The sequence below is a fragment of the Xiphophorus hellerii genome, chromosome 18 (assembly GCF_003331165.1).
Source record: "Xiphophorus hellerii strain 12219 chromosome 18, Xiphophorus_hellerii-4.1, whole genome shotgun sequence".
Lineage (NCBI taxonomy): Eukaryota > Metazoa > Chordata > Actinopteri > Cyprinodontiformes > Poeciliidae > Xiphophorus > Xiphophorus hellerii.
Genome location: NC_045689.1, coordinates 34,442,296 through 34,586,474, shown reverse-complemented (window position 1 = coordinate 34,586,474; position 144,179 = coordinate 34,442,296). Strand labels below are relative to the sequence as shown.

The 144,179-nt window shown below is 40.5% G+C and overlaps 3 protein-coding genes and 1 long non-coding RNA gene across 12 annotated transcripts; 1 reads left to right on the top strand and 3 right to left on the bottom strand.

Moving 5' to 3' along the window:
* Positions 1–17,840: 17,840 nt before the first annotated feature.
* LOC116737241 (uncharacterized) lies at positions 17,841–28,198 on the bottom strand. 2 transcript variants are annotated; one of them, XM_032590286.1, is made up of 8 exons: positions 27,540–28,198; positions 27,186–27,322; positions 26,978–27,071; positions 25,819–25,918; positions 19,559–19,818; positions 19,242–19,428; positions 18,981–19,108; positions 17,841–18,816 (listed from the first exon to the last, which is right to left on the bottom strand). In XM_032590286.1, the coding sequence occupies exons 1-8, from the start codon at positions 27,738–27,740 to the stop codon at positions 18,589–18,591; spliced, it is 1,335 nt and encodes a 444-aa protein (XP_032446177.1). In that variant the 5' UTR covers positions 27,741–28,198; the 3' UTR covers positions 17,841–18,588. The 2 variants fall into 2 exon arrangements, with proteins under 2 accessions (XP_032446177.1, XP_032446179.1); XM_032590288.1 differs by having other exon boundaries at positions 27,186–28,198.
* LOC116737240 (uncharacterized) lies at positions 20,311–25,144 on the top strand. Of its 4 annotated transcripts, none has more exons than XR_004342754.1 (5): positions 20,311–20,876; positions 22,519–22,593; positions 23,652–23,858; positions 24,071–24,239; positions 24,381–25,118. XR_004342754.1 is itself a non-coding variant. In XM_032590284.1 (5 exons), exons 1-2 carry the CDS (start codon positions 21,052–21,054, stop codon positions 23,757–23,759), a joined length of 1,650 nt encoding a protein of 549 aa, XP_032446175.1. In that variant the 5' UTR covers positions 20,883–21,051; the 3' UTR covers positions 23,760–23,858; positions 24,071–24,239; positions 24,381–24,526; positions 25,038–25,144. The 4 variants fall into 4 exon arrangements, 3 of the variants coding, with proteins under 3 accessions (XP_032446175.1, XP_032446176.1, XP_032446174.1); XM_032590284.1 differs by lacking the exon at positions 20,311–20,876 and having other exon boundaries at positions 20,883–22,593; positions 24,381–24,526; positions 25,038–25,144; XM_032590285.1 differs by lacking the exon at positions 20,311–20,876 and adding an exon at positions 20,883–22,417.
* A 40,723-nt stretch (positions 28,199–68,921) lies between the features above and the next one.
* On the bottom strand, positions 68,922–72,378 carry LOC116737230 (uncharacterized). Its single transcript, XR_004342752.1, has 2 exons — positions 71,840–72,378; positions 68,922–69,543 (listed from the first exon to the last, which is right to left on the bottom strand). It is a non-coding gene; the product is annotated as an uncharacterized LOC116737230 (long non-coding RNA).
* A 10,952-nt stretch (positions 72,379–83,330) lies between these two features.
* zbtb44 (zinc finger and BTB domain containing 44) lies at positions 83,331–142,691 on the bottom strand. Of its 5 annotated transcripts, XM_032590263.1 has the most exons (7): positions 142,368–142,691; positions 134,842–134,906; positions 99,250–100,351; positions 96,664–96,748; positions 95,240–95,391; positions 93,283–93,583; positions 83,331–85,659 (listed from the first exon to the last, which is right to left on the bottom strand). In XM_032590263.1, exons 3-7 carry the CDS (start codon positions 100,313–100,315, stop codon positions 85,269–85,271), a joined length of 1,995 nt encoding a protein of 664 aa, XP_032446154.1. In that variant the 5' UTR covers positions 100,316–100,351; positions 134,842–134,906; positions 142,368–142,691; the 3' UTR covers positions 83,331–85,268. The 5 variants fall into 5 exon arrangements, with proteins under 5 accessions (XP_032446154.1, XP_032446153.1, XP_032446155.1 ...); XM_032590262.1 differs by lacking the exon at positions 134,842–134,906; XM_032590264.1 differs by lacking the exons at positions 134,842–134,906; positions 142,368–142,691 and adding an exon at positions 105,889–106,021.
* Positions 142,692–144,179: the final 1,488 nt, after the last annotated feature.

Here is a 144,179-nt window from a genome sequence, read left to right as displayed (position 1 = left end):
GGTAGTTCGCTTTCTAAAATATAACTCGCTCTTGGAACCGACTAGATTAAATTTAGAGACTTAGATATAAGTCCCAGGGTCATTATTTACACTCACTAAAGGAAATTATGAAGCCTCCTATTTACTAGAATCATGTACATTAGTTTTACCTCAATTAAAAGAACTGAAAAATGATCTACTGACTCAATTAATTCCAATGTCCACCAACCTCATTAGAATTTTATAATATAAATTTATTAAGCAAGCTTAAGCAGGGATATGTGACATACAAATCATTAATCAATTGTATATAATTCAAAAGCAGTGTAATAAAATCAACATGTATAATTATACTACCCTGCCTCTTTTCCCTAACCTATGTCGCAAGTTCTAAGATGGAATTTTAGGGAGCAGATTCAACTCACGCCCAGGTGATACTGGATCTTTGACAACAGTGACGTCCAGAGTCCTTGGTCAGAGTCTTTTATCCTTGTGTGGAAAAATCCTCCTCAGAATAGACGCAAGCTGAACGGGTCCAAATCCTTTGTAAAACCCAGCTCTTTCTCCCTCAGGGATCTTGGTCTTCTCTCCAAGTCTGTTGCATATTTTTGAGATCGTTGGGTAGAGTCAGGACCGACGGTCAAATCAGGAACCAGGGCTGTGGTAGTAGGATCTTGTCCCTTCTTGGCGGCGCGAAGTCTCAGCTTCCCGTGGCTCTTGGGTGCAGTCCTTTTGCTCAATCTGCTTCTCCGTGTTACTTGTCTCCAACGCCGCGGACAAAGAACGATCGCTTCCTCTTTTCAGGCTTCTTTTATACTTTTCACGTCCATTTGTGTGTATGTGGAGTTTGCTTTACTATTTGTTTTCTGAACTTCTGCTTTGTCTCCCCCATCTGTGTGTGTGGGTAGCTTTTGGTTTTGCTGATTCGTACGGAAAGTCCCCTCTCTCCCCAACTTGCGACATCTCCTGCCAGCAGGACTACACCCATCCTGCTGACTTAACCTTATTCTCCTCTCTTTCCTATAACTCACTATTTTCTCTCATTACCACCATTAAACACATCTAACCCATTAAACATTTGAATTGATTTCAAATCATCACAGCTCTGATATTCATTCAGAATTAATCAAGGAATTAATCACATTTCATACTTATTATAAATCATCAACCATAATCATTACATAGTTAAATCATTACAGATCATTATTCAGAAATACTTTGCAGAAAGTTATTGAGTGATTACTTATACTATTGTTACCAATTGTATTCATACATATTCAACTTAATTAACTTTTAATCAATCCACAAGATTGCTTATTCATTATTCAGAAATACTTTGCAGAAAGTTATTGAGTGATTACTTATACTATTGTTACCAATTGTATTCCTACATATTCAACTTAATTAACTTTTAATCAAACCACAAGATTGCTTATTTTCTCTCAGGCCTTCGTGCACCTGTTCTGCGTGCACCCGGAAAGATCTCACACCCCATGCCAGTTTTCTTGACAGTTTATTTAGTTAAAAAATAAATTAAGATCTAAGGGGGACCTTATCTTTTGTTCCTCATGCCACATTGTCGCCCATGGGGTAATACTGACTTAGGGGTTGTGCCTGACATGCTTTTGCAAGACACAGATTACAAGAAATTCCCCAGAAGACAAAATGTGTCTTTTTGTGTGAGAAAGGCTGTATTAAATTATCTTTATCTTTTTTTCTGGAGTTAAGAGTGGTCAATGAAGTACAATTTTATTGGTTACTTGTCTCTTTTTTATGTAAATATTCTATATTTCCCATGAGCTAATTTAGGTATTTTTCCTCTTTTGGTTCTAACTGCATTATGGAGACATTGGTAAAGCATGTAAAGAAAGACATGTCCACAATAAATATCTGTTTGAACCAAAGAACAACGCTGAGCCTTGATTGAATTTGCATCTACAACTCCACTCAAATCTTCATCTAAATGTAAACAAAAAGTCAGGATATTTGTTCATTTGTTGATAATTTCTTCATTGCAAATAGTTCTGCTGCCAACAATTGTAATAGAAAAAAAACTGTTTAATTAAATCCTTTAATTAAAAAAACTTACATTTGTATTTTATTGTATAAATTATATTGTGCCTGCAATGGACTGGTGATCTGTCCAGGGTGTACCCCGCCTCTCGCCTGTTGACAGTTGGAGATAGGCACCAGTACCCCTCCCAATGTCACTAGGTGTAAAGGTGTAAGTTATAGATGGATGGATTGTACTGTTTTATAAATTTGTGTGGGTTTAGCACGGTTGACTTTTTAGAGTAGAGGTCATAAAAAAACTTGGCTGCAGCAGTGGCACAGGGGTAAAGTACAAACCATGTATGGTTACTGCACAATAGCCAACCCCGCCCTAAACCTCACAACTCCCAAGGACTGAATACTGACCAGCTCTCCATCTAATGGATCTGGAAAATCTCTAAACTCTTGAGTCTTACCCTGAAACAGGTCTAGGAGAGATAATCTGTCTAAGCTGGTGTTGAGAGAGATTCATCTAGCCTTAACCTACCTACAGTCCAAGAGTTATGACCCTTTTCAGTTAAGAAGAAATCAGCTGAGTAGCCCTCACAACCGCATAACTTCAATAACCACTCTTGTTAACGGCAGCTCTCCCTCTATCAACAACGTGCACTTGTTACAGACTAGATCATTTTTAGTGGCTCAACATAAGCCCCAGGGTCATTATTTTACCAACACTAAAGGAATTTCCGAAGCCACCACATTTCTAGAAACATGTTCATAGGTTTTACACTAATTAGGAGAACCATAAAATAATAGATGACACAATTAATTTCACTGTCCACAAATCTTATTAGAATTTTAATGCATCTTTATTAAGCAAGCTTTAGCAAGGATAAGTGACAGGCAGATTAATTATGATTATTAAGAATAAAAATTAAAATCATCATAAACCACCTTCAATATATTCTAACGTCTTTCCCTAAACTGTGTCACTAATTTACTGAGCGAGGCTTTGGGGTGCAGTTCAACTCATACCCAGATGATGGATGATCTCGGCAACAGAAAACTTCAATGTCCTTTGTCTTTAGGGCATAATCCTCTTCTGAATATAAGCAAAGCAGAACTGGTTGTTGTCTTCCGAATACTCAGATCTTCATCACGGTGATCTTTGTCCATTCACCAAGTCTGTTGCAGCAGCCTTGAGATCTTTGGGTTGAGCACAGAGCGGCGGTCGAATCAGGAACCAGGGCTGAGGGTCGATGGATCTTGTCCCTTCTAGCAGTGAGGAGTCTCAACTTCCCCGTGGCTCCAGGGTGCGGTCCTCTGCTAATCTTCTATCTGCATCCTCTTGGTGACTTGACTTCAGCACCGTGGACTAAGAACACTTTGTTCCTCTTTTCATGGGTTTTTATACTCTCTTAACCCATAGTTGTGTATGGGTGATGGCTTACGTGACTTCTCGAATGTTTGATGGTGCCATGGAAAAGTACAACCAAAAGGTGTTCCTTTTGCTGTTTGTCCACTGACCATCTGGATTCACTTCCCTAACTTAGTTTCAAAGAAAACACTTTACTTCCTCTTTGGAACTACCCTGCCTTTCCGCTCAGCTCTGGCCCTGACTTCTGCTCTAATTATAACATAGTCTGGGAACAGCATGTCACTTTGCTTCACACGATGTATTATTACTTCAGTTAAAATTCTGTACGCTCATCATAAATCATTAAACATAATAATTTTTCTGTTTTAATTCAAACAACTTCTTATAATAATCATCTGACTTTAATTCTATTCACCATTTATCCATCATGTTATTCATTTCTTGATCTGCTCTTTATTACATCAACTCTGCATAATCATCAGTAGATCAAAGTACAAAAAAACCTTATTTTTATAAATTTTATAAATTGATTTATTATTTTTATAATAAATCAAAATACAAGAATACAATTTTTATAATTAATCAGTATTCAAAATGCAAGAATATATATATTTTAATTATCAGTAAATAAAAATGAAAGATCACTTATGTCTCTCAGGCCTTTATAATTTGTTTTCTGCGTTAACCTGGAAAGATCTCACCACTCTACACCAGGTTTCACAACAAGGCCTTAGACGTGGCCATCATGTGTTCGAGTACTGGGCTGATGACCTTGCTGCATGTCTTTCTCTTTTCTTGCAACCCAATTTCCTATCTGACAACTGTCAAATTAAGGCCTCTAGAGCCAACAAAACCATTTAAAAATGACTAAATCATCTGCTAAGAGGCAAAGTGAACGAGTCAACAAGGAAACATTTAGAACACACAGCTGAGGATCTGGCACTAACTAAGAAATTCTTTGGAGCATTTTAGTAAGAGTTCTTAGATTCAAGCTGCAGGACCAGCAGCTTGAATCTAAGACACTCTGTTTCTCACTGAAACAGAGTGTGACACTCTAAACTGGAAGCAAGATGAGGGATAACTAAGGAGAGTTGGTGGTGATAACAGGTAACAATGACATCCAAACTCATCCAAGAACCAAAGACATGACTCCAGATAGACTTAGACTTAGACTTAGACTGACTTTATTATCATTTTGCATGCACAGGGTGTATACAGAATGAAATTTCGTTGCATACGGCTCAGAACAATGTTTTGAGGTTCCAATGTTATGAGGTTACTCCAGAATAAAATAAAATGCAATATAAAATATAAATATAAAATATAGAGTGCAGGAATGACAGTAAAATAGAAGTTATTTAGCTATGTACATGTGCAAGGTATGAAGTGGAGACCAGTTTTTGAGTGCAGTCCAGTTAAGAGTTCAGCAGTCTGATGGCAAGTGGGAAAAAGCTGTTTTGGAACCTGGTGGACCTGCACCGGATGCTGCGGAACCTCTTTCCAGAGGGCAGCAGGGAGAACAGTCCATGGTGGGGATGTGAGGGGTCACTGACAATGTTTCGGCCTCGGGACACGCAGCGCTGGGATGAAATGTCCTGAATGGAGGGAAGGGGGGCCCCGATGATCCTCTCTGCTGTCCGCACCACTCTTCTCACGTTCTTCCAGTCGGAGGCGCTGCAGCCTCCACACCACACAGAGAGGCAGCTGGTCAGAATGCTCTCTATGGTGCTTCTGTAGAACGTCTTGAGGATGGGCGGGGACAGGTGTGCTCTTCTCATCCTCCGCAGGAAATACAAGCGTTTCTGTGCCCTCTTGACCAGAGACGTGGTGTTCACAGTCCAGGTGAGGTTGTTTGTGATGTGCACCCCCAGGAATTTAGTGCTGCTGACCACCTCCACAGCAGAGCTGTTGATGAGCAGTGGAGCGTTGCTGGGCCAGTTCTTCCTGAAGTCGACGATCATCTCCTTCGTCTTGTCAATGTTCAGGATCAGGCTGTTGTCTCTGCACCAGTCCACCAGCTGCTCCACCTCCTCTCTGTAGTCCAGGTCGTTGTCGTCTCTGATGAGGCCCACCACCGTTGTGTCGTCCGCGAACTTCACGATGTGATTGGTGGCGAACCTGGGGGCGCAGTCGTGTGTCATCAGAGTGAACAGCAGAGGGCTCAGGACGCAGCCCTGAGGGGAGCCTGTGCTGAGGGTGATGACATCGGAGGTGTGTTGTCCGATCCGGACTGACTGAGGTCTGTCGGCGAGGAAGTCTAGCAGCCAGTTGCGCAGGGGGGCGCTGAAGCCCAGGTGTCCCAGTTTTCCTGCCAGATGCTGTGGGATGATTGTGTTGAACGCTGAGCTGAAGTCCAGGAACAACATCCGCACAAGAGTGTTCTTCTCCTCCAGGTGAGCCAGGCTCAGGTGTAGGGCGGAGGAAATGGCGTCCTCAGGGGAGCGGTTTCGGCGGTAGGCAAACTGGAACGGGTCGAATGTGGAGGGGAGTCTGGAGACGATGTGTTCTTTTACCAGCCTTTCAAAGCACTTCATCATGATGGGAGTCAGTGCCACAGGCCGGTAATCGTTGAAAGAGGTGACTTGAGGTTTCTTTGGCACCGGAATGATGGAGGCAGTTTTGAGACAGGCTGGCACTGTGGCTTGGTCCAGTGAGGTGTTAAAAATGTCTGTTAGGACACCAGCCAGCTGACCTGCGCATTCCCTGAACACCCGCCCAGGTATGTTGTCAGGGCCTGGGGCCTTCCGTGGGTTGACTCTTTTCAGAGTCTTCAACACATCGGCTGTGTCCAGGCAAAGTGCCTCCTCTTCCTGGTGGGGAACAGTTTTCTTTGCCGGAGTACTGTTCAGTGCCTCGAACCTCCCAAAGAAGTTATTGAGTCCATTTAGAAAGTCAGCATCAACTTCGCCCACTGGAGGGGAGGATGGATTGTAATCTGTGATCGCCCGTATGCCTTGCCACATACTCCTGGTGTTGCTGGTGTCGTGGAAGAACTCCTGTATTTTCTGACTGTGGGTTCGCTGTGCTAACCTGATAGCACTGTTCAAGTTGGCTCTCGCTGTCCTCAGTGCCTCCTTGTCGCCAGACTTGAAGGCTGAGTTCCGTGCTGGTTCCAGTCTATCTAAAGAAATATAAAGATGTCAGTGTCAGATTTTAAAACAGCAGCAGCTGACCAAAGTGCTTCACAATTTTATCCAACCATCTTAACATAAAAGAAAGATTGAAACAGAAAAAACAGATATTAACAAAAAGAAGTTGAGTAAAGGTATCAGAAAAACTACAACTCAAGCTGCATTCAAAGCCAGTGAAAAGGGATGTGTTTTTAAAGGATAGTTAATAAGTGGAAGTGAAGGTGTCTCTCTAAGGTCAAAGGGCAGTTGTTCCAAACTTTAGGAGCCACAATCAAGAGCCAGATCTCTTCTGAGCATCTTCCTTGTTTTTGGGATAGCCAAAAGCAGCTGATCAGATGATCTCTGTACCCGAGAAGGAACTGAAGTAGGTCAAAGAGATGTGGTGGTGCAAACCCATTTAGGCATTTATAAGTCATCAAAAGCATTTTAAAATCTTTTCTATGGCACAAAGGAAGCCATTGAAGGGAGGATAAAACTGGTGGAATGTGTTCAAAACTATACAAGTTCCTGTAAAGAGTCGAGTCGCAGCATTTTGAACAATCTGCAACATAAAAGGGAGACCCAACATAAAGTGCATTACAAAAATCCAGGCTGGCTGTAATGAAAGCATGAACTTTTTTCCCAAATTCTGGTTAAGATGGACTTAAGTTTAGCTATGTGCCTCAACTGAAAGAAACTCTTCTTTAAGACAGAGTTGATCTGCTTATCAAACTTAAAATCAGAGTCCAAAGTCATCCAAAATTTGTTATATTTAATATCCACCATCCATTAAAGAAAAACTAAACTTTTGCAAACAGATATTTTCCTCAGTGGGATGTTGACTTTGTGGAAAATGCTGTAGAACACAAAGTTCTCAATCTAATGATAAGAAAATAGATTTAAACAAACATTACTTGTGCGTTTAGTGTCATTTTATTATTCCACAAAAAAAGAACTGCTAAAAATTTGTATTTATTATTTGCCATTTAATTCTTCAGTCAATAAGTTAATCATATCTTAAGATCTGTTTTTGATCCAACAGCAGGTCTTTCATATGTTGTAGTGCTAAGCTGTTCAGTGATTTATAAGCTCTTGTGTGAAGTCAAATCAGAAAAAGAAAAGGAAAAAAAAACACACATGTGCTCACTGTGTTCAACACGGACCTAAAAGAGGGACGGACAATGAAAAAAAAAAGTGGAAGAGAAAGCCAAACAAAGAGGACTGGAGTTTGGCGACTCTTGATTAGAGATCTTGGTGCAGATCTGGATGAATCTGTACACAGGCGGAGAGGCAGCCGGTTTTTACCTGCTTCTGGACCAGTCATGAAAATGTCCTGACACACATTAAATAAATGGAGGATAAAAATGAAGAAAACTCTTTGGTCCTTGAGTAAAACCCTGTTGACGAAAGTCTGCATCGATTTATCCATCCCTTTTCAAGTGGGGAAGCTGCACAAATTAGAAAAGAACTTGACATCTTGTGTATTGTGACCCCCACCTACCGCCAGGCTAAGCCTTGTTCGATCTTATTAAAACTTTTTTTTTTAATAAGCTGGTCTGCAAGCATCTCTTTTGTGGTGAGCATTTTACTGGCAGGGCAGAATTATTCCTGAAAGAAAGATGGGTTTATATTTTTTATAGTTGTTGCATTGAACAGGGAGCGCTCACCAATCAGACAGATGGCACCTTTGTGTGTTGATTGCTTTGTGCTCGCTGCTGTGGCTTGATCTCTGAGGTTTACCTCGGCGCAAATCACTCATATAAACTCACCTACGGACATTTATATCAACCCACTGTGAGGATGAGGATCCATGTTTCTTTGTAGGATTAATCAAGGTACTGTAGGAGTCAATCGTAAACCTACCACGTTTGCTCTGCTCAGGCAGTTCAGTGTGAACATTTGTGGTTCACATTGAGCTGCACTAAATTCTCACAGGAACACACTTACTGCACAACACATCTTACTGCGTTGTGCAGTAAGAATGATATTTCGTACTTCTCAACATGCTGACTCGGTCTGTGCTGGTAAAGTTTGAGTTTCCAGTTAGCTGATGGGTTATTGGACCGGTGGTTCAGCCCGTGGAGGAGCTTTCGTGTTCACCTCGAGCCCTAGCAGCAGTGTTCGGTTGCAGTAATAAATGGGACTAAAGATAAACGCCTGAATGACTTTCTGTACATCTTAATGGGACATTAGTCCTTTAATCCTAGAAATGTTCTTGAGGTGACAGAAGGTCGACTTTGTAACTATCTTTATGTGGCTCTCAAGGTTCGGGTCAGAGTCCATTAGTACACCCAGATTTCAGGCCTGCTCACTAGTTCCTGGCTGTAATAACTGAAGCTATTCTCAGTTTAGATACATTTATCTGACCTGGTTTTGAAGATCTACTCTCTCCCCAACACCAACTGCTCAAGATCATACCCAGATAGATTACTTCTATCCAATGCTTTTCTCAGAGCTCTTTATCACTTTTCTGCAGTCATTTTATTTTATAAACCGGAAATATTTTCCAGCTTAAAATATAAACATCACCTTGAATATTGAGCTTCAGTCTGTTAACATTATATACTCCTTTGTCAGGAAGTGGTACTCCTCCTCACTTCAGACTGCTACTGCATAAGATTGAGTTGACAGAGTTCGGTCATAAAGCAATGTATATTTCATTAAGTGTTAAAGTTGTCCTTCACATGTCCTCTGTAAGAACCACTCAAGACCAGACTGGACCAGACAGTCTGAAAAGTCAAGTCATTTCAAACACAACAGTCACATTTAAAAGCAAAAGGCCCTCATAAGCTGTCTGAGTCATGTTGGATTCTCAACCTCATACAGACAATTCCAGTTTTCTGTTTTCTCTTGTACCATCAGGAATAATATGCTGCTTATCTCAGCACAGCACTTGCAAAGTGGAGTGGAATTTTCCAGAGGACAAAGTATTCCACCTCTGCGGAAGGAGGAAGCTTAATTGGACGGGATTCTCTTTGGGTTCCTTTTGTATATCTTGCACATAAAAGGATTATGCTCATAAAACCAACTTCTAGCTTTTAAAAATGTTGGTATGTCTCCAGGCCTCAGCCTCTGGCTCTTTCTTGGAAGTTATAGTGCTTTGTAACACTTGAGAGAAATACTTCAGATTCTTCAGAAAGTCTGGAAAGACATATTAAGCTGAGTGGGGTAATATAAATGTTTACTCAAGCTGTACGAGCACAAAGATTCATGTCGCTCTGGCACAAAGAAGACAGCTCCTACGAACAAGTTCCTCAGAGGAATACTTTATCCTGGAGCACAATGCGGTTTCCATTTGGAGTCAATTTAAAGATCAGCATTGTTCTGTTTTTTTCATTTCAGCTCACTCCTTCAGTAAATGAATGTGAATGCACTTTGAACCCAATAACAGATTTCATCACCTTCATAAACTAAAGGAACCAACACCTACAGTCCAAACCAAAAGTTTGGACACAACTGTGTGTCCAAACTTTTGGTCTGTACTGTATAAACTAGTGTACTCTCACTTTACATTGATACATTACTCTGGCTAACCTTTGAGGGAAAAATGGTTAGCATTGCAAAAACTACTCACACCAATTGAACCTGGTCACATTTTGTAGTGACCACAAACTTTCATGAATCTTTTTGGGTTTCATGTGATAGATGAATATGAAGTACTGAATAGGATTTACATATATAGCTAATGCATCCCATAAAAGGCGTGGTGTGCATATATTCAATCCCCTTTACTCTGTTACCCTAAGTAAAACCAACATACAAAACATTGAATGTAGGGCAATCCTGCAGAAACACCTAGATGCGGTAAACGATTCACCTTCTAACAGCCCAGACCAGAGCTACGGAGGCTTGCATATTCATAGTCTGCTGTGTTAGCAGGCTTGTGGGGGGAGGAAGACTGCAAGAACCAGATGTATGAGCAGCAAAAATGCAGCAGTACAATTCAGAGTCGAGGGAACCCCAGTATGTCCTGTGATTGAATTGTTGTAAGCAGCCTGTTGCCTAGGTAACAAACAGAATGTGATATTGATAGAAGCGTGTGCCTCCAAATCGAAGAGCCAAGTTGAGAATGATGGAAATAGTTATCGAGTTTGGGCCTGCGATCTGGATACACTGAGCATATTCCTGAATAGTGACAACACCAGATCAAATTTGGTGGGATTTAGGTCTTCAGAATAAGAACCTGAATGATTGCTTAGCTTCATAAATGCAGACATCAATGTAATTCACTAGGCTGACTTAAGCTACTTAGAGAAGGCTGAAGTAGTAAGGCTAACTCTACATACTGTACTTACCATTTAGAATTTGTTGATGTAAGGAATGTGAAACGGGAGACGGGCACTGGACTGATGAGGAAGGCGGGACAGGAGGAACTGTGGTGGTGAAATTGTAAGGATTATTGACATTAGGAAACACATTCAGGAATGGGCAGTAAAGCAGAAAGAATAGATCAGAATGAAATGGAAGAGGAAGTTCTGAAGCATTTGGCTGAGCTGGAGAAGCAGGAGCCAAACTAGACTGAGATGCAGAAGGAAGAGTAGAAGAAGAGATGGAAGGATGAAAGGGTGTGCACAGGGATTTTGTGAAGCCTGGACAGGAGTGAAATGATGGTGGATGAGAGCTGGGAAAGCTTCAGAGAGATGATGCAGGCACAGAGGGGTGACATGACCTGGCTCCCACAAGAGGGAGCTATTGGTGCGAGCTTATGGTCTCCTTCAGGAAGGAATCACAGCCAAAATAGAATACCAAACCAGATGCAGCTTCTATGGAGTGAAAATAGTCTCAAAATACCTATGCGTGTGTAATAGTGGATTTATAATCCATAAGCATCTTTGTGTGTAACTTTGGAGTTGTATCTGTGAAATATGATTTGTAAACCGTAAAAAGAAAATTTGTGCATCACTCCAGGTACTTGTAAATATGTGGTCAAATGCATGCACAAATATAAAGAAATTTAATACAAAATAAAGGTACACACACACAAATACAATTTCCACAAACATTAAATTTCTACACACAGATTTTACTTCAACCTCACAAATCTGATAATTACGAATTCAAACCTTCTCCTACGCCTACTAACATTAAATAAGTTAAATAAGTCACCTGATATACACAGACAAAACTGCATTTAAGCTCAGATATGGTTACGAGTGCATGAGGATTTTTGAGACTCATTTCATGCTTCAGACAGCCTCAGATTGTTCGTAAGTGGTTCATTTAAATGCTGCTGGAAAGCTGGGTCATCTGATTTTTGATTCCAGTGTTTTAATCCTCTGAACGTTTCTCACTGTGCTTGTGCCGAAGTGGCAAATACGTTATTTGGTTTTTAAAACAAAATACATCAGGACTTCTTTATAATAAAATTATTTATAGACATATTGTTTATTTTTGAGCTGTACAGATGTGATTACATAGTTTAAAAAACGACCACTAGGTAGTTGAATGATTCGGTGGCTGGAAAAACAGGCTGTCATACAAGAAGCAACAAGGTGGTCTGTCCTCAGAAGTAAGTACAGGTTAAACCTGCAAGCTTTGCTCTCCGATTATAGTGAAACATAAATAATTTTAAATAATTTCAGATTATGTTTTATATATCTAGTAGTTTGAACATCTGTCCTCCTCATATTTTTCTGTTCGTGGGAGCTAATGTTTATGTGAGCTATGCTACTTTAGCTGTCAGATAAGTCCATGTATCTTTAGTGACCCTCAACCTGCAGCATAAACATACAATTTATTGCAGTGTTGTGGATCATCTGCTCTATTTATTGTCAGATGAAGGCAGTCAGAGAAATCCATCTGTGATACCATGAATATGGTTAAAATAGCTTTGGCCTGTACCAAATAATGGCAAGATAGTTCACTTCTTAATGTTGGCTCTGCATGCTGGCAAACGCAAAACTTTTTTTTATGTTTTCATGTTTTGCATTATTTATCTATCCTGTCAATACCTCTATTGACATACATCTCTGTATATAAACTGACTTTGTGTTTGGCTAAATAGGGCAAACACATCAGATAAAACAAGAAGACAGCTATTTAGCTACAGTTAATTTACCAATTAATCCTTAATCAGATATTTCCAAATGGACACTACCCTTGATAAGATGATATAGCTGGATGTTGGTCACTATCACTGAAACCATATGTTGTGCTTCAGCAGTAATGAAGGTAGATCTGGACCTGCAGGGAGGAACATTATGTGCAGCTGACCTTATTCACCAGAAGAAACTGAAAGATACTTTCCTTATTTATGTTGACTTCTCAGCGTAAATAATGGTTTAGTCTAATGTTCACACAGCCTCCAGAATCTTCAGGTTAAAATGTATTTGTGTCTGGATCTGTGTGAAATCTACAAAGACCCCATTTTATTGGCCCCCTCATCTGCAAACCAGGACAAACCTTGTGTTCCCGTTTGTCTTCATTGCACGTTGATTAATGTAGAATTCAAAATATATTCAGATGACTCAGATTTTCACAGGACAGCAAATTTATTTTTCAATTGATATTTTAACACAATAAACAGCTAATAAACACATAGTTAAAAACATAAATGCTATGCATTTATTTTAAGTACCACTGCAAAAAATAGCCGTGACAGCAAAACATTCAATGCATACACATTTGACCAACATAAAAATAAAAATTTCTACATTTACATTATGAAGATACAAGCAATTTTCAGGTTCAGTAATGTTTTGTCAAAGTCAGGTTAATCAATGTATCAGTTGTACAGGAAAATCAACATACATTTTCTAACACTAACTGTCTAGTTGTACTTTTCTCTGCATATTCAGACAATCTGCAGCAGATCAGATTCTGGGAGGTTCAACACCAAAACCTCAAACTTCAAACTGAGCTGTCCACCAGATCAGGGCGCCTGCCTTCAAAATAACTACAGTAGTTAACTTGCTCTGTTGGTAGACATCATGGTTTATCCTTAATCAACCAATCCTTGGTTGTCTTTGAATACACAGCTGTATGGTGTTTTCTTTTGTTAATTGATTATAGTAAATATTTGAACATCCATGTAATTTTTAAGACATGTAATTGTTAACTTTAGATAGCTGTGAAACCACAAATGTGAGCCTATTTTGTTAAAGTTTCAACAGATTAGGGCGATCTTAAATATTCCATCTGTCCTTTGTGTGCAATGAAGCAAACATTAAAGTTAATTCAGGAAACACTTTTGTCATCTTCTTCTTTCTACAGTATGAATTGAATTATGTGGTCAAGCTATGGGTCAAACTAACCCAACAAACACAGTAAAAATTGCTGGGTTAAAAACAACCCAATTCGTAACCCAGTGCTGGGTCAAATATGGACCGATCCAAAGCTGGGGTGTTTTAACTCAACTGGGATGGGTTGATGGTTTGACCCAACACATTAGGTTATGGCAACTAACCAAAGGTTGGGTTAAATTGACCCAAAATTGGGTTGAAACTCGAACCCAACACAAGGGTTATTATACCACTATATTTGGGTTAAAAAATATATTTTAAATTTCACTGTACACTATACATAAACAGGATTGAAAACAATCTGAATTTAAAGCTTCTTTAATTTCCATGTGATACATATGTAGAGTCAGCAGATTTCATTCACAAAAGTTACAAAACATAAGTTTTGTAACTTATATTACAAAATGTTAACTTATGTTACATGGACTCATCTAACAACAGCTAAAGTAGCATAGCTCCCATAGACATTAGCTCCCGCTAGCAGACAAATATAAGGAGAACAGAGTATCAGACTACCAGACATATAAAACCTAATTTGAAAATATTTATTGCAAGGAGCTTACAAGGATGAAATTCAGATTTTGCAGGTGAGGGAAGTTGTGAACAGAATAAATATCTGTCAGTTTTGACTAAAAGTCTTCATGTGCCTGCAAAAAAAGCTGGAGATTTTACTTTTCACCGTCTCAATGCATCTAAAGTCAAAAGAAGAAATGATGTTACCAGACAAAAATTAAAGACTATCAAAGTCCTTGGAAGAGTCCTGAACTGAAACTGTCATGATTTGTTTGTTGGTTGGTGGTGGACCCAAATGCACAACAGTGGAGGTGATGATGAAAATGTTTAATGAAAAAGTAAGGATCAAAAACTTCCAAAATCCACAAGAGGCCAGGGCAGAAAACAAATAATAATTCCAAAGAATTATGAACACAGAGACATGAGGAGAAAAAGAGCCGAACAGGAAGCAATAGAAGGAACCAGCTAAGAGTAACTGAAAGACAAGGGTTTATTAAGTACTGGGAGGTTGAATGCTGAAACAAAGGACCAGGTAATTGACTAACTGGTCACAAATATGATGGGAGAGAGCAGATAGCTGTCATGTTCTGTGTTTTCTGTGTATTTATTTAGAGTTTTCTGTGTCCCCGAGTCTTCGTGTTGTCCTGTCTTCCCCTTGATTGTTCCCAGGTGTGTCTCGTTCTGTGATTACCCGCTGTGTATTTAACTCCACCTGTGTTCCTTGTTCCTCGTCGGGTCCTTGTCAATTCAGCGTCTAACGTGCGTGCTGTCGTCTTTGTACCCAGTCCGTCATCTTGTCAGTTTGTGTAACCGGTTGCTACCGGCGTCGAGCCCTGGCTTCCGCTCAGCCGTGCTGCCCGGTGTTTTGGACCATGTTGGACTGTGTTGTTACGGACTTTCATTATTAAAATCATTCATTCATCGCATCCTGGGTCTACAGCGTCTGCCTCACCACCTCTCACCACCTGCACTTCATGACAATAGCAGACTGAGGAAAGAGAGGCTGGGGCCGAGGGAGATAACACTGAGGACTAGAAAATTGATCTAATAACTGGACCTAAAGGACATAATAGAACTGGAGTGCAAGTAATGACTAGAGACAACGCATAATAAACTATAATAACTAAGAAAGGACTGAATTATAGTAAAACAAAAACATAGCTGATCTAAAAAGAAAAAGAAAAAACTAAAATAGAGAAATGAACAACATCTAAAACCCAACAAAACAACCCGGGATTTTAATATTGATTCAGCTGAAGAGAGCTGTGGACTAGATATGCCATTAAAGTTGGAGAACTTTTACTGGCTAGAGGCAGGGGTGAAAGTAGTTTTAAATTCTTGCCGATACTATGACAAAAATCATCAGTGCAAACCAAAACAAATAAAAACATTAATATTTTACTGTACTATAGGCTCCCTGTATGGATAACACAGAAAGTAGAAGCACTTTACAATGTGAAAAATATATATTTTCTACCATACAGGGTGGAAAGTAATTAGTTACTTTTATTCATACTGATGTAATTACAGTTTGTCCAATTTGTCCTTTAAGTTGTTTACCAAATCTGAACTTTTACTTTTACTTGTTTTGAGTAAAGTTACTCTGTTACAGTTCATATCATATTCATTAATGAGTAAAGATAAAACAAAGAAATACCAGAAAAAATGGCATTGATCTTTCAGCTAGGTTTATATTAAGATCTCATGGTGTTGCATCAAATGAAAGACAGAGTAAGGAAAACCTATCAAGTGTAGTTCAAGTTAACTTCTGAGAAAAAGAAAATATCTTGCTGTACTTAAGGCATTAGTTTAATTGTAACTATGAGAAAGGCAGGAGTTTAATCTCTAACCCTAACCCTCCCCTAAAACTGAAAACAGATAATCAGGTGCTTAGTTTAGAGTTGATTAAGGAACAAACAGCAGCTGACATAAAATATTGGAAATTAATGTCCCATTAAAAATACACGTAATATGTTGTGTTGCTACTTTATTTATAAATGTGCTCCTTTAAATAAAAATAGCTTGACACCAACATGCTGTCTTTTCCTTTTCGAGCTGTTTTGCTCATAAAGTAAAATTTTAATGAGGTACTAAGTGCAAATTTTTATCAAAACTAACTTGAGTAGCCTAATTTTTTGTCCTCTTTCCAGCTCTGCTGGCATGTAGAAACATTGAATAAACAATTTTTATTTTAAAGTCTATAAATGATACGCAATTTTTTGTTCGTCCTGTCCCAATGCAAGTGGCTTTTTTTTTTAATGTCTGGACCACTTGTGTAAAATGTCCTAGATTATAAATCAAATGCAACAGTTCGACCAGCAACCACTGTCTTTTATAAGAAGCCATGCGTACTAGCTCTATCATTTAATACCAGTAAAATCTCCGGTCATAAGTTAATAAGCAGTTGTTTTTGAGGTGTGCTGTTTTGTTTTAATTGAGCAAAATAACATGAAGTAACATGAAACACAACATGATGCTCTCATTTTGCTTTTAATTGGGACATTTTGTGATAAACAGGCAGACATTAAGCATAGCGGAGAACACTTTGAAGAATGCTGACGAAAGCTACAAGCTGCAGGAGGGAGGAGCGGAGAGAGAGAGAGCGAGAGACGGCTGGAGGGTTAGAGGCTTGGACCAGGGGCACCACCAGAAATCTTGGGCCCCATGACAAAAAATTAAATTGGGCCCCCCTGCGCATCTGCTGTTACAATTTCTTGAGTCTATTTGACTTATAAAAGGCTATAAAAGGCTTAGAACTGTCTTGCTTTCTTTGGTCCAAGACTGATACTAGCATAATATTTACTGCTCGTGAATTTTACATGCAACAGTGTGCATGCTGTATGCAAATAGGTTGCTTAAATTTTTTTTCTTAGTTTTAGCTTACTGAAAGGTCTCTCTCCACCAGCAACAGTCATAGGCAACATGCAAAATATAAATAAGGTAATCCAGACTTCTCAAAAAATGCTATGTAGGTTCATTTCATTCAAACTGCAGCATATATATTTAATATTACATATTACAAATATTGCATGTCACCATGTTGTGACAGTTTGCTATGAGACAGATAATCTGTGAAAAGATCAATCTCCTCCACCTCGTCACTCACAGTAAAATTTGCAGTGTTAAATCAACACCTAGAGTTGAATTTAACACTGTCTCCGAGTCTATTTGGTCCTTATCGGAATTGGTGTCAATTTAACTCTTTCAATAGTGTTACATTTTCAGAGTTAAATTTAACTCAAAATAGAGTTAATTTTTAACACTGACTAACACTGTGCAGTGTTAATAAAACTTAACACTCCTACTTAAATAACTCTGATAAGAGTAAATATGATTCTAATCAGAGTTAATAAGTTACTCCACAGTGGTGACAAATTAACTCTGATTCTCATGCTTTTCAACACTGCACTGAGTTATTGACAATCAACACTGGAGTTTCATATAACTCCTATGAGTGTTACTCTAACACAGTACTGTGTTGACAATTTACTCTTTTGCTGTGAAAAAGCAACTCCACACAGATATATATGCAGTGCTATTTTTACACTTTTGTAGAGTTAAATGACAATCATAATTCAGTAATGCTGTTAAAATGTACAATTGCATAAAATCAAGTTACCACAGAAATGCATTTAACTTAACTTTATTGAACTAAAGCAGATTTAAAGGATTTGTTAACTTTTAGTTAACACACTTTTAGTAGTGTTACAGTAACATGACATGGTGTACATCTTATTACAGTAGAGGACTTTGCATTGACTGCAAAATAGCTTCCAGGGTGCCTGGCATGCCAAACAACCGATCTCAAGTCCACAAACAGTTAACTTCAGTCTCTTAAGAACACCATTAGCAAAATTATCCTATGTCTGCATAAAATGGCAATATGGAACCACATATAAGGCAGTATCTGTCGTACCGTACTTCATTTGAACATCAAATGGTTTGAAGTATAACAGATCATTTATATGCAAAACCTTTCGAACAATTTCTGGATGCAGCTTGACCTTAAAGGCATGGTAGTGGTCATCAAAACACATGGTTTCCATAAATTTTCCACAGAGCAAAACACTGTCATCTTTTACAACAATTGTTTGAATCTTACAAAATACAGGCATCTCACATGCTACCTCAGTACATATAATAAAGTCAGGACGGTACTCTGTACCATAGTATTTTATCCACTTGGCAGAAAACACACTGGTTGTTGAAACAATTCCAAACTTTGCAGCAATCGCTTCTCCCTCTTTTAACTCACAAAGTGTCACCATCTTTCCTGGACCTACACTGAATCTTTCCTGGCCAAATGATTCATGATGCATTGCCATGTAACTTTGATGCTTTTTCGCTAATGTTTTAGTAATGTTTTTAAAGCTTTTTAATTGTTGCTTGAAGAAACTAACACAGGGTTGTATGTTGCGGCAAACACATAATGTGCCTTAAACAGTTCGTCAAAAGCACCAAGAGAAGAGGTTGACCTGCAAGCAATGACATTTTTGTCAAGGATGAAGAACTGGTGATCTACTTTCTTCCTCTGTCCCACAGCCAGGAGATAGGGTTGTGTGCTCATGACGGCATCAAGATGTTCTTGAATGCTGGTTTCTGTCTGAGAAAAAAAAACATTACCATTATAATCCATAGCTGCAATACACAAGACAGTTTTCATATGGGCAAAAAGCATTTATCTTATGTGTGATATGGCTCTAAAACTGAAACTCTTCAGTGAAACGACCTCAAATAAAACAAATACAATTTGCAACAAATACAAACCTTCTTGAAGACCACAAGATGCTTCTCTGGTTGATAGCCAGACATCTTCCAAGGTTTCTTTCGGCCCAATGCAGAGGGAGGAATGAGGTGTTGTAGCAGCAAAATTGATGAGAGGTCATTATCCCAACCTGTGACAAGAGAAATTTGATTTTGAATTGACCATCAGCAAAATCTATGCAATTAAAATTGGTATGTGTGCATCACTAAGTGAAGCTCACACAACAACTGAATCCCACATAATGTGGAAAAAGTCATCCTTACTCATGTCATCATCCACTTCAGTGGCATCCTCAGGAGGGTCAGTAGCCAGGAGAAGTTCTTCAAGGTCACTGGTGGTTGGAAGTTTTCTGCATTGTTGGATGATCTTTCTCTTGAAGGTGGTCATCTGTTGCTCCAGAAACTTGCCAGGCACGTCTTCTCCAAACATCAGGACAAAATCCTGCTCCACCTACAATGTAGATAGTGAAAAACTTGAACATTTTCCAGCCACAAATATTGTATTCATTTGACTTGTCACAAAAATACATAATTTTTTTACATAACTGTGAAGTTATCAAAATAACCATTTAAATAATTACCAAGCCTTTGACATCTTTGAAACGTGGAAAGACAGAGAGTATGTTGCTTGGCTGTTGGGGGTAGAGGACCGTGTTGCGCCGGAAGTCAAATGTGAGCTTCATCTTCTTCTTGATTGTGTCCTTATCGGCTGAATGCTTAATCAGTGCTATGGCTTCCTTACACTCTTCTTCACTCAGGACAGTCTCTGGAACAAACTGGGTCTCCTGTCTGACAGCTGGTCCCCCAAGCCCATGTTCACGCAATGCTTCTTTGCATTTTGCTATTAAATATAAAAAATATACTTAAACTTAAAAACAGAAGAAGAAGAAAAAAAAACTAACCACCCACAAACAAGTCAACACCCTCCCTACGGTACACTGTAAAAAAAGTCTGTAAAATAAACAGTAAAAATCTGTGAAATCATGACAGAAAAATTTTGTAAAGAAAAACACAATGATATTTTGTTCATTTAACAGTATGATGTTGTATAATGTAGAACTGAAAATTATTGTAAATTTTAAAATAGAAAATTGCAAATAATACTGTATTTTGTTGTGGAAAACACACATTTTGTATGTTTAATGGAAAAAGTTGTATCCTTCACAACATTTTTACATTTCAGCAGTGAAAAACTAACATTTACATTCTGTGATTATTAAATCCAAATGAATTGGAAGCTAGCTTACCATTTTTTTTGCTAGGGAGAAGTAAGTTTGGGCTTCCCTGTTTAAGCTGTTGCCCCAACTCCAGATAAGTGGAAGATGGATGGATGGATGGATGGACAATGAAATAAATGAATAAATGAATAGATTTGGAAATTAATGTGGAATTACGTAATTATGATTCCACATTGTTTACTTCCAATTTTGTTTACTAGTTATCTATTTATATTCACTTGTGTTTTCCCACTTCTTTAGATTGTCATTTCCTCTTTAATTCATTTACTTATTCTTTGTCAATTTTGATTGGATCATTTCTTCATATTTCACGACTAACGTGGAGGAAACACCTGAATCAACAAGGAAGTCATGTACTTGCTTATACATGTATTTTATTTTTATTTTTTGCTAAGACTGGATTTTTTACCTTCACCGTTGCCATTATAAGCTCAAAGTTCGGCTACTGCAAGAAAGACGGAGATCACCGCTTTGTGCTCAACTTCTCCCATTCGCTCGACAGTGCGGTCTGTTCTGCTCTCTGATTGGTCCGCTTACCTGGCGCCTGAAAGCTGTTTTGAACAAGTTCGTTCAACGGTTCTCATCTCAGAAGAAGCTGAATTGTGCTCAAACCTCGACAAAGAAAAGAAGGCTGTGTGGACCTCGTCAGCTTTCAGCAAATGTAAGTTAAGCTTTATTTTCTTCAAACGTAAAAGGCACGGTAATTTGTGTTTCTGGGGAGATTAAATTTTGTTTTTAAGGCGTCATATTGCTTCTTGGAACAATATGCAGTCGAATCATTTTTTGCTACACCTGCAACACGTGTAACTTGTTGGGTAGGTTGAAATTGTTTAAACATGATTACATGTACGTTTTGCTGTAAAACACTAGACTCAGTGAGGGGCTATGTGTTGCATTGCAGAGTGCACAGAAACGAGCCCAGTTGTGTATTCAAATGCCTGGGCACAGAATGTAAGCGGACATTTTGTACATATGCAGCGTTTAAAACTCATTTTTACCGAGTTCACAACGTGGCTTCACAACCCGAATCAGCCAAAGCCATTGTTGCTAAATTGAAATGCACCATTTCATTGTGTGGGCACCGAAGCCAAACTGTGAAAGAAGTCGTTGCTCATTTAAAGGAGCATATAATGGAGGGGCGGCCTGTAGCATGTCCAGTAAAAGCCTGCAAAAAAGTTTTCAGCGTCAAATCATCATTCACAGCTCATATGTCCCGTAAACATAGAGATTTTTCTGTGGATAACATTGATGTTTTGTACAAGGAAACTACAAATAAGATCGTTAGTCTGTCAGAAAACGAGGGGCCTTCTGAGAGCTTTAATGATGCTCTGACTAATGAAAGTCACGAATTATCTCCAAATTTCAACAAGGATTATCTCAGAAACTTGTCTCTTTTCTACCTGAAACTTCAAGGACAGCTGCTTCTTCCAGCTTCCACAATACAGAACATCGTTGAAGAGATGCAAAATGTGCATGAGCTGGGAATGGATTACACTTTGACTAAAGTAAAGTCGCTTTTAAAAGATGACATGTGTCTTGCAGATGATGCTGTTGCTAAAATCTGTGATTGTGTAAGAGATTCAGATTTATTTTCTGTTTGTCATCATGGGCCACTGAGAACAACATATTCAAGAACTCAGACTTTAAAAAAAATGTTAAAATACACAGAACCAAAGCAAATATCTTTAGGAAGTGATGAAAACATGACCCAGAGATTTTCTTACTACATACCCATTAAACAGACACTAAGTGCACTTTTAGAATCAGATTTATGGAAGAATTCAGTGTTGGAACAGTCCAATGACTCACACCCGGATGTTTTCTGTGACATAAGTGATGGCCAAAACTTCAAGTGCAACCAGTTCTTCATTGAAAATCCTGGGTGCCTGAAGCTTATTCTCTACCAAGATTCCTTTGAAATTGTTAACCCCCTTGGTTCAGCAAAGAAGAAACACAAAGTTGTCGCTATTTATCTATCTGTGGCTAACTTACCTGCTCATGTGCGGTCAAGCACTGATCACATGTCTCTAGTTTCATTGTGTTCCGAGAACGATTTAAAACAGTTTGGAACTGCAAAGGTTTGCTCTGAACTTCTCATGGATTTGAGAGATTTAGAGGAACATGGCATTATTGCAGGTGAAGAAACAGTCAAAGGGGCACTGTTCTGTATTGCTGGTGACAATTTAGGATCACACAGCATTGGTGGGTTTACTGAAAACTTTAGTACTTCTCAGTACTTTTGTAGGTACTGTGAAATCACAAGAAAATACTTTCTTAATGATCCAAATGCTTGTGGTCCACAGCGAACCCCTGAAGCTTACAACTTGGCTGTCCATCATCGAGAGATTGGAAGCAATCAAGACATCAAAGGTGTCAAGGTAAACTCTGACTTCAACTCACTAAAGTCTTTTCATGTTTGCCAACATGGTCTTCCACCTTGCTTAGGCCATGACTTATTTGAGGGTGTCGTATCCTATGATCTTGCACTATACTTGAAATATTTCGTTAAAACAAAGAAATGGTTTACATATTCCCAGTTCAACCGTAGAATCAAGCAATTCAAGTACAAAGGATCAGATGCTCTCACAAAGCCATGCCCTGTCAACTCTGAGGCAATCAGGCGTTCAGGTCAAGCTGTTCAAAACTGGAACTTGCTGAGATTGTTGCCAGTGATTATTGGTGACAAGATACAAAATCCACAAGATGATGTTTGGCAGACAACTCTCCAGCTCAAAGACATTGTGGATTTGATTTGTGCACAAAAAATTTCTTTGCCACAGGTTGCCTTTCTCGAAATAATAATCCAAGAATATTTGGAATCAAGAAAATCTTTATTTCCTGAAACTTCACTTAAACCAAAACATCATTTCTTGCGGCACTATCCAGCCCTAATTTTGAAATTTGGACCTTTGATTAGGTTGTGGACAATGCGTTTTGAGAGTAAACATGTCTACTTTAAAAGATGTGCAAGGCATTTAAAAAATTTTAAAAACATATGCTTGACACTATCAGAAAGACACCAGATGTTTCAGGCTTACATCTCAGCTGGCCCTAGATGCAATCAGCTGCTGCTGGTCAAGGACAGTTGTGTTTTTTACTCAAGCCTCTACAGTGATGAAATAAAACATGAAGTAAAATACCTGGGATTTTCTGAAAAGACACAAGTATTTCCACAGAGATACAATATAAGGGAACAGTGTATAAAAAGGGGCATTTCTTGGTTTCAAAGAATGATGAGTATATGGAGTTTGGAGTGCTGGTTTTAATTCTGATTCAAAATGAAACTGATGTTATTGTGTTATGGATGTACAAACAGCTGTCTATCATCCTGATTACCATCTGTATTCAGTGACAAAACAGACTTCAAGCACTTGAATACATGTTATATTACGGTGATCTTGTTTTTTTACCATTATTTTGTCTGATTTTATTCCAGAAATGGCTGAGCAAACATTTTTACGCAGCGCTATCAGTGAAGTGTTGCCCGATCTTGCAGAGGCTTCAAAAGACATTCTCGAGGAGACTTTACAGTCAATTGGAGTAGAAACGTATGATGACTTCCAGTTCATTGTTGAGGAAGACTTGCTGTCAGCATTAAGACCAATTCAAGCCAGAAAGGCACTTGCTGCTTGGAAATTCAGATGTAAGTAAAATTGTAGAAAAGCAAAAATCAACCGTTAAACACTGATATTCATATTCAGTTCTGATAACTTATTTGTTTTTTTTCAATTATTTTCTTATGCTTTTACTATACTAATATTTTTTTTGTACTTTTTACTTAATTTGTTATTTTTCATATAAATGCCATTGTTTTGTTGTATCAGGAGTCTAAATTTGTTTGTTCTTTCTCCTTAGGTCAATCCTGCTTCCATGCTAAACGATTCATGCTGAGTGTGGATCAACAGATTGGAAACAACAACATCTCCTGTTTTATTTCTGTCCTCTGCATGATGTTTGGGAGCTATTATTGTTTTAACATACATTATCCATCGGGGCTGGCGTCTACACTGGAGTTTCTGCAGAGGTATGAGTTGTTTTTTTTTGTTTTTTTTAATTGTAGGGAGTTAAATTTGACTTTTGACAACTTTTATATCTTGAATAAAATGTTTATTTCTTTGTGAGGCACATTTTGATGTAGTTTTCTGTTTGTCCTCTTTATCTTAAGGTGTTTCTTCTCAATCAACCCAGACAAGGGCAGTAAGGTGGAAGAAACCCGTAAACCCAGACTGCGTGTGAACCCCCGTGTACTCACCTTGATCCAGGAACTTTCGGATCATGAGTGGCGTGATGTTTGAGAAAGGACTAAAGTCAGTGAGTTATCAAGACAGTGTTTAATCTTAACAGAGGTGAATAGATTTGTAAATGTATGTTGCATCTCACACCGTGTCTGCTGAAGTTAAAAAAGTTGAAAAGACATATTTATATTTGTTCAGTGGCTGAATTTTGCTCAATGTCAGAAAGGACAAATGAGAATTTCATTGAAAATATGTTTTCAATTAAAATGTTTATTTGTTTCTAAAAAAAAATTTGAATTATCATTATAGATACAGTTTATATTGGGCTTCCTTGTGTTTTAAATTTGCATTTAACTGGTAAATGTTTGTTGAAATTTGATGTTTATAGATATTTGAAAATAGAATTGTTTCTAAAAAAGAAAAACTTTTGAAGCAAACAAACATTATTATTAAAATGTATACTGGAAATAGAAATTTATTGTATGTTATAATCTTCAAGCCCCCCCTCCAAAAAAAGGGGGTGAAAGTTGGTTCTCATACTGTTTCTGATAAAGTTAAAAAGGTTGAAGAAATTTATATCTATTCAGCAGGTGCATTTGCTTCATGTGCTTCATGATGTTCAGAAAAGACAAATGAGAACTTCATTGAAAATAAATATTTCAAAGGCATGTAAGTGTATGTTTATTTTTTTTTAAGATTATCATAGATACAATTTATATTGGGCTTCCTTGTGTTTTAAAGTTTCCTTTAAGTGGGAAATGTTTGTTGAAATTTGATGCTTATAGATATTTAAAAATATAATTACACTGCTCAAAAAAATAAAGGGAACACTTAAACAGGTGTTTAACACTTAAAGTGTTCCCTTTATTTTTTTGAGCAGTATATTAGTAAAAAGAAAAAAAATTAGAGCAAATTTCTGTTTTTCAGAAAGTATTAATAAAATGTTTTAAATTGACATTTTAACAGTTTTAATCTGTTATTTAAAGGTATTTTATCAGTAGGACTAAATGAAGTTTTTTGTACAACAAACAAAAACTGGGTAAATCTTACTGGAAAAAAGTGTAAAATAACAGCATTATTATGATAATTCATCAGAAAAAGTTGGTTAAAATTACTTGATAAAACTGTTTTATTACAAAAATAACCCTTTTCAAATCACAGTAAAAATTTGTGCAAAACTATGGAAAAATCTGTTCATTTCACAATTTAACACTGTTGTAATTACTGTTTGGTCAGTAAAACAGTTTACATGTTCACTGTGTTTTCTACAGAATTATTCTGGCAACCACAGCTGCCAGTTTTTTTTTGTAAAAACAACAGAATTTTTTTTACAGTGTAGCAGATCTTCAAGTGTTGTAAATGGTTTACCTCCATATGATGTTCGTCTGTCTCTAGCAGTGGATCTTTGAATAATTTTTATCCTCCAGGCTAAATACCCGATACCACTTGCAGCATCGTAATAATGCTCCTTGGGGATTGAAAGGATGGCAAAAGCAGACATAGCCACAGAAATGTCAGACTCATAAAGAAAAGCTGATGAAGAATTTCTATGCAAACCAAACAGTTACAACTACAAGCAAGTGAATCAAAAAATAGGCAGATGTCAATAAAATGACAGATCACATGATTTTGACTGACACAACAAGCAAATCTGCTGAGAGCAGACATCTAAGAATATAAAAATATAACTTGTCACATTTCACCCAGAAGTTACACTATCATGTACACACCCCACATGTTCACCGACACCCATTTGTGCACCCATGTCAACACAGACCTGCATATCATGTTACTATGGCAGCGATGCAATCCGGTCAAGGAAGTATTGCGGTTGGTGCCAGAAGGCTGGCATCCTGAAGGTGAAAACCAATTTACTATGGAGCTTGTAATTTGTCTTGGTCTGATCTACAAAAGAAACAGTTTAGAGCTGTGGCAGGACACAATTGAGTGCCATAAAGTATTTGATGTAGATTTTTTGATTAGACTTGTGAAAATGAGAAGTGTTCACATATAAAACTTTTAATTAATATTTTCCAGTTAGTCAAACACAGAAGCTTCTTTTGTTTTATTAAAATCAGAGTTAAGGGATGGTAAAAGAATGGTAATTAGTTTTAAAAAAATTAAATGAAGCATTTTAGACAAGTAAAAAAAACAAGTTTAGTGATGAATATCCACTTTTCTAGATGGCACCAAACTGTTCCAAATAGCTAAACTCCTAGGTATGTCTATACTAAAATGTCTCCAAGTTCTCTTTAATGTGTCTCAGTTTCACGCATTTTTTCACAGGCAATATACACAACTAGATTTATGGGTTTCAAGTGTTTGTAGCCTCATTTGTTACATTTTTAGAAGGTTTACATAAAACATTGTTGAAAGGTAAAATAAAAAAAATCTCAGCAGCAATTTCACAACTGCAACCTAAGGAAACTCATGTGCAAAGCAACTGCATCAGTTAAATAAATGACCTGATAGAAATTAAAAGTTTTCAATGGATCATTTAACAGTAACACAGCTGTATGATACTTACATAACCTTTCCTGGAGAATGGATCAATGAGGTAGGGAAAAAAGCTCACAATTCCTCTGGAATACATTTCTTTAACCTCTCTGCATGGTGAGATCCTGCAAAATTAAAATGGCCAAGGTATATTATCCATGGTATGCATTGAATTTAACAAAAACTTGAATTTCATCTAAACACTACATTGAGCTAACCAAAGAATATTTACAAATTACCCAATCTTCTCTGTCATATCAGCTGCGAGTATGTTAACCAATTTCCTTCTGGTTTCATCTGTGAGGCACTTGCTTCGATTAAATTCCTTCATGATCCTTTCTCCACCAGGTGTGTTGTTGAGAATGGATTCCACCAACTTAAAAGAACAAATCATTTCAGCTTTTAAATACATATCAAGTGCTAGTGCACCTCTGAATTGTTGTAACTTTCAACATTTAACAGAAAAACGTGGTGGGCTGCTGGTGGACTGCTCTAGCACCCCAACCACCAAGCATCGTAGGTTTTCTGGGGGAAAATGTGATAAAGATTTTTAGAACACAATACTTTTTGTAAGTTCTTGAGTTAATTCTTACTTGTTCAGGTTCTGTGTCTAGCTGCTGCTTGTTTAGCAGAAGGACTCTCTGAAAGAATGAGTATCTCTTGAGAATCAGACGAGCTTGGCTAAGATTCCTCAGGCGATTCCACCAAGGAGACAAATTTTGATCATAAGAGAAGCAGATGAAAGACAAAAACACTAACCACAATGAATTAGCAAGCTCATTAAATACTAACATAAATGATAAATGTAACAAACCAGTTTCATATTTGATGGTTAGGACTCCAGCCAAGGGATCCTTAACAACATCCTCATCCAACTCAGTCCCAGAACTGTCAACAACCTTCACGCCCTCTTATAGCTAGCACGCCAAATTCAGCAGATGCTAGAGAAAAAGACAAATGTTTGTGTAAATCACAATTATGAGGTTATGTTACTCTAATACTCACTAATACTATGTGCATAGACTCTGGAACATTACTTTTGAAAAAACAATGGGTGAATTAACATTACAAGCACCTCATAGCTTCCTGTTAAGCTTCATTAATACCGGTGTCTTACCTGTAATCAAAAACTCCTTCAGAAATGGCTCTGTTAGTCAGACAAATGTTTGTTGTTCGCCAAGTCTTGTTTTAATCAACATGGTTCCTGCAACACATAATTCCTCAGTCATTCACTTTTAGTACTGGAATGCTGTCACATGTGCCAACTGCTTCAAAAGTTAATTCAACTTACATTACATCACTTACACAAAACATAATGATTAAACATTACAGATTAAAGTGTCTTGGGTGCAAAGTAATTTGACTTCATGAGACTCTTATCAAGGTTAGACAGTTACTGAGCACCTTTTACATTAGCAACAACTAGAACAGTTCATGAAGTCGCCTCGCTTGTTTTTCAACTTTTCCTTTAGCATTAGCAAAGGTAATGGAGGAGTCAAGAAAGGTTTGTGCAAATCATCACTCGCGCCCAATTCAGTGTTAACTGCATAGCTAGCTGGACTATTAGCACCTGCTTACAGTTCCAATAATTCAGAGTAGCGGGGTAAGAAGACTGTCGACCACAAGTCACACCATCCCGTTTACAAAAATATGTCCCTCAAATGGAATTGAAAACGAATCAAACCATGTTAAATAAACAGACTCAACCAGAATAAAATAGAGACTAATGAAAAAAGGAGCAGAGTGGCTAACAGCTAGTTTATGAAACTCCAGGCACCAAGGCAGGCAAATGCCGGCATAAATTTACCTAACAAAAAAAAGGGGGGGGGGGCGTTAACATTACTGTTGTACTGAAAAGCCATACAGCCAACGTGACTTATTTTTTTCTCAATCCACACGCTTTCCTGAATTTATGGCACCTTTTTTTTTTTTATAAAGAACATGTCTATGTAATATGGCTTGGACATGGATTTAAGGCGGACATAGTCGAGTTAGACGAGCTAACATTTTAAGCTAGGCATTCACTCGGTCAGGTTAGCCGTGCAAAACTTGGTATTAAGACATCAAAACTCATGCCGGAGTACACAATAAATATTCTTGTAAAACAATTCATGTTTAAAACATAAAATTGTATTATCTTATAATAAGAAACTTACCGCAGCCATTCAAGCAGGAGAAAAATGGCGTCCACGCAAGGTTAGACTTGTTGGTTTGAGAGGAGGAGGTGGGCGGAGCTTGTCAGAGTCAAATTGAAGCGACGTGTATACACTCTGGAAATTTACACCAACACTAGGTGGCATTTTACTCAATCTGTTGTTGTATGGGCTCTTTGCACCTGCCGCGCTGACGTCACAACCGCATGCGCAAATGCGGCTCTCTTTTTTCGCTTTGAGTTACCATGACAGCTAGAAAAGACAAAGTCGTATTTCAGACGCAAATAAAACAATACTATGAACATTGCTGTCTTCCTAATATAATGGGCTTTTAAGTTTTCATGGATTTCCAAGCGAACCTGAATTAAGAAGACGGTGGCTTGTAAATATTCGTCGCTACCAGTTAAAGCTAACGCCGCACAGCAAAGTTTACAGCCTTCACTTCACTCCGGATCAACTTCTTCAGCCTAAAGAAGAAGGTAAAGGAGCTTCCTGTGTTATTTCCATGTAATCACTTCTGTATTCAGCCTGAAAGAGTTTATGGGAACCAGAGAGCAGACCAGAGCCAGACAGCCGAACAACTGATCTGCCTGTACAAACCGCTGTAAACACCGTCTTGCTTCACAAGAAGCATGCAAAACTAATAAAGCGAAGTAGCAAGGAGACCTTAAGGAACACGGCCATATTTTTCTTAAAGCAACAACTCAGAACCTGAACAGTCAGCTGAACTAGAACTCTGACAACAGAGCTGCTCTACTGTTAAGCTATGGGCTTGTTTTGCTTCATGCTTCAGAAGCAAAAAGCCTGAACCGTAAAATCCCTCCTTACTTGGTCTCTGACACTAACGACAATAAACGCACGTAATATACTTGAAAAAAAGGTAAAAACATTGTCCGTTAATGAATGATGAAAAATGTTTAGATACTTAAATAGCACATTTTTACAAGAAAAATGTCTAGCATAAGCTAAAGCTAATGTTAGCTACAAAATTTAAAGAAAGTAAAACTCACCTTCGTATCTGTGTATAACGAGGCGAACATCTTAAAACCTTTCTCCAGCTTACTTGTTGGGGCTTCGGATCGATGTACATCATTAATTGTTACCTTGGACAAGCCCTGCAAATACTGAGTGTAAAGAGCCTTTTTCAATAGATCGGAAAAGATTGAGCCGCTTTTCCCCGAACGCGGAAGCTGAGGTGCAAAGAGCCCATTAGCTCTGAAAGAGTCAATGAATTGTGACACTGCATATTTAACACTGCAAAATTTACTGTGCTGAGTTACTATTGCTAGATAAAGTAATGCAACGTTCCGACCAAAAACAATCAATCAGAACCAGGAGGAGGGTCTTAGCGTTGTCAATCACCCTCGCTCGCTGCTGTACTAATGGCGGAGAAACAACTTATCATTACAGGAAAACTGTTTATCTGCCATCATTGGCAGCTATGCTAACTAGACTAAGCATTCCCATCAGGCTATGCTAGCTGTAGCATAGCACAGAGCAAGGGGGAGAGAGGATGAGCAGCCACATGAGATTGTGACTGACAGCGCTAAAACCCACCTCCTGCCTCTGATTGGTTGTTTCTAGATAGTACTGGGAGAAGGCAGAGGAAATAAATGTTTCACAGCTTTTCTCTCATACCATACTTTCACAACACAATGACAGTTTTAACAAATATGTAGATGTAGGGCAGTGGTTTAAATATATCAGCGGATGCCACCAAAATGTTAGATTTGTTCTTTGGGTTGTGGAGTTGGTAAAGTGTGTCCGTTGAAGAACACCGTACTTGGCTTCTGTTACTGTGCCAGCTTTTGTGGTTGAGGACTCAGAATATTGCCTGTCTGTCCCTCTGCTGATTGGAACTAATGTTCTCCGTGCCTCCAGAACTCACCTCCCAGCAACTTATGGCCAACAATTTCTCCAGCATGTCAGAGAGAGCCATCCAGAATGGTACACCTCCCTCTTGGAGGTGGGTGACACAGGACATTATAATGTAGAGGACACACTGGGTCTGACTGCCTATACAGGCCACAAAATACACATCCCTGGGGAAAAAGAAATGGATCTAATGTGCAAGGTGACAGACGGCCCACAGAGAAGGACTTATACAGAACTGATTGAGGGCCACCACTCCCTGAAGCTTCCTCAAGACTTTCTGGTTGCCATGGTTGCCTTGCTAATGTGAAAAGAGGATGCACCCCTGACAGAGTGATGAACCTGTCTCAACATCCAGTCACCATCAAGCCACACACCAATGTGTCCCTAGTGGATGCTGTTGTGGATTTCTCAGACAAAAAGCAGGGCCAAAGCCATGGAAGCAGGTCCAAAGACACATGTCTGAGTCTGACTCAGGTAATATCGAGTTGTTGTGTTGACCTGAGCAAACCTGCAGCCGAGGACAAGAACCAGCGCTCCACTCTTAAAAAGCTGGCAGAGAGGAATGTTGATGTATTCTCCCAACATCCTCTAGATCAGTGGTTCCCAAAGATTTCCTGGCCCCCACTATGGATTACAATAAAATCCCTCCCAAAAAGTAAAAAAAATCAACTGGGCACACACATTGTTCAACGAGACATAAACCTATACACATATTTTGTTTTTAAACTCCACTGAAGTTTATTTCACACTTCAGGTTGCAACAAAACACACTACAAACCATCTTTACAGTCAAACACTTTTGTGTAACTGTTTTTTTTTCATTCATCCATACTGCTTCCCACTCTCCCCCTGCAATAGCATTGCGACCCCCTAGGGGGCGCGCCCCACACTTTGGAACCACTGGAATAAACGATCTGAACCACGACCTCAACTGCCGTGTGTGTCCGATTCCTGCCTCAAGTTTCCTTCCGACAACAACCCTTAAAGAAAACATAACACAGAGTCTAAGGAACAGCGAGGTGTGATCTCACACAGACAGGATTACATTAAAAAAACTAAAAAATTGTATAAAAGTTACATACTGCAGCTTTAATTTCACTTAGGAGAGGACGGGTCAGGAGGGACGTGGGAACACAACTTTAATTTAAATGCAAGTTAAGGTAAAACTGTTTGGACTGGTTCTAGTCCAGACAGGAGGCTGTTTTATGAAATTCCTATTGATTTCCTGGAATGATGCTAAGTAGCTTGTCATTGAACACAATGTTACTCACCTTTTTCACTGGGACAGGGGTTAAAGGTTATGCTGGTATCAGGGATAGAGCTGCTGCTGACTGACTCATCTGTTGTTAAGTGTGGTAAAAGGTACAGGGACAAGTTAGATATATGAATATGTTGGTAACTTTTATTTCCTTAATTCATTAAATGCTAATGAAATGCAGGCAAACAGTAGACTGGAGCTAAGCTAATTATGCTAAATGGTAGATAATCTCACACAGTCTACTCAACTCTCTTGGAGAAAAACTGGGTGACAAATTGAACTCTTGTCTTTTTCTTTCTCTTTTTTTGAAAACCTGACTTTATCATTTTTCTTAGCACCATAGTAACAGCCACAGTCTTTCTTGTCTTCTACTGACTGCTGCTGAACACTGTCGCTGTCAAACTAAGCAGGAACAAACCATTTCATGCAGATCCAGAGGGGTGTTCAGTGCAAATATGGATGTGGGCTTTTTGATCTGGGAGGGGTAACATCTAAACTATTTTTAAAAGCACAATATGATTAATTTCGTGGGGTTTTTTTATTTCTATGAACACAAAAAAAGCTATTTTGAACAAAATAGTTGAATGCCCTGTCGGTCAGAGGCCCTTGGAATTGTCCTAACTTTTCCCCCCTATATGGCGCTGCTGGCTTGGACAGTTCAGAATCAATAAGAAATTAGAAAAAAAACTATTTATAAACAAATTAACTCATGTTTTAGACTGCCTATTGCTAGCAGATCTATTTTGACTCAAAGTGCAGCCATTCTGAATGACGGCCTAATTGCAGCCATTCTCCCGGTACTGTGTAGCGGCTCTTTTACCCGTATGCAGTACTTTTACCCCTGGGTAGAAGGAAATTACCAAGACTAAAAGGGACAAAATGAACACCGACATTGAATCAAAAGATGCTTTGACATAGTTTTAGCACAAGCGCTGCAAAAACATAGGTTTTTTTAATTTATTATTCAGATATCTTTATTAGCTTCATGATTTCTCTATGTTTATCTAATTTTTGTGGCAAAGCAATGTCCTCAAAGGAATTTTCAAACCCTGAGGAACACCTTTGATGCAGTGATTAATGGGATTAATCACTGATAATAGCAGTAGTGTGAGGTTGGAAAGCTGCACGACGATATATATAAGTCAGGCCACCCAGTGTCCGGAGTTTTAGTCGTATGTTTGAATATGAAGCCAGTGCAGATGTTTTAACCAGGGATTGTTGTTTTTACACAGACAATGGAAAAAGTTCTCAAGTAGTGAGGAAACTGGAGAGTGTAATAATGAGACTGCTCATTAGTCTTAAGAGACTGCTCAGTATGAGCAGTCTCTTAAGATCATGTAATGCTCAGTACAGCCTCATGGGTAGTAATGAGACTGTACTGCTCATTAGTACAGTCTCCAGTTTCCTTGCTGGATTTGACAAGGTCTTTGTTTTAACAAAGACACAATAGCAGGAAATATCTGGGTTTCTAGAATGTAGTCTACTTTTTTGAGTAGTAAAAAATTTTAGCATACAACCAAACACAGAGGGAGTGGCCATGATTGTCCAAAAGAATGGAAACATTCTAACTGCTTTGCTGTTAACAAGTGACACTTTTTTAAATCAAACCAACAGATTAAAAGAAGTGTGGTCACAAACAGGCCTAAAAGTCTTTCTGACTTGTGTCTATGGAAATAAGAGAGACTAAATCTTTTACTCTTTTAATTTTTTAACAACTAAAGATTGACTGCATCAACAAATAGCAGAATGCAGAACTGTGTCCATAAGAAAAAGACCATTAAAAAGTTTTCCTTCCAAAGGTTAGGAGATTTCTAAAGTAGATAACAAAGTAGAGATAATAATAAAAGTAGAGTTTCTGTCTGGTGCATCTGTTCAAAAATGTTTTATTTCCGTCACATACTTACAAGAGCTTCCTGGATTCTGATAACAGGAGGAAGGAGTTGGTACTGGATCAGGACCCTCCATGACATTCTGTAAAAGCATCACCTAAAACACGGACGATCGTTGCAGAGTCTGAGGAAGGTCCCCAGAGGAACACATGTACCTCTCAATTGACATGTTAGTCAAGGTAGAAAAATCATTGTGGTTCCTAAGTGGAATAGCAGCTTCTGGGGCCCTGGGTGGAGCATAGAGGAGTGTGGAGGTTGAGCTTTCTTTGTACCCTTAAAATGCATAGATGAAGCTATGAGGTCTACTTTCTCATCGCAAACATCTTATATTTACATTTATACCCCACATTAGCAGTGGTGTATAAAAGAAACATTTTTGCAAATTTTCTACTTACTGCTGCTAGTGGAGCAATGCATTGTGGAATACATTGCTAGCTCTTACAAACTTAAGTCCACCGAAGGTAACAGGTGCCCACATCAGAGATCTCCAATCATGGTTTCCATAAACAACGACCACACACAAAAAACACTCCCTTCTTTACTGCAGAGACAAATACTGGTTAAAATGGGACCTATGTTAACTGGACTGGGTTGGTTGTTGACAATTTGATGCTAGCATGATACTACCCATCATGGTAGCATCATTCAGGGGGATGAAGCAGTGGAAAAGGGGTGGAGCCAGCCTATATGGTGGGTTTTTACTTATGTTTGTTTTCAATTAGTTTTTGTGTGCTCTCTCCTTTTTGTGTCCTTGTGAACTGGTCAGCCAGGATTTAAGCTTCCCCTTTCTCTCACTTAGATAGGTCTGTTTGTTTGAGTTAGTGCTGTTGTTTTTTTGGGGTGGGGGGTTTTGGCAGTTCAATAATGTTGACCTCTTTTATGGGTCAATGTTACTTTGTATTATTTGTTTCTTTGGGTTAATTAAAAACTTTTTTGGACTTAAACCTGGGCCTGACTGTCCTTTTGCTTCTCGGTCCATCACAGATGTTCTTCATGGTTGCATTGTGAGCCGGTCCAAGAAAGTTGTGGTGTTTTGGAGGAACATATTGCTGCCAGCAGAGTTGAAGAATGCAGAAAAGACAAAGGAATTCCTGTGTGGCTTTTACAAGCATTTTGATGGTCTTTACCCAAATGGTTTTCCACAACACCTTAATCTAATCATATCTAGGTTGTGAAGAGTGTAGATCCATTTTTTTTCTGGAAGATAGTTTTATTGAAAGAGTTTCTCTGCAACTACTTGGTCCTTGATCTGTAAATAGAAAACTACTGATTGTACGGCCATAAGCTTACAATCAGTCAAAGATTTTAGGCACCTACCAACAAGTGTTACCTGAGGAAGTCTAACCTCAGACATATTATTGGATGCATAAGGACACAGTCACCTGGGGTATGATAAAATCTTAATAGGTAGGTGTCAGCAGCAGAAATGTCTCTAAATGTTATTCAGCTTCTCTGATGCAATGCAGAGCATGATAAAAAGCAAATGTGGGATGGTATGACATGAAGTGAGGCCTGCAAAATTGAAAAAGAATATGCACAAAGCAAATTGATGTACAATGTGTGGTCCATTAGCCATGGGCACTCTGGGGGCCTGGTGCTGGCAGAGCTGATTTCCAGATGTGTCTTCAGGCTCTGACTTATGGCAGTGTGTCTGCACAGTTGGGGCTGCTTTGGCTATCTGTTTGTATGACTGAAGAAGTTTAAATGTTGACTCAGTCTCAGTTTCCAAAGCACTTCTCTTTTCACTATAGCAGGCATCACTGACCCTCTGTTCATTTCTCTTATGCACAAGCTTAGAGAACTTCACATCATCTATTTGCTCCCCCAACAGCGCTCATAAATGAAAACATATAGTTTCATAATCACTATGTTTCATAACTTATTGACACATACTGTATGTGTCAGCCTGTCTACCTCAATTTATTTGTTGTGAAAAGGCAAGAAAAGGCAAACCTATCAATCGACTTCCCTTTGTCCATAATCTGACACAAAGAATTACTAGAAAAAAGGCCAGAGTTGACCTTAAATCACTTCTTTATGTACAATGTCTTCATTCAGCAGCCTTCAAATGTTTTTCAACAGGTGCCTCTGGGGTTCAGGGTTACTGTTGGTGCAATGTACGAATAAGGATTATTTACTTTATAAGGACCCACTATGAATAGCTGCAAACATTATGCAAATTGTCCAATATTGGAATATCACAAAGTAGATTTCAGATCTTATTGGTAACTCTACATTTCAATGACAGTTTAGATTTGTTAAATAGACTTATGAAGGATAAGTAGTGGAGAATTAATTCTTGGCTTGATTTGATTAGCAAAAATAATGGCAAGACATCATCCCAGAGGAGCACAACTTCTTTGATGAGCAAATGGTATCCCTTTAGGAACACACAACTCAATATGGCACAATGTGAGGGGCTACCCCCATCTCTGGAGATCTGTGCCTGCTACTCATTGTACACTCAAAAAAATTAACTTTGGGGGTTATTACATTAACAAAAGAATATCATGTACTTTTAAGATAAGATAAGATAAGATAAATCTTTATTGTCATTGTCACAAGGACAACGAAATTTAAAAGGTGCCATCAGTCAGTGCATATGCTTAAAAACAAAAAATAACTGTCTCACAATTCACACACAATGTAAGAATTAACAAATAACTGGTAAAAAAAACAACTAATAAATAAGAACAGCCACATTCTCACATACATCATTCATGATGATTAATGGTTGTTTTTGATTGCATTTAGTTTTGTTATTGCTATCGGGTAAAAACTGTCTCTGAGACGGTTGGTTCTTGTTCTGATTGCTCTGTATCTTCTGCCTGAAGGCAGCAGTGTGAACAGAGAATGTTCGGGGTGAGAAGTGTCCTTTGTGATGTGTTGTGCTTTTCTTAGACAGCGGTCGCTGTGCAGGTCCTCCAGTGAGGGGAGAGGGCAGCCAATGATTTTTTGGGCTGTATTCACAACCCTTTGGAGAACTTTCCTTTGAGCCATAGTGCTGCTGTTGTACCATATGCAGATACAGTAGGTCAGTATGCTCTCTATGGAGCACTTGTAGAAGGACACCAGCAGCTTCTCCTTGATGTTGTTCCTCCTGAGAATCCTCAGGAAGTTCAGTCTTTGCTGGGCCTTTTTTATCAGCTCGAAGGTGTTCATGTTCCATGTGAGGCCCTGCTCAATGTAGACCCCCAGGAAACGGAAATCAGCTACCCTCTCCACACATTTTCCCCCAATGGTTAGTGGTGTAATGTCCGTTTTATTCCTCCTGTAATCTATTATGAGTTCTTTTGTCTTTGAGTTGTTGAGGAGCAGATTGTTCTCCCTGCACCACATTAACAGCCGCTCCACCTCACCCCTGTAGGCAGACTCGTCGCCTCCTGAGATGAGCCCCACCACTGTGGTGTCATCAGCAAACTTGATGATGGTGTTGCTGTGGTGGGCAGAGGTGCAGTCGTATGTGTACAGACAATAGAGCAGGGGGCTCAGCACACAGCCCTGTGGAGAGCCAGTACTAAGGCTGAGGGCAGTGGATGTATGTTTTGTATGTCTCTGCTGTCGGTTGGTCAGTAAGCTCAGAATCCACATGCAGGTGGAGTGAGGGAGGCCCAGGTCCCCCAATTTGTCCACCAGTCTGTGAGGGAGGATGGTATTAAAAGCAGAGCTGTAGTCTACAAAGCGCATCCACATATAGCTCCCCTGCTGCTCCAGATGTGACAGAGCAGCATGGAGGGCCGTGATCACAGCGTCCTCTGTGGATCTGTTGGCTCTGTAGGCAAACTGGTGGTGGTCAAATCCAGGAGGGAGAAGTGCTGTGATGTGACCCCGGACCAGTTTTTCAAAACACTTCGTCACCACAGGGGTTAGTGCCACTGGCCGGTAGTCGTTGAGGCAAGAGATGTGAGGTTTCTTGGGTATGGGGACTATGGTGGAAGATTTCAGGCAGGATGGGACTGTAGACAGGGCTAGGGACTGGTTGAAGATCCTGGTGAAGACTCCAGCCAGCTGATCGGCGCAGTCTTTCAGGACACGTCCAGGGACGCCATCAGGTCCAGCAGCCTTCCTTGGGTTGACAGCCCGCAGTGTGCGCCTCACCTCGTGCTCCTCTACAGCGAGGGGTGTGGTGTTGTGGATCGCTTGGTGTAGTGTGGCTGCTTCTGTTGGCTTCACCTCAAAGCGGGCAAAGAAGAGGTTCAGCTCCTCTGCCAGCGTGGCGTCGCCTTCCGCAGCTGCGAGGTTGGTCCTGTAGTTGGTGAGATGCTGGATTCCCTGCCACACCTGCCTGCTGTTGTTGCTGTCAAGGTAGCCCTCTATCCTCCTCCTGTAGTCAGACTTAGCCATTCTGATGCCGCTCTTCAAGTTAGCTCGGGCTGTACTGTAGACGGTCCTGTCCCCAGACCTGAAGGCGGTATTCCTGGTCTTTAGCAGTCGCTGGACCTCTTGAGTCATCCAGGGCTTCTGGTTTGGGAAGACCCGGATGCGTTTATCCACAGCTACAGTGTCAATACAGTTCTTGATATAGCACAGTACACTGTTTGTAAAAACCTCCAGGTCCTGATGTTCAAAAACATCCCAGTTTGTCCTGTCGAAACAGTCCTGCAGCTGCTGTGTCGCATCCTCGGGCCAGGATTTGATGGTTTTGGTGATGGTTGGAGCAGTTTTCCTGAGGGGGGCATAAGCAGGAATTAAATGCAGGGACAGGTGATCCGACTGACCCAGGTGAGGAAGTGGTCTAGCCCTGTAGCCTAGCTTGATGTTGGAGTAGACTTTGTCCAGAGTGTTAGCCTCTCTTGTAGCACACTTTACATGCTGGTGGAACTTGGGGAGCGCTGTCTTCAAGTCTGCATGGTTGAAGTCCCCCGCTATGATGTGCACAGCATCTGGATAGATGCTCTGCAGATGGCTAATGCTGCCATGCAAAAGTCCAATAGCTGTTTTAGCATTAGCATCCGGTGGGATGTAAACAGCGGTTACCATGACTACGGTGAACTCTCTGGGGAGGTATATTGGTCTGCATCTAACAGTCACATACTCCAGGTCTGGCGAGCAATGGCTGATGACAGTCGCTGTGTTAGTACACCAGGTGTTGTTCACGTACATACAGAGCCCCCCTCCTCTGCTCTTACCGGAGTCTTTCGTTCTGTCATGGCGCTGTACTGTGTAGCCTGCTAGCTCGATGGCAGAGTCCGCTACGTCTGGATGCAGCCAGGTCTCCGTGATCAGAAGAATACAGCTGTCCTTCACTGCACTGTGAGATGCAGCCTGTAGTCTCAGTTCATCCATCTTGTTTGCAAGGGATCTGGCGTTCGAGAGAAATAGGTTGGGGAGCGGTAGTTTGTGTGGTTGCCTCCGTAGCCTAGCTAGCATGCCGGCCCTGCAGCCCCGCTTCTGCCTTCTCTCTCTACGCCGCCGACGCTTCCTCCCTGCTGCGATTGGTAATCCACGGCGCGCCGGGGCTCCTCGCTATGTCCCCCGGAATATTGAACAAGCGTTGAAAATCAGCTGTAACATCTAGTTCGTAGCGGGCACCGATCGTCAGGAGATCGTCCCGACTGTATATTTTGTTTGTCCAACATGACGACTACGGAACACAAATCAACACGTACACAAGCAGCCAAACATAGCACCGACCGAGAGAGCAATGAGCCGCTGCAACTGCGTGCGCCGCCATCTTGTTCAACACAATAATTTCAGGTTTCAAACAAAAATGTGATAAAATCATGTTGGAAAACAAGAAATTCAACAACTTAACGTTTATGAAATTTAATCATGTTGAAATAACATGATTTATTATAGACAGACTGATCTTGTGCTGAAGACCAGTGGTCCCCAACCTTTTTGCCACCACTGACCGGGTCACATGGCATAATTTTTTATTTTCTGCCCCAATTTTCCCGTTATGACAACCTTAGAACGTTCCGAGTTCTATTGACGCTGCGATAATCCTAACTGATAATCCTGCTGTGTAGTGTGTTACATAAAACGTCAGGACCACCACACTGATCTAAAATCAGGCCTGTCGCAGCGCGTGGGGTTTTCCCTGACTGGCAGAGAGAACGCAGCCTGTTGAATGTGACAGTTAGCCAATCAGAAAGTGCGGTGACATAAGCACAGAAGGGAATCCCAAACAAACAACAGCTGACATGGCACAACTGAGATTCCGGTGGACATGGAGATTATATGTCGAAACAACGTCACTATTTATTAAACATTTCATAAAAGGAATATCCATAGAAATGATAAGGAGAGGAGTTGGAGCGAAATTGTGACCGCAATTGGTAAACCAGTTAGCTTTTCAGTTATTTATTATTAACATAACATAATTAGATGATAATGATAAGGTTATTTATTCAGTCAGGGCTTGATGCTGACACTAGCCACATGCATTGTAGGTAGATTGTGACTAGTAAAACATTGATTAATGACTGGTTTTAAAATTAGCTTAACTGGACTTGTGTTCGTTATTTTGTGCTCATTGTTCTCAATGTAATTGTAAACATTAAAACAGCAAATACTGTAATGACAAGCCATGGGGAGACAGTGGAAACATTCTCATAAGTTGGAGCTGTGACTTCCTGATCTTGAGGCTTGATGGTATCTAGGAATATTGCAGCATAGGTCATCTGGAGATGCTGTTTTTTTACTAGGCCTATGGTGCATTCCACCACTCCATTAGCTTGTGGAGTGTATGGCAATGAGTAGATTCGCATTACTCCAAACCTCTGTCACCATTGGTCAACCTGTGAGTTATGGAAATGAGTCCCATTATCCGTATGCAGTTCTCTCGGGATCCCCTGGGCACTGCATACTTGCTCCAGCATGCCGACAACGCTGTTGCCATTTGTTTTCCTGGCTCCCTTCACGGTTTCAAATCCTGACATGGAGTCCACCAGCACCAAGAGGTACTTCTCACCTCTTTTTCCTGTTATTACCATGGGGCCCACCACATTCATGCAGACCGAGCCCCAGGGAACCGTGCTCTTGATGGTTAACCCCTCCATCCGCTGCCCTCGGCGGCCTGCGTTGTATTGACCACACACCTCGCAATCCCTCAGCACGGGTTGGACTTGTTTCACTGGGATCCAAAGTTCTTGCTCTTCCAGTTCCTTACGGGTAGGTCGTACGCCTGTTTGTCCTAGAACCTCATGCACACACCGTACGACCTCATCCACGTACTCTTCTGGGACCTCCCGTCCTCTAGGAGTGCTGTCCCACTCCTCGAAAGACAATTTTCCTTTGTTGGACGTAACAGTCCACTTCATCAATTCCACGCCAATGAGCTCCCTCATGCGTGTGTGCTCTCTGAAGCTTGACCTCAAGCTCTAGATGCAGTTTTATCTCAGCAATCTTCTTCCACAAGTCTCTGTGTGCCACTGGCTTGCCCTTAGCTGTCTCAAACCCATTTTCTTCCCAAATGGACAAATCTTCTCTAAGGGCTTGGGCACAATAATAGCTGTCAGTGACTAACCTGGCACTTTTGATTCTTCTTTTCACCAGTTCCAGTAGTCCTTCCAGGATTGCAGTTACTTCTCCTGCTTGGGCACTGCCAGTGGCTTTTCCTTTTTGTTGACATCTCTCTTTGCCGTCCTGCTTCAGGATGAACCCCCAGAATGCAATTTGGTCTGATCCCTTTCTTGATCCGTCTGTGTAGAGTGTCCACTCTAGGTGTCCTCCTTTCTCAGGTGGTTCTGGAAGTTGTTTCTTGTTGGCGGGTTGTCCGATTTCGAGCTCCGGGTCTAGCAGGATGCCTTCCCATCATCCCCACTCTGCATTGGTTGCTTTAGTGCTTTCAACAGTTCCTTTCCTTAGGTATTTGTGAACTTGACTTTGTGTGATGACTTTAACTGGCTATCCTTGTGCTAAGTCTTTTAGCGCACTCCAGTACCGAGCTAGCCCCGCCAGCTCTTTTTCTTCTTGTGGGTATTTCTTCTCAGCGGAGGTTAGGGTGTAACTCCTCAAGGTAACCAGGCCTCCATTCTCATTACTCACTTTGATCATGGCGTCTTCATTTTCGCAGCTGATCTCTGCCACTAGTCTCTCTGACAGGCTTCTTGGTTCCTATCTTACAACTGCTTGTATCGCTTTTCTCAGTTCTTCCAGGTTTTGTTGATTTGCTGCTGTCCAAATCCAGGCTCTTTTAACTCCTTTTTCATCGTCTTCGTTTTTCTTCAGGCAGGCGTACAACGAACGGTCTGGCATATTTTTGATAGTTAGGAACATGGTCTCTGACATAATTATATAGTCCCAGGATTTTCTGCAAATCATTTTCTGATTGTGGTGGTTGAATGTTCATCAGTTTTCTCTATATCCATCCAAGAGTCCCAAGTCAGTTGTGACTTGGAATCCCAGATAATTCACTTGGAACTGTCCAAATTGACATTTCTTGAGATTCAATTTCAGACCTGCTTTCGTTAGGTTTTCAACCACTTTTTGTAGCCTCTCCAGATGTTCTTCTTCTGTGTTGTCGGGGATAAAAACATCATCAATGTACACAGTTGCACCCACGTCCCCCAGTACTTCCATTACTGCTGACTGAAACACATTTGGGGAGTTCTTATACACTTGGGGTAACCTTTGCCACACATATCTCTTGCCCTTGTGGGTGAATGCTGTTTTACCTTGCAATTGTTTGGCGAGGCAGAGAGAGAAAAATCCATTCGCCAGGTCGATGCAGCACTTGAACTTCTCGACTCGGAGAGTTTTGAGTGCTCCTTGTGGGTTTATCAAACTGGCTCGGTTCACTATTGTTCTTTGATTCAGGGCCTTGAAGTTGATGACTGGTCTCCAACCCCCTCCTACTGATTCGGGTTTCTTTACCACCTGGATGGGGCTGTTGGTGATGAGCAGTGTTGTATAGTAACGAAGTAAAAATACTTCACTACTTTACTTAAGTATATTTTGGAGTACTTCATACTTTCCTGGAGTATGAAAATTTTTGATGACTTTCACTTTTACTTCACTATATTTCCGAACTTAATTGCGTACTTTTACTCCGATACATTTTCAATGTGTGGTTTAGTTACTCGTTACAAAAAAGCGAGAGAGAGAAACGCAAGTGTTTTGACCCCACCTACTGATTAGCAAGTAGCAAGTAGGCTACCGAACAAAGTCCGTAGCCTGCTTGCCTGGGCTTGTTCATCACCACCAATAGGATACTTCTTCTTCTTCTTCTTTTCTATTATGGCGGATCACAAGCAACTTTAAGGTGCATACCGCCACCTACTGTACATGAGTGTGTAGAAGCATTACTTCATATCTATTAAATTCTACTTTTTAATTTTGTATTCTTAAGATAAATAAACAATGCTTTCCTTAATTTGTGAATATCTGTTATGTTTCCTTCATTTCCTAATATACCTTTAAGATTCCATTCATGCCCCATATTTCTAACTATTCTCTTTAATTCTTCCCTTTCGAGTTCATTTGACTTACAGTTCATCAATGTGTTCTACATTTTCTTTCTCTCCACATCTCTCACATTTATCATTATTTTTCCTCCCTATTTTATAAAGCATGTCATTTAAGTAGGTATGACCTACTCTTAATCTACTAATTATTATTTCTTCTCTTCTGTTTCGTTCATTAATGCTTCGAATTCAAACTGACTTTTGTACTTCATATAATCTTCTTCCTTTCTTATCTTCATTCCACATTTTTTGCCATTTCTTGATTTCTTTACTTTTAATTAGGATACACCTGTTTCGCTTCTCCCATTAAACACAAAGCAAGTCTCGCAATCAGTAGCAGTCACATGGAAATTCTATCTTACAAAAACTCCCCGTTCAACTTGAAGAAACACATCGAGGTAACTTCTTATGAAATGGTTATAATCCTCCTGTTTCAGTAACTATAGCTTGGTCACTAGGCACTATTGTGAAATCTTGACCATAAATGAACTTTGTTTGGCATTGTTTCAGTTCCACACGTGGTGTATTTAGCTTAGGCCTAATGTTGACTGTAGCAGGCTACCTAGACTCCTCTGTTCAAGGGGGGGCAGAAGCCATAGCAATAGCAATTTAGACTAAATTTAACGAATATAGGAAAGGCATGCAAGTTCAAAACCAGGTTTACAGATGCCAATAAGCTGCATTTCCCTCCCAATTCTTTTTTTCTTTTGCATAATGACCAGTTGTGTGCACCACCTACTGACTGTAGCATTGACTGATTCACTGATTTGTGAAGTAGAGTAATCGTAACAGCTCTTTTTCTTCATGTTGGCCGCATTTTCTGTACTATTTATTTTTCTCATTTTCAGCACTGACCTTACTTGAAGGGAAAACTTAAGGCTTACAAAAACGTTGTATTTTCTGTCCTGGAGGGTATACTAAGAAGCTGGTTCAGTTGTAAAGCAGGTTAAGTTAACCTTGTGCTATAGGTAAAGCACCTAATTTTCTTAACTAAATGATGCCTGCAGGTATATCTATTAGCAGGTTTAATTTTGCCTGCACTTGGTTGGGTACATTATTTTAAGTGTATTTGACAAGTTTACCAAAATATAAAAAATGTCATTCAAACTGCATTTGCTTTGTTTTACTTTTTACTTGTACTTTTCATTACATTACTTGAGTACATCCATTTTTACAGTAATTTCCATACTTAAGTACAAGAAGTTTCAAATACTTTAAGACTTTTACTCAAGTAACATTTCAGTCAGTGACTTCGACTTTTACCAAAGTCATATTTTGGAGAGGTACTTGTACTTTTACTTGACTCTGAGATTTCAGTACTTTATACAACACTGGTGATGAGGTTGAGCTCCTCTCTGATTATTTCCAGGGATCTCAGCTCATTCACAATCTAGTCCATCTCCTCGACTGCTCCTGGGTTCAGCGGGTACTGCCGGACAGGTGGGTGAACCCCACCTTCGATGTGGTGAACAAACTTAGGTCCCAAATCTCCACAATTGTTCTTAAATCGTGCCACATGCACTGTAGCGATGATTTCATGCAGCTTCTCTTTCCCTGCTGGGGAGAAGTCACTCTCTGCGGGCTTCTGTTCTGTTACCACTGGTATATCGACATGCTTATACCAGTCTTGTGTTCCTAGTTCAGACTGTGTAGGGCTTTCACTCATCTGGCTTTTAGGCTTGTCAGTTGTTGCTCCAGGGTGTGACGATTTCTCTTCTTTTTGCTTAGTTCTTCCAAATCTTTAACTGTAAGGACCCTTCACCCAAACTACTCCCTTCCAGGTCCCATATGGCATTTCTTCAATTTTTCTGTTGGCAAATTGAACTTTCAGGTGTCCTGTTGTCTCTAGGTCTTTGTGGGTCATAGACACCTCAGCTCCAATGTCTACTAGATAGGGTACTCCTTCCACCTTTGCGTAGATCTTGTTTCCCTCCCAGTAGGCATTTTCCAGGATGACCCGTGACCTTGAGGCCATTACTTTGGTGGCCCCCCGGTCCCGGAGTTACCGGACTTGTGGAGGGCCTTCTTCTGTTCTGGGGTTAATTTGTTGCACTCTTCTCTTGACAGAAATGTAGTTTTCTCCGGTTGGTTTGATGATGCGGACTGGCTGGAGAACTTTTCACGCGGTTCTTGTGCTTTTTGTTGGGACGGTCTGCTCTGGAAGTTGGATGGCGGTCTCATACTAGCCTTGTTTGGTGTCTTCACTGGTTGACTGACTTCTTTCTTCCTTTTCTCTTCATAGTAGTGCTACTCTCGGTCATATGCTTGCACTGCCGATCTGGGTAACTGTTGTGTTTCTTACTGGCATCTTTACAAACGTCATTTCTCCTCTTCCTTTTGTCACTTCAAGCTGGACCTTCACATACCTTCCTGGGGGGGATGTTTTCATTTAACATGTAGGTTTTATTTCTCAATAGTTTGTTGATATGCATTACTAGTCATTTTTGGTCCTGCAGCTTTAATGTGGTTTAAAAACTTTTTAAACCATATCTTATGTTACATTTCACTGTAACTTCGCCAAACCCCCCAAAATTGCTCTTAAGAAATTCTCCTGTTTATGGTCCCCCCCAATAATGAGATGGGATTTATGCCCTTGGGTGTGTGGTGGGCCATGGAGAGCAAATGGGAAAAGAGAAAAATAGCTGAGGAGAGATTCTACAATTCTTGGACCGAATCATTTGCATTCATTGCCAATATGGAAGGATTACCTGAATGTTTGCTCTGTAGCAAGAAGTTGTCAAATAATAAAAAGACCGTACTTTCTGGACTATAGAGCTCACCTTACTATAAGCTGCACCTACAATTTTTTTTTTTAATAACTGGAAACGCACATACATAAGTTGCACCGGGCTATAAGCCGCATGGTTCAAAGCGTGGGGACAAAGTAGCGGCTTATAGTCTGAAAAATACGGTAATGTGGAAAGACGTTTCCAGGGAAGGTTTGTTACATTAGCTGCCGCGTCAAGATTAAAGTTGCATCTTACATGCTCTATGTTGAGAAGCTGTTCAGTGTTGTCCATAAACAGAAGTCACATTTAACACGTAAGAACACAATCATGCCCATGGATTATATTTATATTATAAATAATATACTGCTCAAAAAAATAAAGGGAACACTTTAAGTGTTAAACACCTGTTTAAGTGTTCCCTTTATTTTTTTGAGCAGTTTATTTAGTAAAGTGGTTGTTTTTATAAACTGATTAGTGATTTTTCTCAGTATATATTTAGAATGACACTTAGCGATATTATTGTGTTTTGTTGCTCAGATCCGAGGATGGTTGCATGTCAAAAGAGGATGCTGCTATATTTTACCATTGCACTGACTTGCTTGGCATTTGAACAGAAATCAAACTTAAACTGTATTAATTTAATTTTATACTTTACCTTTTCAAAGGGCTGCTGTTTTATTTTATAACTGCAGGTTGCGTTTTATTGCTCTCCATTTGTTGCCCAGATAAGGGGCACTTTAAGCATGTTCAGTTTAGTTGTTTGTTCGATCACACTCTTAACTGTGATTATTTATAAAGAGCGATCGTCGTTATGCAAACTGCATTTGGAGTTTGAGCAGATTTTGGAGCAGATTTTATGAGTTCCAAAAGGAAAATAAAATGACCCTTCCCCTGTTGATCTTCATAATAAAAATGACATCAAAAATCAAATTTCTTTATTGCATTTCTTTAATTTTATCAATGCAACGAAACATAATATATTAATATTGTAACGGAAGGTAAACTTAAAGCACCATTGTACAACAGAGTCACGTGGTGCATCATTCCTTCCAGGACGCACTGCAGGGAAAATAAACATTTAATCATGAATGCTAATTATGTATACACTTAGTCATTTTGACAATAGGCTAATACAGCTAATATACACACTTAAAGCTTGTGTTGCATTCATTATAAACCTACATAAAGCTTTTTATTTTTCCCGGCTCCGGACAGATTTGTTTTTTGTTGTATTGGTCCAAAATGGCTCTTTCAACATGTTGGGTTGCCAACCCCTGAATTAAACAACATTGATTCAATGATGTCTTTTCAACATTAGCTAAGTGGCTAGAATTGGATGATTGTTTTGATGGTTGATCCACAATCAACCTTAACCAAAAATCTATCTTTTTGACCATAATACAACACTGAATTACCATCGCTTGTTATCTGGGCACACGTGCTTTGGCCCTTTTTAAATTTTTGCCTGTGTAGCTGATGTTTGTTATTACGCAATAGCCAGCCCCGCCCACTCCTCACTACTCTCCAGGGCTGCCTACTGACCAGTTCTCTGTCTAACAGGTCCGGAAAATCTCTAAGACCTGGGTATTACCCTAAAAGTGGTCTATAAGAGATAATCTATTCAAACTGGTGGCGAAAGCGATTCGTCTAGCTCTAACTACCTTCGATCCAGAAGCTACAACCCTTTACAGTTAAGAAACAATCAGCTGAGTAGCCCTCGCAGCTGCATAATTCCAATAACTGCTCCTGTTAACGGTAGCTCGCTTTCTAAAATATAACTCGCTCTTGGAACCGGCTAGATTAAATTTAGTGACTTAGATGTAAGTCCCAGGGTCATTATTTACACTCACTAAAGGAAATTATGAAGCCACCTATTTACTAGAATCATGTACATTAGTTTTACTTCAAGTAAGAGAACAGAAAAATAATTTAAGTGACTCAAATAATTCCAATGTCCACCAACCTCATTAGAATTTTATAGTATAAATTTATTAAGCAAGCTTAAGCAGGGATATGCGACATACCAATCAATAATCAATTGCATATAATTTGAGAGCAGTATAATAAAATCAACATGTATAACCATGCTATCCTGTCTCTTTTCCCTAACCTATGTCGCAACTTCTGGGATGGATTTTTATGGAGCAGATTCAACTCACACCCAGTTGATGGTGGATCGGGGCAACAGAAACATCCAGAATCCTTGGTCAGAGTCTTTATCCTTGTGGAAAAATCCTCCTTAGAATAGAAGCAAAGCAGAACGGGTCCAAATCCTTCGAAACCCCATCTCTTTATCCCTCAGGGATCTTTGTCTTTTCTCCAAGTCTGCTGCCGAGTTTTGAGATCGTTGGGTTGAGGCAGGGCCGTCGGTCGAATCAGGAACCAGGGGCTGGCGCAGTAGGGTCTTGTCCTTCTTAGCGGCGTGAAGTCTCAACTTTTCCCGTGGTTCAGAGGTGCGGTCCGTTGCTGTTTCTTAATCTGCTTCTCCGTGTTGACTCGCTTCCAGCACCGCGGACTAAGAACCGTCGCTTCCTCTTTTCAGCCCCTTTTTATACTCTTTTTATCCATATGTGTGTATGGAGAGTTTGCTTTACTATTTTTTTTTCTGAACTTCTGCTTTGTCCCCCATATGTGTGTGTGGGACCTTAGTTTACTATTTTTTTTCTTGAACTTCTGCTTTGTTTTTCTGGAAAGTCCCATCTCTCCCCAGCTTGCGACATTTCCTGTTGTTAAGAAAAAGTGATTGATTTTAATGCTTAATACAGTTGGTCTTGCGACATGTGTAAAGGGATGGCCAACGCTCTTGTTTGGAACAGTTTTCTGTTGAGCATGGGGAAGCAGGGCCTTTTTCCTCCCCCGCTGACACACAGAGCAATAAAATTTACAGGCCGATAGGGGTTAGAGACTTCTTGGCGCCTCGGCCCGTATCAGGCGGAGATGAGCGCGAAGTGGTCCGCCCTTTGACTTAGATAAAAAGCAGACACCTTTGCCATAATGAGGGGAGTTTCCAAGTTTTTCTGAGTCCCTGAGGGAGTTTCTAATTGGTCAAAGAACGGACGCCTTGACTGCATACATTAAATAGGGAAACACCTATTTGGTATAAAATTACGTACACGGAGCACGCCGAGAGAGAGAGCGCCGCTATTTTTTGCCTTTTTGTATTTGTTTTGTGTTTGTCTGTCTTCCCCCTTGTGTGTCTTTATTTTTTATGAGAAAATGCATATCTCTGTTCCTCTGCAGCTTTGTTGTTCATTGCTTTGTATGAATTAAACTCTGTGATCTGTGACGTCAACACGCTTTGTTGTTGTTTCGTTTTAGCAGCACGCCGTCGCTGCACGTCGCCCACGGAGAACGTCACTCGCCGGTCCCGGGCAAAATTAAAAGAGGAAGAAGGAGCCAAACGTTTTGTCCAAAGCTAGCATTAAATGATCCTCTTTTTAATACTGTCAGCAGGGCTTCACCCATCATGCTGACTTTAACGTACTGCATTCCTCTCTTTTCTATAACTCACTATATTATCTATTACAACTTATTAAACACATTCAACCTGTGTTAAACCCATTTGAATTGATTTCAAATCATCACAACTTGATATTCATTAACAATTACTCACATCTCTCACTTATTATAAATCATCAACCATAATCATTACATAGTTAAATCATTACAGATCATTATTCAGAAATACTTTGCAGAAAGTTATTGAGTGATTACTTATACTCATGTTACCAATTGTATTCATACATATTCAACTTAATTAACTTTTAATCAAACCACAAGATTGTTTATTTTCTCTCAGGCCTTTGTGCACCTTTTCTGCGTGCACCCGGAAAGATCTCACACCCCATGCCAGTTTTCTTGACACTGATGCCAAATTTTCTGTAAGCAGGATAAAACAGGTTGGAATGACGAGGCAGAAACAAATCTGTGCTTCACAAATCCTCCCGGAATCTGTTCTGAAGCCGGTTGTCAGGTACGCAGACTCTGGAGCGATTACAAGCTCACAATGCCTTCTACTGGTAGCGTTCTGGTACTGCAATAAAATTAGTTGAACTGATAGCAACTTTTTATATTTCAGATATATATAAAATGCATCAATTAATTCAATGGCAAAATAAATGAATAAAATAATAATAATAATAATAAAACCATTACTCTTTGTGTGTGTGTGGTGGGGTGTATGTATGTCACAAAATTGTGTAAACATGTACATGAATATATTCCTACAATTATTCCTGACTCAATGCAAAGCAATAGCGCATGTGGCGCATAGAACTATCAAACCAAAATTTATACATATTAATATTGATTCCTTAACTTTGAGTCAATATAAAAGCAACATTTGTGCATGTAAATCCACATACAGATGATGGTTGAATCAACGTTGACATAGTGTCAGTCATGGTTGAAACCCTAAGGTTGATTCAACATGTAAGTCGCTGATCACTGTCAATATGGTTTCCATGTAAGGCTTCAATGTGGATTCAATGTTTCTGCTTCACTATATTTCATCTTTGACTCAGTCATATTTTGCTGTCTTGGTTTATTTAAAGGGAAGTCTGGGGCAGTTCATTGCATATGTGAACACCAAGCAGACAGGCTGTGGTGTTCCAGACAAAGAAATAATTGAACCTCTGGATTAAGATTGTTAAGACACTTTTGGTCTGATTATGCTCCTATGTGTTGGAGGCTGTTTGGTTGTACACTGTATAATCCGAAGGTAAACAAAATATAACAATTCACCATTGGTGGCGGTCTTGCTGTTTACAAGAGAGGTGAGCTGTCCTGTGAAGAAGAGATGTTCCCTGTTAAAAAATAAACGTTTCCATGTGCTACTTCCAGTTATCTGCTTGAACAGTATTTTATTTGACCTAGTGTATCATACATAACATAATTTTGGCGACGAGGATGGGATGTTTCAAGTTGGAAGGCACAGAGTCCGCAGACGGAGCGGCTCCATAGAGGCACACGGGACCGTAAAAAGCCGAGCGTTTTGGTGAGTGAAAGGACCGCCGAACAAGAGGTACGAAGATGGCGTTTGGAAAGCCAGAAGATTTTCACTTTGGGGAAAGTGAGGAAAGTTTTGACAACTACCGCGAGCGTCTTGAGCAGTATTTTGCGGCAAATGACTTGGACACTGAAGAGGAGAAAACTAAGTCGGTGTTTCTCACGGTGGTGGGGAAAAGATCCCATAGCTTGCTGATGGACCTACAGTATGTGCTCCGGATAAACCGTCAGAGAAAAGCTACGAGGAGTTGGTGGATTTGCTGCAGAGGCACTACGTACCAAAGACAAACTTTATTGCAAAAAGGTGCAAGTTTCACAGAAGAAACGAAAAAAACAACGAAACAATTAGTGAGTACGTGGCCAGTTTACGAAAATTAGCAGCAACATGTAAATTTGGGACTTTCTTAGATGAAGCACTGCGTGATAGATTCGTCTGTGGTGTAAAGAGCAGTGAGCTCAGAGATCGGCTGCTCAGCACAGCGCACACCAAAGACTTGACGCTGCAGCTGGCTGTGGAAATGGCGCTCTCCTTTGAGGTAACTAAGGACCATAGCAGGACCACAGCAATTTGCACAGAAAGCGTTCAAGGCTCATGTAGTGGACAAGAAAGCTAAAACAAAATACCGCGAAGCTGAGAAAAATACAGTTACCGGGAAGCCCTGTTATCGTTGCGGTGGAAAAAGTCACAACCCGAATGACTGCAGGTTTAAAGAAAGCGAGTTCCATGAGTGTAAGAAGGGACACATAGCAAAAGCCTGTCGCACACGCAAAGAAGGAGGCCGTTCGAGTACAACCAAGGGAACCATTCATATTAAGAGACAACCCAGTGCTCTCAAGCAGCGCCATGATGTCGGCGTTCTCCAACAGCAGGATGTCTGCAGCTGTCCCGGTCCGCAGTACCTCCATGAAGGTGATCCAGGCAACAGGCACGAGTTTAAAGGGGATCCAGACAACAACAGATTTCTGTCGCATCAAGTCAGAGAAGACAGAGCAGCCAGTGATGTTGTGGTTCAGTTCAAGATGGAAGCTGCACGAAATTCTGACACTGTTCCAGATCAGACATTGGAGAGTCCAGATTATGGTCTGATTGAAATGAACACATGTAATGGTGACATTGTAAAGCCTTATTATGTGTATGTCAGTGTAAATGGTTCAAGAGTGAAGATGGAACTAGACACTGGTGCCGCAGTGTCAGTGATATCTGAAAATCTTTATAAGCGCAGATTTAAATCAGTCAAACTTAGTTCAGCAAATTATGTACTTAAAACGTACAGCCAAGAGTCATTACAGCTGATGGGTAAATTTGTGGCAAAAGTGAAATGTAAAGAGACCATTAAAATAACTAGAACTGTTAGTAGTAAAAGGAAGAGGCCCTGCTTTGATGGGTAAAGACTGGATTAGCCAGTTGAAGCTAGACTGGTCACAGGTGAACAGAGTGGCTCCAGAAACAGTGGAAGATGTATGTGCTCAGTGTTCAATCCTGAGCTAGGCAAGTTGAAGGGTATTAAAGCTAAGCTACATGTTGCTCCAGAAGCAATGCCAAAGTTCCATAAACCAAGAAATGTTCCATATGCATTAAGAGATGCTGTGGAAAAGGAACTGACTAAATTGGAGGCGGAAGGAGTTATTTCACCCACTAATTACAGTGAGTGGGCTGCTCCAATAGAGCTTTGGAGCGTGATGTCACTGCTCTAGGCGGAGGGATCTGAGCGCCATCTTTTATGGCCATAAACATAACCGAGAAAACGACTGTCTCAGATATTTTGAATTTTTGAATATTTTAACTTACTTAAAGTTATTTAGCAATGGTTCGAACTTGCTGCGTTATTGGATGTAATGTCCGATCACACGACCGAAACGGTAAAAAGATGGAAAACGGACTTTCATTTCACTTTTTTCCTGCCTGTAAACAACGCGAGGAGGCTAAGCTATCGGAGCTAACAAAAAGGAGATGAATATCCTGGGTATCAGCAGTGAGACGTCCTGATATTACGTTCTCAAACTTCCCAAGATGGAGAAGTTTGCTCCAGACATTTCCATTCTGGTGAGTGTCTCAATTCGCTCTGTTGGTGTTGTGTCATAATGTTTTGCTATGATTTTGTCCGGATTTACTCATGTTCAGTTACGTTGAGTTAATTTAAGTGGGTCAACCTTGTTTAGGTTATATTATATATATTTTTTATGTAGCATAGTCCCGAGTTTTGTCAGTGGACATCGAGGTTATTCTATTATTGTGAAGTAAACTATTTTACTAGTGTTATCAAATGTACAGCATTAATACTGATATGTGTTCTGATATGTCCTCTTCAAGGCAAACTGACATATGAAATGGATTAGATCAATCCAGACTGAATCTGGGTCGCTGCGAGGTAAACGCCACAACATCTGACCGACATGCACGTAAATTAAAGAGGCGATACAGCAAGACTATGGTGGATCAACAAGTTACAGAGACTGTTTTCATTATTTACCCCAGAAGAGGTAAATCATGAAAACACAGCAGCTGAGGCTATAGAAGAGGAGCAAGTTGGAGAGACTGAGGAGGAAACCCCAGGAGAGGAGCTCAGCAAGGCTGCACACTCTGAAGAGGAACATGAACCATTTGTGTTGAATTATGTGTACAGTTGGAAGTGGCTGTTTTCTCTCATTTCATAATTTAATGTGGTAAACATTCATGAAACGTTTGATTCAAGCTCTTCAAGTTGCATGTAAACAGGTGATGAAATGAATCACATTTCAAGTAAAAATTTTATATTTAAAATATTTCAGGTAATAAACATGCATGTAATGAAAGATTATGTTTTTAAATAAACATTTTATGTGATTAAAGTAAACTAATCACATAAAATGTGATTAAAGCGCCTTAATCAAAATGTCTGATTACATAATCAGACATTTTGCAGTAAATATTTAATGTAACAATCAAACCAGATGAAAGAGCCCATCTTTAAACATTTAATGTGTAATTAAACAGGCCAGAGTAAACAATAAAGGTGACAAGTAAATGTTATGAAATAGATCACACTTTAAGGAAATATTTGTTGTATTTAACATATTTCAGGTAAGAAGTGAACATGTAATGAAATAGATCCTGTCCTAGAATTGTATGTAATTGAACATTACAGATAACAAATGTGATGATCATCTGAGGTAATACATTTTATGAACATTTTTTAATTATAAAATTATTTAAATAAAAAAGGGGTCAAAATGTAATAAAGATGATCCATACAGTCTAGTACAGGGGTGGGCAACTCCAGGGCTGGAGGGCCGGTCTTCTGCAACTTTTAGATGTGTCTCTACTTCAACACACCTGAGTCAAATAATGAGGTCATTAGCAGGACTCTGGAGAACTTGACTGCACCTAGGAGGTGATTCAGCTGTTGGATTCAAGTGTGTTTGATCAGGGAGATATCTAAGAGTTGCAGGACACCGGCCCTCGAGGACCAGGATTGCCCACCCCTGGACTAGTAGAATAATTTCACACTGATTTGGAGTTAATGGGGCACACGATTTCAAAGCTATTGAAGAAAACATACTATTTAATATTAAAATTATTTATCCATCCATTTTCTTACACCTTTGTCCCTACTGGGGTCAGGAGGTGCTGCTGCCTCTCCAGCTAACGTTCTGGGTGAGCGGCGGGGTCACCCTGGACAGGTCGCCAGTCTGTCACTTAAAATTTTAATAGAGTATAGTGTGCGTCGTGTAATAATATGAATTACCACTTTTTTGTATCAGTTGGTCACAAGGCATTTATTTACAGGAGTGTTTGGTTCGGAAATGGACGGTCCCAATGTAAACCTCCGAGCGCTTGAGGACGGAGCAGTAGAGAACAGCTGGCCGGAATTAGCGTTCATAAATCAGATCAACCTTGAGCTAAATGCTCCTTACTCCGCGGAGCGCCGATATCCAATATCCAACTTGAAAACAACTTCACGCGGTCTGTAACACAAAGAAAACACCGGAATAAAGTTTGTTTTGGTATGTGGCCATACAAGATGGCGCCCAGCGACGTAAACATCACACGCAGTGACGTCAGCTCCAAAGCTCTATAGTGTGCATACCTAAGAAGGATGACAGTGTGAGATTCTGTGGAGACTACAAGGTCACCATAAATCCATGGTTAAACGTGGATCAGTATCCACTCCCAAAAACGGAAGATCTGTTTGCAAAATTAGCAGGAGATCAGAAATTCACCAAACTAGACTTATCCCAGGCTTACCAGCAAGTCCAGTTAGAGGACAGGTCTAGGTGTTACCTGACCATAAACACTCACAAAGGGCTGTATCAATACAACAGGTTGCCTTATGGTGTTGCAAGTGCTCCTGCAATTTTCCAGAAAATAATGGATCAAGTACTTCAGGGCATGGATGGTGTTATCTGCTATCTTGATGATATTTTGATAACTGGTAAAGCTGCAGAAAGCCACCTGACTAACTTAAAAGAGGTCCTTAAGAGGCTCTAAAGCCACACCCCTAGGTAAAGCGAGAAAAATGTGAGTTCATGCAAGACAGTGTTTCATATTTAGGACATGTCATTGACGCCACTGGCATTCATTATATGAAGGAAAAGACAATTGCCATTCAGAAGGCTCCAGTTCCAAGAAATGTAACTGAACTTAGGTCATTCTTGGCTTTGTTAAACTAATATGGGAAGTTTAAACCAAACTTATCGACTCTGATCCCTACACAAAGATGCAGACTGGATTTGGTCAGAAAACTGTCAAAATGCTTTTGAGAATGCAAAGAAGGCTCTTCAATCTGATAAAATCTTGGTACATGTTGATGCAGAGCTATCAATTATCTTAGCATGTGATGCATCTCCTTATGGAGTTGGTGCTGTAATCAGTCACCAAATGAAAGATGGAAGCGAAAGACCGATTGCATTTGCATCCCGAATACTAAGACAGAACAAAATTACTCACAGATTGAAAAAGAAGCACTTGGTTTATTGTTTGGTGTTATGAAGTTTCATGACTACCTTTATGGTAGAAAATTCATTTTGGTGACGGACCACATATCACTGCTAAAAATCTTGGGACCAAAAACAGGTGTGCCTACGCTAGCTGCTGCTAGATTGCAAAGGTGGGCTCTAGCTAGTTGGTCTAACCTAGTTGCATAGAAGTATGAGATTCAGTACAAAAGATCTGAGCAACACAGTAATGCAGATGCTTTATCAAGGTTACTGATGAAACCAAGTATGGATGTGGTGTCAAACCCTATTTACAAGGTATCTTACCTTGATGAGTTACCTATCACTGCAAGGGAGATAGCAAAAGAAACAGACAAAGATCCTGTGTAAAAGGTGGTGAAACACTTGGTGTTAACTGGCTGGCCTAAACATGTACAGGATGAGTTGCTGAAGCCATATTTTCAGAGACGTTTTGAGCTGACTGTTGAAGATGATTGTCTGCTGTGGGGGTTACGAGTGGTGGTTCCTAAGAAATTAAGGGATCAGTTGATTTCTGAACTGTATGAACACCACTGGGGCATAGTAAAGATGAAATCCCTCACCAGAAGTTTATTCTGGTGGCCAGCAGTAGATGAGTGTATTGAACAGGAAGTCAGTGAGTGTACCAATTGTCAAAAGCAGCGTAGTATGCCTTGTACGTGCATAAATGGAAATGGGCTGCCAGCCCCTGGGAGAGAATCCATCTGGACTTTGCAGAGGACCACAAGCAGATGTTTCTGGTAGTTATGGATGCCTATGCTAGATGGCCAGAGATTATTCCTATGCATACTACTACTTCAGTTAAAACCATTGAAACACTGAGAAATTTGTTTGCTGCTTACGGGTTACCGAAAGAAGTTGTAACAGATAACGGTCCTCAGTTTGTTTCACAAGAGTTTGAGTTATTTCTAAAAAAGAAAATGGAGTGCAGCACATTAAGACACCTGCATACAACCCTGCCAGCAATGGATTAGCAGAGCGCTTAGTCCAAAATCTTAAAAAGTCGCTAACAAAGAATCGAGCCGTAGGTGGTATGACGCTTGAGCACTGTGTTGCAAATTTTCTTTTAGGGTACCGAAACACACCCCATACAACTACAGGGAAAACTCCTGCTGAGTTATTCCTAAAAAGACAGGTTCGAACAAGACTGTCACTGATCAGACCCCAGTTCTCTCAGAGAATGCAAAACAAAACAGAACCAACTCTTCCATGTGTGAGTTTTCACAGTAGGTCAACCTGTATTGGTTAAAAATTACAGGGGAGGGGAGAAGTGGTTGAATGGACTTGTACAAGGAATCTTGGGTCCTGTAACTTACAGTGTGGAAGTGAATGGGAAGTGTGTTAAAAAACATGTAAATCAGATTCTGGGTGTAAATGGAAATCCAGCTCAGTTTACACAAACAGACTCGTGTGCTGGAAACTTTTGGAATGATGATGATCTTGATACAACCAAAGGCGTGGATCAACAGATGGAAGAAAAAACTGTTGGGAATCAACCAATAAACTTGCCATCATCTACAGTACAGTCGAAAGGAACATTTGTCCACTGAGGAACCGGCGACCTCCTAATAGACTGAACTTGAAATTGCAACTCTAAATGAGGATAAGAAAAAAAAGTGTTTCTTGATTTCAGTTATATTCATAAAAAAAACTGAAAAAATTTTTTAATTGATTGAGAAGTACCAGTATTGATTTTACAGGGGAGGAGTTGTGGTGTTCCAGACAAAGAAATAATTGAACCTCTGGATTAAGATTGTTGAGACACTTTTGGTCTGATTATGCTCCTATGTGTTGGAGGCTGTTTGGTTGTATAATCTGAAGGTAAATGAAATATAACAATTCGCCATTGGTGGCTTGCTCACCTCTCTTGCTGTGCACGAGAGGTGAGCTGTCCTGTGAAGAAGAAGAGATGTTCCCTGTTCGAAAATAAACCTTGCCATGTGCTACTTCCAGTTATCTGCTTGAACATTATTTTATTTGACCTAGTGTATCATACACAACACAGGGGACCGCTCCTAAAGCAGGAAGTGGACTGCAGCACAGGGCATTCTGGGTAACTACAACCAAAGCAAACATGCACATGCGGTCTAGTGGGAGAAATGGCTTGTGGTCTTTTACAAATGACAAAAGAGAAATCCTCCAACCACTAAAATCTAATTCCATTCAATTTTTGTTTACATTTCACGAAGAAGGAAGTTGCGCTCAGTTTGTTCTTCAAAGGTTTTCAAGTCATTTTGTTCAGTGGTTCTTGGCGCAGCGTCACCACAGGCGAGGAGGTGAGCAGGATGTTCATAGGTTTTGGTTCATTTGCCACAGTGCAGTAAGAGCAGCAGAAAATATAATAAATGTTGCAAATTTAGTTCCCAATTGAAACGAGTCTATTGGACTATCAGGTGTGAAAAAGATATAATTATCCAGTTTTTCTGATCTAGTATTAAATCTAATGGGTAAACTGTTCAAATTAAAACATCTTATCTTACCTGTTTTTTTTCCTATAAGATGGCTGTTCTGCTAATCTACAAGCTACAATCTTTACTTCAATTGGTGTCACGCCTGAGGTGAGCTAAGTGTGGCCCAGCGCTGGACGGTGAATGTCCCTCTGTATCTGTTCAATTTGTATGACATGTAACATTTGATAATTTTTGCAATAGATAGATAGATAGATAGATTGAGAGGTGGTTTTTAGCACTGCCAATCACAGTCTTGTATGGTGCCGCTTGTCCCTCCTTCCCTTTACCCCTCGCTCTGTTCTGTTGGGAATGCTCAGTCTAGTTAGCATAGCTACTATTGACGGCAGATAAATGGTTTTCCTGTAAAGTTAAGTAAGTTAGCACATTTAGCAGTGAGTGAATGACATTGATTAACAACGCTATGACCCTCCTCCTGGTTCTGATTAGTTGTTTTTGGTCAGAACGGGGCATTACTTTAGCTAGCAATAGTAGTTCAGGGAGGATTTTTTTCACAGATTATCTGTCTCATAGCAAACTGTCACGACATGGTGACAGCTTTAACAAATTGGAAAAAATATATTCTTTATGAAACTTATATTCAGTAGCTTTAATAAAACGCAACAACATAGGATTTTTTGAGAAGTCTGGATTACTTTATTTATATTTTGCACGTTGCCTATGACTGTTGCTGGTGGAGACAGACATTTCAGTAAGCTAAAACTAATATTTTTTAAAAAAAAAGAATCTATTCGCACACTGTATGTAGACTGTTGCATGTAAAATTCACTAACATTAAATATTGTGCAAGTATCAGTATTTTACCAAAGAAAACCGGGTAGTTGCAAGCCTTTAAAATTGTGTGATGCTTCTGATGGGTCACATAGACTCAAGAGATTGTAACAGCAGCTGCAATTCCTGGCCATTTCTGGCAGCGCCCTGCCCAGGCTCCTCCTGACGTCAGCACTTTTGGAGAAGAGCATGACTGCATTCCAGAGAGGAGTACTCCAGCCCTGGTCTCACCACTGCTCTCATTTATCAGCAGAGACAGCAAGCAAAGTTCTTTGCAGACAGGCTGATTGATTGGGAGAAAACCTACAAGTTCTTAGTGTGTTTGCTGTTTTGTTTTTTTTTTAGATTTTGGATAGAAACAAGAAGTATTTTCTGAGCAAGTTTATTTTTCAAAATTCAACAGAGAATGACATGAACTGGAGGCCACATGACGAACAAAAATATTTATGAGGTACATCTGCTGAACAAGAATCCCAGATACAAACATGCGCTAGTGGAGGACTGGTGTGGAATGTGAGTTATCCACCTCATGGATCTTGTTCAAAATGACTCATTATGCAAAATCTTTACACCAACCTTATTTATGACACAGCTGCTTTGGTGAGAAAAGGTTTTTTCCACTTCAATTCCTTCATCCATGTTCACATTGAATATGTATGCTGTCTGGGACTACAAATGTTTTGTTTGTACCTGATTTTGCCTGCAGGACTTTACAGCTAAGAAAAGCAAAGCATTGCATCTCTTGTGTCTTTCTTCAGCACATAATGGCACAAACTTTGACCAATAAATGTGCCTGTAAATACTCCTAACATAAAGGTAATTTTATCTATATAGCAACAAGGCAATACAAAGTGCTTTACAGGAATTAAAAGGAAATAAAATAACAAACAAACCAAAGGAAAGAAAAATAATCTAATGTTGATCTAAACTAGATACTCCTATTCAGGGTTGGTAGATAAGTATAAGTAAGTTTCCTCTGGTCTAATTGCTTTTCTGGTTTGGAAGAATAGGAGTCTAAAACGTAGTTGCTCAGGTAGTTTTTCTGGATTCTAATTTTGTTCTAATCCCTGTTCTGGGTTGCTAAATAAGTGTAAGTTAGTATTCTCTGGACTTTCTAAGTGTGCTCTAAATTTGTAAAAGTAATGAGTACTCCACAGTTTCTAAGTAATAATAAAAACTAAATGTTCCTGTTCTGAAAGAATTTTTTTCTGAATTCTAAGTTTGTTCTAATTCCTTGTCTCTGTTGCTAAATAAGTGTAAGTAAGTATCCTCTGGATAAGTATAAGTATTCTCTGGACTTTCTAAGAACGCTCTAAATTTGTAAATGTATTTTGTAAATTTGTAAATTTATTATTACAGTTTCTCAGTAATAATAAAAGCTAAATATTCCTGTTCTGGAAGAATTTTTTCTAGATTCTGAGTTTGTTCTAATTAATGTTCTTTGCTGCAATAATAGGAGTCTCTTTGCATAATAATCTAAAAATGTATCTAAGATGATATCGGTGTAGATCAGTGGTTCCCAAAGATTTTCTGGCCCCCCCTATGGATTACAATAAAATCCCCCCAAAAAAGAAAAAAAAAATCAACTGGTCACATGTCGTTCAACCAGACATAAACCTATACACATATTTAATTTTCAAACTCCACTGAAGATTATTTCACACTTCAGGTTGCAACAAAACAAACTTCAAATCATCTTTACAGTCAAACACTTTGGTGTAACTGTTTTTTGTTTTTTTTTTCATCCATACCGCTTCCCACTCTCCCCCTGCAACGGCACTGTGCCCCCCCAAGGGGGCGCGCCCACACTTTGGGAACCACTGGAATAAATAGTGAGTACGCTATAGTTTCTAAAATATAAGCTAAAGATAGGCCTGTCACGATAGCAAATTTTGCTCAACGATTAATTGTCTCAAAAATTATTGCGATAAACGATAATATTGTTTGAAGACCTTTTTACACTGATTTAATGGAAATGACGTAATAATGCAGGCGATTTCCTGCCAAAGATAGATACACTTTATTTTCAAAAGAACACTAAACACTGGAACTGATAAACAAAATAAACAAAACAACCAAAAACGAAAATAAAATGGATTCTCAGTCTCCATTAACAAAAAACGCACTTGAAAAAAAAAACTAAACAACATAAAGCCAAAGTGGAAATAAATACTGCATTCAACCAAAAGGGTGCAGATTATGAAGTCTGTATATTATGTTGCCCTTCAGTAATAATTAGATTTAAATAGAGAAGATGGGCCCATCGACTACCTGATGCAATAGTTCACACTACACGATTTTTGCTCCTATTTTTCCCCTTATGACAATCTTAGAATGTTGGTCTTTCTAAGATTGTGTGGTGTGTTACGGTAGATCGTCCTCCGATCTAAATCAGGGGTTTTCCCCGACTGGGCGCTTTAACGCAGCCTTTTGAATGTGACAGGCAGCCAATCAGAAAGCGCGGATTCTCCTCCGCAGTTTTTGAGGGGAAATTACGTCGGGGAATCCCAAACAGCTGACACGGAGCAACCCGAAGTCCAGCGGACATTGGAGATGATATGTGGAAACAACATTATGTTTATTCAACATGCAAAGAATATAGAAATGACAAGGGGAGGAGTTGGAGAGAAATTGCTACCGCAGTTGATAAACCCGGTAACTTTTCAGCTGTTCTTCGTTAACGTGACGTAAATAGGTTCTAATAATTTTCATTCAGTCAGGACTTTACGCTGACACTAGCCACATGCATTGCAGGTAGATTGTAGTAAAGCATTGATTAATGCCTGGTTTTAAAATTAGTTCACTGGACTTGTAGCCATTATTTTGTGCCCATTGTTGGAAACCACACGGCAGGACCGAACCCGATCGAACCGTTATACCTAGGATTTCTGTCGGCTAATGTGTGGTCTCAGGTTTTGAAAATGGGCCGACAATCGGCCGACAGCTCTAAGATCGTGTAGGATAAGATAGTGCGCGCTGGGCTTTACACTAAGTGTAATTGGCTTAATAACCCCTCCCCCCAACCATAACCATAACTTGATCATACATCTTGTGTATACAACCAGATACAGTCATACTCAGCAGATCAGTTCAAGAGCACTTTACTTTTTCCTTTTCAAAATTCAGCAGCGTAACCTGGTTTGTATTCACACATCCTATGTGGAAAAATATTACATAATTAACAGACCTATTCTACCTCACATTCAGTGCTGACCTTACTAAACACCGGACTTTACAACAAATGCGTTGCGTGATAGATATCTAACTTATGGGTCCACTCACTGTACTTACTGCCGAGGTAGCGAAATAACTTCTAATGTCTGTCGTCCTTTTCTTTTTTGGTGGCGACATGGTCTCGGAGACTCATAATAAATGTCAAACTCAGAAGGAGACGCGTTCACTGTCAGCACCATGGACCAAGCTTCCGTTCCGCGTGTGGCCAGCTGGCCGCCGCCTGTTGCAGCTAATCAAAGAACGAAGATCCAAGTTCTGTGAGCCAATAGCGGCATGGGTCGTCATAGTTCAGAACAGCGAGTTTTAAAATGAATGCTACCACTGCGTAGTATATTGAAATATTAAACTAATCAATGTAGATTTTCGTTTATTTATTTTGTTTTTGTTAAAAAATACATATGTTTTTTTTAAATTAATATGGCAAAAATTGGTCGGGACTATTTTATATCCCTTGAATATTGGTCGTGACATGTCACGACCGTCCATACCCAAACCTACGCCCATGGTTCTAAGCATCTGTTCAGTGATTGGATGGGTTCAGAGTCACCTGGTAACATCATAATGTAGAGCTGTGTGTCATCTGCATAGTTATGGTAGCTAATATTATTTCCTGTTATAACCTAAGCTAGTGGGAGCATATAAATATTGAATAAAAGGGGTCCTAGGATTGAACCTTGGGGTACCCCACGTGACCCTTGACCTCTTTGATGAGAAGTTTCCAATGGAAACAAAGAAATCCCTGTTCTTTATGTAAGATTCTAGCCAGTTAAGCACTGGACCAGAGAGTCCAACCCAACTCTCCAGTCGATTCAGTAATATGTCATGATCAACACTAAGGTCCAACAGAACCAGAACCAGCTCTGTGGTTCTCCCACAGTCCGTATTTATATGGATGTCACTGAACACTTTGACTAGGCCAGTCTCTGTGCTGTGATGAGATCGGAAACCAGAGTGAAAGACATCCAAGCTGTTGGTTATCGTTAGGAAGCTATTTAATACTTTAAACAGCTTTTTCAATAACTTTGCTGATGAACAGAAGGTCAGAGGTCAGAGGAAGGCCTGTAGTTCTGCAGTAGTGATTTTATCAGTGGTTTGATTACTGCTGTTTTCAAAGCCTGGGGGAAATCGCCTGATCAGAGGAATGAGTTACTATTTGGATCAGATCAGCAGCAATAACAGGCAGGACTTTCTTAAAGAAATGTGTGGGTAAAACATCCAGACAGCAGGAACTGGAGCTTAGTTGACTTATAATTTCTTCTAGGGTTTTATAATTAAGTAGTTGAAATTGGGTCATTTTTCCTGTATATGTTTTGTTTGGGCACAGCACTGGTACTGGCTTTATAGTGGATGTGCAGATTAATCCTCTGATTTTTTGAATTTTCTCTGAAAAGCTGGAAAACTGGTTGCAGGCGGCATTAGATTGGAATTCAGGTGGTAGCATAATAGGAGGGTTTGTGAGCCTGTCAACTGTTGCAAATAAAGCTCGTGCATTGTTAATGTTTTTGTTTATGACATCTGCAAAGAAAGCCTCTCTTGCATGTTTTAGTGTTAAATGATAGTTACGTAGTCTTTCTTTATAGATGTCATAATAAACGTGAAGTTGAGTTTTACTCCATTTTCGTTCTGCTCTACGGCAGAGTTGTCTTGCAGATCTAACTGTTTGTGCATTTCTCCATGGAGATTTCTTCTTACCAGACATAACCTTCATTTTAATTGGGGCAATGGAATCAATAATATCTGAGACTTTAGACTGAAAATCATTTACCAACTTATCTACGTCATTACAGCTTTTGGGTGAGGAAGAAGAGTAGATTTGATTAAATGTTTCTGCTGTGTTTTCTGTGAGAGAACATTTTGTGATGGTTGCTGTTTGTCCAAGTGGGTTAAAGGATAAAGAACTTTCAAAGATAACAGGAAGTGATGCAACAGGCGACATCAGGTACAGAGACATTGGAAATATTCACACCCTTACTGATAACCAGGTCCAGTGTGTGTCCTTGAGTGTGTGTTGCTTGTTTGACATGTTGTTAGACCAAAAGTCTCTAAAATATTAGCGAGCTTTTTTGCCCCTCTGTCTTGGGGGTTGTCAACATGAATGTTGAAATCACCAACAATTATTAAATAATCATAATCAATACATATGAGAGATAGAAGCTCATTCAAGTCAGTAAAGAAATTTTCCATGTTTTAGTTTTGTATAAAGTTAGTATCAAAGTTCATTTGTGGCCTTTAACCTCAATTACAAGATACTCAAAAGAGGTGAAGTGACCCAAGGAAATTTTACTACAATTTATGATGTTCTTATATATTGAAGCCACGCCTCCTCCTTTTTTATGTTTTCTATTCTCACTTAAAAAATTGTAGTTAGGAGGCGGGTCAGGCTTTTTAAAGATCGGAAACCAGGGATCGGCTAGAAAACTGCAATCGGTGCAGCTCTACACACATATTTATGACATTCTTTGATTAAATACATTTCTCTTCAGTGTTACTCCAATAGCTGAAAATGTAATTTATATCAGGTGAGTCTTTCTCCCCTGAGAACAGGTACTGGACTGATTCTGTGCATTCAAATGACTTTAACAGAAGTTTCTCATAACTTAGAAGTTGATGTAAAAATAATGTTTTTAGCCACTAAATGATTTTGCTCAGCAGCAGACAACAAATCCCAACTGCAGCTTAGAGCAGCTCATCCTTTGGACATTTGGATTCTCTGAACGGCAGCTCGTTACCACGAAGCGTGCAGTACCTACCACGGCCACCAGGGGCCCCCAAGAGCAATAAACTTTTTTCATTTTATCCTTAAAATATTTATTTCTACATACATTATCAAATATATATATTATTGTAAAAACAAATTGCTTCATAGTGAAATTGTGTGTTTTTGATATTATAATGACATAGAAATTATTACAAAAAAAAAAAATCAGCTCGACTGAGGGGGCCCTTTAGTGGTCTTGGGGCCCTAAGTGGCTGCTTAGTTTGCTTATGCCTTGGGCCGGCCCTGTCTCCTTGTTCCCTAAAACTCTAATGCAGGTCCTGGCTCCAACAAGCTGTCCGCATGTGCTGGCTGACACAAAGACTACTGGAAAATATCACAGGTGTCACAGAGTTTTTACTGTCACTTCTGTCAGTCCACTTTTCCATGACTTTCCACAAATGCAATGGAAACATTGTGTAATGTACGAACAGGAAAAAAATCTGCAGCGGACCCTTTTCTGATGATTGGTTGGTGGGTTGGAAATCACAACATGCCATTTAAGAAATCCCTTGTGCTCTCTGAACACTACTTCTTCTGGTCTGATATGAATTTCAACTCTCCTCTATGCTGAATTCAAAGCCATCACAGACATTACGCAATGAGGGAAAAAGTGAAAGCATGCCTTCAAAGTGTGCTGCACGTGTCGAACGTCAGCCATGTCATCTGAAGAGGTTTCTTTCAGCACTTAAGTGCACAGGATGAATTGTTCTCTGCCAGGTTAAATAAATGCACCAGAGAAGGAGACAAAAAGTCCATGTGAAACATTCCTTAGGGGTTAAGCCTAGCTTTGCTCTGCTGAAGCAACGCTGTTTGCAGAAACACTAAAATCTCTAAGAGGATTCCTAAGTAAGGTGAGATGGATATTTGATGTCGGGTTCCCTGTCAGACAGCGATAGTGTCCTTAGCAACATTCAAAAACAATACAGCACAACTTGGATCTGGGCGTCCAGCAGCCAGCAGCCTGCTCCCAGCACTGTTGCAATCATAATTCTTGCTTTGAAATAATGGAATAGCTCAGTAGTGAGACATTAGCTTTTTTAACTAAAGCTGATGTCTCACTGCAGAGGCATTAGCAGAGATGTCATCACCAAAACCTCTGCTGGTCACAGACAAATGCAAGCAAGACCCTTCCATTGGGTTAAGTAATTTCTGTACCTCTTTTAGAAGCATGTCATGATGTATTCTTTAATGCTGATCGTTCACAGCCTGTGATGTCATCCACATTGCTACAGTACTGTTGTTTTCCAGAAAGCATAATGGAATAACTATTGAATGACAAAGGCAACACAACGAAGTATCTCTACATCAGAGATGTGATGTCTCATCTGTACCAACTGATGTTCCTCCAACTAGCTTTTACAAAACAATTCCATCATGGCAAAGAACCTAAAGATGAGTCTTTAAACTGGCTTAGCAGTTCATAAATCACCAGGAGGAAAGAGATTGAGCTCAGCTGAGTAGATCCAAATTAATTTAAAAAATGTTTTATTCATCCCGAAAGGAAATTAAATGTTGTCATAACTCATATCATCCAAGTATCTTCAAAGAGTCGTTGTGGATGGTGATGCTGTTTGCTGGAAGGATCTCTCTAAATCTGTGTGTGGCCATATAGAAATCTGGGCAGAGAAACGTTGGGAGTCAGAGATATAATTATTTTTGGAAGAGTTGCTTTGAACTTCCTCTTTCGGTCTCTGCTCTCCGGTCCTGCTCTGCATCCAGGAACTCCTCAGTTTCCACTCCTTTGTTATCGTAGTTCTGGTATTATCTGAGCTCTAAGGGATGCTAATCAGCAGCACATTAACAACACATTGTTGCCATGATTCCAGTTCATAACAGCTGTCTGAAAGTAAAAAAGTAAGAGCAAAATTATGTTAAGCTGCCTCCAAAACCAGAGGCAAACTAAATCTATGCATTTTCACACTTTAGAAGTGAAATAATCTGCCGATGGAACTAGCACTTTTTATATATATTAAAAAATGATTTTAGAACAAGCTCCTATATTTTGTTGAAAAGTTTATTATAAGTTAGTTTTGTCCTATTTCAAGTCCACTGAAATAGAATAAAATTATTATTTGTACTACAAACTAGACACAAATACTTGGGTACAATTTTGTGTTTTTGCAGACTGCAAAAAATTTGAGTCTGGGACAAATTAACCTCACAACTGGACGACACACACCACTGAAGCTGCATTGGAATGGCTTAGATCAAATAATATGTTCCAGACTAAACAAATCAAAGTCCAGACATAAATATAATGGGAAATCTGTGGTAGGACTTGAAATTTGCAGTTCCTTATCCAGTCTGGTTCAGTTTGAGCTATTTTGCAAAGAATGGGTGAAAAATTGAGGTTGCACAGCTGTAATTGCTGTGAATGTGGGTTCTAATTTATCCATGAGTCTTTGTATTTCCTCAGTGGGGCTGCAGACTGAAGCACACCACACTTTCTGGGTCTTAGGGTGTGTGACAACCACAAAATAATGTTTTTTTCTACTATGCAAGAGGTGTCTGACCTCTGAACACCATGATGCAACACTCCATCAAGTTTTACTGTTTTGAAGAGTCACCGGTACTGAAAAAGCTCCACATAAGCAACGTCCAGTAATCTGTTTTGTCTTCATCATGGCTTGTGCGTTGTCTGTTGATCAGCAATCAGCAAAAATGTGTTACAAGGTCAATAGCAGAAAATAAAGAAACATTTGTTCTGGAAGTGATATGTGTTGCACTAATATGCCCAAAATACCATACTTGTTACACCTGGAAAAAAAAGATTGCAGCAAGTGTGTGAATGACAAGGGAGGAACTGAGCTGGATAAAAATGGGTTAAATGTGAGGATAAAGACAAACGTGTTTCTAATTATGCTGTCATGTTGGTATTTAAGTTCATTAAAATTCAGCTTGGATTCTTTTGCATCAACTTTTCCCTTTGCCATTACCAATGCTTGATTGAAACCACTCTGTGGTGTGGAAGCTGAATTAAAAGGCATAGTTTGGGTTTTCTGAAGTGGGATTACATAAAATATCTACACCACAGTGATGTCTGACAGTGTCTGACCTGCTTCCCATATAGCAAAATATGAGTAAATCAGCACTGAAATATAGTTAGGCAGAAACATTGAAAATACTTTGAAGCCTGACATTGAAACAAAATTGAAAGGGACTCACATGTTAAATCAATGTTAGGGTTTCAACCATAACTGACACCATATCAATGTTGATTCAACAATCATCTGAATGTAGATCTGCATTTGCGTTGCTTTTATATTGAATCAAAGTTAAGGAATAACTATTGATTCATGTACACATTTTAGTCTGATATGTCTACATCATAACATACCATTAAAAGTTTCTTCACTGATGTTAAACACACCATTTTACTGGCAGACGATGGGTATTATATCGTTCATAATTATCTTGTATTACCATAGTTCCAAAAATGTGTTTACAAGCTTAAAAATGACAACATGGCATTAATATAACATTTTATTTAAGAAAACAGGGATAGATCTGTAAACATATTTGACTCCGTTTTGACTGTCAGAACAACATGGAAGAACAGCATTGTGCTGTATGAACCAGGGAAACAGTATGCGTTGGGGTAACCCAAGTTTCACTCTGGTTGGCGTCATGTTGGTTCCTTTATGCCTCACTCTCTCTCTGGTGTGTAATGTAGCCACTTCTTGACTGTTTCGCTGTAGCCCTTATCAGTCAGCTTTGGGTCACACTGCTCAGCAGCAGCTGAAAAATACAGAAAAATAAGAGTGAGGAAGGCGCTGGTTTGGGCCAGTTAAAAAGACGATATAAACAGGAGGACAAAATAGTTTTTACCCCTCGGTTAATGAAAGAAAAACCCAGAAAGGTCACAGAAATAACTTGAATCTGACAAAGGTAATAATGAATAAAAATTCTATGAAAATTAGCAAATGAAAGTAAGACATTGCTTTTCAAACATGTTTCGACAAAATTATTAAAGAAAACAAACTCAGGAAACAGACCTGGACAAAAATGATGGTACCCCTGAAAATAAGGTGACCAAAGGGACCATGTTAAATCAAGGTGTGCCCACTAATTAACATCACAGGTGTCTACATTCTTGTAAGCAGTCAGTAGGGCTACAAGTAGTCACAGTGCTGTTTGGTGACATGATGTGTACCACACTCAACATAGACCAGAGGACGCAAAGGAAAGAGATATCTCAAGAGATTAGAAAGACAATTAAAGCTGCGCGCAGCCTCTCAGCCAAGCGCTGCTCCAGCCTATTGGCCACCGCGGGGGTTCCCGCACCGCCGCCCGCTAGCCACCGCAGACGGTGTCACGCCTTTCAGTTTTTGAATATGATAAAGCCCCCTCTTTAGGGGGGCAGAAAAATAATAAGAAACAGTACGATTACAATAGGCCTTCACAGCGCTTTGCTGCTCGAGCCTAATTATAAACAAGTAAATATAAAGGTAAAGGTTATAAGACCATCTCCAAGCAGCTTGATGTTTGTGACTACAGACACAAATTATTCAAAGATCCATGGGACTGTAGCCAACCTCCCAGGACATGGCTGCAGGAAGAAAATTGACAACAAAACAAAGACGGATAATATAAACGGTAGCAAAAGAGCCTTAGAAAACTTCTAAAGAAATTAAAGGTGAACTTCAAGCCCAAGGAACATCAGTGTAAGATCACACCATCTGATGCTGTTTGAGTCAAAGTGGACTTAATGGGAGATGACCAAAGAGAACACCTTTGTTAAAAACAAATCATAAAAAAGCCAGACTGGAATTTGCCAAGCTACATGTTGACAAGCCACAAAGCTTACGGGAGAATGTCCTATGAACAGATGAGACAAAAAATTAACTTTTTAGTAAGGCACATTAGCTCTATGTTCGCAAACAGAAAAATGAAGCATATCAAGAAAAGAACACTGTCCCTACTGTGAAACATGGAAGAGGCTCTGGGGCTGCTTTGCTGCATCCGGCACAGGGTGTCTTGAATCTGTGCTGCATATAACGAAATCTCAAGACTATCAAGGGATTGTAGAGAGAAATGTGCTGCCCATTGTGAGAAAGCTTGGTCTCAGTCGCAGGACATTGACCTTGCAACAGGATAACAGCTAAAAGCACCCAAGAATAGCTAAGAGAAAAACATTGGGCTCGTCTGAAGTGGCCTTCTATGAGCCCTGACCTGAATCCTATTGAGCATCTTTGGTAGGAGCTGAAACTTGCCGTCTGGAAAAGGCTACAAACCTGAGACAACAAGAGCAGTTTGTTCATGAGGTGTGGGCCCAAATACCTGTAGAGAGGTGCTAAAGTTTTATTGACAGTTACAGGAATCGCTTCAATGCAGTGATTGCCTCAAAAGGTTGTGAAACAAATTATTAAGAGTACCATTATTTTTGCCCAGGTCTGTTTCATGAGTTTATTTTTTAAAATAATTTTCTTAAAGCATGTTTGAAAAGCAATATCTGATTTTCGTTTGTTCATTTAAATAGAATTTGTATTCATTAATACCTTTGTCAGATTCAAGTTATTTCTGAAAATAACTAGCCTAGCCAACCTCTCAGTCTAGGGTAACCCTATAGTGTTGTACTGGGTGCATTTGTTTCCTTCTAGAATGTGTGCCTATGTGGCTACCAGTGATGTCAGTAACGCGTTACTTAGTAAGAAATTAAACATTAGTTACTGACGTCGGACCACTTTTTTCAGTAACGAGTAATCTAACACGTTGCTATTTCATATCCAGTAGTCAGACTACAGTTGCTTATCAAAATCATTTTGCATTACTGTGCGTTACTATTTTTTTTTGGAATTTAATTTTATTTCCTTTACGCATCTTGTCGAGTGATCGCCGTTTCTATGCGACAGTATCAGCAGCGACAAAAATGTAAACAATGGAGGGAAGAGGGAGATGCTCATTTTGTTGGTAGAAAAACAGTAACTATTTTGAGTTTCTGTCGCCAAGTCCGATTATTGTAAGCGGCTGTGGGCTTTTATTTTTTTTAAGTAGCTAGCAAATTTAATGAGTCGCTGGTTTTTGAACGTGAAGTTGCTCATTTGGGCTTGGAAATAAGCAGACATAAACCCCAGAATGTGTCTGATCTCCAATTAGTTTTAGTCAGGCTCTCCCTGTCCATCATTTCCCGGATGATCCGTCCCGCTGTGTTTTTGTTAATGTCAAGTTAATATATTACCTGTCAATCACGTCAAGCTATCCAGAACATTGGAAACATCGAGACTAATATGAACAGCGCAATAAACGTGAAAACAAGCATGAATGAACGAGTCTGTAAAGTTGTGCAACTAAACGCTATTATAATTATTAATGTTAAGATAAGTGTCACAAATCTGTGCAGCAGCCATCTGAATTGTGGAGCCGCAGGAGGAGCGCTGCGCTCTGACACCAACCGCAGGGCCGTAACGTACAACCTGGAGGCTGGGGAGGCGGGGGGGATTTGTTCACCCAACCAAAATATTCCCGACATTCTATCTATCTGTCTGTCTGTCTGTTCATCCAACCAAAGGTCAGATAGACAGACAGACAGACAGACAGACAAACTCCTGCCTAAGATCAGTAGCTGTTAGCGACCAGTAGCTCTGCTGGTGGATGTTTAATGTACTACAGAGCAGAAAGCTAACGTCGTTGTTTCTCCCAGTGGTTGTTTCTCCCGTCGTTGTTTCTCCCAGGTGCGGGTCGCTACAATTGATAGTAACCACACAGACACACCTGCTATAAGGAAACAAATGCACCCAGTACAACACTTTCATTCTATTGGCTGAAAGGTTGCCAGGCGACTGTGCCAAAAGGTGATTCTATGTTTTCTTAAGCGAACAGAGACTAAGTCTGAGCATGAGGAGAAGTTTTGAGTGCAATCATTACAAGTTTTGAGGAGAAAGACATGCAGTACTGCTTTCAAAATGAAAATGTAAGCAAAAGTATAAAATGTTGGGGCGTGCCGTGGTGGCGGAGGGGTTAGCGCGACCCACATTCAGGCAAAACGTAGCCTCGACGCGGACCCGACGACGTTTAAGCATGTCTTCCCCCCTCTCCTTCCCCCTTTCCTGTCAGCCTACTTTGAAAAAGGGACACTAGAGCCACAAAAAGACCCCTTGCGGGGCAGTAAAAAAAAAAAGTATTAAAAGTTTTGAGAAGAAAAGACATTAAATCCTGCTTTCAGACTGAAAGTGTATGCTCTTTGATTATGGCAGAAAAATTCCTCCATACACCCTTAGGTTCCCAAGCTAGACATCATTCTCTGTTCATCACAAATGGGATAGGTGACCAGAGCCAGTGCTGGCAGAGTCCAACCCATACTGGGATAGTGGTGAGAATGTGGGCACAGAAGATGCTTTGGTGATTAAAAAAAAAATCTTTTCACAATACAGTGCCACAATAACCATCTTCGGTGTGCTAACAAAGTATGTCACACAGGTAGTGGTGCCATCTTATAATATTCACATGCTGATGAGCCATTTTATATGGATGCAGGAGGCATCTAAAGACAGTCTTGAGGACTGGATGAGGGCAATGCCACTAGAGGATCTTGTAATGCCTCTAGTCTTTGTACACAATGGACTCATTTTTATTATCAGAACCATATTACCACCAGTATTTTATAGGTTTATGAATGCCTCCTGGGGTGCATCAAAGGGTGTAACAGTGTAGCTTGACTTCAGTTCCCTAACGCCAAGTTCGGACCTTTCAGTTGATCATGAGAAATAAAGAACACATGAGGTCAAAGGACTGAAAAGATGACTGGAAGGACACCACAGCAACCAGTGAGAGGCTGTGTGAGACCTTTGGAGGGGCAAGGTGCTCAAAGTTAAAAAAGAGTACATTAACTCATATTAATCTAAAATCTAATATTTAATCGGATCATACTGTAGCATTGTCATCATGTGGGGACAATGCAAAGCAAAGGTAGTCTAAGTTTTCCCCAACAGGTATAATGTTGCTGTCGAGGCGTTTCTACTGCTGACAGAGCTGGAGGGACATGTTGATTTGAGACTATAGTTGTTACACCAATCATAGATAGATGGATGGATGGATGGATGGATGGATGGATGGATGGAGGGATGGAGGGAGGGAGGGAGGGAGGGACGGACGGACGGACGGTCGGTCGGTCACTGGGTTTATTTGCAGCTATTTTACTAAATAAACCCTAATAATATCTGACTGTTTAACATCCATAGCAACTTGGCTGCAGGCTGCTTTAAAAATCAACAAAGCTTAGAGGAATTAACTCTAGATAATTTGTTGATGCTAGCACCTCTGACAGATCTAGGATTTGTTTGAGAATTACAATGCTACTAACTTTTATTAATCCTTTCAGCAAAGATAAATAAAAAAATTATAATTGTAGGATTTAATTAGGAAGTTTACTTTATAAAGGTGCACAGAAATATCTTGATAGTTTGATCAATCAAATCAAAATCAAATTTTATTTCTATAGCACATTTCAGCAGCAAGGCATTTCAAAGTGCTTTACATCATAAAACCACAAAAACACAAAGTCATGTAACATAGAATCAACAATCAAAACATGACATTAAGCCAATTGTTGTCATTAAATTTGTAGTTGATTATGTTTCAAATAAAACTCTAAACAGGTGGGTTTGTAGTCGAGATTTGAAGGCACTCAGTGTTTCAGCTGTTTTACAGTTTTCTGGAAGTTTGTTCCAAATTTGTGGTGCATAGATGCTGAAAGCTGCTTCTCCATGTTTGGTTCTGGGGATGCAGAGCAGAACCAGAACCAGAACCAGAAGACCTGAGAGGCCTGGAAGGTTGATACAACAACAGCAGATCGTTAACGTATTGTGGTGCTAAGCCGTTCAGTGATTTGTAAACCAACAACAGTATTTTAAAGTCTATTCTCTGAGCTACTGGGAGCCACAGAAGAAGGACTTAAAACTGGTGTTATGTGCTCTATCTTCCTGGTTTTAGTGAGAACATCAGCAGCAGCATTCTGGACCAGCTGCAGCTGTAAGCTTGATTTGTTGGACAGACCTGTGAAGACTCTGTTGCAGTGATCAATGCCACTAAAGATAAACACCTGGATGAGTTTCTCTAGATCTCACTGAGACATTAGTCCTCTAGATGTTCTTCAGGTGATAGAAGGCCGACTTTGAGACTGACCAGAACCTTCAGAGCCACATAAAGACAGAGTTCATCACTACTCCCAGATTTCAGGCCTGATCTCTAAGGTTTAGTTGTAATAACTGATTGATTGTTGTGTTGTGTTACCTTAGCTACAATATGGTATTATCTGTAATCTTTGTGTTTGAGCTGGATTTGTTCACAAATGAATCACAGCAAATAACAGCCAATAATCAGTGACTGATTGCCAATTTTACATTACTACCCTCATCTATGGTCATGAACTTTGGGTCATGTCCAAAAGAACGAGGTCACAGATACAAGTGGCCAAAATTACTTTTTTTCTGTAGGGTGTCTGGGCTCTCCCTACAGATAGGGTGAGAAGTTCAGTCATCCGGGAGTAGAGCTGCTGGACACGTCCCACCAGGAGGAGACCCAGGGTAAGACCCCGGTCACACTGGAGGGAATATGATTCTCAGGTGGAAGAAATGGCTTGGGAAAGGGAATTCTGGGCCTCTCTACTTAGGCTGCTACCCCCACAACCTGACTCGGGATATATATATGTATGTATGTATGTATGTATGTATGTATGTATGTATGGATGGATGGATGGATGGATGGATGGATGGATGCCAATTAACCTGGGCAACCTCTCAGTGACTTCATTAAATCTGTTTTTAAACACTGTTAGTGATGCTGATGTTTTTAGTGGGTAGAGGCCCCTAAATCAGATTCTGCCTCATATTATCTTGGGCCAGCCTTGCATGAAGAGCTAGAGCTGCTCCGCTGTGCATTTATCTACTGGATGTGAGAGACCAATAGGGAGATTTAAATTATGAGGCATCGGATAGCGTGCCTCATAAGGTCTGTCTGGGACAGACCTTCAGACCAGGTTTTTCTGTTCCCTGACTGTTCAACTGTAATAAGCACCACAGAGGTTGTTTTGGTTGCCTGGGCTTTGTGGGGTGGATTTCTTTTTCCGATTGTCACTCTTCATTGTCAGCCCTGTTGCACTCCTTAATGTGTTCACAGGTTCACTCTGCAGTCACTGCTGAAATATGCCTGACTGGAGTGGCAGGAGCTAGGTAGAAATTTGACGACATAGATGTTGTACAACATCAAGCCCCCTTCACCATCGCTCTCTGCACGTGCCTGAATCCTTATCCTCCCATGGTCATGGGAGGATTTTATCTTGTAGCAATTCTACAAGATAAAAACTACTGCCTCAATGTTCATTTGACTGTTAAAGATGAACTAATTTACACTAAGATAAAACCTGGGTGATTTAATCAAGGCTTTTCTAATGCTGCAGGACAGATACACTGCAGCTAAAAGAGTCAAATATAGTGCAGCTCTGAGACATTTCATTTAAACAGTACCTTAAGTGGTTTTATGGGAGGGTGAATAAATGTCTTTATTACTTTCATTACTTACTTGGTCTGGTGAATCTTTTGGCAGATGTAAACAAGAGGAAAATGCAGAAATCATTCCCATCAGAGGTTTTCAGGGAGCTGTCATTGCCTGTCCCCAAGCTTTGGAAAACAACAAGTGTCTTCAATGTAGGTGTGCCTGCAGGTTGTCAGGTGAACAAAGGCTAATACTTCACAGGGTCAGTGCTTCAAGAACCGGGCTGGATACTTTCTATAGACACACACAACTAATGAATCTGGCAAGGATGGGAGATGTGGAATGTTCCATTAAATCCAACTCCACCATTGATTGGGAATGTATGACAAGTGTATTAGTCATGCAGTGTGTTTTATTTTTCCTGGCAGCAAGACTCGCCACAGTATTATCACTGTCCTCAGAAACGGCTGCATCTAGTTTGTCTGAAACCTGCCTTCGGGCTCTTCGTTTCCAAGAGATAAACCAAAAAATTTAAACAAGCGCTTAATGCATCTGCAAACACATTTCAGTCTCTGTAGTAAAAGTTTACAAGGGATGAAGTAAGAGCCATGGATTACACAGAGGGGCTGTAATGAAGGTAATATATGCTGTCTGAGTGGGGGTGTTGTTGGAGTACAGAGTACAGAATCATGGCTTCCATCCTACACTCTGTATTATTCAACCACCATGTGTTTGCACTGTGGCTCTAACTTTTCCCACTAATGATTAGCCTCCAGCCTTTGTTTGCTTTGTTTCTCTATATCTATGACCACTGACACAATCCTGTTTCTTTTTGTCTCTGCTCCGTCTTCTCAAACCCTGTCAGTTACAGCCAGGGGCGCCTGTAGGATATTATCAGAGGGTACGCACAATACTATCACTGTACCACCTGACCCACAAGAACAGAGCCACATCACCAACGCACATCATGTACATGTCGCACAAAACCAGCGCAAACCTGAACCACACAAATACAGGTACCATTCGCGTAATGTGTGGATTAGACCTGCTTTTTTCCTATTACAAATTATACTAAATAATAAAGACATAAAAGCAAAGCTTAACTGTGTGACCCACAGGAGGTGGAGGGTGGAGATCCCCAGGTTGATGTGGTGTGTCTGAGACTACCATAGGAGGAGTAGGTGAAGCAACAATATTTGCTCGATTTCTACTCTTTTGGCAAAGTTTCAAATAGATTTAACTGTTTAACCCTCCAGCTGCTGGAGGTTTCTTCTTATGAAAGGGAAGTTTTTCCACACAACACAAACGATTGTCTCCTGTTGCTTCGTGCAGGAATGAATGATGTCAATGACTTGTAGCAATCTGCTGGGTTTCCTTAGATTAAAAATGTTGTAAACTAATTTGATTTATTAACTGCGCATACTGTACTGTTGATAACTTGGATCAATGTAACAGCGTGTATGATTGAATTTATAATAATTTTATGTCTCAAAACATGTATTGTGAACTGGCGCTATAGAAAACTGATTGAATTGAATATTTGACTGCTCTCATCTTATCTTCTATGTCACCCAGATCAGACTGCAGAAAAGCATCTTCACAGCATGATGCTAGCATGATACACTGATGAATAAATAACTGATCAACTGAATGATTTGTGATGCCCCTCAAGTCCTCTTTCATGTCTTTGTTGGGTTTCCCCCCCTATTTATAGGTTTTTAGACTCAACTCTTCATTGGTTCAAACATTTTAGTACACCCTGCACAATATGCTCTCCGACATTACTTAGAAATTGTTTAAAACAGTTCATTTTATGAATAAAAATTTACCCTTTATATTCATACCTGTCTTGAGAATACGGGTAATATTTGTCCGTCCTCTACCATCGGAGCGATGGGTAAGTAACGCTTAGCCCATCTTTCTTTAATCTCTATATTAGCATCTTTTAACTACTAATCTTCTGCATTCAAAGGAACATCTTTAACATTCTTCTATCAGTCTCTTTGGTTTTTTTGTTTGTGTGGCTGGTCTTCTGTGCATTATCCCTGAGGTACAGAAGTTGTTTTTATCCTGTACCATGCTCTTTGTATGCTTGTTGATATTTGCTCAGTATTTCTTTGCATTGAGTCCATCAGTGTGGTGGTTCTCTGGTTCCTCTATCTTCATGAGTGGAACTTTAAGCAGATGTCGACGGTTCCTTCTCAGTATATTTCCATACTCAGTCTGTACCCCACATGTGACCCTTGACCTCTTAGATGAGAAGTTTCCAATGGAAACAAAGAAATCCCTGTTCTTTATGTAAGATTCAAACCAGTTAAGCACTGGACCAGAGTCCGACCCAACTCTCCAATCGATTCAGTAATATGTCATGGTCAACAGTGTCAAAAGCTGCACTGAGGTCCAACAGAACCAGCTCTGTTTAATGAATTAAATTTGGTGCAACAGAGAATCAACTAAGGGCCGCGAACGCCTGTCACAGTCACCAAGTCAAATTAAGACAATTATTAATGGAATTTAAGACCTACATGTCCACAACTTCTTCCAGCCAGTGGGTCAGACTTAGCACTTACCAATGATAGCTGCAAAAGTGCTAGCTGACTAAATAGCAAGGGTATGTTTGCAGTGAGTTAGCGGTAGCTTCAACTGCCTCAAGTCACAATAAGTATGAGGGTGACTCAAACTTTTGCCTTACAGAAAATGCCACTAGAAAAAATAATACATAGAACATACAGATTAAATAGCTATGTCAACACAAAATTTAAGACCTGTGATTAAGACATTAAAGGTCCATTTTTAAATTTAAGACATTTTAAAGGCTTAATTTTGGGTACATGGATTTCAGACTTTTTAAGGATGCAAAGACACCTGTCAATGGATTTATTTATTATCAAGTTATGGATCCTATTGTTCCACGTCACAGTTCTACATTACTTGGTGTTGGATCTATTACGTAAAATCCCAATAAATATATTAAGGGTTGTGGTTGAGCATGTGACAAAACTTAGGCATATTTAATACATATAAATAATAGACACTTAACACTTAAGGACTAAAGAAATCTTCATGGAAACAGATTTTTTATTCTGACTCAGGTCATTTTATTTACATGTTATACATATACAAAAACAGCTCTTTTTTATAAGAACAACAAGACTGCAAAGCCAGAACAATAGCAAAAATTTGAAACAACCATAAACTCTTCCATAAAGAGTGCCTTTGCTGGATTTTCTCACTGTCAACTATGAAATATGATCCAGTTAAAACACTTAATACAGTCTAGAATTAGCTGAAACATCTGTGTACAGGTTCTCCAAAACATTGTTGAAATACGGTATCAAAGACGCAAAACACAACATCTGTGAGAAAGCAGGTTGAAACCAAGTAGTCTACTGCATAAAGAATATCCAACATAGTATGAGTGTATATACTGTACATTTATATATTAATATATATACTAACACTGCAGACAGTCACAAAAAGAAGACTACCAAGGTCCTCCCATACATACAAAGACTAAAGTGGCCCATTCACATTTAACAAGAATATCCAAAGATGCCTTAAAATAGCAACTAGAATACAAAAAAAGTCACCAAAAATAGATGTCATCATGTGGAGCTTTTACTGAATTTTCCTACTGTTAAATAAACCATATGGACTGGAGCATGTATACCACATCAAGTGTACACTGAGAAGGCATGTCCTATATGTAATCAAGAGATTTTCAAAACATTGCACATAAAAAGGGATAATGTACAGAATAAAAGAGGGCATGCTGTCCATATCAGAGCTACACTGGCTGAAGAGTCATAAGGCCTCGCTACCAACTCAACACATACTCTCTGTCACTTCACAGAACAATATGAACATGCAAACTTTCAAAATACAAAATGCTTCGGAGCTGAAGAGAACCAGTTGCTCAGCAACAAAGCCGTGTTCCTTGTTTCACAGATCAAAAAAAATCAGGGGGTTTCTGCTTGTGCGGCGCACCTTCAGTCACATATGATTGAAAAACAGAATCTTACATTCCTTTGGATTATATACTGTATATATATACAGTACAGACCAAAAGTTTGGACACACCTTCTAATTCAATGGGTTTTCTTCATTTTCATGACTATAAGGCAAGAAATCCCACTTATTAACCTGACAGGGGACACCTATGAAGTGAAAACCATTTCAGGTGACTACCTTTTGAAGCTCATCAAGAAAATGCAGAGTGTGTGCAAAGCAGTAATCACAGCAAAAGGTTGCTACTTTGAAGAAACTAGAATATAAGGGGTATTTTCAGTTGTTTTACACTTTTTTGTTTAGTGCATATTTCCACATGTGTTATTCATAGTTTTGATGCCTTCAGTGTGAATCTACAATGTCAATAGTCATGAAAATAAAGGAAACTCATTGAATTAAAAGGTGTGTTCAAATTTTTGGTCTGTACTGTATATATATATATATATATATATATATATATATATATATATATATATATATATATATATATATATATACTTCCAAAGACAAAGATCGAAACAACACCGATCCATTTATTGCACGCCATCGGTTCACAAAAATATTTTGGGCACTTTTGCGTTTCAACAAACAGCAGCGTTTCATCATTTAAAACAACAACAAAAAATGTTAGAATAAGAATACAGACACAAAGCACAACAACTGAAAAGCATGACATACAAGGAGGATAGATTTTTTTTTACATTGTGATATTGTGCAACTAGAGAAAATAGGTCCATTTACTAAGGCTAGCCTCTTAAATGCACAACACCATACAGTGTTTTAAGAGCCACAACAGCAGGACCCCTATGCTGAACAGCATGAACTACTTAGAATGATTATCTTTTTCTTCCATCATGTGCAATAACTGATTGCCATGGCAAATCCCCAATGAGAAAGAGAACATTTGGTCCCGTTTAAAAAAAAAATATTTCTACCCAGATATAAAGGGCAAATGGCACATTTAAAACAAACACCAAAAAAAGTGACTGTGAGGATGGCACAAGGTACCACCAGTTTTGACTGGTTTCAGGACGTGGCCATAACAGCACTATTGAAGCCAACCTCTACAATCAACCCTGTATGTGAGCACCTATGTCATACACTGAATGAACTAATCTCAAAACAAGAACGAGAAACAGAGTCACTGTCAGTAGCATTTCATTCATGGAGAATCACCATGGGGGTCATTCCCTCCTCCAGACACAGGCACCGCTACCCACATGAGCAGGACAGCAACACAAACAGAACGCTGTTATAAAACATGAAACCAGCTCCGGCTTTATGTACTCAGTAATCACACCCATACATTAGCATGCACCAGCTGCTCCATAAATACAATAGATGCACAGGGTCAGAAACTCAAAATTCCAACCTTTCACTGGTCAGTGAACACACCAAACCCAAGAGCTATCAGGTTGCACTAAAGACAAAGGAAGTAGTAACTATGGAGAATGACCTATGAAATAATTATTTAATTAATTTATTTAAAAAGAAAAATAAATAAAATAATGCACTAAACAGTTATATAAAATTTAAGTTAAAACATGTAACATTGGCTACAGCACTATTCTTGATGAAATACACAAATATCAGGATGCAAAAAGCATCAGAATGGCCCTTGTTTAAAAATAAGGTAGACATTGCTGTCTTATGCTTTTTATAAAATACCAATTGTTTTATATATCCATCCATCCATCCATCCACTATCTTACAACCTTGTCCCTAGTGGGGTTAGGAGGGATGCTGGTGCACATCTCCAGCGGTCAGTGAGCAAGAGACAGAGTATACCCTGGACAGGTCACCAGGGCAACACAGAAACAGACAAAACAAACAATCATCCTAAACCTAAATTGAATTTAGAGAGACCAATTAACCTGACTGTCATGTTTTTGGACTGTGGGAGGAAGCCGGAGTACCTAGAGAGAACCCACGCATACACACAGGGAGAACCTGCAAACTCCATCCAGAAAGACCGGGATTCGAACCCAGGACCTTCTTGCTGCAAGGCAACAATGCTACCAACTGCACCACTGTGCAGCCCAATTTTATACAATTAACTTTCGCTTAACCAAATTTTACACAATTTTAATACAAGGCATGTTTTTAAAAGTTGTTTCTCTTCCACGAAGCAACAGGAATGCTGGACAAAAGACAGTTAGAGGAACGAAAACATGGAACTCACTTCTTTCATCTGTTATAAATATAACAAATGCAAAAGCTTTTTAAATAGCCCTGTTTAATTATTTTTACTACATAAAGTGTTATAACTGTACATTTATTAATTAATATGCTGTGTTCCTAATATTATGTTGAATGTATAGAACTGCTTTTGTAATAAATACTTTTTTTATCATGTGGACCCCAGAAAGACTGGCCATGTTACAGCAATGGAATCCTAATAAACAGACAGACTTCATTTGAATTCATTGGAGACCCTGACGTCTGATTGGCTGCTTCAAGCAACAAATTAAGACCTTCTTCTATGCCAGCTATATAACTGTGAGGTCAATATCTTTGCTGGAAAGTGCAGAAATATCTTCAATACAATTAAACTGAGGCCCATATAATTCATCCCATATTTAATTATATAGGCATGTATTTCCAGTTTTATCAAATTAATGACAGATTTAAATAATTATTTCATAAGTTATTTATATATTGTAATTTGGCACTCCTAACTATATTATATGGAACATACTGAATTCAGAAATATTTGAACCCTTTTTACAATTTCAGTCAATGTTGGGTCCGTTCTATTTTAACAATTCTAACTGCTCAAGCCAGTCTAATTGCTAATATAAGATCCTAAAGTCATTTTAAAATGAATAATCACTTTGTTTGAAAATAAAACAGCTAAACAGTGACAGCTCTCTCTCACAGAGAAATCAGCTCTTCTAAGTAAAACAAACTAAAAACATGGCCGTTTACAGCAGGACTTGTAGTAAAACAAGATTCTAAATGCTGTTCTTACAACAAAAAAAAAAACAAATAGGAAAAATCTGTTTCAGAGGGTTGAAATCTGACAAAAACTGCAAATCAAATAAGAAAGACTTAAATCTGCTCAGTGCTTCTCTATTGCTAAAGCAATGTCACCACAATATTTCTCTCAGTCTTGGGACTTGCTTACAGTAAATCCTAACGATGGTCCAGCTGACAAAAATGAATCCTACATATTGCAGTTAAATGCCCATAAAAGCATCAAACTGAAACAGGAAATGAAGACATCTTTACCCTTCTCTTTTTCTATATTGTAAATAGGTGACTGATGTTGAAATAATCTACTTGAACTTGGAGGCAATATTTGATTGCACAACAACACAGGTGTTCCTAATAATGTGTCTAAAATGAGGCTCTTGATTGATGCCATTTTATCCCTACCAACATTCATTTCTCACTCATGAATGAACATTTTCTTACAAATGCAATCATTGTGTATTAGTTTATCCTTGTGTCTTGCAAGTTACCTGTCTTCAATGATTTGAAGAAATTTCTGATCATAGAAATCTTCAAATCTAACTTATAAATTAACATATAAAGCAATTTCTGAAGTTTTCACATTGGAAGCTTATGAAAAATTAATTTTTGAGCCCTGATCCAAACCAAAAATAACAGCCTCAAAACTACATGTACTTACAGTTTGACTAAATAGATAACTTGTTAAAACATCCCCAAAGCAGGAACTAACTCATCCCACAAAAAGTGGATCATTTTGGAGAGAAAAAAAAAATCCATGAATGCAGAAATATAAAATGTCAAACACTACAGAGACTTGTAACTGTGAAATTGAACAACTGAAAACATATTTGTCTCTGCTGGAAGTAAAATAAACAAACAAAAAAACCTGCCATGTTTTACCTAAGAGGAACCATTACTCAAATGCAATATGCTTAACATAATGCATTTGTTAGCATTGTTGTTATGCTAACATAACAACAATGTTATGTTAGCATAACAATGCTAACAACATCATGCATAACATTGTTGTTATGCATAATGTTGGTACATTGCAATCTCGGACATCAGCAATGTACCGACTGATAATCAAGCAACTGCAAACAACAGTGACAAAAAAAAGTGGCTGAGCTTCAGTTGGAGTAAAATAGTAAGTGATTACATATTTAGGGTGAACTTAGTGATACATACCTGCAGCTGGAAATAGGTATGAGCTAGTTACTGGGATCAATAAGTGCACAAAGGCTAGCAAAAGCTAGCTAACATGTTCATCGTGCTGCTTCTATGGTTTTCAATGGATCAAAATGAAACTGTGACACTGAATGAATGTTATAGATAAAATATAGCTGTAATAATCCATATTCTGTTATTTGAAAAGTCGTAGGGGTTGTTGCCATTCCTTCACAATAAAACCAATTTGATCAGATCCCAGACATTTGGTTCTAATTCTCCATGTAAATATCAGGAATTTTTTTACGCCATGAGAATCCCACATAACACCATGCCTATTTATGAAGTAACCCTAAACTGTCCATCTTTTCTTTGACCCTGGATTTAAGGGGTCTGGAAACAGAGAATTTTGCTTTTGAGTAGAACCAGAGTTGGATTTCACAACAGTGTTCACTGACAAGTCAAACTGTGGAGCCAGTCAAGAAAGTGTTGCCACTGCACAGATAACTTTAGGGAATACTTTGTCAGTACAGTTCAAGTATGAAACATTTAAAAAAGGAAATGAACTGTGTTCATACTGGTCATAGAAATGCACATACACACACATCATAGAACAACACTCAACATACACAGCATTCATATAGAAGTACAGTACAAGCTATTGCAGGATAGATTAATATTGACATGAAATATTTGCCAATAGCAACGGCACCAAATGAGTAACACAGTTTTTGCCCATACAAACTAGCATTACTATTACAAATGTAATACAAGGACTATTTTAGCTCAGTTTGCAAAGACTTGATTTGTCACTTCATTTCTCCTATGTGACTATGCTAAAGTGTGAACTCTCAGGCACTTTCTAAAAGTAGAGCAAGGCTTGGAACGGACAGACCTCCAATTGGCTGACACTTCACTGACTTGAGACGGTGCTGCATTCAAGTCATATGGGAAAAAAACAGGCTTGTTAAAACTGCTCAAATACTGCTGGCTTTCAGGGAGCAAGGAGGCTGTGAGATCTGGATTCCCCAGCCAATGAACTAGTGTGAAATCTGAAGAAGTGCTGCGGTTTTTGCATGTAAAACGATGCCATCAAATCAACAGCATCTTTTGAAAACTCTGTAGCGTTTCCATTGTTCCATATGATAAGGGCTGCATTGTGGATCTCCGAGTTCTTTCAGTCTTCAGATCATTTTGACTTATAGTCCCATATAACCTGAGTGCAAAATACAACATCAGGGGCAGGAAGAAGACTTGGATCACTCTATGGTAATGGAAGCCACCTCCTTAGGCTGCTCCTCTCCAAACTCCTCTGGGGAACTGCCCCTGACACCGTCACTCATCTTGTTCTCCGTCATGACTGCCGTTTCATCGGCGTCTGTTTTATTGGAGGTTGGGGCTTCCAAGGGGTCCAGGGGCTCTGGCGAAAGTAAGCCGGAGGAACTTTCACAGTTCTGTGTGGAAGAGGAGACCTGGGAGATGACCGGCATTTGGACCGAGGAAGAGGACGAGGCAGTGGTGGTGGTGGCGACATTGGAGGTGCTGCCCAGGTAAACTGGGTGATGTTGGGACTCCTCCAGCTCATATGGAACTCCCAGTGCCTCCTCCTCCTCCTGTACCTGGCTCAGGTAGTCGGGCACGAGGAAATCACTGAAAGGACCAAGAGAACATGTGATTTCGCTGCCTTCTCATTCTTACCTTGGCACAAACAGTAGATGCAATCTGGAAAGTTCCACCAGTAAAAGTAGAGGAGACTGTTAGTTTTAATGAAAATTAGTCTCTAATGCTTGGTTCACACAGCAAGATTTTCCCTCTTCGGACAATCTTAAGAATGACCTGATAATCAGGATGGCTCTTAAGATAACCCTAACCTGCAGTCTTAGAGGGATCCACAGTAAGTTGAACATGCTGGCCTAAATATTTTGTCATTTTCCTATTAACTACAAAATTCTATTTGTGATGCATAAAAACTCAAAATTACTTCTAAAATTTTATATCTTTCGTTATATTTTTCACCCAAGGAAGTCGCTGCTTTTTCACCTGCACAATGCATGCTGGGTTGATGATGCGTTTTGGTCCATTCTGTACTTGAATCTACAGAGTAAACACAGGAAGGCTAACTTTACCTGAGTTATTGTTTATCATTCAGTACTTACTGCCACCAGAGCTGACACTGGACAGAAGATCGGACTCCAAACAGGTGCTACCTAACGAAAGACCGGACTGGACACAGAGCTACAGAAGTACTTACCGGATCACACAGTCCGACCAGAGCTACGTGTCATTCATTGTTTTATTTATGAAGCTGAGGGCAGCAGCAGCAAGCACCAGCTTCTTCAGCCAACTCTGTCCTCTTCCTCCATTTGTCCTGCTCATCTTCATCACCTCTTGTGATTTCTACATTGCCATTTCAATGAGCTCCGGTTCAATTTGAAAAGGCTTAAAGATGTTACTCATCACTGTTTACATTGCACAGAGCTAGTGTAATGGACCCCATCGTCAACCTAATAGCATAATTTCCTGGATGTAGGCAGTTATGCTATCAGGACTTAGCAGACGAATGTCATTTACACAGAATGCATTACAGTGTAAACAACATGGCGACGTCCATGTGACAATATTTTATTTTAATTTCTAAAAACCAAACAGTATTATTACTGTATTGTCTTTACATCCAAAATAAATATTTCTCAAATAAAGTCATTTGGACCCCACAAGTTTTTTGCCCGGTGCGCAGTCTGGCGGGGTGGCACTAACCTCATGCATGCTTTCACTAGTTTTTTTTTTGTGTGTTGTTTCAGGAATCAACAGTCTGACAGAACATTTCTCTCCCCTTACCACCACCATCACCCCCCGTTTCTCCTGAGCGTCACGCTAAGACTACGGAAATGTTAAGAGATCTTCTTCCTGCCATGTGTGGAATCTTAACAGATCTGGTCCATTCAGGAATGCTCATGTTTAAATCAGGAATATTCAACATGCTGGATCATCTTATCCCAATATTGCAGCGTGTATGGTGTTCCCTGAAGACAAACAACGCAACTTGTTGAATGTGACGTTTAGCCAATCAGAAACAAAAATGATGGAAACACAACAGGAGAATCGAAAATTCAACAAAGACTAAATATCTGCCATGTCTACTTGAAATCCTGTGGACGTTGAATACATCTTTATATTGTTTTTTTTTCTCTGTTAAATATAATCCACAAGCTATCGCTGTAGCTTCTTCCCAATCGGCCACATTTGTTTACACTGAACTCACGTTTGGTCCTGTGAGGTTTTGCAAGATTTCCCAACTGATAGCTGAATGTGGGGGAGTGAAATCTGTAGAACCAGATAAACTTATTATCCTTATCCTTAAATGTTGCTATGTGAACCAGACATAATCAGAGCACAGAGAATTTGTTCCAGTAGAACACACTGATTACACTGTTTGACAGTATTAGTGATGGATCCTTTCAGGCTGGTAAATTTATTCCAAAAACATGACAATACATAACAACTTTATAATCAACATAATATTAATATTATAAAGTCCTGACTGATGTGGAGTATTTCTTGACACTTTGAAAGCACACTTTTCATATTAAACAATATGTTCAGTTCAGAGATGACAAAGATGACCACAGCCATCCCAATCAGTCAGATTTCTGGGTTAGCAAAAACCACCATACAGGTTGTGGTTATTATAACAAGATTACTAATCCTTATCACCATTATACTTTACCCTGACAATAATATACAATTTGATGTTGTCTGTCTCTGCTGTAAACTTATATATAAGTTTACAGCAGAGACAGTTTATATACAGTTTACAGCATATAAACTGTATAATATACAGTTTATATTATAAATAGTATTCTATTTATAATATGGCTGCACAACATCACAGTTAATATTGCAACTGTGATGTTGCGATATTAACATCACAGTAATATCGCAATATTACTGTGATGTTGTGCAGCCATATTATAAATAGACTTTTAACCTGTTAGTGATTATCTGTAGCTGGAGTGATAATCAAATTAAATGCATTTATCTAACTTTGCTAAAGTTTTGGTAATATAACTAATACACAATATTATAGAGGAGGTCAGAAAAGCGTTCCAATTCACTTGACTTTTGCCAAGAAATTTTAGACAGATTAGGTTATTGGTGGAGCAGGAGTAGCTTGTTTCCAGAAGCTGACTACTGGTTTCTACCTAAAGTTCAGCAAAAGCCACAACGTAACAACAAAAGTCACCTTGAAATTTATGCTAAAATAAAAGTTAGAAAAAACTTGCTACAATAACTTTTGTTGTGGTCTATGCATTTTGTTGACCCTTCTGGGCCACCGTAGGTTTCTGTTTTCACTAACAAGAAGCTGAAGACTAAAAGAGACATGAATACGATAATGTGAAAGCCTGTGTTTGCTCAGTTTCAGTATAACAGCTGGTCCTGACATTGTTCTCATGTTTGAAATCCCTTTTTTTTAAAAACACAGCAGCTGGTGCCTCATCGGAAAACATGGAATACTGTTTCACATATGGAATATGCCCATTTCATCTGCCCGATGCTACGACTTTTTGTTGGTCCCATGGTACTGGGACATTTTCATCTAAATGCATCCATTTAAAGTTTACAAAACACCTACAATAGTTTTTCTTATTATGGATCAGATTTAGAGTTAAATGATATTGGAAATAGGTTTAGAAAAAGAATTAATTTGAAAAAATACAGAAATATTCAATGGATGACTTCAATAGCATTTTATCTGACATCTTGTGGACAATTAACTGACTTGACCTCTTTTTGTGAATCTTACATTTATAGTGTTTGCCTGAATTTGAGTTATTCTTATTGTTAGAGCTGTATGATACTTGTAAGTATCGTGATGACAATATCTGTTGCTAATATGTCTATTTTCTTCTTTCCATTACTTTGTCATCTTTAGGCTTTTGAGCAACATTATTAAGGTCAAGTATGATCCTCTGCTGCCATGAAACTATTCACCCAACTAAATATTACATTAGCACGGAAGTTGCAAATTCACAACACTTGGAATATATTAGCTAATAATTACTGCACTCTTAACAGTCCTTTGCTATGTGAATATTACACCCACCAATATTATTACAACTTTTTGGCGATATATTGTGCAGCCCTAATAAGATTTCATGAACACACAATTGTCTGTAAAACAACTATAAGCATCACAGCATAAACTGATTCAATTGAATGTGCACTCAGTCTTGGATCTCTAGTTTAGTCCAATCAAGTCCTATCACCTGGTTTAAAGTGTAAACCAATGAACCTGAAGTTTTACATGTATACCTGATCAGATGTTGGATATTAAAGCAAAATATTCAGATGAAATGGTTAAGTTCTGAACACATCTGAATCTGAGACTGGTCTGAAAATCTGCTTCTACAGTGCAATAAACACATTGGTTTTTTTATGTGAAGACCGAGAATGGGAATTAAGAGTCCGCCTGAGCAGCCAGACAATTTTCCACACTTACAATCTCAGGCACAGACCTTCTACCATAAAACATTTGAGCAGTCAATGGCCCATATGAGTCCTGTCAACCTGTGAGGGTTTGAGTTGATTAAGAATTGGAAAAGTTGGGGGGGAGGAGGAGAATAAAATGTCTGACTTCTTAAAGAAGTATTCTGACTATTATGTTTTAAAGATATTTTGTTTCTATATAACAGAAACGGTCAAAGAACAGAATACAAACAGAATTTTTATTTTTAATAAGTCCTCTCTGTGAAGACATAAAAATTAATACCTTGACTTTTGGGAAAAATGAACCACTTCTATTTCTTGAAAGGCAACACAAGTGATGTAGAACCCACTTGCATTCCTAATAAATATGGATTTAGTATATTTAAAATATCCAGCCCTTCGAATTGTTCACACAATTAGTAAATACTAATAATAATGGGAAACCTGCCAGCCTGACTGATTAGAAAAGATCGGAAAATCAGCTGTTCAGATGCTGTGTAGCTCATCAGATCAATCATTTAATTAGCCTAAGATACACTTTGGAGTTTATTTAAATGGTTTTGTTCAGGAAGGTTTTGGGTAGAAGTGCAAAGAAGTGAGAAGCCTTCATTGGCAGGACCTGGTTTAACATTATTTTACATACTTTGGGAACAAACTGTACCAAGAAGTGAAACTGAGTCGCATAGCGACCTACTCGTTTTCCCGCTGCAGACGGAAATTGTGAGGCGATATACAGACCAGTCAATGGAAAACAAAGTGTAATACGTCTTCAATGCAAATCCTTTTCATAAAACCTGAGCTCCACTTTTACGTCCCTCTTCTGGGTTTTTAATCTTGTCATGAATCATTAATTTTTAATAGGAGGCAGTATTAAGAACTGTTGTTTATGTGACCACTTTTAATTGACAGTTATCAGTTTGTTTTTGTCATGGCAGATCAGGGTCAAGCCGAGGTTTGATGTGCAAATGCATTTTTTTTTTAATTGTAAAGTTAACCTTTCTAAACAACTAAATTCCAACTAAAAAACATTAGATTTGTCTGGAACAGCTAAAAACTTATTTAAGCAATCCAAAACTATTGTCCTAAAATAAAAGTCAGGAACTGATGGTTTTAACAAGAGTTATTACAGCACTTGTATGGTAATAAGCATTAAGAATTGATTAAATACTGCAGCCTTTTCCTCTTTAGCAACAATCTATCTGGTGACAGATTATATTATCTGGCCATAAGTTGTTTTTTTCCCCCGCTGTTTTATGTCATCGATCAACTCAGAATGCCACATACCTGTAAGAGGAAAGTAAATTGGAAATTTTAAAAAACTATTAATGAATAAAAATCTGAAAAGTGCGGCATGGTTTATATTCTGTGTGACATCAGGAAAACATGCAACTACAATATTATTACTGAATATTTCAGGGTTTACCCCAGTGTATTATAAGCCTGGCGGCCCGCCATGCTTTCCTGCAGCTCTATGCGAACTGCAGGAATAACTTGTAGTCGAGCTTTCAGAGGTGCGTGTTGAGCGAGTGGTGAGAATGATTTATATTTGTGAACAAAACATTATGTGTAGTGTTTACAACTCAAAACGCTTCCCAGCATGTGGCTCTGTCTTCCCTGCAGTTTACGTCTGTGTTCCCGGTTGGCCGGAGCGGTAGTGGTTAATGAACCAGCACTATCATGCAGGTTCAGCTCTCGCTCTCCTCGTAATCACGCTTCACGCTGGTTTTACATTATTTTATTATTTTGTAGTATTATTTTTTCAGTTACACAATGCAACAAACCATATGAAATGCTTTGTCTACTTGGGCAGCCAGAATTAATGCGCACGGCCGCACAAAAATCTGAAAATCTCGTCCCACAAACTTGAGCAACCAAGTGTCCGTGACGCTTATTAAAAACTCAACAGACAAAATGGAAGAGCTACTCAAGCCACATTAGCAGCATTAAATTAAATCTCCCTTTTGTTGCACAGCTTTGCAGACAGTGAAGCAGATTTAACTCATCATGCAGAGCCGGTTCAACATTGTCTGAGACCTGGAGCAGAATTTCACTTAGGGGCCCCTCTTCCTGCTAAAAACATCAGCATCTCTAACAGCTCCTGTGTTACAGTTAGTGAAATCTGGGAGTAGGGAGAAGTTTAATAGGCCAACCTAAAAAGCAATAAGTTACAATCACAGTTTACTAATTTGTATTTGTGATCAACATGGATTAAACAGAAGTGCAAATAACTGATATTCATTTCAATTATATTTTTTAATTTGTTGTTTTTAAGACTAGTTGTGGGTTTAAATAGCGTTTCACTGGCGATGTTTTCCCATAACATATACTGTAATTACCCAGTAATATTTTTACTTTTCCTGTCTACTTAACATCTTTTCATACAAAAACATGGTGGTCTGCCAGTAGACCGCCTGGGCGCCCCGACCACCGGGCTTAGCAAGTTTTCTAGGGGAAACCCTGTATTGCAATGGAAATCATAATAAAAAATAGGAAGGAAGTAGCTTCCACTTTTTTCTTGCAACAAATTCCTAATAAAATACTAATAAAAACATACAAATGATGGCAGATATGACTGGCAATACATGTAATTGGCAAGCAAAGCTTGAATGCATGGAACTTCATGTCAGAATTCAACTAAATATAATTGGATTATGATTATCAGTCATAACAGCAATACTTACTTTGGACATAGATATTGGCTCAATTTTTCATATTGGTGCATCTATACTCATTAATGTTCTCTAACAAAGCTTCACAGATCAGATGGATTTAAACTGAGGTTAAAAAGAAACAAATAAGGAGTCTGTTTACTAACCAGGTGACTTCCAAAGGAAAGTGGTTGCACTGGATTTTAATGGTAATATCAAAGCTAAGCTATTGGACTAAGTAGAAATCCATGCCACATGTTGCAGATTTTAATTACAAAAAAATAATACAACCAAACTGCAAATGTACGTTAATTTTTCTCCACTGGATATTATGTTGATCTACCACATACAATCCCGAACAAAGTACACAGAATTTTGTGTAATATAACAAAATGGGAAAAAAAAGAAACATCTGATACATGAAGTTTATTTCCTCTCTGAGTCACCCTACCTTTTAATTTCTATGGGTTTTTGGACATTAATTTACTGATTTCTTTTTCCATATACATTTATCGCTTTTAATCATCCACAGAAATTTTTAAATGTTGGTGTCAATCAAAGATGGATGCATAGTTGGTCCTTAATATTTTTATGTTTGGTTGTCAAAATCTTTAACAGCAGTTTAGCATTAAATTCTGAATCTTCCGGGAATGATCCAGACTGTGGGTCTTACCAGTTGCAGAAGAATGGTTTGTGTTTCTTATAAGTAACACTGCATCATGTATGGGACACTTGGAAATAAATTTAATGATCGATGATGATAATACTCACTCTGCAATAAAATTTTTTTTACAGTCACATCATCACTGCAATACCAGAAAAAAATTTTCATTATATGCTATTCAGTATTTCAACCATCCCTACTGTTTGTGGCATAAATTTCAGATGTCAATAATATTCTGCCTCCAATAAGTTATGAAAAGGTTTAACATCTTAAAATGGAAACCTGATTTGGAATGAGTCATTAAACCTCCACATGTTAAAGCAAAAACTTCAAATCACTTATCATCTCAGAAACATAACCAAATGAGGACAACGATCCAATGAACTTCAGACATCAGCATTTAAACTGGAGTTATTTTCTGAACCAGGGGAGATCTGAGTAAATGAGAGAGGCCAACGCCCCCAAACTCCTCACCTGCTCTGGAAGTAGTTTGCTAGCTCGGATGCCTCATGGTTCAGACTCCTCAGGTGTACAATTAAATTGCCAGAGTTGGTGAACATGGCGCCGCATGTTTTGCACTCATAAATCCGCGGCTTGCGGATTATGTGTCGGGAGACCCTCATGTGGTGCTTATATTCACCGAAGGACGTGAATGTGGCGCTACAAATCTGGCACCGGAAACAGCGTTTACCTTCGTGCTTCAGCCGATGCATCTTTAGGGAGTAGGCCCGTGTGAACTTTTTCCCACAGCGATCACACTGGAAAGGTTTAATGCCTGCAGGAACGGGACAAAACAAGGAAAACATAATTCAGTTTAGAATTCTTCCCTTGTTCCTCCTAAAAGGCTCTTCAGTCAACAATTTTTCCGTTTTGTCTTTTCAAACTTAAAGCTTTTTTTTTTAAGATCTTGGTGCAATTGTATTTTTATTATCAAACAAAATAAAAATAAAATAAAAACATCAGGGATGGAAATACTGATATCTTATACACAGTATATATATACTGTATATAGTATATATACAGTATATACAGTACAGACCAAAAGTTTGGACACAACTGTGTGTCCAAACTTTTGGTCTGTACTCAATATAGACCAAAAGTTTGGACACACTTTCTCATTGAATTCAATGAGAAAGAAATTACTTTCGGCCAACATTGACGTTGGTATATACAGTATATCATTATATCATGCACCCCTAGAAAAACTATACAATAGAAACACTAAGAATTTTTTTAGAAAATAACTAAATTATAGTGTCAAAATTTTCAGTGTACTGAAGCTTCAAGACAATTTACAGTACAGTAAATAAATTTCTTGCCGATTGTTGGATTTAGTGTAAAAGGGAGCCACAACAAATGTCGGAATATGGTGATCAGGAGCATAAGACAGGAGTTTTCTTATTCCATCTCCAAAACCCCAAAGGAGCACAAAAGAATATCAACGCTGTATACTAGATGTCAGTGAAAGGGATTTACTGCACAAAATACGACCAAGGACAACTATATAGGCCTTTTACGTTTCATCGGTGGAAAGGAACCAACAATTGACTTTCCAGACCCAATACCAGCAACTGCAACATCTGTGCAGGTATGTTTACACGGTTTTTCTCAGCGGCATAAAAACGTCAACATACAATACATGGCATTGCGGATTCAGTGGGGTTCTTCCTCATGTTTGATTTGTGATGACAGGGGCAAATCAGAGAAACTTTGAAGTGATCTGGCACAGCCTGATTACCAGCGGTTTAATTTTAGAGACACTATTCCATTTGCTGGTGTAGTATGGACTACTGCATGAGCAATTTTATTTTTGCTCAGTGTGTCTAAACAGCTGATGTTTTGTGATCTTCTGCTTTAGGCTATTAATAGGCAATATGTACAATGTAATGCCCATCGTTCGTTAATTGCTAACCACAGACATGAAGACTTCACATCCAGCAGTTTTATATATGACAATGAGCGGACATAGGAACAGTGCTAGCGGAGTTGCTCACCATGGTGCAATTTTTCTGAATTTGAAAAAAAGAATTATAAGCATTGATAAATTCATATTTTCACTCACTTGTTCTAAACTTTCATTAATATCCTCAAAGCCAAAGCAGCACAAAGAAAACATTTTGCTGCACAAACGAAGTGGAGTTGATTGACTCCAATTTTGTTTGATTGGCAGAAGGTTGGGGGGGACCTGTGGAAACATTTATTAATATCTTTAAAATGATAGTGGCATAAACAAAAATTTTTGCTGCACAAACCAGCTCAAACCTAGCAAAACGTTTGACACCATTTTTGTCTGATTTCAAGAAAGTAGGGGTCAGCTTCACTCAGGTGCTTTGACGTCCATCAAGGCGGAGTGGGAAGCTTTCTGAAGAGCCTGACTTCACGTGCAAAACATCAATACTGCAATACTTTTGTTTGACTCGGTCCCACCTACCGGAGTGTATGAGCATATGCTGTTTCAGGTTTTGAATGCGTGTGAATCTGACTCCACAAGTTGGGCATTGAAAAGGCCGGTCTGGGCCATTGGTGCCAGGTCGAGCCGATGGGCTTATATAGAGGTGGTATGGATACTGAATACCTTCCAGCCTAAAACAGAAACAAAGAACACCAGAGACAATCTTGATTTGGTGGATACATGGAACATTCCGTATATGCACTTTTATGTTTACTTTTTGGCTTTAAATCCTATATGTGATATAATATATTCAGGGTTTCCAATAGTGTATCATAAGCCTGGAGGATCACCAGGCTTTACTTGCCCGCCACATTAAGAGTTTTTTTTTTTTTTTTTTTAAATAGGTTTGTTATACACCAGTAACAACGACAATAATGACGGATAAAGACTATTAGCTAGCTTTATAGTTGACAAATTGAACTGGGCACGAGGGTGTGCGCACCAATTGCGCCGTCCCTGAACCTGCTCGCTGGCCTCACAATATTGTAATTTCCAAATTATGATGCCTGCTCATGTACCGCCAAATTTTTGCAACTCAGTGGGCTGCTGGTGGATTGGCCTACCCCCGTGCTTAGTATATTTCCTGGGGAAACCATGAAATATTTAATTTGAAAGTTCATGATTTTTGGAAAATTTGTAACTATTGTGAAACTGATTGAATTCCTGCCACATCCAGCATCTGTTTTTAGGCATAATCAATCAATTTCCAATAAGACTGATGTATGGAGCTTAATGTTAGTCTTTTTTACAAATCATTCTGCTAGAACAGTCAACAGTGTCCAAACTAAAAATTGGAAGGTAGTTTTGCTTATGCAATGCGGAACGCCATCTCCTCGGATGTGACATCAAACCCAACTTCAACTTCTGAGATCAACGGAACAAAGCATTATTCCGCCAATTACTTGACTAACAAAATATACCAACATATCATTTTATGCAGTTAAAAAAGTAACCAGAGGGTAAAGCAAGAAGCTAAAAGATATTCGACAACCTTCACCACCAATTAAAACCTTAACGTGGATGTATGTGAGGTGCGTGGAAATATGTAATCCTTTCAAAAAAGTGGAGTCCGCACTTCTAACTCTTCCTGAGTTCCGACAAGTTCACACCTTTCCAAAATCCCTTGACTAAGTGGTAGGTGAGGATGACAATATGAGTCAGTCGTTTTATGTCTGACATTTGCAGATGATCCTCTTGAATGGAAGTCAGTTCTCATAAAATAAATTACGTCTCTTACGGATTTGACAAAAAAAAACAAAACCCCACTAGTTAGATTGGGTGCATCACCTCAGGTCCAGATGAATTACCTAAACAGAGGTGGTCCAGACATGCCGTGATGAGCTTCATGTCTATTAGTTGTTTCTGACTTATGACACGTTCATGGCAAGTTCTGACAAAGGTACCTCTCATCATCTTCTGCGTGTCCTCCAGCGTTAGAGGTGCTCTGCATGGAAGGCAGGCTTTCTGACACACCTTCATCCATTGATCCTGGGAGGAGGAAGAGGAGAGAGAGTGATTCATGGAGGCTAAACTATATGATGAAACTATATGAAAATGTCTTACACTCAGAAATACTTAACCCCCCCGGGATACAGCATGTACTATAATAGTGACAGACACAGTCACTGCAACACCTACATCATCAACATGAATGTTTATTCTCGGTTTTAAATGCTGCACCTAAACTATTCTTCCCCCAGAAATGGATTGATAAAAACCTACAGCTTCAATAAAGGTCATAGCTCTAATAAAGGTCATCCCATCCACAGGGTCAAAATTACACAAAAAGGCTCAAATAGATGCATGTTTAGGATCTTGGTCATGTAGGAACTTCTGTTTCCAAGGGTTAGGGTTAGGGTTCTCATTATTACATTGTGCTTGACAGTTCAAATATGAACTGACTATTTTTAAAATGTAAAGCATAACGTTGATACCTACCAATGCTATAGCTGCTTATCCGCCATAGTGGAGCCTTGTTTACTATCCTGCACATGCACGCTAGTCTTCTCTGGGAGGGAGGGGCTGTGGAGGGAGGGCTGCGTGACGCAGCAGAGAGCAAGAGGGTGGGGCTTGTTCAAATTTTCAGGCCAAGTCCACGGTTTTGAAAAAGTTACATACAGCAGCTTTAAGAGCCAAATTGAGCTCATTGTGACTGTAAAGAGCCATACAGCAATTTTATACCACATTGCTTGCTGAAACAGTTATTTTGTTAGTCCCTAATGCTTTAGTGGGACACCTGACGGTGTTTAATTTTTACAAGTGTCTTTATGTTTGGTTTGTACTCTGCAATAGATACTTGAACCAACTTCTTCACGTGTGTCAGTGAAAACAAGACAATGATTAGTCTTGTTTAGTGTAGTAAAAAGTCATCCACAGACATACGTAAAACTTTTGAGCCCCCTCTGTCAAACTGGAGGATGTGGAAGTGTCTCACGCAGAACATTTTTGAAGCATGTACTAGGACAACTTACTCACATGGTTCAATATGTACCTATTTGAGGTAGTGACCTCTAATATTCACATATTTTACACTAACACCCCAAGATTATCACTGACCCTCATTAAAAATGTCCTGGATTTACACCTGCTCAACATGGTTAAGGAGGCATTTAATACAAACATTAATATTCAAGCATTAATACCGTTAAATATTTTGAAAATGACGCACTAAATTAAACCTCACTCAGAGGTTAAACGTATCTGACGCACCACAGTCACAGATAAGTCTCGTTTCTTTCAGAACTTTCTCACTTTTGTGTCGTTTTTTTCTGTCGTTGAAAAATTGCTCCATATCTCAAATACATAAACCTGCCAGTCTGCGCGTCACCGCGATACACACATCATTGATTGTGTTCATGTGATCAGAACCAGTTTGCTTTTCCCCTTTGCTGCTTATTATTTGCCAAGCAGCTTTTTCCCACTTCAGTCCCACCTCTGAGCCACAATCCTCTAAGCTTGGATGCGGCACAAAGTGCACCAACGTGAAATACAGAGACCTGTTGAGGAAAGCTGCTACCATGTAAGCAGATTTTATTCCTAAATGATTCAGCTTCCATCTGTCTCCTTTATCAAGTCTTTCCTCCTAGACCAAAAACTACTGCAGACTTGTAGCGCTAACTTAATAGAATTTAAGCAGTTAAGTTACATGCATTAAGTTACATGCTGTGCGCATGTGCTGCATGTTACACAGCTTTTGTCAGTGCTTTCTTCAATGAGAGTGGGAAATTTCAGTATCAAACAGCCACATGTGCAACTTGCCCCCCCCCCCCCGGGGTTATGATATCATCTGGAGATGAGGACTGAGTACTATTGTTTTTATCTTCAATGTGTTGTTAACTCTGTTGTCCTGGAAAGTTTGGTGACACACTACTTTAAATCATATTTGGGATTGTCTGTATTTTATGTATGCAGACTGGGTGTATGTATGCTCCATGTTGATTTGGGATGGGTGGTTTTTATTTGCTTGCTTTTGTAATTTTGTTTACATAAGGTTCTGAAAATCAATAAAATAAAATGGGAAAAAAAAAGAAATTTGGAGTCCAACAAACAACAGAGGCATCACAACAGGCCTCCTCTATTGACCCTTTATCAACATTTTTACCAGTGTTGCTGAGAGTAGTAGCTCAGCAAATGAGCACTAGGTGTTTGCTAATTGCTGCTGGCTAATCTGAAAGAGCAGAGTGGGGGAGTAACAGGGGAGGGGTGCTCTGTGAGGCAGAAGCTAGGAAGCTTGAAAACTGCAACTTAGAGGAGAAGCTGCGTTTCAAGGTGGAGCTAGGTTAACCCAGGAGTTTTACATAGCTGAATGTGTAAAACACCTTAGCAACCGCTAAGGAGACTAAAAGATTTCTCAAACATGCATCAAAGAATCAAAGCAACACTCCAAGTATGTTTTTGATGATGGAATAACATTACATGATGTAAAGCTCAAAAAAGTTAACTACATAATACTGCCCTTTTAGAGGAGTTTCTAGGTACTAGAAGCCCACCTATAGAAGAGGACTGTGGACTGATAAGAAGCTCTTCCTGGACCTGCTCGCTCCCCGGCACCGTCTGCTGGTCGCTCATAGAGCTCTGAGAGGCGCTGACGGGTTGGGACGATGCCTCCTGAACCTCCTCGTCACTGAGTCGCTCTACCTTCACCCTCACGTCCTCCTCCTCTGTAGCCACCGGCGATGACACCACTTTGGAGCTCTCGCATGTCAGGAAGTCACTGAGCCGGCGGGCAACCACGCCCTCCGAGGTCCCGGGGACACCTGCCTCCAAACAGCGGGGGCTCTCCGGCAGCTTAGATTTGTCCGAGTGAAACCTTCGGTCGATGCCGAAGGGGAAAGTCCAGGGAAAGGCCAGGGAAGACTCCACCGCCTGGGCCGGGCCATCCGAAAACGAAGGTGACGGGTTGGGGATTTGAGGGGAGGTGGTGACCATCTGTGTAGTGCATTTGAGTGGGCTTTCCGGCGATGTCATTGTGACAAAATTTTTCCGTTTTCGTCGGGATTCCCGGCAGATGGGAACATTCCTCTCCATCAGGCTGCAGTCGGACGACACGGGGGACACACTGCCATCCAGCGGCGTCAGGGCACAGTGTGACGAAGCGCTCTCAGGTGCCGCTTCGTGCGCCTTATCCACAGCCATGTTGCTGCTGCTGCTGTTGTTCGTTGGGCTCCACAGGATGCTGGACTTCATGAACTCGGAACATGTGCTAGCCACGGCAAACATCTGCATGTAGCTGGCTGCTGCCAGAACGTCGATGATGTTCTCTGTGCTAATGGAAAGAGTGGAGGTGTAGGCATATTCCAGAAGCGGAGCGAAGCCACTAATCGTCACGTGATGGAGGTCCAACACAAACTTTTCCTCGTCTTCTGGCCGGCCAACAAGCTTGGAGCGGAAGAATTCACTGCAGCATGCCAAGACCACCTTGTGTGCTAGGAAGAGCTTGTCCTGGACCCGGATGGTGACATCACAGAGGTGACCCTCATTGCGCAAGGCATTCAGCTTGTCAAGCATCTCCTGGCTGTGGGAGGTTGAGCTGTGGGTGAAGGTTTTCACCCCCATGGTGGAGTCCTCCTTACTGTATAAAGGAAATGTGTCCTGCAACCAAACAGCAAAAACATATCACTTTAAAATGCAAAATGCAAGGAGTCTCGGATCCATCTTTATTTAAAACATATGCTGAATTCAAATGTATTTATAGAAAGGTTTCACCAACTCAAATTTCACACTTTTTAACCCTCAAACCTGCGCCGGAACGCCGCAGTACCGTATTTGCCATGTATTCTCCGGGACTGAGATTTAAGGGATTAAACTCTGCCGGTGTCCATTACGACACTTTTATTGGGCAGCCTAGAGCCCACCCTCTTGATTGACACCTCATTAGACCAATAATGTTATGAAATGGCTTTTTCCGAGCCAATACTATCCAGAGAGCAACTTGAGCTCGTTTTGACATGCCTGTATTCTTTCTGGAATATTTCTGACTGGTCAACTCGGAGACTAAATCTAAAGCCACAGATTTGTAGCCAACACGTGTCCTGTCAGTGCTTCTCAATTCCGGTCCTCAGGCCCCCCTGCCCTGCATGTTTTAGGTGTTTCCCTGCTGCCACACACCTGGATTGAATCTATGAGTGATTAACAGGCTTCTGCAGTACTTGATGGCTGCAGAACAGGTAATGCAATCATTTGGATCAACTGTTCTGAAATAGGGGTACAGCTAAAACATGCAGAGCAGGGGGGCATGAGGACTGGAATTGAGAAGCACTGTGTCATAAGGATATAAGGCCTTTTGGGGTTTGCTTTGACATGAATCCACCAGCTGCATGCGTAACCACGCGCAATGTGTGTGTCGTTGCTGCGTCAAAGCCAGGCTCTGTGCGCCCTCATGCATAACGGTGTATACAGGACAATTTTTCACCGTCGGAGAGCCATGGAGAGACACGTTGTCAGAACGTGTCAAAACTGGATGTGTTTCTTCAGCAGAACTTCACAACTCACAGGAGTGGCTTATTATGGCCGTAAGAGTGCTGACAAGTTTTGGATTTGAGAATACCGGAAACTTTAGTCGTCCACTGCTACAGTCAGAGTGAAGTGGGTAGAGCGTACCGAAGAGCGAGAATGGGGGGCCGAGGGAACGGTGGCACAGGAATGGGGGGTTGAGGGTGGGGCTAGCGTATCATTAGAGACGGGAAGGGGGGGTGGAACTGGGGGGTTGTTAGTGTACCATAAGAAGGGCGGGGGGGCGAACAAGGAGGGGGATCAAAGGAGAGATGGGGTGGAGAAGAGGGCAGGGGGGGCCTAGAGTACCGTTGAGTGCTGGGGGGCGGACAGACGGACAGATAGAGTATTGCAAGAAGGGGAAGCAGGTCTGACTGTACGCCTTGCAGCGGGAGGAAAGCAGGTGGCTCAGACGGTGCAGGTGAGCTAACAATGATTTTTGTATTATACTTCTATAAAACATGTAATACATTGCCAATGTACATGCACTAATGTTAGTCAGGGTGTTGCAAATAACTTAATAGTGTGAGAACTGCGTGTTGACGCCACATATTCATAATATATTCCAATGTGTTTTCAGATGTTGGTGAACTGCCGCCGCAGACCATCAGTGTGGTTCTTCCTGCAGCCTCTGAGTTGTAAGATGTCTCATCAGTGTCCGTCTTCCTGACTGCCAGTCGGTGTTTACCTTCAGGATGTCCAGAGACCTTCACCTTTCTGGAGCAGGAATCAGATGAGCTCAATGTGCTGATGAAACATTTCTAATTTTTAAAAAATGTGGCTGATGTTCTTACAAAGTTGAAGTGCATTAACAATCTGTTATTTTTAACTTCTCAATATGTTTAGTTATGATTCATCTGATGTTCAAGTTATACTTAGATAAAAGTAGAACCAGTCAGATTATAAGGAATACAGCTTTATTTGTTCTGACTGGTTCTACTTTTCATCAAACCTTCATGTTTTCACATTTTGGTCACCCAGAATCGATCGGGGGCTTAAAAGTTTAAACTCAATCGTATTTATCACTAATTATGGTTACAGGTTTTGGACACATTTTCTCTCTTTCTTACACTGAAGATTCTCCAGGAAGACAGCTAAACAGTGAGTGGATAGAATGATGTTGTACAAAGTAGAAACTAACAAACATGATTTGTATTTTGGGTTCTTGTTAATAGCAACTCTTATAATAATGTCAAAATGTTTGGTGTGCTGAATAATGTATTGACTTTTGGTAATCTACAATGTTAAGTGTCAATGACATATTTACATAATATAATGTTATTTTCACTCTGTCTAAAGCTCCTCACATTTTGGGAGGATTGTATTAGGACCTTAATGCCAAACAAACTACAGTATGTACAATAATGTGTGGAGAGAGTATAAAAAAGAGACTTTGTTCATTGAGAGCACAACAGCATTTATTTTTCTTTTGTTTGCCTCAGCTCTTCATGGAGCTCTGCCATCTCAGTGCTGGTAGTTGCTTCCTCCTGAAGGAGATCCAGTTGTTGTTCTGATGGTTTTCCTCATCGTTCACCATCATGTCAGCCATGTTCCTCTTCTTCTGTTCCCTGGGAAAAGTAATCAGATGTTAGAGCTTATAGTAGACAAATAACACAGAGTTACTATTGTGGAAGTTACATATAGAGAAGGAATTATTTAAAACAGACATGTTACTTTATATATATGCAAAAAAAATTTTAACATCCAGGCATACAGAATTATTAATTCCCAGAATAGTTGTGTAAATTAAAGACAAAACATGATTACTTGTAAGTTTTAGATCTATGCAGACATACAGCCATGGATAAAATACCACTATCATTTCTTCAGGTTTATTGTTTATTTTTATGTCCTCTACAATTAATAGTTCATAACCATTTAATTAGAGAACTGATATCTAGCCATTTTACAATAATAGAATATCATACAACATGTTTTATTATCTTACAATGGGGGAAACTAAGGAGCAACAACAGCACAATGAAAAACAATCGAAGCATGTAGGTTCACGAAAAGATCAAATATAAACAAATGAAGGCAACATGCTGTACAATATTGACAGTTATTTATAACTGAGGAATGTGCAACTGAGTATCTTCAGAAAATGCGCATGTTGTGTTTGAGCAATAAAAACACAGCAGACTTTGTGTTTCAAATGTCTTCCGTGACTGTAAGTAGGCAACCTTAACTATAGTAAAAAGCAGACAGATATATCTACAAACTGCTCACCTGGCTGGAGATCAGCAGCGGCGTTAGCTGCATCTGAGTCGGTGTTCACCGTCGGGCTCCAAAGCGGCTAACGAGGCTTTCCATTCTCTCCACTACGTTGACAAAAACGACTCATTCCTCACTGCTCCATCGAGCTGCTGCTGAATATTGAAATCCGAAGAAAAGAAAAGCCGGCATCTTTTAGTTCACGGCTTGTTTGTATCTTCCATCACTTCTGTGTTGCAGCGAGTTTGAAACGTCGCGCCTTTTCCTTCTCTCTTTGCTGCTCCGTCTGTCCACGCTCAAGACCAATCAGTGAACAGGAGCGAAGCATTTTGGCTACAACTTCACCACGTAGTATTTATTTAAGATGTGTCCAGTCATTTTTTAAAAACATTTTTACATTGTATTAATAGCTGTTTCCTAACTGCTATTAATACAATTAATAGCTGTCTCCCCCCCCCCCTCCCCCCCCCCCGCACACACCTGCTCTCCTGCCTGCATGAAACGCTCCTATATCATGAACATTTCCTCATCTCCTTACCAGCTAATCTGAACTCTTCCTAAATCTGCCCCAGGTCACGTCTTTCTCATCCTCCTCCTCCTCCAATGACAACAACAAAACCCAACCCAACCCAACAAAATTATTGATTAGGGAATTACTAATTCCCTCTCCTTCTCCGCTACTGAATCTGCTCCAGGTCAAAGTTTGTGTGGTAATAAACATAATTTGTTTGACACATTTTCCTGAATGAGCCTTTCGCTTTTTAACTTTTGTTGTAGTTGTTCCAACCAACCCCGTCTCGTATCCGCTCACTTTTCTCAGACTCCGGTTAGCAGAATTGGCTCTATTTATAACCTCGGAGGGAAGGGGCGGGCCAAGGAGGACCGAGGAAGTTCATTGGATAAGCCCAATGTCCGACAATAAAATCAACCACTGGGCTGTCGCGGTCATAAAAAATATATTCCGCATACTTTTTTTTTGTGGTAAATTATGACAGCGCAAGGCCGCCAGATATGGACAGTGTGTGCATCAGTCTGGACTCCAGATGGTCAGTCCTGTCCTGGTCAGAAGCTCAAATTGAATGCAGTTTTTTTTCTGTTCAAATTGTCAACCTGCCAAGGTGGCGGGTGCGTCGCTCCAATTTACACGCCACTTCATACTTTTACCCGCATTTGGCCAGTGGCGAGTGCTAATTTCCATCCCTGGATGATACTCAGAAAGGATTTTTTTTGTGATTGATTTTAGTTGCCTCTTTGCATAAAGTCTATAAGGTCTGCACATGTGCGCCAGTCAAGGGTGTGAATTATAGCCTGTCAAAAAAATACTGGTCAAATGTGGAAAATATTTGTTAATGCCACCCCTGCTCACAAAATTCAAAATATCTTCTCTTTTAAATATGATCGATTACAAGAGAAAAACAACAATACTTAAAATTTTGAGATGCCATCTGGAGAAAACTGGGTGAGAAGCAGAGTCATAGTGAGCCCATTTATACCTTTTTAACAAGTCGTAATCTGTCAGAGATTTTAAAACAAGAAGCTCTCTGTTTATAATGAGATATAAAATTCATCTCGTTAAAACAGGAACGTTTCTCATTAAAACAACAAACTCTCCTTTTAACGAGATTTGCATCTTGTTAAAACAAGAAAGTTTTCTCATTTTAATGAGATGCCGCTCCTGAATTTATTTCCAAGCTCTGGCAGTTAAACGCTTCCATACCAAAGCCCTGAACGGCAAGTGAGAGAAAAATCATGTCATTTTTTAGGGTCTTTTTTTTTTCTCATCCAACACACAGGGAAATGTTTATTTTTCCACTAAAGTTACTTTTACTTTTTTTACAGTAATGCAATTAAAGTTACTTTTTCAAAGTAACTATAACATCACTGTTTTTCCATACACCCAATGAGACCTCATCTGCCCATCACTAGAAACATGCCTATTTCGCATTTTCTATTTTGCAACATTTTAAAAGTTTGCCCAAAGGTTGCATAACAATTGGATGAAAAATTGGCTATTGGTGGCTCTTTCTGACACACATGATAAAACATTCTTTCTAGTTCTTAATATTAATTAACAATGGATCAAAGAAAAGCAGGAGATAAGGAAAATTGTACCTTCTGCGGTAGACGGTTTCCACTAGGGGCATGCTACATTGTCTCGTTTACAGTAATACTGGTGGTGAAAAAATTTATATCACAATATCAAATGAGGACGTCATTTAACTGAGCCTGATCTGTGCAGCATGAGGTGCTATGTGGTAACGTTTCCTACAATTGTTTGCCAACCGCCATTAAAACAAATAAGAAGCTGGTCCACAGTATAAACTGGACTGAATCTCACAGAATTAGCTGATATCAGAAAAGGGAAAGATATACAATAGTTTCTGTACTGTTTTGGCTGCTGCAGCTCACATACCCACCATTACCTGGTTACTTGGAACTCAGCTCTGCCTCTGCTCACCTCTCCTATTCTCACAGAAAGAACAAACTGGTCACCTATGGCAAAAAGACTTCATGAAACATTGATGTCTTCCCAAAATGAAATAAATAACTTGAAGCAATGGATCAAAGAAAAGCAGGAGTCACTGAAATAGTGATGTTACGTGATGTGCCGAGGCTTCGAGGCGTGTGTCGAGTAATGGAGGGGGCGTTTCCGTAAAGCGCGTATCGAGGCTTGCTTCATTTAGGGGAGGAGCCGAAAACGATGACGTCCGAAACCTCGCTGCCTGGCTGTACCACGTGACTGCTTCGGGAAGTGGCTCAGAGTTTGACAGCTTTAGAAACCCCACAGGCTCCATTCAAAATGTGGGTTGTTGTAGGCGAGTTGCGGTCAGTTGAGAGAGTGGATAGAGTTTTGATAGTTTGGATAGCAGAGTTTGGATAGTGGTTATTTAGTTTGAGACAGTTAGTTTGGTGTTTGGAGAGTTTAGGAGAGAGATAGATAGATAGGAGATTTAGGAGCGCGAGGACAGGATAGGAGTAGGATGGAGCCGGCGAGAAAGAGGAGGATTTCCCCTATGTGGGAACATTTTGATTTGATAAGCCCTAACAAGGTAAGGTGAACTGAACATTTGCAGATGCATTATGTTTGCTTATGAGGAACTGTATTTTTCACTGTTTCTTATTTTCTGTAAAGGTGAGGTGTTTATTGTGCTCCAAGGAGTTGGGGTACAATAATAACACCTCATCCATGTAGTGTCAAAAAAGAGAAATCGTTTGAAACCAAAAACTGTGGAGAAATTGTTGTTTCTTAATAAAAATGCATGGAATCATCCAAGTTACACAAGCATTAGCCTATTCACTACCCCCTCCCTAGTTCCACAAGCACTTTCACTGTCCTCTGCCTGATTAAGCCCAGGCCATTTTTCTAGAGTCACAGAAAAACATTATTACACAACATGCCATATCACATGACACTACTATTTTGGGAATAATTACACACAGAGAATACATTCAAACAATATTTTATTATACACATATGTGTATACATAATTTATGTAGACAAATGATTTCGTCCTACACCTTTTGTGAAGTCATTCCCAAGAGCCATAATAGACAAAAATTCAATGCATCACATGTGTTAAGATACAGCTGGCTGTGATTATACACATGGCCAGTAGGTGGTTTCGTGTGCACATGAAGCATCAAGAAATGAACCCTTTCTCGAACCAGTTGGCTCAAGTGGTTCAATGCCTCATGAGGCTTCATCTCACCATCACTACACTGAAAGCTTCAGGGTCACTGAAATATATGAAACAGAAGAAACCTTTTCTGTCCATTTTGTCAGGCGCAAGTTTACGATGACGACTCAAAAACATAGAAGAAGTTACTTAGCTGCTAGTTTAGCTTTTAGCTAGCAGATAGTCCAGGGGTGGGCAATCCTGGTCCTCGAGGGCCGGTGTCCTGCAACTCTTAGATGTCTCCCTGATCCAACACACTTGAATCCAATAGCTGAATCACCTCCTAGGTGCAGTCAAGTTCTCCAGAGTCCTGCTAATGACCTCATTATTTGACTCAGGTGTGTTGAAATAGAGACACATCTAAAAGTTACAGAAGACCGGCCCTCCAGCCCTGGAGTTGCCCACCCCTGAGCTATAGTCACATCTGGTAACTTTTGATCATTTAAATAAATCTGTAGAAGTGAGAGTTGTACTTGCTTATTGCTTTATGTAGAAACCAGAAACCTTTATTTGTTTAGGAAAAAAAGAATGATTTCTGTTTATATTAATAAAGAAGAGGTATAAATATAAGGGGGAAAAAATTAGAAGAAAATAAATCAATTTGGAAAAATATACTTTTTGTTCTGGTGACTGTTTATAATGCAAAGTAAAAAGAAAATCGTGTTCTGAAGATACACAGGGTTTCCCCCAGAAATTTAGCCAAGCCTAGTGGTCTGGGCACCGGCAGTCCACTGGGGTTTTGCATTAAAGAATGTTAAGTTGACAGAAAATGTAAAAATATTACTGAGTAATTATGTTACTGAAATACATTGCTGACAATGCTTTAAACCCACAAATACAGAATCTTAAAAACATTAAATAAAATAAAATACAATTAAAATAAATATTAATTATTTACACTTCTGTTAAATCCAAATTAAATTTTCAGTTAGTGGATCTAAAAACATCATGTAATAATCACACTTAGAACCGGCCAATGGTATTTAATGAACTAAGAGAGTATCAAGTTTCTTAAATTTGATTTAATCATTTCAACATAGATAAGTTAAAAAAAATTTAATTGTTTAACATTTAAATTCAAGATTTTAAGGACCTGGCCAGTTTAGTTTACTGTGTAAAAGAAGATCTTCATAGTTAGACTTGATACAATAGCTACAAACTGATGTCAATTTAACCTTTGGGTTTTAGCTGTTCATAAATGCATCTTAGTAAACTATAATTACAATTGACTGCTTGGTCAATTAAACTAGGCCCCCTCTCCCAGATTTCACTAAATCCATGGTGAAATGCTCCTGATGGTGCTGATGTTCTAAGCAGTAAAATTCTGCTCAAGGCCTCATTCAACATCGGACCGGCCCTGTATGATGAGCTAAATCCGCATCACTACGCATCTCTGCTGCTGATGGATGTAGTGGGACAAAAGGGAGATTAAATTTATGTGGCTTTAGTAGCTCTTCCATTTCGTGTCAATTGAACACGTGAACAGCTCATTGCGCTGTGTAAGCCTCTGCTGCTGCCCGGAGACAGGCCTGTGGTCCCAGAGGAGTTACGGAGGAGACGCCGGGGCTGCAGGTCTGGAGTTAAACGGAGGGAGAAGAGGAGACGGCACAAACCAGCGGTACCGGCGATTATTGTGGGGAACGTGAGGTCTTTGGGGAATAAGACGGACGAACTCACGGCGGTATCTTCTATCTTCTGCTTCACGGAAACCTGGCTGCACTCGCTTATTCCGGACTACAGCGTGGAGGTCCCTGGATTTTCCTTGGTGCGGGGGGACAAGGGACTTTTCCAAGAGTCGGAAGAAGAAGGGAGGCGGGATTGCACTTTATGTGAGTGAGAGGTGGTGTAATCCCGATCATGTTAACGTGAAGGAACAGACATTGAACTTCTGGCTGTGGGAAGCGGCCGTATTATTTACCGAGGGAGTTTACGTCCGCCATTTTGATCGCTGTTTACATTCCCCCATCAGCTGATGCAGCGGTGGCCTGTGACGTCATCAGCTCTACCGCAGCCAAACTCCAGACTCAACACCCGGACGCCTTCGTGGTCATCACAGGTGACTTTAACCATGCCTCATTGGACAAAACTCTACACAACTTCCAGCAGTATGTTGACTGTCCCACCAGGGAAAACAAAATGCTGGATCTCCTGTATGCTAATGCCAAAGATGCATACAGCGCCACAGCCCTGCCCCCCCTTGGCAGGTCAGACCACATCTTGGTAAGGATGACTCCTAAGTATGTCCCTCTAGTGAATAGGCAGCCTGTGAGCATCAGGACAGTGAGGAGGTGGACACAGGAGGCAACTGAGGCACTGCAGGACTGCTTTGGGTCGACAGACTGGGATGTGCTCTGTGGGCCTCATGGGGAGGACATCGACAACATGTCTGACTGCATCACGGACAACATCAGATTCTGTGAGGACACTGTCATGCCAGCCCGGACCGTGCGCTGCTTCTCCAACAACAAACCCTGGATTACCAGTGACCTGAAGGCACTTCTAAACAAAAAGAAGATGGCTTTCAGGTCTGGAGATAAGGAGGAGCAGAGGAGAGTTCAGCGTGAACTCAGAGAGACACTGAGGACATGCAAGGACAACTACAGGAGGAAGCTTGAGTCTAAACTCGAGCAGAACAGTGTGAGAGATGTGTGGAAAGGAATGAAGCACATCGCTGGGATGAAGGGGAAGGACACACAGACATCTGGGAGCCTGGATAGAGCAAACCAGTTCAACCAGTTTTTCAACAGGTTTAGCTCACCTCCTGCTACACCCCTACCACCACCATCCCCCCACACATCCACACTGCCCCAAGTTGTTCAACCCACCTACCGCCATTCTCCTGCACACCACCTCTCCTTCAGCCCCCCAACCCCCCTCCTCCCCCATCTCCACTGCAGACAACAACACCTACCCCCAGCTAACGGTGACTACAGGCCAGGTTAAGAGATAGTTGGAGCGATTACACCAGGGGAAGGCTGCAGGACCTGATGGCATTACAACACGGATCCTGAAGACCTGCTCCGGCCAGCTGTCCCCTGTACTGGCACACATGTACAACCTGAGCTTGAGGCTGGAGAGAGTCCCGCTGCGGTGGAAGACATCACATGTGGTTCCTGTTCCCAAGAAGCCAAGGCCATCCGACCCAGAGGACTACAGACCAGTTGCTCTCACATCTCATGTGATGAAGGTCATGTAGGGGACTGGTCCTGGCCCAGCTGAGGCCTCGGGTGAGGACGTTTCTAGACCCCCTGCAATTTGCCTACCAGCCCCACTTAGGAGTTGACGATGCCGTCATCTTCCTGCTGCAACGAGCACTTTCGCACCTGGATGGTGGAGGAGACACTGTGAGAATCACATTCTTTGATTTCTCCAGTGCCTTCAACACCATCCAGCCTCTGCTACTGGGTGAGAAGCTGCGGAGGATGGGTGTCAACGACTCAGTGATCTCCTGGGTTACTGACTACTTGACAGGTAGGCCACAGTTTGTCCGTCTGGGCAGTGTCCTGTCTGATGTGGTGGTCAGTGACGTAGGAGCTCCACAGGGAACTGTGCTTTCTCCCTTTCTCTTCACCTTGTACACCACTGATTTCCAGTACAACTCTGAGTCATGTCACCTACAGAAGTTTTCTGATGACTCAGCGGTTGTCGGGTGTATAGGGATGGAGGGGAGGGGGAGTACAGGACACTGGTGGACGGCTTTGTGGAGTGGTCTGAGCAGAATCACCTGAGGCTCAACATTAGTAAGACCAAAGAGATGGTGATTGACTTCAGAAGGAAGACACCTTCACGGCCACTGAAGATCAAAGGGGAAGTGGTGGAGGATTACAAATACCTGGGAGTTGTAATGGGCAACAGACTGGCCTGGGCATCTAACACTGACGCTGTGTGCAAGAAGGGGATGAGCAGACTCTATTTTTTAAGGAAGCTGAGATCCTTCAATGTGTGCAGCAAGATGTTGGAGACCTTTTATCACAGTGTTGTTGCCGGTGCCATCTTCTTTGCTGCTGTGTGTTGGGGAAGCAGCATCAGAGCCAGCGACTCTAATAGACTGGACAAAATCATCAGGAAAGCTGGCTCTGTACTGGGACTAAGGCTGGAGTCCCTGGAAACTGTGGTGGAGAGGAGGACACTGAAGAAGGTTCTGTCTATTATGGACAATAAACAGCACCCTCTCCACCACATAGTGGACAGACAGTGGAGCACCTTCTCACATAGACTGCTCCAGCTCCGCTGTTGTAGGGACAGATACAGGAAATCCTTCCTGCCACATGCCATCTCACTGTACAATAAAAGCTAAATCATTGTCTGCACTAATCAGTCCAATTTTGCACAACTGCACTGTGGCACACTTGCTGTACATATATTTACATATACATATCTGCATTTTTTAAAATCTTTGCAAGGACTGCTCTAAGTTGCTTTTTTATATTAACAGCATTTTATATTTTTACAATTCATAGCATTTTACATTTTATTTTTATTTTTTATTTTATCTACAACTACTACTCAGTAGTAGTTGTTATTGTGTCTTGTCTCTATGCTGTAACTGCGAAGTAATTTCCCTGCTGGGATGAATAAAGTACTTCTATTCTATTCTATTCTATTCTATTCTATTCTATTCAATTGAGTTTTTAATAATTACCACAGAGACTGTTTTGGTTGCCTGAGCTTTATGGGATGTGCTTTTCTGATCTCATATCTCCTCATATACAGAGTCAGAATGTTGAGACCTAAACGTACACACCGCATATAATGCTTTATTCACAAAGATATATCATTCTTACTGCAGGCTCAATGCACACCTCTAAATATGCACCTGTGAACACTGAGTGCAGCTCAATGTGAACATTTGCGGTTCAAATTGAGCTCTGTGAGCAGAGCAAATGCGGTGGATTTAAACTTCACTCTTACCTTGATGAATTCTAGAAAGAAACACGGATCCTCATCCTCATAGGGGGCTGATATAAATGTCCATATAGGTGAGCTTATATGAGCGATTTTTGCCAAGGTAAACCTCAGAGATGAAGCCACAACAGCTGGCGCAGAGGCGCCCGAGTTTTGCAGAGGCGCCAGCTGTATGGTTTTTGGGTCCTCCCTGTTCAATGCATCAACTATAAAAACTAGAAACAAAAGGAATTAAATTATTGCATATTTGGATGTTTAATGTATGTATAATGTTGTATAAAAACAGGATTAAGAAGAAAATGAAAAAAATCTGCAGAATGTGTCAAATTTTTGATTAATCTATCCATTAATCGATTACTGAAATAATTGTTAGCTGCATCCCCACATACCATTTGTTTAACTGGCGTGTAGGGGAACACCTAACGTAAAGAATTAAGTGTGAAAATATATATTTTTTAAAGTCCCTAGAAGCCCAAAGGAAACTGAAAGAAAAAAAATTGCATCATGGAAGGCAGTGGGCGTCCTACAATGGTGTTCTCTGAGGGGGAACAGAGGGCAGCATTAGCGGGGCTTGAAAAGAGGGCGGGGAGCTTGGAGAACAAAATGGCAAGTTATGTAAGAACAATCAAAGCAGATGCGAAGCAATGTGAGCCAGCCCCATGTGGAAGATAATGTGCTGCAGGATGCTCAGCAGCTGTCTATGAGACATGTGGACTCTCTGAGGCATGAGACTTTCCATCAGGCCAAAGCTCAAGCGAAGGGGCTCTCACAGGGAGAGAGCTCTAGCCACCGCACACACAGAGGAGAGGGGAACGCTCTGTGTTGGTCCTGTAGAGGCAAAGTCAGACACAGAACAGGACTGCAGTAGTAATAAAGCAAACAAAACTAACAGAAAAAAACCTTTGTCAAGAAGATTCTCTTTCAAAACCTTAATTGATTTACATCCAAAAACTGGGCAATATCTAAACTCTTCCAGGAAAACTTTTGTTTTATCTTCCTTAAAAGGTATTTCTAGTCATGTCTGTCCATGTTTGTTGATGTAGCCGTCTTTCTTGTTCAAGCAACAGAAGCAAATGTCCATCCTACAAACTCGAGTTCTGTTCAAAGAAAGCGATCCTCTCTGGTGTCCAATGCCAACCCGAACATCTATTGGTGACAATCAGATGCATTATGTTGGACATTTTTTACAAAAGAGAATTTATTCGCACAGAATTGTTTTTTGAAACGGGTATCAAAATAAAGACTAATTTGTGAGCTTTAATACTATATTGGTAGCAAATCTGTAGAATCAATGTGCGTGACGCCCCACGAATATCAACACATGAACGGACTTCGCCCAAGTCACCCCTTCTAGCTTTTGCTCCTTCTGTAAACTAAATGTGGCTTCGTAGTTAAGCTGGCTAAAAATGAATAGCCAGATTTTTAAGCCGGCTATGGAATGAACCCCTCCCGCAAGGGAGTAAATTCCATCTCATTATTGGGGGGGGACAATAAACATGGAAATTTCTTAAGCGTAATTTTGGATGTGTCAGAAAACTTACAGTGAAATGTAACGTGGTTTAAAAAGTTTTTAATGTGTTCAAGCTGCAGGACCAAAAATGACTAGTATAAGTGGTAATTAGGCCTGTCATGATAGCAAATTTTGCTGAACGATTAATTGTCTCAAAAATTATTGCGATAAACGATAATATTGTTTGAAGACCTTTTTACACTGATTTAATGAAAATGACGTAATAATGCATGCGATTTCCTGCCAAAGATAGATACACTTTATTTTCAAAAGAACACTTAACACTGGAACTGATAAACAAAATAAACAAAACAACCAAAAACAAAAATTAAATGGATTCTCAGTCTCCATTAACAAAAAACGAACTTGAAAACAAAACTAAACACCATAAAGCCAAAGTGGAAATAAATACTACATTCAACTAAAAGAGGGCAGATTACGAAGTCTGTATATTATGTTGCACTTCAGTAATAATTAGATTTAAATAGAGAAGATGGGCCCATCGACTACCTGATGCAATAGTTCACACTACACGATTTTTGCTCCTATTTTTCCCCTTACGACAATCTTAGAACGTTGGCCGTTCTAAGATTGTCGCTTACGATTTCATAACCGATCATCCTGTAGTGTGCCGCTCCGATCTAAATCAAGGTTTTCCCCGACTGGGAGCTTAACACAGCCTGTTGAATGTGACAGGTAGCCAATCAGAAAGCACGGATTCTCCTCCATGCTTTCTGAGGGGAAATTACATCGGGGAATCCCAAACAGCTGCCACGGCGCAACCCGAAGTCCAGCGGACATTGGAGATGATATGTGGAAACATTAATGTTTATTCAACATGCAAAGAATATAGAAATGACAAGGGGAGGAGTTGGAGAGAAATTGCTACCGCAGTTGATAAACCCGGTAACTTTTCAGCTTCCTTAACATGACGTAAATAGGTTCTAATGATTTTCATTCAGTCAGTACTTTACGCTGACACTAGCCACATGCATTTCAGGTAGATTGTAGTAAAGCATTGATTACGGAAATGCCTGGTTTTAAAATTTGTTAACTGGACTTGTAGCCATTATTTGGTGCCCATTGTTGGACACCACACCACACGATCGAACCGTTATACCTAGGATTTCTGTCGGCTAATGTGTGATCTCAGGTTTTGAAAATGGGCCGACAATCGGCCGACAGCTCTAAGATCGTGCAGGATAAGATAGTGTGCTCTGGGCATTACACTAAGGAAATGAGAAAGGGAGGGTCAGTGGAGAGCACCGGAGTTGAGCCTTTTTTCATTCAGTGTCATTAACAGAAAGAGAAAAAGGCCGGAAGAGACGATAATGCCGATAATTAAAATGACTTCGATAGTTTTAATTTATCGTACGATTAATTGATTTATCATTTATCGCAACAGGCCTAATGGTAATGTTCAACAAACATGTTTTTCTCAGTATGCAAACTATTGAGACCCATAGAAGTCAAACTAAAATTCAAATGCTTAAGTTATGAGTTTGGTTCAGTGTCACTGATCTAATATCTGCTACACCTTTACAAAAATGTAAGACTCTAAATAAAAAGTTTTAATGAGTGACTCCACTTAGTAAAATTCCTCAAATATTGACTTATTGTAGTGGCTCTCAAAAGTTATATGTTGTTTAAATTATAACTTCAGTTGCTTTATTTTTAAACTTTTTTGGTTTTCCCATGTCCTGGATGGCTAAGAACCTGGTAGGTGAATATCTGGGAAGTATAACTTCAACTTAATGTTCAAAGCATCAAGGTTTTTATGGAAAAATATTCAGATTTTATTGTGTAGTTTTAAAGGCTATAGGTTGAAGATAGTAAGAAATGAAGGCATACTTTCTTTGCTCTGCAAATGTGTAGTCTGTAATAGCAGAACAGCTATTGCTCTGCTATTGAAGAGCAATTAGTCATGTCTGTCCATGTTTGTTGATGTAGCTCTTTCTTGTTCAAGCAACAGAAGCAAACAGAAGAGCTGTCCACTAACCGACAGCTCAATGGAAGCCTCTGCTCTCGGCTTCCACTAGCTGTCGGCTAGTGGTAATGCTCAGCCAGGGGCGGATCTAGAGAAATATCTATGGGGTGGCAAGACGGGGGCAACAATTTTTTCAGAGGTGGCAGCATATGCCAGTGTATGAAAGTATATATATATATATAGAGAGTATATATATATATATATATATATATATATATATATATATATATATATATATATATATTTATGTATAAATCAGATGTCGCGCTAGACTTTTTTGTCCTCTGTCATCTTGATGGACAGCATAAATTTTTATTTTTTTTTTTAAATCGGTCATGTACTATTTTTACCGGTCAAATTATAATCATATTAATATCTGCTATTTAAACGCATTTTTATGCGGTTTAGTTAATATTCACCTAGTTGAACAGTGAATCCAGATTCCATCACAAATAAAGCAGATAAATGCATCTAACTTTTTCTCTGTAGTGAAAAAACCACTGACTGTGTGACTCCAATAACTTATAATAAATGAAATTAAATGACTCCACTTAAATTACAAGCACTTCACCTGCTGAGGTCTGAATGCAAACCTCAGCAGGTGGAGACCTCACAAACTCCTCCTGGTCTGCATCTGCAGAGAATCAGTAATTATTATTTTAATCAGTTTTAGTCAGACAACAAATAAGGGTGAACATTTATTTTATGCCACTTATTGTGAAAAAATGTGATTTAGTTTCTTCAGAATATGCTTGTGCTTACTTTTATTGTTTTTCTTACTTGTAGACCAATGATGTTGCCATGAGGCCTGCTACCCGGCGATATCTCTCAGTGTTCCTTGACATTGATGGAGGAGAGTTCTACAATGTCTCTTGTATGCATTATAATTTTGTTTGTCAGAGGTTGTGCACAAGAAAAACAAAACTTTCACCTCATTCTTTTTTTTAATTTGTACTTTTCTTAATATTCACAGTCTTCAGATACCATGGCAGACTTCATCCAGGTTCCTGTTGGGTTATTGACTGTTATGTTATGCTAAGTATATCATTTTGTTAAAATAAAACATTGAATCTTGTGAATTTAAAATCTTATGTTGTGGTTACTTAACTTATTTAGGGCAATCGGTTTCCTAGATTCTGCTAAGTAAACTGTACTGTTCATGTAAGTTGGACTAGCTTGATGTATCTGAGTTAAGAGGATAATTTACTTGTTATTTCTAAGTTGAAACAACTTCACTAAACTAAGTTAAATTAACTTCACTCGATTACGTTCATACAACAAGATCTTCAGTACACTGAACAAGTATATATTAAGTAAACAAAACATAAGGATAGTAGTTAAACTTACTTACATTTTTCAAAGCAATCAGTTTCCAAGATTTATTTTAAGTAAAGTCAACTTGTCAAATCCTCTGGTAGACATAGTGGAAATTACTTAGAATTATATAAATAAAATAGTATATCTGGGAGGGAGGGGGGAGGGCAGGGGGGTTAGTGTACAGTCAGACCTCCTCCCCTACTTGCAATACGCTGTCCGTCCGCCGTATCGGTTGATGGAATGCAAATTTTAGCTGTTAAAGTAACATAATTTGTTTATGTTTAGTGAACAAATGAAACAGGTTCATTGAAAGAGTGTTTGCTTTGTCAGACTAACAAAAAAAGTCTAGTTAGTTCAACTCACTTCTATTTTGTCAATCTGAAGTGATTTGAATTAGTTGGGTTAATTCATTCATTTTATCTTAGTTAAACATGAAGTCAAAACATAAGTACGCTATATATGTTTTGCTTTCAATTAACATAATACAATTATGTGGAACCTGTTGACATAAAAAACTTATGTTAAGTCAGTGATTCATTTCTTTGAGTGTAGAGGAGAGACGGAGAAGTTTGACAGTGAAAAAAGAAACGGCAGCAGAGGTCAGTAAAGCAAATATGACGGAGTTTTATGGCCAGGACTTATTCTGGCCATAGATTTTTATTTTCAAATACAAAAATACAGTCATAATACTACAAGAATCAAGTCGTGTTAGCGAATAGCTTAAATATTGTCAGAATAAAGAATATTACCAGAAGAAAGCTGATAAATTAAAAAGCTTTGATATAGTGATATGAAACGTGACCCGCTCAGCATGTCTGGTTCTTTCTATTAAATACAAAGTTTTTAAACAATTGTTTCAAAGTTCTGAGGCTGAAAATTAGCTTCTGATGTGCTAAAACATTTAGTTCTTAGTCATTTGTTAAACCAATACCAACTATAACCTTACAAGACCCTCAGTATTCCGCAATTTGGTATGGTGAAAAGTTATCATGAAATTATGACTTTATTTTCATCCAACTTTACTCGTATTTAAAACAAATCAAAAACTCAGAGCCTGGCTCTTATACTCCATCATAAGCAAGTAACTGTAGCTCACAGAAAAAGGCCAGGAAATAGATGAAACCTATCTTTTTATTGTTAATGCAAAATGTTATACATTTTCATCTCTTATCTGACAAGATGAAATATAAGCAATATTGCTGCAAATTTTTCCACAATAAATGTTAAGAACTACAGTATGTACCTTGTGGAAAACTAAACTGAAGAAGCTGATAAGTAACCAAAAAAGTTTTACTGTATTAAGTCTAAAAATGCACATCCCAGTGAATCATTTGCATTTTTTCTCTTTCAAACTGAGCCTTTATTAAATGTTACTGATTCACTTAATAAACTGATTTTGGAAATTATTTTGACCGTTAGAACAATAAAACAGCGGTTTTGATAATGTCATACAATGCCAGAGCCAGTGGTTTGTACAGATAAATTATTAAATATGAACAGATTCTCAACAGTATTTCTATTCTGGGGAGGGAAGGTCACCGGGGGGCATGATAAAAATTATGATCCCCAGGAAGGGCATGACAGAAAATAATTGAGAAACACTGCCTTATGGGCGTGGGATGATAACGTCTACCAGCTCCATTTGTTAAAACCGCAGGTTGAGTTAAGTTTAATTTTTCGCAGTCCGCATTAATTGTGCAGCACATGTTATGGTCTAATTAACTTCTGCACCTTTATTTATTTATTTCCTCAAGATAAACTGTCGGCTCCTCTGTTTAGACTATAAATGGATTAGCTCAACTTTGCATTCTCTTTAGTTTTCTCTGTTCTGTATGTAATGGAGACTGGAATTAAACGTGCCATTTCAACCAAAGGTTTGAAATGTGCTTCTGAACCAGACGCTCTCCAAACTGTCCGGTCCATAACTCTTCAACATGTTGTCAGCTCCTGGTCAGAAAGATGCATTTAGTATTTAGTTCAGTGTCCATGAGATGATATTCAGAAAGGATTTTTTTATTGATTGATTTTAGTTGCCTCTGCAATGAACTCTTTGAGTAAAGTCTGTAATGTCTGCCCTTGTGCACCAGTCAATTATAACCTGTCAAAATGAAGGATGGGCTTCAAATTTTCCCGTCGTTTAAAAAAGAAACCGGATTGGACAGCACCTATTAGTCGCTTTGTGTTGCGCCACTGAGTTATGTCCAGTAAACCATTCAATTCCAATGCAGGACAAGCAGAAATCTGTCACAAAAATATTAGTAGCGCCATCATTTATTATCAGATACATCTCGGCTTAAGATGAAGCTGAGAAAACTGATGCTTGCTACATAAATTCATAGACCTAAAATAAAATACAAATCTATAAACGGTTTGGTTTCTGTTAGTCCTGTCAAGATGCAAGAAAGGGCAAATTTTTCTTATACTGGTCAATCGTTTTATTTTAAATATGGTGTAGGAGCCACAGTTTGATGACTGTTATAAATATCAATATTGTACACTGAACAAATTAGGGAATTAGTTCAGTTTGCTCTGTGTGTCAGCATTACCCTGCGCTGATCCGTTGCCATGGCAACCGACAGACAACAGCTCAAAGAGCAGATAGAGCAGAGATACATTCAAGCCTATGAGAGGGAATCAATACCAAAAAAACTAACATTTCCCATACAAAAAAAGTATGCAAAAACATCAAAACTGAATATTCAGTCTGTTACATTACGTTGTCAGGTTTGATGTCTATATTGTGATTAATTAATACATTTTCACCTGAACACAGCGGTGGTTGATTAGCCGATTTAAACACCTGCTCTACTGACGACTTGGTGTGTGTGTTGTCCTGTTTTAGTGCTAACGGAACCAAAACACACCGAACTGCACAGCACATAGGTTATCAAAGTCAATAGCAGCCTAGCCACAGTTAGGCTAGCCAAATTGACCCACTGATCACTTTATCAATGTTTTCTTTAAATTAAAACTTTTTCCTCACCTGTTAAATGTGAAACCCTTGAACCTTGCGTTGTTTTTTCTGATTCTTTGTCTGATTGTGGTTTTTCCCTGACCACTGGTATTCTTGACTCAATAGACAGCAATGGCGTATGTGTGGCGCACAATAAGTCACGTAATGTCTAATCCAGTAATATACAGTATATAAATCCATATACATCAATGCTGCTGCCTCGCGCTCTGTCCTTCCAGTTTCTCTCACACTTCCTGCTACTCAGGAGTAGGTGTCAGGTTACACTGTGTTGCATTCAATGTTATCGGAAAAAAAGAGATTCATGCGTTTAATGTCCGATTTGCCATAACTATTTATTGAATTCATAGTTGCAAGCTGATGAGGCAACAGGGGTGGGCAAGGCTCTCAGTTGGGGTGGAACTGCCACACCCAGCCACCCCAGTAGATCCGCCCCTGCGCTCAGCCCCTCCTGCCCGTTTCAAACTCTTCTTACGAACGTGAGAGTTAAAGGGCTAAATATAATTGCGATATTTGTTACCTTTAACAAGGTTCATCCGTAAAGCTACACTTACGTTAATTATCTAATGCGCAGTCGCCCGCAGTGTTCATTCTATCCGATCACCTGTATAAATATACCTTCAACGCTCTTCCCCACTGTTCGCTCTGAACCGCCACCAGGCAGCAGCTCTGGGAGGAGAAAAGCTGCCGTACTCTGGGCATCATGCCAGTCATTTTAAGGATGCTTATTGATCCCCTGAAAAACGACAAAAACCCAGACATTATCATGAATCAATAAAATCTTCCCAGGCTGAAATTGAAAACTGGACGTTATGCTGCTAACACTTAGCTTTCGTCAACAACTTAGGAGGAAGTGAGAGTGCTGTGCAACACAAGTAATAACCTGGCCGGAACACAGTGCATTAAATAATAAAACATAAATTAAAGCTTCGAGGCAGATAAATTTTCCTCGAGGAATTTTAATAATCCCTCGAATCACTCGAGAAATCGTTTCAGCCCTAATTGATATTGTTTAAATACAAGGGTCTCCTTCATGATTTCTTTGGGGGGGGGACAATTCCAAGATTGGGGGGATCCGGACCCTCCCAACCCCCCGGGATTTATGCCCATGCCCTCCTGAGCATTTTACCGTGTGCATGCTCTAGCAGGCATGCCAATTTAACAGATTTTTTGTGGTTTTGAAAAACTGAAAAGCGGACGGATCGCCCATCTGGCTGATCATGACATCTACCATGCTCCACCAGGCTTCCCCTGAGCGCCGCACTAAGAGTGCGGGAGGGGTAAACAGTTAAATCTAGTCAAAACTTTTACAAAAGAGGAAAAATTAAGCAAACATGGTCGCTTCACCTCCTCACCTGAACATGGGGTTATCCATCCTCCTCCTCCTGTGGATCACATAGATATGCTTTGCTATAACAATAATAAAAAAGTGGAATAGATCAGTTGTTTTTGTGGGCCACGGGCATTATGCATGACGACCTGTATATGTGTGGTTTAGGTTTGTGCTGGTTTTGTACAATTTGTGCAACACACAGATGATGCGCGTAAGCAGATGTGCTCAGTGGCAGTTTTTGATATGGGTGGCATGTGCAGCCCCCCAGGGCATCATCATGTGGCCGGCAGCATGATGAAGTGTCTATACTAAAGTAATGAATTCTGAACACTTATTATGAAAAACTGTACTTTCTTTGGCACTTTTTCAAATGGTCAGTAGTAGGTAATTTTCCATTAAAAAAAAAATCTTTTCTTCCAGCAATAACAAAAAAAAAATACTAAAGATAGCCACAAATAAATGTTATCTGATGCAGGAGCATAATTGACATCTAAGAAGGAAGTTTCAATGAAATGCATAAAAAATAAACATGATTATATATTATAAACAAACAAAAGAATCCCTATTTCCTACCAGCAATGTCAAGGAAACTATTGAAGATGGCCAAAAATGGATGCCCTTATGTTATTCAGCAGCCTAATTTACCTGCTGCAGAGAAATTTTTATTGAAATCTGATGAAAAATACAAATTTGGGGAGTGGTCAAAAAATACTAAATTTTGTCAATTTTCAAAAAAAAATTTCCAATGGGTCAAATTAGCTTTGGAAGCATTTTTGCGGCCTAATAAATCTTCATTAAACAGTTGCAGACCCCTACAAAAAATTGAGCCTGTTAAGAAAACACAGCAGGATGGGCAAAATATATTTTGGGGCTTGGTTTTAATGTACATTTTTTAATATGGCATCCCAAAAATGCCATGTCTGCTGTTAGGGTCAATATTGAAATTTGTTTTATTTTTCAAAATTTGTACATTTATTTAAGGAATCTTCATTTTACAAGTAATACTTTATACTGTGCATTTTCTTTTTTTGCAATATGATTTGTATATACAAAGGAATGTCATTACAAATAAGAGTCAAATTGATTTATTTAGATAGATAGATAGATAGCATTTATTGTCATTGAACAGAATTCAACGAAATTTCCATTGCAGCTCCCGTGCAAAAGGTCAAATATATACAGTATAAATAAGCAAACACACAGTAATAATAATAACAATATATACAACTAAATTAACTAAAGGCACTCAACCACACCAAAGAAGTAGCAGCAGGTCCAATTATGGCAAAGTACAGATAATGTGACAGTGCAAAGTGCAGAACAATATGGCTGTGTGGGGGTGGGGGATATGTATGTGTGACTGCGAGGTTATGATATGTGTGGGAGGGGGGGGCGGCAGGGAGTAATGGCTCTGACAGCTGTGGGGAAGAAACTGTTTCTCAGTCTGTTTGTTGTAGTCCGTATATTCCTGTACCGCTTGCCTGATGGCAGCGGCACAAACAGTCTGTGGCCCGGGTGGCTGGAATCCATCGCTATGGATCCAGCTCTCTTCTTGACCCGGTCTGCGTAAATGGAGTCCAGGTCTGGGAGGGGGCATCCCACAATGCCTTGTGCTGTTCTCACCACCCGTGTCAGTTGTTTCCTCTCCAGTGCTGTGCAGCTACCATACCACACAGTCATGTTGAGGCAGAGGATGCTCTCGATCATCGCCCTGTAAAAGTTCACGAGCAGCCGTGAGGAAAGTCCAGCCCGTCTCAGTTTCCTGAGGAAGAAGAGCCTTTGTTGTGCTTTCTTCACCAGGTGGGAGGTGTTTGTGTTCCAGGAGAGGTCAGAAGTGATGTGGAGGCCCAGGAACTTGATGTTGTCCACACGTTCCACCACTTATCCATCTATGAGAAGGGGAGTGTGATCCGTCCTCCTGGACCTTCTGTAGTCCACAATGACCTCCTTGGTCTTCCCTGTGTTCAGCACCAAGTTGTTGGCTGAACACCACTGAGTGAGCTGCAGAATCTCCTCTCTGTAGTGGGTCTCGTTGTTGTCTGAAATGAGACCCACTACTGTTGTGTCGTCCGCGTACTTCACGACTGTGTTGGTGGGGTGGATGGCCACGCAGTCGTAAAACCCAGGGTTTTACACACAGGGTGTGTAAACAGGGTTTACACCCTGTGTAAACAGGGTGAAGAGAGCTGGGCTGAGCACACAGCCCTGCGGCGTGCCTGTGTTGAGGACCAGTGGGGACGATGTTGAGCCACTTATTCTCACCACCTGAGGCCTGTTGGTGAGGAAGTCTCTGATCCAGTGGCACAGTGAAGCGGGCAGCCCCACCTCGAGTAGCTTCAGCACCAGCTTGTCTGGGATGACGGTATTAAATGCTGAGCTGAAGTCTACAAATAGCATCCTGACGTAGGCGTTGGGATGCTGCAGATGGGTCAAGGCTGTGTGCAGAGTGATGGAGACAGCATCCTCTGTTGACCGGTTCGCTCTGTAGGCGAACTGAAGGCTGTCCAGGTTTGCGGGGATGAAGTCTCTGATGTACCTCAGAAGAATCCTCTCAAAGCACTTCATGATCACCGGGGTCAGAGCGACGGGCCGGTAATCGTTCAGGCTGGTGATGGACCTCTTCTTCGGTACAGGGATGATGGTGGAAGACTTGAGGCACTCAGGAACCATGGCGAGCTGCAGGGACAGATTGAAAATGTCCAGAAACACTCCTGCCAGCTGGTCGGCGCAGGTTTTCAGCGTCTGGCCTGACACCTTGTCCGGTCCTGGAGCTTTGTGGGTGTTGATCCTCCTCAGTGTGGACGTCACCTGATGCTTCTGTAAGACGAGGGGCTGGTGCTGCTCTTCCAGTTGGGGTAGATGTGCGGCTTCTCTGCTGCCCGCCGTGTCAAAGCGGGCAAAGAAACTGTTTAAGGTGTCAGGCAGGGTGGGGTCGCGGCTGGTCAGCTGAGTGCTGTGTTTGTAGTCCGTCATGGTTCTAATGCCTCTCCACATGCTTCGGGGGTTGTTGTTGATGAAATGTTCCTCAATCTGCTGTTTGTACTGGAGCTTGGCCTGCTTAATACCTTTTTTCAGTTCCGACCGGGCCCTGCTATAAGCCAACCTGTCTCCAGACCTGTAGGCAGCATCCCGGGCTTTCAGCAGGGCCCGTACTGTGCTGTCCAGCCATGGTTTCTGGTTTGGAAACACTTTTATGGTCTTAACAGGGAGGACAGCGTCGGTGCAGAACTGAACATAGGACAGAACGGACGATGAGTATTCCTCCAAGTCTGCGCCGTCCCTGAACACACTCCAGTCTGTATGCTCAAAGCAGTCCTGAAGTGCAGAGGAGGCCTCCTCAGTCCAGACCTGAACTATTCTGGTGGTCGGCTTAGTTCTGCAGGCCAGAGGCTTGTAGACAGGAATCAGCTCCACTGAGATGTGGTCAGACATGCCCAGATGTGGAGCTGCTACAGCCTTGTAGGCTCCGGGGATATTGCAGTAGACCTGGTCCAAAATGTTATTGTCTCTGGTGGGAAAGTTTATGGATTTGTGGAATTTGGGAAACACAGCCTTCAGTTACACGTGATTGAAGTCCCCCGCCACAATCACGGCCGCCTCCGGGTTGGAGTTCATCTGCTCGCTGATCAGGCAGTACAGCTCCTCTAATGCTAGCTTAGCATTAGCCCTCGGTGGTATGTAGACGGCCACGATCACAATGGACGAGAGTTCTCTCACCAACTTGAAGGGTCTGCATTTCACCGCCAGATATTCCAAGTCAGGAGAGCAGAATGTGCCGACAGAGTGTGTGGCTGTACACCAGGCATTGTGTACATACAATGCCAAACCTCCGCCTCTGCCCTTACCCGAAGCTGCAGTCCGATCCGCCCGGAACAGAGCGCGCCCCGTTATCTCCACCGCTGCGTCCGGGATGTTGTCCTCCAGCCAGGTCTCTGTGACAACAGTCACACAGCTGTCCATCCGGCGAGAAGTAATCCGGAGTCGCATCTCGTCGATTTTGTTGACGAGGGACCTGGCATTGGCGAGGAAGAGGCTGGGGAGGGCCGGTTTATGAGGGCTAGCTTGTAGCCTAGCACGCACGCCGGCTCTCTTACCCCTCTTTTGTTTGCGCTGCCTCCTCCGTCGCCTTGGCAGCATGGGGGGAATGATCATAGTCCCAGGTGTTCGTAGCAGCTCTGGAGGAATAAAGTCCAGCTTGGTGGGTGTGTGAAGTCCAAACTGTGTTCCTATGTCCCACAGTTCTAATCTGCTGTAAGTTGTAACGGCTTCCAGTAGTGTGTTGAGCGAAGACATCAATAAAAACAGGCTAAAAAAAACGAAAACACGGGAGCTCCGAGCCGCAGCGTCTACACGCGCCGCCATCTTGTTCAACAAATATTTTGTTTTGTTGAGTTTTGTATTGTTGAATATTTTGTTGAGTAATTGGCTTTCAAAAACCCCATCTTTTCTATTCAAAGTTGGGTTTGCGGTAAGGAACACTTACACCCCAAAATCTCAAAAACTGTTAGACATAATGGTATCATGAGGTGGTGGTGTAGGTGGTGAGGAAAACGCAGCAGGCTCAGGATGAGATGAGAAATGGTGGTTTAATGAAGTAAATCCAGAATTATTATTATGGACAATAAACAGCACCCTCTCCACCACATAGTGGACAGACAGCGGAGCACCTTCTCACATAGACTGCTCCAGCTCCGCTGTCGTAGGGACAGATACAGGAAATCCTTCCTGCCACAGGCCATCTCACTGTACAATAAAAGCTAAATCATTGTTCTGCACTAATCAGTCCAATTTTGAACAACTGCACTGTGGCACACTTGCTGTACATATATTTACATATATATATTTGCATTTTTTGAATCTTTGCAAGGACTGCTCTTAAGTTGCTTTTTATATTAATAGCATTTTATATTTTTACAATTTATAGCATTTTATATTTTATTTTTTATTTTATCTACAACTACTACTCAGTGGTAGTTGTCATTGTGTCTTGTCTCTATGCTGTAACTGCGAAGTAATTTCCCTGCTGGGATGAATAAAGTACTTCTATTCTATTCTATTCTATAATTAACACAGTCCAATATAATCCAAAACGCCGGGCAGCACGACCGAGCTGAAGCCAGGGCTCGACGCCGGGAGCAACCGGTAAACGAAGGACAAAACAGACTGGGCACTATTAAGGAAGAATAATTTATAAAAATTAACTTTGGAAAATAGTTTGGCTCTCTCTTCCTCTAGATCCCAGGTACTCTCAGCGGGTGACGTGCAGCCACAAGGAAACAACAATGCGTGTTGACGTCACAGAATTACAGCGTTTAATCCCATACAAAGCAACGTATGACTTAACAACAAAACTGCAGAGGAACAGAGATATACATTCATTACCTTGAGACAGGAAAAAATAGAGAAAGAAAAAACAAAGAAAAGGCAAAGACGCGTCTTTGGAGAGAGCTGATGCAAAAAAAGCAAAATAGTGGCAGCTGTCTGAATTATTACTCCTGTGCACGAACTCTTATACTGAAGGTGTGTCTTTCCTTTTTAATATATTCAATTAAGGCGTACCTCTGGTTGACCAACTGGAAGCTACCTTAGGCACTCAGAAAAACTTAGAACTCCCCCTAATTTACGCCAAAGATCAAAGGCCATTTGCTCTCTGTTTCAACAAAAGAGCCAACAGCTGCATCCTGGCCTCCTGGATTCTACGGTCATTTGGGTAAAGAAAAACATAAGATAAGATTTCACAGATAGCTGTGAAATCCGGAGTCTCTCCCGTTATCTCTCCTTACATAAATTCTCAGGACAAACTTAAATCCAGTAATTTGGTTCAAAGAAAGGTTATCTTCACAAAACCCCATTTAGCATAAATCCTGAGCAATTTTCTAATACTAAACAAAACATTTTCATTCAAACAATTTCCATTTGATTCTGATATTGTCACAGATAGTACAATTTTCAAATACATTCATCATTTACTAGATTATCCATCCATCCATCCATCCATCCATCTTCTTCCGCTTATCCGAGGTCGGGTCGCGGGGGTAGCAGCTTCAGAAGGGAGGCCCAGACTTCCCTCTCCCCAGCCACTTCTTCTAGCTCCTCCGGGGGAATCCCGAGGCGTTCCCAGGCCAGCCGAGAGACATAGTCCCTCCAGCGTGTCCTGGGTCTTCCCCGGGGCCTCCTCCCGGTGGGACGTGCCCGGAACACCTCACCAGGGAGGCGTCTAGGAGGCATCCTGACCAGATGCCCGAGCCACCTCAACTGGCTCCTCTCGATGTGAAGGAGCAGCGGCTCTACTCTGAGTCCCTCCCGGATGACTGAGCTTCTCACCCTATCTCTAAGGGAGAGCCCAGCCACCCTACGGAGAAAACCCATTTCGGCCGCTTGTATCCGCGATCTCGTTCTTTCGGTCATGACCCAAAGCTCATGACCATAGATGAGGGTGGGAACGTAGATCGACCGGTAAATCGAGAGCTTCGCTTTTTGGCTCAGCTCTCTCTTCACCACGACGGACCGGTACAGCGCCCGCTTGACAGCAGACGCTGCGCCAATCCGCCTGTCGATCTCCCGCTCCCTTCTTCCCCCATTCGTGAACAAGATCCCGAGATACTTAAACTCCTCCACTTGGGGCAGGACACCCCCCCTGACCCGGAGAAGGCACTCTACCCTTTTCCGGCTCAAGACCATGGCCTCGGATTTGGAGGCACTGATCCTCATCCCGGCCGCGTCACACTCGGCTGCGAACCGCTCCAGCGAGAGCTGCAGATCACGATCTGATGAAGCCAAAAGGACCACATCGTCTGCAAAAAGCAGAGATGAGATCCTAAGGCCACCAAATCGGATCCCCTCAACACCTTGGCTGCGCCTAGAAATTCTGTCCATGAAAGTGATGAACAGAATCGGTGACAAAGGGCAGCCCTGGCGGAGTCCAACTCTCACCGGAAACGAGCCCGACTTACTGCCGGCAATGCGGACCAGACTCTGACACCGGTCATACAGGGACCTGACAGCCCATATCAAAGGGCCCGGTACCCCATACTCCCGGAGAACCCCCCACAGGGCTCCCCGAGGGACACGGTCGAACGCCTTCTCCAGGTCCACAAAACACATGTAGACTGGTTGGGCGAACTCCCATGCACCCTCCAGGACCCTGCCGAGGGTGTAGAGCTGGTCCAGCGTTCCACGACCAGGACGAAAACCACACTGCTCTTCCTGAATCCGAGGTTCGACTATCCGACGGACCCTCCTCTCCAGGACCCCTGAATAGACCTTGCCAGGGAGGCTTAAGAGTGTGACCCCTCTATAATTGGAGCACACCCTCCGGTCCCCCTTTTTGAACAGGGGGACCACCACCCCAGTCTGCCAATCCAGGGGAACTGCCCCCGATGTCCATGCGACATTGCAGAGTCGCGTCAACCAACACAACCCTACAACATCCAGAGCCTTAAGGAACTCCGGGCGGATCTCATCCACCCCCGGGGCCCTGCCACCGAGGAGCTTTTTAACCACCTCGGCGACCTCGTCCCCAGAGATTGGAGAGCCCAACCCAGAGTCCCCAGGCTCCGCTTCCTCAGTGGAAGGCATGTTGGTGGGATTGAGGAGGTCTTCGAAGTACTCTGCCCACCGGCCCACAACGTCCCGAGTAGAGGTCAGCAGCACACCATCCCCACTATAAACAGTGTTGGTGCTGCACCGCTTCCCCCCCCTGAGACGCCGGATGGTGGACCAGAATCGCCTCGAAGCCGTACGGAAGTCTTTCTCCATGGCCTCTCCAAACTCCTCCCACGCCCGGGTTTTTGCCTCAGCAACCGCCCGAGCCGCATGCCGCTTCGCCCGCCGGTACCCATCAGCTGCTTCCGGAGTCCCACAGGCCAAAAAGGCCCGATAGGACTCCTTCTTCAGCCTGACGGCATCCCTCACCGAAGGTGTCCACCAGCGGGTTCGAGGGTTGCCGCCGCGACAGGCACCGACAACCTTGCGGCCACAGCTCCGATCGGCCGCCTCGACAATGGAGGCACGGAACACGGTCCACTCAGACTCCATGTCCCCCACCTCCCCCGGGACGTGTTCGAAGTTTTGCCGGAGATGGGAGTTAAAGCTCCGTCTCACAGGGGATTCCGCCAGACGTTCCCAGCAGACCCTCACAACACGTTTGGGCCTGCCAGGTCTGACCGGCTTTCGCCCCCACCACCGGAGCCAACTCACCACCAGGTAGTGGTCAGTGGACAGCTCCGCACCTCTCTTCACCCGAGTGTCCAAGACATACGGCCGCAGATCCGATGAAACGATGACAAAGTCGATCATCGAACTGCGGCCTAGGGTGTCCTGGTGCCAAGTGCACATATGGACACCCTTATGCTTGAACATGGTGTTCGTTATGGACAATCCATGGCGAGCACAGAAGTCCAGCAACAGAACACCGCTCGAGTTCAGGTCGGGCGGGCCATTCCTCCCAACCACGCCCCTCCAGGTCTCACTGTCATTGCCCACGTGAGCGTTGAAGTCCCCCAGCAGAACAAGGGAGTCCCCAGGAGGAGCACTCTCCAGTACCCCCTCTAAGGACTCCAAAAAGGGTGGGTAATCTGAACTGTCGTTCGGCCCGTAAGCACAAACGACAGTCAGAACCCGTCCCCCCACCCGTAGGCGGAGGGATGCTACCCTCTCGTTCACCGGGGTAAACCCCAACGTACAGGCGCCGAGATGGGGAGCAACAAGTATGCCCACTCCTGCCCGACGCCTCTCACCTTGGGCAACTCCAGAGTGGAAGTATGTCCAGCCCCTCTCAAGGAGACTGGTTCCAGAACCAGAGCCGTGCGTCGAGGTGAGATCGACTATTTCTAGCCGGAACCTCTCGACCTCACGCACTAGCTCCGGCTCCTTCCCCACCAGAGAGGTGACATTCCACGTCCCAAGAGCCAGTTTCTGCAACCGAGGATCGGACCGCCAGGGTCCCCTCCCTCTGCTGCCACCCATCCCACACTGCACCCGACCCCTTTGGCCCCTCCCACGGGTGGTGGGCCCATGGGAGGGGGGGCCCATGTTTCCTCTTCGGGCTGAGCCCGGCCGGGCTCCATGGGTAAAAGCCCGGCCACCAGACGCTCGCCATCGTGCCCCCCCTCCAGGCCTGGCTCCAGAGTGGGGCCCCGGTGACCCGCGTCCGGGCGAGGGAACACCAAGTCCAAAGTTTTCCTTCATCATTGGGGTCTTTGGGCTGCTCTTTGTCTGGTCCCTCACCTAGGACCTGTCTGCCTTGGGTGACCCTACCAGGGGCATGAAGCCCCAGACAGCATAGCTCCTAGGATCATTGGGACACTCAAACCCCTCCACCACGATAAGGTGGCAGCCCATGGAGGACTAGATTAGTAGTTCTAAAATTAGATAATACAATCTTCGTTAAAAACATGCTATTAATACTTAGAAAAATGTCTTAGAAATTAAATGTTAGTTGTTTCAACATTCTATGTTGTATTCAGTTTTACACCATCCCAGATGTTGGTTCTGGAAGACTTTTGATCTTCTGTGAACCAAACAGACTTCTCTCCTCCAGGCTCAAGTGATACTGCCCTGGAGGAGATGCTAATTTTATGGCCTCCTGTAGTCTGCTAACACAGCAGGAGCCTCATTGAGAGATCCCCTTTGATCTGCATTTGGTTACTATACTTTGAATACTTACCCATCTGGTTTAGTTTTAAATCCTTAACACAAACCTGTTCAAAATTAAGAAATTTGTTCAAAATAAGAATGTTCAATATACCTTTTACACATGCCGTAGGATTAACTGTATTAACCCTCCTATTGTCCTCAGGCCAAAATGACCCGCCACTGTGTTAAAACTCCCCCAAAAATCCACTAAATGTTATTTTTTTAACTTGAGATTTTAAGACTTTTCCTAGATTGGCCAAAACAATAGAAAAAGTTAAATGTTGCTTTTATTCACATTTCCATGTAAGCTGTACAAAAAGAAAGTACAAAGATGGCCTTCAGGTCAAAATGACCCGTGAGGCAAATAGAGTTGAAATCAAGGTCACAGAGTTATTTACAAACCACAGAATGTTGCAAAGTTTTAGATGTGTCTCAGATCAATCAGTAGCAGAAGTAAACAAGGCAAATCAGGTGGTGTTCTCGCAGACTTCAGAAGACCACCTGTTATTTCCAGAGGTTATAAAGGTCCTGCATAACAGGACCCTGAATTGTGTCTGTGCTGAAGCCATGAGTGTGCGTTACAACGCTGAAGAGGCTGTAGAGGTGATTTTCTCACATGTCCAGCAAGACAACTCTGATTCAGAAGAGGAAGTAGAGGATGTATCCGAAGAAGAAGATGGAGAGGAATACAACCCAGAGCATGATGAATCATCTTCAGAAGAAGAAGAAAACCCTGAAGCTGAAAGTGAGACTTTCCTTTCAAAAAATGGCAAAATAACATGGTCCTCAGCGGCATATGACCAACACGGCAGGCATGCAGAACACAACATTATAAAGATGACCCCAGGACCCACAAGGTATGCTGTTTCTCATGCCCATGATATTGTTTCTACATTCTACCTGTTTATCACACCAGCAATAGAAAAAATAATCCTGGAGATGACAAATCTGGAGGGTTTTCGCAAATATGGAGACAGCTGGAAAAAGATGGATGAGATTGACCTCCAGGCCTATTTAGGGCTGCTAATCCTAGCAGGTGTATACAGGTCCCGAGGTGAGGCTGCAGCTAGTCTATGGGATGCAGAGAATGGAAGGCCAATTTTCCGAGCCACAATGCCACTCAAAGTCTTTCACACCTACTCAAGACTGATACGATTTGATGACCGTGAATCAAGACCAGCAAGACGTGTGACAGACAAACTTGCAGCCATAAGAGAGGTATGGGACAAGTGAAGAATGACTGCCCGTTGGCCCCTGGTCATCTTCCACAACATCATTGATGTGTCCTCCTACAATGCCTTTGTGATTTGGAGAGAGATCAACCCAACCTGGATGCCTCATAAGCATAACAAAAGGAGAGTGTTCCTGGAGCACTTAGGAAAGGCACTCGTAACTCCACTCATTGAAAGAAGGAAGCACATCAACCGCACAGAAGCCTCAGCAGCAGTTGTGAAAGCTATTCAGAGTGCAGCAGCTCCTGATCAACCTGAGGATCCATCTACCACAGCCACTTCCCCAGCTAGGGCAAGTAAGAGGAAGAGATGTCAGTTCTGCCCTCAAAAGAAGGACTGTAAAACACATACTATGTGCTGCAGGTGTAAGAAATATATCTGCAAAGGCTGTGCGCTTGCATACTGCCCTACATGTGCTAATTAGTTGAATGGATTATTTTTCATATTTTTGTATTGTACATTCTCTTAAATTGTTCACTGGAGAAAAGTAAAAGAAAATGAGTCATTGAGATGAATAAAAATGCATTCGAAACTCCTTTTTGCACATTTTTTTCTTTTCTTAAGCTATAGAAATTCAAGTGGAGAGGGAAAACTCAAGTATTCACACATTTTGTGGTGAATTACAATATACAAGATGAAATTTGGTGTTTAAAATTCAATTAAGCTGCTTATATTGGGGGTTTAGTGAAGACGGGTCATTTTGACCCAGAGGACACAGGGTGTATACAGAAAATGAGGTCAACACGAGGGTTAAGCACTAAAAATAATCATTTTTCCTCAACAGCACACAGAAACGGAATGAGGACGCCAAGTGCGGCAAGAAACGACAAGGACCCGACAAAGACACAGAGACACAGGTGAAACTAAATACACAGGAGGTAATCAGGGAACGAGACACACCTGGGAACTAATCAAGGGGAGACAGGACAACACGGAGACACAGAGAACTCAAAACACATAGAAAAACACAGATCCTGACAAATGGGCTGAAATTATTTCTGCTCTTTTCTGGTAATACATTTAAAAAATGCATTTAGAGTACTAAAAATCAAAAGAACGGTGGGTACCTAATCTTAGTAAACTACAATTACATTTGACTGCTCGGTCTAGGCTAGGCCGCCTAGCACAGATTTCACTAAATCCGTGGTGAAATGTTGTTAGTGGTGCTGATTAGGCCTGTCGCGATAAACGATAAATCAATTAATCGTACGATAAATTAAAACTATCGACGTCATTTTAATTATCGGCATTATCATCTCTTCCGGCCTTTTTCTCTTTCTGTTGATGACACCGAATGAAAAAAGGCTCAACTCCGGTGCTCTCCACTGATCCCCCCTTCCTCATTTCCTTAGTTTAAAGCCCAGCGCACACTATCTTATCCTACACAATCTTAGAGCTGTCGGCCGATTGTCGGCCCATTTTCAAAACCTGAGACCACACATTAGCCGACAGAAATTCTAGGTATAACGGTTCGATCGGGTTCGATCGTGTGGTGTGGTGTCCAACAATGGGCACAAAATAATGGCTACAAGTCCAGTTAACTAATTTTAAAACCAGGCATCAATCAATGCTTTACTACAATCTACCTGCAATGCATGTGGCTAGTGTCAGCGTAAAGTCCTGACTGAATGAAAATCATTATAACCTATTTACGTCACGTTAACGAAGAACAGCTGAAAAGTTACCGGGTTTATCAACTGCGGTAGCAATTTCGCTCCAACGCCTCCCCTTGTCATTTCTATATTCTTTGCATGTTGAATAAATATTAATGTTGTTTCCACATATCATCTCCAATGTCCGCTGGACTTCGGGTTGCTCCGTGGCAGCTGTTTGGGATTCCCCGATGTAATTTCCCCTTAGAAAGCACGGAGGAGAATCCACCTGTCACATTCAACAGGCTCCCAGTCGGGGAAAACCCCTGATTTGGATTGGAGCGGCAACGACGATCTACCATAACACACCACACAGTCTTAGAAAGACCAACGTTCTAAGATTGTCATAAGGGGAAAAATAGGCGCAAAAAACCTGTAGTGTTGCATCAGGTAGTCGATGTGCTCATCTTCTCTATTTAAATCTAATTATTACTGAAGGGCAATATAGTATACAGACTTCATAATCTTTTGGTTGAATGCAGTATTTATTTCCACTTTGGCTTTATGTTGTTTAGTTGTTTTTTTTCAAGTGAGTTTTTTGTTAATGGAGACTGAAAATCCATTTTATTTTTGTTTTTAGTTGTTTTGTTTATTTTATTTATCAGTTCCAGTGTTAAGTGTTCTTTTGAAAATAAAGTGTATCTATCTTTGGCAGGAAATCGCCTGCATTATTACGTCATTTCCATTAAATCAGTGTAAAAAGGTCTTCAAACAATGTTTTCGTTTATCGCAATAATTTTTGAGACAATTAATCGTTGAGCAAAAGTTGCTATCGTGACAGGCCTAGTGCTGATGTTTGCAGCAAGAGGGGCTCCAAAATCAAGTTCTGTTCAAAGCCTCATTCAACATTGGACAGGCCCTGCCTGATGAGGTAAATCCGCTGCACTGCGCATCTCTGCTGCTGGAGGTAGAGGGACAAACAGGTGATTTAATTTATGTTTTAATAGCTCTTCCATTTTGCATCTATTGAGTTTTTAATAATAGCCACATAGTCTGGTTTGGTTGCATGAGCTTCATGAGACAAGTTTTTCTGATCTCCGCACGGCCGCTCAGCCACTCTACCTGACTTTAAGTAGACAAAGCATCTGATAATTATTGTGTCGCCGCAAAAAAATAAAATAAAAATAAAAACAAACCAGCAAGCTAAGCTACTCACAAGGCGAGGGTGAAAGCTCCTCCACGGTCTAAACCACCGGTCCACCAGCTAACCGGGAACTCAACCTTTATAAAGGGCAGACAGAGTCAGCATGTTGAGACATAAACACACAGGCCATGTACAAATGCTTTGTTCAATCAGAAATATTCTCAATGTGCACCTCTAAACGTGTACCTGTGAATACTGAGTACAGCTCAATATGAGCGATCCGCATCGAGTTAAACTTCAGAGATCAAGCCACGACAGCGCGAGCGAAAAAATGCATTTTTGCTGAAAACAAGTAGGCGGAACTTGTCCATTCCACATGGTGTCAGAAGTGACTCTTAACAGCTACCTCTTCTAGAAGTCATGAGAAGTAGCAACAGTATGACGTAGTTTAACCCGCCGGAGAACTTTTCTTTTGAAAAGCCAACAGATTGGCCTGACTGGAAACGGAGGTTTGAGCACCACAGAAAAGCCACGATACTACATAAAGATGAAGGACCAGTGCAGGTGAGCTGCCTGATTAATGCTATGGGCAATGAAGCAGAGCAGATTTATAACTCATTCACGTTTGCTCAAGAGGAGGACCGTGATAACTTTTTTATCGTTATGGGGAAATTTGATTAATCTTTCTTTCCCCGGAGAAATATCATCCATGAGAGCCTGCTTTCACCAGCGTGTTCAGCAGCAAGGAGAAAAGACTGAGTGTTTTATACGAGCGCTGTATGACCTATCAAAAACCGCAACACATTGTTGTCAGGATACAGGATAAAGAACACTCCCGCCGGCTGCAGTTGATGGGGAGTCTGATGTTGGCGCAAATGATACAGACCGTCAGACAATCTGAAGAAGTGGCAGCTCAGGTGAGCCAACAGGGATAGTCGGTGAGATCAGTGGAGGAGGTCTACCATAAGAGGAGATGAAAGTTGATGAAACTTCAGTTCAGTTTAAAATTTACACCGGTGCAGACATCAAAATGAAGAAACTTTTCACACACTTAACCCTGAGAGAGCGCTGGAACCATCTGATCTGCCCTGACCAGCCCAGGAGGGGAGCTGGGTTGTCTTGGCAGCCAGTGGATTCGATGTCACACTCAACCACAAGAAAAAATAATATTCATCTAAAGTTAATGTTGTCAGTGGACATAAAGTCAATAATCTACTCAGCAGATCACTTTCAGTAAGGATGAACTTGGTGAGGCAAGTGGATGAACTGACCAACAACACAAGTGAACATCAGCAGGTGTATGGGGAACATGGCTCACAAAAAACCAGCTAAAAACTTTAGCTGTATTTTGACAGTCCTTTACCTTTCAAAATACAGCTAAAGGACAATGCTGTGCCATATGCTGTACACACTGCATGCCATGTACTCTTTCCCTTGCTATAGAAAGTTAAAGAAGAGCTGGACAGAATGGAGCAGTCAGCCTAAGAGAAAATAAAACATGCTGACTACAGCTCCAGTCCTTGCCTTCTAGGTCATCCCCAAACCCACAGCAGTTTCAGCAGACAGAAGCAGTTATGAGCTGGGCGCAGTGCTGCTCCAGTTTCATGGAGAAGAACGGAGGCCGATTGCCTACTGCTCCAGACACCTCTCAGATGCTAAAACACGCTACACACAGATAGAAAAAGACTGTCTGGCTAGTGTGTGGGCTTGTGAGAAGTTTGACAAATATCTTTGTGGTCTGGATCAGTTCAAGCTGGAAACTGATCACAAAGCACTGGTCCCATTAGTAAATAATCAGAGCATCGATAATGTTCCCTTGAGGTGTCAGCGTCTTCTCATGAGACTTATGAGATACAAACCTGAAGCAGTGTATGTACCAAGAAAAACGCTCGTCATCATTGATGCTCTGTCTCGAAGCCCACTGTCACATGACAAAGAAAAGAGGGACATGCACACAGAGCTGGAAAGTTATGTGGCTGCCATAATCCAAGTCATCCCTGCATCACCATCCAGGATGGACAGTTTTAGAATGGCCACAGCAGCTGACGGAGGCCTTTAGACCAGTGGTCCCCAACCACCAGTCCGCGGACCAATTGGTACCGGGCCGCGTAAGAAATCATGAACTACTTCCGGATCTTTTATTTTGAAAATCCTAAACCGGACTTTATCGGTTACGTCTTGCGCGTCAAAATTGAGCCAACTTGCAGCAGAATGAGTAACAAAACAACATCGGAGTACCAGTTTTTAAATTGTGTTAATAGGCCAAGTAAAACCGGAGTTATGCTAAAATAAGTAAACCATATTTTTACGAATGTCAGAGAAATGTCAAAAACCAGTTTTTCTGGGAATGTGAAAGGAAAAGAGCTTCCAAACGTAAAGAAACGAAACAACATTAGATTCCTTTGTTTTTAGAAATCTCAAATCTTCAATAAATAACGATGGGCTGTATTTTGTTGCTAAGAAACAAAGTAAAGTTGCGCAAGTAACCGTGAAAGAGAAGCGGTAACGGAGTAGCGGCGCAAACGGAGTAGCGGCAAAAGCAGCATTATTGCAAAGTTTAGATATTGGAGCGACTGGTGGCATCCACTTCGTAATTTGTTTTTAGTTTAGTGGTTTCTGTTCTGTATATAAAGAATTACCTGAAGAATGAACGCACAGCATGCAGTGGCGCTCTGTTTTGAGCAGGAAGACGAAGAGGGGAAGCCCGCAGCCGGAATCTGGGCGCAGTGAGGATTGCCATGGTGACGATGGCGGATCGATCATTCTTATTAGCAACTGACAAAGAGTATCAGAGTCTGAGAGTATGATGAGATCCTGGCAGTCTGAGAAGCAGCTACTCAGAGATCCAAGCAGGGGAAAAGTGACGCGCAGCTGCAAGGAGTTGATCACTACGGGGTAAGGCTGAGCCACCCCCCCCAGCAGCTAGTAGTAAACAGCTTACAGCCACGGCTAACACCGGGAGCCAAGGTAGCAAAGCTTTTTCCCTATAGTCCAAAAGACCTTTTTACTCCCCCCGTGCTCCCACACATTTTTTGGCATCTTGTTTTTACCTATGATGTTTTATCAAAAATCATATACAAACAAATAATTGCCTTCATTTTCATGCTGATGTTATAAAACTGTGTTGCTTGCAATATTTTTACATCAGTTTAAGAAATGTACGGTATATATTGTCATTCTAAATTATAAAAACCATTCGTTATGAATATTTGAGCGTTTCACAGCAACATTTTTTTAATTTTTTCACATTGGATTTGGTTTTTCTCAAGGTCCAAAATGCATCCACAGTATGTTCAAAAGAAAAACATAAGTGTAATCATTTGCATATTGAGAGTCTACAGAGGCTGATAATTTCCTCATTCAGCTCCTGGATCACTGTTGATATTTTGAGTTTCATGTCAAATCCACATGAATTAAATGACAGAAAACTAATTTTCTCACTGAATCTTTGATTCATTTTGTCCAGCTGTAGACTGTTAGACTCTGTCCAATCAGGGTCAGGTATTGTTAGTGTAGTTGGTGCTTCTAATCAGTTTTCAGTATATTAAATCCAAGTCTATGGAACATGTAATGTCACTAAAATCACTCTGTCCCTCTAAAACCTTTCAAAAAATTGTAAAAGTGCATTGAATCGTATCGCCTACCAAATATCGTGATATATATTGTATCGTGATCAGAATATCATATATATCATATCGTATTGTGAGATGATTGTAACGCTACACCCCTACTCAGAGCTGAACCATCTGCACAACCTGCTTTAACTAAAACTGCTGAGATGGACAGTAGTGCCCCAGCACAAGTCATCACTCTAGATCAGGGGTGGGCAACTCCAGGCCTGGAGGGCCGGTCTCCTGCAACTTTTAGATGTGTCTCTACTTCAACACACCTGAGTCAAATAATGAGGTCATTAGCAGGACTCTGGAGAACTTGACTGCACCTAGGAGGTGATTCAGCTGTTGGATTCAAGTGTGTTTGATCAGGGAGATATCTAAGAGTTGCAGGACACCGGCCCTCGAGGACCAGGATTGCCCACCCCTGGTCCTCAGGTGCCCCTCAGGTGTGGGGCACCTCAGGGGCCCCACACCTGAGGTGTGGGGTGCCTCAGGTGTGGGCACCCTCAGGGGTGCCCACACCTGAGGGTGCCCACACCTGAGGGGCACCTGAGGTGCGAGGACACCTCACACCTGAGGACACCTGGTCCTCAGGTGTGTTGAAGTAGAGACACATCTAAAAGTTGCAGAAGACCGGCCCTCCAGCCCTGGAGTTGCCCACCCCTGTACTAGACTGTATGGATCATCTTTATTACATTTTGACCCCTTTTTTATTTAAATAATTTTATATTTAAAAATGTTCATAAAATGTATTACCTCAGATGATCATCACATTTGTTACCTCTAATGTTCAATTACATACAATTCTAGGACAGGATCTATTTCATTACATGTTCACTTCTTACCTGAAATATGTTAAATACAACAAATATTTCCTTAAAGTGTGATCTATTTCATAACATTTACTTGTCACCTTTATTGTTTACTCTGGCCTGTTTAATTACACATTAAATGTTTAAAGATGGGCTCTTTCATCTGGTTTGATTGTTACATTAAATATTTACTGCAAAATTGAAGATAATTGTTTACTTTAATCACAAAATGTTTATTTAAAACATAATCTTTCATTACATATATGTTTACTTGAAACATTTTAGATATCACATTTTTACTTGAAATGTGATTCATTTCATCACCTGTTTACATGCAACTTGAAGAGCTTGAATCAAACGTTTCATGAATGTTTACCACATTAAATTATGAAATGACAGAAAACAGCCACTTCCAACTGTACACATAATTCAACACAAATGGTTCATGTTCCTCTTCAGAGTGTGCAGCCTTGCTGAGCTCCTCTCCTGGGGTTTCCTCCTCAGTCTCTCCAACTTGCTCCTCTTCTATAGCCTCAGCTGCTGTGTTTTCATGATTTACCTCTTCTGGGGTAAATAATGAAAACAGTCTCTGTAACTTGTTGATCCACCATAGTCTTGCTGTATCGCCTCTTTAATTTACGTGCATGTCGGTCAGATGTTGTGGCGTTTACCTCTCAGTGACCCAGATTCAGCGCTGGAACCCAGTCTGGATTGAGCTAATCCACTTCATACGTCAGTTTGCCTTGAAGAGGACATATCAGAACACATATCGGTATTAATGCTGCACATTTGATAACACTAGTAAAATAGTTTACTTCACAATAATGGAATAACCTCGATGTCCACTGACAAAACTCGGGACTATGCTACTGTAACGGGTACCAGGGTTCCGGATCCGTCAGCAGCAGATGAAGCTGAAAAATGTAAATATAAATGAGCACACGGGAGACGCAGTCTGTGTTACTCCAATTTCTCTCAGCTTATTTATTGAACAAACCAGCTCATTTAACTGTCAATACAGCCCAATTTATAGTTCAGTAATTTACTGTACATATTAGACATATTCCATCATTGACATAAACATCAACATTAGCTTTCCTTAAACCAGAAATAATCCCATAACATCATATTTTGTCACAATTCCCTCAGGTAACGTACCTTCAATTCACTTCACTTTATATGCATATTTAATCACACACAGTGACATATTTCATGTTATTGTAAGTTATTGTAAACTGGCATAACTATCTTAGAATCCAATTACTTTAATTATGTGAATGCATTACATCACCATTTAACCTTTCACCGGTGTTTAGAACACAAATAAATCCTGGAGCCTGATAACAGCATATTACTCTCATACCATGGAATATATATATCCCAACTTCCTTTATAAGCGGTTACTGTTAGTGGTTGCACCTACAGTATATATCCCGCTATTATCTGCCGCTACAGTGTGCTAACCAACTAGCATCACGGCATGTTAGCTACTTCCTCTAGCCGCTGCTGGCTCCGAAACACAACAAAACTCGTTCAATATCTTTCACACATTGACGCATTTCCTTAAACATTTCTCGAACAGTACCAAATAATCAAAAAGTACTTTATTAAAACAAACTTGAAGGTTATTCTCACCTGAAAAATGTAAATATAAATGAGCACACGGGAGACGCAATCTGTGTTACTTCAATTTCTCTCAGCTTATGAGAAACCGCAGAGCAACAGGCAGCTCAGAGTCTCCATGCGCCACCTACTGGTGAAACACCATTACTACACCCATCGTCATTAGCCCCATAAACATTTAAAGAAATGCATGCTCCTTTTTTCTCAATTGTGAGCACACACCCGTGGGCATCACACAACATAAAAAATATAAGCCCAACCTAAACAAGGTTGACCCACTTAAATTAACTCAACGTAACTGAACATGAGTAAACCCCGACAAAATCATAGCAAAACATTATGACACAACACCAACAGAGCGAATTGAGACACTCACCAGAATGGAAATGTCTGGAGCAAACTTGTAGATATCTTGGGATGTTGGAGAACGTAATATCAGGACGTCTCAGAGCTGATATCCAGGACATTCGTCTCCTTTTCGTTAGCTCCGATAGCTTAGCTCCGATAGCTTAGACTCCTCGCGTTGTTTACAGGCAGAAAAACAGTGAAATGAAAGTCCGTTTTCCATCTTTTTACCGTTTCGGTCGTGTGATCGGACATTACATCCAATAACGCAGCAAGTTCGAAACATTGCTAATTAATTTGAAGTAACTTAGATTCAAAAATTCAAAATATCTGTGAGACAGTCGTTTTCTCGGTTATGTATATGGCCATACAAGATGGCGCTCATCTCCCTACGTCTAGAGCAGTGACGTCACGTTCCAAAGCTCTATAGAACTCTGTTACTTTATGTTACTGTGGTTACAGCAGAAGACTCTTGTATACTGTGTGTCGGATTCTGGGGGGAAAACCGTTAGAGCTACCGTGGTGTGTGTGTGTTTTTGCAACAGTCAAAGCTTAAAAGACAAAAACTAAAGCTCTTCCATTCCACAAATACATCTTTAAAAATGCAGTTTTGCTGAAAGCAAGTAGGCGGAGCCATCAACTGGGACCTTCTACTGATCTACTGTTTTCATCATCAGCAGGACAAAAACAGGTTGAGGAAAGCTAGCATCAGCTGCAGGGAAAGAGGACAAGATGCTCAACACAAATCTGCTATGATTATAAAGGGGAGCTTAGGGCTAACTGGCTAAAGCTCAAGTGTCAAGTCAGATGAGCTTCAACAGCTTTTCTGAGCCCACCTGCCCAAATAAGATATCGACAGCTGGCTGCATCGATAAGTTCTACAAACTCTGTTATTTCTATTAAGTCTTAATGTAAGATAAACTTTCCCAAATCAGTGCACAAAACTGAGTAACTTCATCCTCAACTACACAATACATGTCACTAACCTTATTTGGAAGTCGACACTTTTCGCTTTGGCCGTGTCCAACCGTTTGTTTTGATGGTACAGCTAACAGTCGTTAGCTGCTATGCTAACGCTACCTGACCAAATATCACGGTTAGTTAACTCAGATCGTCTCCCTAAAGCAGACGCAACTAAGAAGAGAGTTAGCGTCTCACACACGGGTTCTCCTCATTTGGAAATGACAGTAAGAATTGAATTTACCTTTGGGCGGGAGGCCTGGGAAAACAGCCGGGGCCTCTGGATGCTGGTGGCTCAGCTGACAAAAAGCAGTCGGAGACAGCGGTGCGCCCTGCTGCAGCTGCGCCGCTACACCCGCTCACATTCCCCGCTCCTCTGAGGCAGTTGCCAGCCGCCCCAGCTCACCGTTTGAATGCCGCTCTGACAAATTCACATTCCCATTCGGTCCTAAAAGTTACCGAGGTACTGTTTTCATTCCTTTGTGATCCCCGTTGTCTTCTCTGTGCTATATTTTTACCCCCACAATGCAACGCGCAACACACACTGTGTCATACTGGAAGAAACAGGAAGTGTCACATTTGGCGACACAAGCGTCACCTCGGAAACCGAAACACTCCCACTTCATTCCTACAGTCAAAACGGTCTCAGCGTGAGATCAGATGGGATAGTTGAAAATGGGTTGAAGATTAACACTGTTTTCCTTTGAACAGAATTACATTTAGTTTATTTTTTTATTTTTCGTAGATATAACTGTAATTAAAACTGCAAGCAGTGTTTGAGTCCCTCGCAGCTCAGCGACGCTCCGGTGTTCTGTCAGATCAGTATACCTGTCAGATCGTCATACGCTTAGCACGAACTGATCTATCTATCTATCTATCTATCTATCAGACAAGTATACACTGTCATTACCATATGATTTTATTTAATCAGCAACATAGAATCATGTTGATGATGACTCAACATGAGTCATGTTGATGAGCAACATCATTCTATGTTGATGTTGAATCATCAACATAGAATCATGTTAATGATTCTATGTTGCTGTACACTTTAATCACACAGTGATGCTATGTTTCCCCTTATTTGTGCACAGGGGCGCTGCCAGGAATCTTGGGCCCCATGACAAAAAATTAAATTGGACCCCCCCACACAGCTGCTGCTGATTTTGGTTTTAGTTGATATGATTTTTTTTTTTTTGTCTGAAATGTCACTGAATATAGGAAAAAAGTTGGTGAGTTGGCAACAGTGGGGTGAATATTGTTAACTGTAAACATTCAGACCTGACCTTGTGGGTCAGTCTGTCAAACCTCTCACTGTAGAGCAGAAAAGGACAGAGATGATTTATAAACCTTTGCTGACGAAGATAGCATCAGGGGTTAAGATGGGCTTCACATGTAAGTATCGGCCGATCACGATCAGTTGGTCAGAAATCAACTGGTCGATAAATCAGTTGGCCAGTAAATGTATCCTATATTATATACTGTATGTATATAATGTAAACAGCACTGCCAGAGATACAATAAGTTTATAGCAGGTGTCTAATGAGCAGACTGCTGATTGCAGCCAGTCCACATTGTTAGCAGAACTAGAGGGCCCCTGTGATGGCTAAATCCATGGCCACACTCCTTTGTCTGTAACGTTTTTTATGCACAATTTATTTGTTCATACAAACACAACAACACTTTAGTTTCAATAAGAACATTTATTAGTTGATTTGGATACATTTGTTCTCTTTGTTAGCGCACACATTTAGTTAGCGTATGTATTTATATCAACTCAAAGTTAATTTTGTTTGCTTAAGATTAACTCTGTTTTTCCTGCCGGTTCTTCATGCCTTGGAGTTGCCAGACAAAGGATGGGGGCCAGACCTCAGCAGGCTTAAATGCTGATTGGACTGCACCACTAGTTCCTGCTGGTAGGGGGGATTTGTAGTTTCTTTGTTTATATAAGTTTTGTATTTAAGTAAATGGTAGTATTTAAAGTTTAATATTTTTTGATTTTCATTTTTGGTTCTTTAGTTTAGCCAAGCTTAGCTGTACTGTTATTTGTTTTGTG

Coding starts and splice junctions, on each gene's coding strand:
- zbtb44 (XM_032590263.1), bottom strand. CDS start 100,315: ATGGGGGTGAAAACCTTCACCCACAGCTCAACCTCCCACAGCCAGGAG. Junction 95,392..96,663: donor CACGCAGAAGATGATGAGAG/GTACCTTTGTCA, acceptor TTTCTGTTTTAG/GCTGGAAGGTATTCAGTATC. Junction 85,660..93,282: donor GCAAACTACTTCCAGAGCAG/GTGAGGAGTTTG, acceptor TGGTCCTTTCAG/TGATTTCCTCGTGCCCGACT.
- LOC116737240 (XM_032590284.1), top strand. CDS start 21,052: ATGATTACATGTACGTTTTGCTGTAAAACACTAGACTCAGTGAGGGGC. Junction 22,594..23,651: donor AAGACATCAAAGGTGTCAAG/GTAAACTCTGAC, acceptor ATTTTATTCCAG/AAATGGCTGAGCAAACATTT.
- LOC116737241 (XM_032590286.1), bottom strand. CDS start 27,740: ATGTTAGTATTTAATGAGCTTGCTAATTCATTGTGGTTAGTGTTTTTG. Junction 27,323..27,539: donor TAGACACAGAACCTGAACAA/GTAAGAATTAAC, acceptor TGTTCTTTTAAG/TTGGTGGAATCCATTCTCAA. Junction 19,819..25,818: donor CAGACGAACATCATATGGAG/GTAAACCATTTA, acceptor TATATTTAATAG/CAAAATGCAAAGAAGCATTG.